Genomic DNA, 134,779 nt, shown 5'->3' on the forward strand with positions numbered 1-134,779 from the left:
ACATGGAAGCCTAACGGTTGCACCAAGAGGCTCGCACACCCTGACTTTAAAAAAGCATTTTTTTGTTGAATTCAGAAATTTGCTTGCTAACTGGCTACCACCTGCTCTTCAATGAGTTTAAAAAATAATAAAGAGTTGACGTGTCCCTCTTAAGTGCAAGGCCACACTAATATCTCAATTTTCCATGTAGCTAGTAGCTAATCATCACTTAATTTCTCTGTTTTCCAAGCATTACCGGATCTTGTAGATGCAATTAAATAGCCAATGTAATTACAAGCTGAAGCCATAATAATGCTCAGCACACTTATATATATTCTCTTGTACATAAATAAAGAAGATACTTACCAATGATACGATTAATATTGCTCAAAACTTTTTTGAATGAACGAAATGTAAGGGCCTTATGCCTACAAATGTAGTCTTAGCCAGAGAGTGTGGGGAGGCATGAAAGCCTTTTGCATAAAAGCGAAATACCCCAAGAGGGTATCACCCATTCCAAATATTGGCCAATTAGAGGCATGAAATCCATTTGTGGAAGGAGTACTCCTAGGAAAAGAGCAAGTGCCACAACCACCATGAACAACCCATGGAGGATAGGTGTCCCAAAAAAGTGCCACCCCCATACCCCCAAATGGAAGCCTAACAACAACTGCACCAGTGTGCTCACATGCCCTCAAGCGCCCCCCCTCCCAACTTTAAGAAAGTGAAATTTTCTCTTTTTTTTAAATTCAGATATTTCCTTACTAGGCTACCAGATGAATGAGTTTAAAAAAATAATAAAGAGTTGACGTGTCCCTCTTAAGTGTAAGATTTCACGCAAGGCCATGCAAATATCCATGCAGCCAATACCTCATTTCTCTGTTTTCCAAGCATTACCGGATCTGTGTGAGCCGGCTTTGCACAAATTTGAACAAGCTCTTGGCTAAGTCGAACCTACCTTTTCCCGAAACCTGCTTGAGAGTAGACCAACTTCAGGCCACAAAAAAGCAACCTTCTCTAGTCATATTGTCCTATACACTTGGAAGTTGATAGTAATGACTACCTTTTCAACATGTCTTCAAACATTATTCTACCATGCTAACTAATTATACGTGGTATGCAACACATGAAATTAACAACCTACAAAAATTTTGTTTTATACTTGATGACTATGTATATAATTACTTTTCACTAGTGCTCAAAAGAGGTATTGACTTAGCCTAAGTGTTTCCTTTGTGTTGTAAGCAAACTAACCGCTTCACAAATAAGGCAAAATATTGCCTTGGTTTTATTATCTTAGTGAGGTAACTTTTAAACTATAGCGACCCTCATTGGTGGAGAACTCTGTGACTATTTCAATCTTCCTTTGCTTCTACTAAAATCTCAATCTAAATTGGTGTACACATCCATGGTGGTGGACGATTTAACTTATGGTTTTTTATGACATTATCATTACCTTCGTCTTGCTCATTATGGTTAAAGGATCTTGAGCCCAACAAAATAGAGAGATGAAGCACCAAATGATCATGCATTCTAAGGGTTTCATGGAGCTTTCATTGTGTGCTATCACATTCATGAAATGAAAGCTCTTTTCATGGTGAAATAGACCTAGATTGTGCACTCTAGTCATCAAGTGAAGGAATTTGGGTTTAAGAAGCAATTGTCAAAGTATTGTAAGTGTCTTAAATGTGTAACTAAGTATTTGCTCTGCTTAGAACCCAATATACTTGTAAGGTGCCTTCCATAAATTTAGATTTCTAAATAGAGAGCTCAAGAGAGATGTCCGAGGTAGTGCAACTCAAGAAGCCACTTTTGTCCTTAAAGATGGGCCTTTGAGAAGCAATGTCGGCTCCAATTAACTTCTCCACAAGTGGAAGTTCCTTGCTTGAATGGCCCTGATCTCCAATATCCTACACATTCAATAAAAAACATACTTTGTAAAGTTGCATCTAGTAAAGCTAACTCAGATTAACAAAAGCATAATCATTCTAGAAGTAGACCTAAAATATAGCATTGGTTCACCACCATTAATTATCCCTACAATTAATTAGTACCATACCATTAAGCTTTGTATTATTTGTTGTGATGATTATAGCTTATATCAATAGACTTTCATTGATGATTATAGCTTATTCCATTGATTTGGTTTTTAATATTGATAAGTTGCAAAATATAAGGGGATAGTGTATAATCACTTGGCATGTATTGTAAGTGGTAGGTGACTCGTCCTGTAAGATAGAATTGTGAAGAACTCCTCCTTCTCCTCCTCCTCTTCTCAGGAAAAAGGTCGGAAAAGATTGCATCAAGCCTTGTGTGTCAATGCAGCTGCCATTTTCACAAAAAAAGACACTAGTTAATTTCCAACAAGTTTTAGAAATTTTCCCACATTTAATAACATCCAAAATTCCCACTTCTAGATTATGACAATGGCATGAGCTTGATTTGCAGGGAAGGCACCACGTGCATACCTAGCAGCTGGGTGCAGTGGGGGGCGAGACTGCATCGCTGGCCCCACTAAGGCCCTTGGTCCGGCGGGGAGCAGTCGCAGTCCGCAAATAGCATCGTGGCCACGACTGGTTTTGGGTAACCCCACTATGAAATCCATAGAGATACTTTCCCACTTGCCTTGTGGGATCTCCAATGGTTGCAACAAGCCACCTGCCCTGAGGCGCTCTGCCTTGTTGACTTGACATTTTTGGCATCTTAGTACGTACTCTTGAACATCATTGTGCAACCCTGGCCAATAAAACTGTCGCCTAACGAGAGCATAGGCCTTTCTGATGCCTGGGTGACCCGCGCTTGGACTATCGTGACACTCAAATAAAATATGGCGCCTGGTGTCTGAGTCCGATGGTACACAAACTCTCCCCTTGTGGAGTAGGTAACCATCCTTGATGGAAAAATTCTTCCATCGCATAAGCTCATCCTTCGAGAGGGTAGAGTCCTGTGGGGAGTTATGCTCTGCACTTGCAGACATACTAGAGTGTAAGGGATCCCTTCTTGATATTGCACTCCACACTTTGTCATATGACTGATCGTGTGCACACTTACCGCGTAATGACTCCAAGAATTCACTCTTTATTTCCGTGAAAGCAAGTGAATTGACTTGAGGCATCTAGCTAAGAGCATCAGCTACGATATTGTAAGACCCATAGATGTGAGCCATGTAACAAGGGTGCTTGATCGGTATGTGCTAATGAAAAAGATAGTGACGATGACATCCTGCTTCCAGCGTAGTGTGCTCTTTCGGTGAAGCCCTGCTTCTAGCGTAGCGTGCTCCTTCCCTCCTGGGAGAGCCTTCCCTACGCTCTGATACCAATGTAAGACCCATAGATGTGAGCCATGCTAGTAACCACCCAACCTTGTCCTTTTATAGCCCCTGGCCCTTTCACATTAGGACGCCCACCTAGCATACATGGCCGGGCCTTGCCCTAGGACCCGTGTCCTCACAGTGATATACAGGCAGTGAGAGATTCCTTGATCGAGGAGGGGTATTCAGAGCAGCAGATAGAGGCTTTTCTTTGACATATACCCCCTACAAATAGAGCACAGTACGAGCGTATATCTGACGATACTAGAGCTACATGGGATAGTATCATTGACGAGTCCATTAGGCATCACCAGACTGGGTCGATGTCCTCTGACATATATTTTGCAGATCCAGCACTTAAGGAGGTGATCCGAGGTACAGAGGCAGATACTAGAGAGCAGTTTAGACAACGCATGTATATGGAGTCTCGGATTTGGGAGATGGGGCAGCGTGCTAGGAGCACTTTGGCAGATCAGGAGCTGGCTTACGCTAGGGTCAGAAATTTGGAGAGATTTGGGAGACCTGTCAGTGAGCAGGGGGAGTCGTCACACCAGGCACAGAGACGCTTTGTAGCAAAGGAGGAGACAACAGCACATCAGCTTTTTGGGGCTTCTTCTCAGGATCCAGCAGCACCTACCCAGCGCACTATTGCGGAGAGGGTTATCTAGGACCCAGAGGGGACCTTACTATGAGCTAGATTCTGATTCTGATTCTGATTCTGATTCTGATTAGATGATTTCATATGGATTTTTGTATCACATTTATATTTATGTTGGAGATCACATCCTTGTATCACATTTATGTTTTGTTTCACATCCCTATGTATCGCATGTTTATGATCTATGTAGATGTTGTTTGTGTGTTCATTATGGTGATGCTTATGGTCTTGTTTTTCTAATGTTATGGTCATTTTAATAGTGTTTATTTGTGTGTTCATTATGGTGATGCCAATGGTCTTGTTATACTTATATTATGGTCTTGATTTGGTTATGGTCATTATGATTATGGCTATGGTTATTGTAATGGTTTAAGTTTTGGTGATTTATATTTTGTTTGAGATCCATATGTGTCGCATGTTTATGATCTATGTAGATGTTGTTTGTGCGTTCATTATGGTGATGCTTATGATCTTGTTGTGCTAATGTTATGGTCATTTTAATGGTATTTATTGTATGTTCATTAATGTGATGCCAATGGACTTGTTATGCTAATATTATGGTCATTTTATGGTTATGTTCATTATGGTTATGGCTACTATCATGTGCATGCTCTCTCTCTCTCTCTCTCTCTCTCTCTCTCTCTCTCTCTCTCTCTCTCTCTCTCTCTCTCTCTCTCTCTCAGTGTCCCATTTTGACATCGTATGGTCAAGACGGGGCCTTACCCTGGCGTTTTTTGCACCACGTGAACGTAGTAAAAAAACGCCAGGGTAAGGCCTCGTATCGACCATACAATGTCAGATGGGGATGAAACTGGACAAGAGCCTCCATGGTGATAGGATCCACATGCATGCCAAGTTTCATCCCATTTTGACACCGTATGGTTGAGACGGGGCCTTACCCTGGCATTTTTTCCACCACGTGCACATAGTTAAAATCACCACGGTAAGAGTTTGTCTCGACCATTCGGTGTCGGATGGGGATGAAACTTGACACAAGCCTCAATGGTGATAGGATCCACATGCATGCCAAGTATCATCCCATTTTGACAATGTATGGTCGAGACAGGGCCTTACCCTGGCGTTTTTTCCACCACGTGCACGTAGTTAAAATACGCCAGGGTAAGAGCTTGTCACAACCATACCGTGTCCGATGGACATGAAACTTGACACGAGCCTCAATGGTGATAGGATCCACACGCATGCCAAGTTTAATCCCATTTTGACAATGTATGGTCGAGACAGGGTCTTACCCTGGCGTTTTTTCCACCACGTGCATGTAGTTAAAATACGCGAGGGTAAGAGTTTGTCTCGACCATTCAGTGTCAGATGGGGGCAAAACTTTGAATACATGTCCATACTATTCCCATAAATACACCTGCAAAGTTTCACCCCCATCGGACATCGAATGTGGGATGGGGTGCGCCTAAATCAACGCTTTTTACTTCACAAATGCGGGGATTGAATCCCCTACGTAAAAAGTGACGATTTGGGCGAACCCTATCCCACATTCGATGTCAGATGGGGATAAAACTTTGCACGTGTGTCCAACCCATCCCCATAAACTTGCGTGCAAAGTTTCACCCCCGAATGTGGGATAGGGTGCACCTAAATTGTCGCTTTTTACTTCACAAACGCAGGGATTCCCTACGTAAAAAATGACGATTTGGGCGAACCCCATCCCACATTCGGTGTCGGATGGGGGAAAAACTTTGCACGCATGCCCATCCTATCCCCATAGACACGCGTGAAAAGTTTCACCCCCATCGGACATCGAATGTGGGATGGGGTGCGCCTAAATCGTCGCTTTTTACTTCACAAACGCGGGGATTCCCTATGTAAAAAACGACGCTTTGGGCAAACCCCATCCCACATTCGGTGTCGGATGGGGGTGAAACTTTTCATGCATGTCCATACCATCCCCATAGACACGCGTGAAAAGTTTCACCCCCATCAGACATCGAATGTGGGATGGCGTGCGCCTAAATCGTCGCTTTTTACTTCACAAACGCGGGGATTCCCTACGTAAAAAACAATGATTTGGGCGAACCCCATCCCACATTCGGTGTTAGATGGGGGCGAAACGTTGCATGCGTGTCCATCCCATCCCCATAGACACGCGTGCAAAGTTTCACCCCCATCGGACATTGAATGTGGGATGGGGTGTGCCTAAATCGTCGCTTTTTACTTCACAAACGCGAAGATTCCCTACATAAAAAACGACAATTTGGGCAAAACCCATCCCACATTCGGTGTCGGATGGGGGCGAAACTTTGCACGCCTCTCCATCCCATCCCCATAGAGACAGGCGTGCAAAGTTTCACCCCCATCGGACATCGAACGTGGGATGGGGTGTGCCTAAATCGTCGCTTTTTACTTCACAAACGCGGGGATTCCCTATGTAAGAAACCGCGATGTGGGCGAACCCCATCCCACATTCGGTGTCAGATGGGGGCAAAACTTTGCACACGTGTCCATCCCATCCCATCCCCATAGACACGCGTGCAAAGTTTCACCCCCATCGGACATCGAATGTGGGATGGGGTGCGCCTAAATCGTCGCTTTTTACTTCACAAACGCGGGGGTTCCCTACGTAAAAAGTGACGATTTGGGCAAACCCCATCCCATATTTGGTGTCGGATTGGGGCGAAACTTTGCACGTGTGTCCATCCCATCCTTATAGACATGCGTGCAAAGTTTCACCCCCATCCGACCTTGAATGTGGGATGGGGTGCGCCTAAATCGTTGCTTTTTACTTCACAAACGCGAAGATTCCCTACGTAAAAAACGATGATTTGGACGAACCCCATCCCACATTCGGTGTCGGATGGGGGCGTGTGAGGACACGGGTCGTGCCATGCAATTAAGTGGGCGTCCTTAGTGTGAAAGGGCCATAGGCCAGCCAGGGGCTATATAAGGACATGGTTGGGTGGTTAATCGCATGGCTCACATCCAGTATTCTCACATTGGTATCAAAGCAAGAATGTCTCTCACGAAGGGGAGGGACTCACGTACGCTAATGCTCATGCCATCTTCTCTGCGCATGAGAGGTCTCATAGCTTTTTTCAAGCACTCTAGTGCTTTCTTCTAGCACTGAGTGCCGTGCGGGAAACCCAGCTTGTGGCCATGGAGGGAGGAGATGGATGTTCACGGAAACGCTGCAGACTGGCACCAAATAGGAGTGCCACAACAGTTGCTACGGTTTTCGTTTATGCAGTTCGTCTAGAAAACGACCGCCCAGGCCGGATCGAGCGCTTCTTCCCTCTCGTGTTGCCGCCATCGCTGCTGTTGAGTTTTTTTTTAAGCTTTATTTTTAAAGCTTAAAGCTTTTAAGCTTTATTTCTTTCCTTGTTCCCATGCATCACAAGACGAAGTGCAGCAACACACATGTGCCGTAGCCAAGCTCCATGAGCACAAAGCATGTGTAGCTGCGTACACGGCCGTGGGCCAACGGTCTCCAACGCGCATTTTACCTCCATGCGTACAGGTAATAGTTCCTTTCATACGTTTTGTCTGATTTATCTTGTTTTTTTGTAGCTAAAAGCAAGTTTCACAAGGACCAAAAAAGCACACTTGAAAAGCTAAGAGCTTTTTAAGCTTCAATAAAGCATACTGCTTTTTCTCAAAGTCCCTATATAAGGGAAGCCAAAAGTCATTATTTTCCACAACCCAAACATACAAGCAAGGTTGTATATTTCAGCAAGCACAGCGTTGCTTGAGTGCACAAGTGGAAAACTTCACCAAGGGATTTTATGTCGTCTAGCCAGCATAAAAGCAAGCAGTTCTACGAGAGGTGTACGTTCCAGCCCCAACACACAAGCAAATTTGAGCACGCAACTGATCACCTATGGCTAACACTTGTCAACCATCCCTTGTGTTCACCACGGAGGCACCGGTGATCGATGACATTAATGTACCATTTGGAGCCGCGCTCGGCAATGATGACACTTATATGGATGATAGTTTAGATGACACGCAGTACAAGCATGAACAAGCTTTTATGGCTCAGGAAATGCATCAAGCGGCACTCGAGAAAAACTTCACTACGATGAACCAGAATATTACAGCACTGACGAACCTTATTCGGGCTTTCATGGACAAGCAGGTTCAAGATACAGCACATGCATGCAACTGTCATGGCAAGGCCAACAGTTACTCCGGTGGTAGTAGAATATACGGCTCTTCACCTGAAGAACGTGACAATTTCGGAGTACAAAGGTGAGGAACGAGACCGCAACAAGGACGCAGTGAACACCTTTTTATTTAAGTGGGGAGATATTCATCGCCTACGAGGTACCCCATACCATGCCAGGGCTACAAAAACAAGTCTATCACTTAAAGGCAAGGCCTATAAGTGGTGGATGGCTTTTTCACTCATTGCTCGTCCCAAGACATGGAATGAGTTTCAGGAGGTTTTTTTCAAAGAAATCTTGCCAGACAATGAACATGCAAAGAATTGGAAGGCGTGGGCTCATTACAGTATGACTGACATGTCTCTCACACAGTACATCTCTTCGTATAGAGAGATTATTCTCAAGTTGGACAATCTGGACGACTTTCATAAGATGAGAGGTTTTATACGCAGCCTTGATGCAGAATATAGTCTCCACGTGAGGACACAAGACCCCAAGAATTTTGAAGAGGCGGTTAAGCACGCTCAAAATTTTGATGATGATCAAGATAAACAGGGCACACCATCTATTGCAAAGAGCACCTGGCGGAGTCGTTCTCCATAGTGTTTCAACGAAAATAAGCGAAGAACCTCGCCACATAAGCACGAGGCCAAGATGCCTAAATAAGCACGAGATGCTCGAAGAGGGCCTCTCTCTTATGCCGAATTTGAACGTGCCAAGAAGAATAATTTGTGCTTTGTGTGTATGTCTGATCAACACACAAAGAAAGATTGTCCTTTTTTGCAAGGCAAGCAGGCAGAGACTGCTAAGAGTAAGGATTAGGACATCCTTTATATTCCAGTCATGAATATTTTTGGGTCATACATTGTAGATAGCCAGTGTGCCTCTTTTATGTAATAGGGAGTTTTCTTTATTTACTAGAAGAAGATTTAATTCAATAAGTATTTTTGTCTCACTATTTTTTACAGTTGGGTTACTCATTTTGGTAAACAAGATGATGTGAAGTCTAATCAGTGATCGAACAGGGGAAGCAGTTGGCTATTATACCTAACAAGATTGTGAGAATATTTAATGGTATGGGACATTAAATACTCTTATCAGTTGTTGTAATCATTGTTAGCTGTTGGGAATATTTAATGGTATGGGACATTAAATACTCTTAACATCTATCGTAATCCTTGTTGATAATATTTAATGGTATGGGACATTAAATACTCAGTGGTGGAATGGGACACCACGATTTGGGTATAACAGTACACTTCTTTTCATTGGTTTGGAAGGTTAGCAAAAGAGCTAAAATTCACGAGCTAAGAGTTAAACTTCACGAGAAAGTGTTAAAGTTAGAGGTAGTGATTGATCGTAAAAGTATCAAATCGTATACTACCCAGATACATTGTAAGAATCGAATGGCTACAAGAGCTGAGATTCTTGAAGTTTACGAGAAAGTGTGGAGCCAAGTTTTGAAGGGATCCCTCACATTTACATGATGTTGCAAGTGCAGAGTTATCCTCCCCACAGGGCTCTACCCTCTTGTAGGATGAGCTTATAAGGTGGCTACTACTTCACAAGAGGCGAGTAGGAGAGCCAATGGACTGAGACATCAGGCATGCCCACCTTTGTGAAGAGAGTGTCACATGATAGTCCATACGCTGTTGATCCAGGCATTACTAACGTATGCTCTGGGAAGGTGATAGTTTTCGGCAAGGATTACGTCATGATGTTCTGGCCAGAGTTGCATCATGATGTTCAAGAGTACGTACTAGAGTGCCTACAGAGTTAACAGAAGAAGCTAAAGCACCTTGAGGAAGGTGGCCTGTGTGGTAAACATTCGAGATTACACAAAGTATGTGAGAACGAATCTTTATGAATGTTATAGTAAGATTACCACTTATGAGTCCGGGAGACTATCTTACCAAGATGTGTCAATTTATTCCCATAGGAAACGACGGTTACGACACCGCCGTTATAGACGGTTAGGCGACCAAAACTTGCAAGATTGTTTATAAAACAATCATATTTATAAACTTTATGGTCTATACGTATCGTTCAAGCAGTTAGCAGTCGGGTTATTATTTTGGCTTGATCACCCAAAATTGATAATAAACAACTAGTAACTGCTAAATTCTAATGTAAGCTCAGGAGAGTTGCAAGAAGTACATAGATTAGCATCACTATCTCGTTACTTTAGCAAGAGGAGAAAGAGGTTGTCTTATGGTCTGAGAGCATTCAGATAATTTGAAGACTGGACTAGTGGCTCAGTTGTCACCTAGGTTTTGGTAAACACAAGGGTGTTAGTCAAGTGGATAGAAAGATCTGAAGAAGGTTCCACTTAGGGAGAAAGTCTCTACGCTTAAGAAGTAATTCCCTACCTTTGTTTTCGAGGACGAAAACATTTTTCCAAGGGGGGGTAATGTGAGGACACGGGTCCTGCCATGCAGTTAAGTGGGCGTCCTTAGTGTGAAAGGGCCATGGGCCAGCCAGGGGCTATATAAGGTCATGGTTGGGTGGTTAATCGCATGGCTCACATCCACTAGTCTCACAGGGCGAAACTTTGCACGCATGTCCATCCCATCCCCACAGACACGCGTGCAAAGTTTCAACCCCATCGAACATCGAATGTGGGATGGGGTGCGCCTAAATTGTCACTTTTTACTTCAGAAACGCGGGGATTCCCTACGTAAAAAGTGATGATTTGGACGAACCCCATGCCATATTCGGTGTCGGATGGGGGTGAAATTTTGCACGCATGTCCATCCCATCCCCATAGACACGCGTGCAAAGTCTCACCCCCCATCGGACATGGAATGTGGGATGGGGTGCGCCTAAATCATCGCTTTTTACTTCACAAGCGCAGGGATTCCCTACGTAAAAAGTGACGATTTGGGCAAACCCCCTCCCATCTTCGGTGTCGGATGGGGGCGAAACTTTGCACGCATGTCCATCCCATCCCCATAGACTCGCGTGCAAAGTTTCACCCGCATCGGACGTCGAATGTGGGATGGGGTGCACCTAAATCATCGCTTTTTACTTCACAAACGTGGGGATTCCCTACGTAAAAAACGTCGACTTGGGCGAACCCCATCCCACATTCGGTGTCGGATGGGGGCGAAACTTTGCACGCATGTCCATCCCATCCCCATAGACATGCGTGCAAAGAACGACGATTTGGGCGAACCCCAACCCACATTCGGTGTCGCATGGGGGCGAAACTTTGCACCCATGTCCATCCCATCCCCATAGAAACGTGTGCAAAGTTTCACCCCCATCGCACATCGACGAATGTGGGATGGGGTGCGCCTAAATCGTCGCTTTTTACTTCACAAACGTGGGGATTCCCTATGAAAAAAACGACGATGTGGGCGAACCCCATTCCACATTCGGTGTCAGATGGGAGCGAAACTTTGCACGCGTGTCCATCCCATCCCCATAGACACGCGTGCAAAGTTTCACCCCCATCGGACATCGAATGTGGGATGGGGTGCGCCTAAATCGTCGCTTTTTACTTCACAAACGCGGGGATTCCCTATGTAAAAAGTGACGATTTGGGCGAACCCCATCCCATATTCGATGTCGGATGGGGGTGAAACTTTGCATGCGTGTCCATCCCATCCCCATAGACACGCGTGCAAAGTTTCACCCCCATCGGACATCGAATGTGGGATGGGGTGCGCCTAAATCGTCGCTTTTTACTTCACAAAGACGAAGATTCCCTACGTAAAAAACAAAGATTTGGACGAACCCCATCCCACATTCGGTGTTGTATGGGAGTGAAACTTTGCACGCGTGTCCATCCCATCCCCATAGACACACGTGCAAAGTTTCACCCCCATGGGACATCGAATGTGGGATGGGGTGCGCCTAAATCGTCGCTTTTTACTTCACAAACGCGAAGATTCCCTACGTAAAAAGTGACGATGTGGGCAAACCCCATCCCACATTCGGAGTGGGATGGGGGCAAAACTTTGCACGCGTGTCCATCTCATCCCCATAGACACACGTGCAAAGTTTCACCCCCATCGGACATCGAATGTGGGATGGGGTACGCCTAAATGGTCGCTTTTTACTTCACAAACGCGAAGATTCCCTACGTAAAAAATGACGATTTGGGCGAACATCATCTCACTTTTGGGGCAAAATATAGAAAATGAACAAAATAAAATGAAATTTACAAAAAAGATGGTATTGCACAAATACTATGAGAATGGAAACAATTGGACAATAGCATGAACAAAAGGTCATATTACAATACCAAGGTCATGGAGTACAATAATGAGACACAACTGCTACAAAAGTACAAAAGGAGATGTAGTATAAAATAACATATAGGGGGATACAAACTACTGTCTCACTTCTTGCTGTGAACTCAACGAAGATCAAGTTTCATAACAAGAACGAGCATAATGGCTTCCTTCTTCCACTCATACTGAGAGAAAACAATGGCTCTAGCACGGGTGGCAACCTGTGCATATAATATCTACCATACACAACTACACTATGCCTCTAAAACCCGAAGCCAAAGTCATCCTACGTATCCTCTGTGAGTGTGCACTTTGATCTAGTGCATCGTAGAACGTAGTAGTCAACATGCTCCTCATTCCTATTTGGTGCAATGATAGTAAAAAAACATCGCCCTGCTGAAGATAATCTGTCAAAGAGTCATAATCTGTACTATGCTGTCCCTAGCCGATAGCAAGGATGGCTGCTCTGCTGATGGCTCAATCTGTCGTACCTGTAGGGGAGTCAAAACCTGCTCAAACCATGCATCAGCCCACTCTGTATTTTGACATGAGTGCCAAAACACCATCAAGAAAACCCTCACAAAAACATGCATATTTTCTAGTGAATATCGTAGGATCACTGTATGATGAGCTCCTGATGCTATGCAATTGGAGTGTGTCATCAACAGTACCACAATCCAATCCACTAGTATCAATGTCAGCCCCATCAATACACCAAAAAAAACGTCGTACATTCCTACCATGACGTGTAGGGAATGAGGATGCAGCACTAGTGGTATGATCTGTACACCAATCTACCACTTGTCAAGCATCTCAAAAACGCTCACTATCATGTCGAAGCTGGTGATGCCTAAGAGCCCGTTGGATACAAGCACCTAGACCATCATGTTCACCCTTCCCATGCCCAGTCTCGAAGAAGCTCCATAGAACCTGCACTCCTGTATGACAATGCCACCTGTAGAGCCCAAAAAACTGACGAGCACTTTTAAACTGTGCTCCACATCCATCTGACCATATCCATCACTGTGTGCAAGTGATGCCATGCTCGCACATCCAACTATCATGATGATGAAAACAACGTTGCACAAAATGTGCAATGTGAGAGCGATCATCACTAATGTAGAAGTGATACTTGCGAATGATCACTCTCTCCTCTAGAGTGCTCTGTACACCATCCTCATCCAACTGGGCATGTCGATAGCTAATATGAACCATAATGGAAACCTAGTGGGGGACAACAAACACAAATGTTAGACTTAGAAAAATACAATAAGCACACAAAAAAATCACATACAATAAGCAAACAAAAAAATCACATTCAATAGACAAGAGGATTGGGTTGTAAAAAAACCTACTCAGAGAAGTAATACTCTGACTGTATCTCCTGTTGTGGTGCAAAGGTATAATTCTCCGCAAAGTCCACCACTGAGACAACTGTACCAATCGAAAAGTGCATGATGCTAGCACGAAACTACCTATCCTGCCATTTTTCTCCATGTGCATGTTGTACATACGGGTAGATGGTTGCGTGAAATGTGGTAATAAAATCTAGACGTGGTGACTGATGATCGACTAATTGCAACCTCCTAGAGTCACCATGCATAACATACTCCTCACATGTCCCCTAAACACAAGCCATCCTATGATACATGTCCCCATCCTCACGCCATGCACAAAGCAAGGAGTGCACAAAATTACGAGGACTAGTAGGGTGTATGCTACCACTATGCCCAATAGACCTCTGAATGCAGAATACAATATCTGGAAGGAAACATGATATTTGCAACAACGTGTGTCCCGCTACTGGGAGTACCTCACAAACCAAGGTTTGCAAGCCTCAAATGATTGCTGGCTAATAATAATGGTGGGGTGCACATGCTTGAACTCTAGGTACAGCTATGTCTGTGTCATCTCTAGGAAGCATGCATGGTGCTCCACATAGACTCCATGCTGAACACGTCGACGCAACACCTTTTTGTACTCAGGTGATATGCGAGAATGCTCCTCCCAAAATGTCTCAATCATGGCCCTCAACTCTGGCTGTAAAAGGCGCGTGTGTCGAGGAGCACGACCCTAAAGGCTACCCTCCTCTCCAAGGTCCAATCTGCGCCGTCTACTAGACCCCAAACGAAGAGCTTTGCGTTGCATTTTAAGAATGTCAGATGTAGCACGCAATAAACCTGCCATATTAAATAATGTGACATTGAAGTGACCATACTTTGACAATAAACTATAAGTGAATGTGTAACATCAATATTTGAATATCTACAAATGTGTATAAGTGGAAAGTCCTAAGCACATACGCATTTGTATAGCAAACTATTCCATTTAACATTACATTATTCAATGGGACATTAAAACTCCATATTAAATTTGAGCACTTTCACTAAAAATAAAATAAAATACACATACCATGAGAATCGCTCCCTGAAACCGCGGCAAGCCGCGACAAGCTCCTACACAATCTTTGTGTGCCGTGTGCTTGATAGAGCTATAAGAAGCTCTCAAGCTATGTAGAACATGCATAGTAGCCCTCCTCAAATGAGGACTAGATATCTGTAATGCCGATGTACAACGCTCCATGCTAGAGTGCTGAAGCAAACTATCAAGCACGCGTGACTGAGAGGGCACATCAAGATCGTCGAAAAATCTGCTGACAATCATATTGGCACGTTTTCGTGCACCCAACTTGGAAAGCGACTTTCCATGTGAAGACGCTCCAAGAATGGGGCATGATGGTGGAGTGCCAAACTCATGGTGAATAGGAGAGGTAGCCAGGAGTGGAGTGGTAGCTACGACTTGAGATTTCAAAGAAGTAGCTACAAAGGCTGAAGAGCCACCAACATCATGGGATGTAAACAATGTTGGCACAATAGGAGAAGGCAAATGCGATATAATAGGAGTAGATGAAGGTGGTAGGATGTATGTAGGAGATAGAGGAGGTATGGGACCATGAAGAACTAAGGGAGAGTGGCATGCGGGGGGTGAAGCAGGTGGCACGGAGTCACTAGGAGGTGGGGTGGAATCAATAGGAGGTGCAAGAGATGATGCCTCCAAATCTGGTTTTTGCTTTGCTCTATACCGTGCTTGGCGTGGAATCAATAGGAGGTGCAAGAGATGATGCCTCCAAATCTGCTTTTTTCTTTGCTCTATACAATGCTTGACACATAGACAAAAGGCTTGAGTTGGCATTGTCACCTCATATGATGATGTGTCATCTCCCTTGTACACATAGACTAAAGTGTTGACTTGGCAATGCCACCTCAATTGATGACGTGTCAAATCCATGTGACACATAGGCAAAAGTGTGGCTAGGATATGCCACCTCAGATGGTGATGTGTCATCTCCCCATGAAACATGGGCAAAAGTGTTGAGTTGGCATTTCCACCAAGGCATGCATGGGCTTATGTGGAGTGTCACATTGATGAGGTGGAAAAGCCATGTAGGCAGTCCTAATTGTGGTTTTACACATAAACCGGACATAAGTGCTTTGAAGAGGAAATTATGCAAAACTAGGTCTTCCTTTGGTCAAATTGAGCCAAAATTTTTTTGTTGGATAGACAATGTCATGATCCTTAACATATATAATGATGGTGTACAATAGACATTGAACCTAATTATTAGAATTTTTTAACTTAACTATTGCCCAGTCTCTAGGACTCTGCATACATTTTCTAATGAACGAGGTGATCAAACAACAATGCCAAAAAAGAAATTGATTATAGATTAACATTATATATACTAATAGCTACAAATTGACTATTTCAATCTTAGTAGTTCATGTTTGAATTGAGAGAAATGAGGCACAACAATTGTGTGGTTATTTTAATCAAATTATTTCATTTATTAATTATAGAAAATAGTTAATCAATCCAAAAAAATCCTAATAAATCAAGTTAAGTTCTTCTCACTATACTCAATTGATGTACAAAATTACAAATGGATTGGAGAATCCTAAGCCAAGTATAATGGGCACAAGAGGAAGCAACATAATATCAACATGTAGCGTTACTTCAGCGTACTGTCTACATTATATTCCATATAATATGCATCAAAACTTATCTTTTTTTCACGAAAATTATATCATTTGATTACCTAATATGTATAGAATGTGACCAATTCATCTTTGTGCACTACTTTAATAAGAACCATGATAAAGGGAGGTTCTAAGTTAGAAAAAACCCTGTTTTTTGACCTGTTTCAAGGGCGCCCAAGGGCACAAAGTGGGTCACCTCTATCTTGCTACCACCCTACAAGAGAATGGGCCATAACCGAGGGTAGTATTTTATCAAAAAACTCCCGCTCTCGGTAGGTAATACCCCCCACAATAACCCTTAATAAAATCCTTGGTAATTTTAAAATTTAAAATTATCAGAGGACTGTTACTGGAGGTATTACAAAGGATTACATTGGGGGCATGTAAAATTAATACAAAACCAGATCTGATAGGCACGCCTCTGGCCCTCGCACCGGTGCACTTTAAACCTACCCTCCTGACCTCCCTGGAAATGTTGGAATTGCAAAGAAGCAAAGAGGGTGCTACACTAGCACACATGCACACCAAAAACCCCAGAAAACTTAGTGTTTACATGCACATAGCCACTATACATAATATCAAGTACGCGCACACTGCGCAGAGTCCACTGTAGAAGAAAAAGAGAGAGTTCACACAGAGCTCACGACGACCAAGATAAAGAGTCCACACAGGACTACACATAGACACCAAATGACACAGAAGCCGACAATAGGCTATATGAAGAGAGAAAAAGAGATTCTCACAAGGTATCTAGAGCTATCAATAGGCGGAACATTGGGTGGGATTGCGCATGGGCTCACACAGAGCGCACTTGTGCCGATGCTCCCACTTCCTTCGCCCTCTTTCTCACTTTCCCTGCCTCTACTAAAGTGCGGCCACACAGGCTACTAATGCACAATGAATCACTACTCTCTCTCTTATCGCCTTCTGCTTAATCAGGGTTGCCTTTTCTTTGCTTGCTTATGGTTGCAACCTAGCTCACACAGAGCTCCTTCAGTGGCACACCATGCTCCCCTTGACAAGACCACTCAAACTTCTCTTATACGCTAGTTGTGGCACATGCTTTCAAGATGCCCTAACTCTTCTTTTCCTCAGAGTAGTTCGATGCGGGCTCGGATTGACCTTAACCTTGCGCATAACCTGCAATCACTGCTCTCCAATGGACATCATCTCGAGAAGGCAGTTTGTGAGCACTTGCCACACCCTTGACATGTACCACTAGAGGAATGCCAAGCTCATTGTTGGCCTACAGTAAACACTATCCTACAATCTCGGTATGGATTTATTTTCCCTATTGGCACTAGCAGAAATTTCCCCCTGCTATGTACCTTACTTCCTTCCTTACTTTGCATGATACTCCACTAACAAGAGCAGTAGTATAGTCCCTTGGTTCACGACCCTTTATGCTTTGTACTGCTTTGGTGGAGTTTCACACGTGGCCTCCTTGCTTGATGGAGAATATTGTTAGTTCTCTTCCCTCACTACTCACTGGTGCACACAGCAGTAGTAAAAGGGCAGTAGCTACGTCATCCATCTCACCTCTCTCTCTCTCTCGTACAAAATGGCACACACAACTGCCCCTTTCTCTCATCAACTCACGGGCGTGGTCTACTCTCACAGTAACTTGCAAAAGGGCAGTAGCTACGTCATCCATCTCACTCTCTCTCTCTCTCGTACAAAATGGCACACACAACTACCCCTTTCTTTCATCAACTCACGGGCATGGTCTACTCTCACAGTAACTTGCAAAAGATGGTGATTCCTTGCACTGTCGATTGTGCAAAATTTCTCTCTCTTCCCCTCTTGAATTGGGGTAGTATACAAGGCAGCCCTCTATCTTCTCTTGCAGCTCACGGGTAAGACACGGCCAGCACAAGAGCAAAGGTCTCTCTTTCTCTTGTAGCTTGAGGGCGCGCAACCCTGCCCCTTCTCCCACAAGATTTACGGCTACAGCCTACCCAACTAGTGTGTTTCAAATCTGCAAACAACAGCCAGCTCTATCACTGCTCATGCTCTTGGTAGCTCACAAGGCAAGCTCTCCCTCTCCCTATGCTCACATGCAGCCTGCTTATGCAAAAAATAAATGGCGATTTTTAGCTCTCAGTTGTAGCTGACGCAACAACTTCTCCTCCCCCATCGTTGTTATCAGACACGGCCCCCTTCTTCCATACATGCGCGCCTGCCTACTCTCTCATGTGCATGCCAATTAAGGCCTCTGACACGGTCTTCTTCTTAGCGTTTTTAATTACGTACCTATGAAGTTTTTCTAAAATATGGAACGGTTCCTGTGCTTGCATGCCGAAGCCCATCACATTTTGCATACATGACTACCTAGAGCATGTGAACACTTTACAAGCAACCTCCTTTGCACAAGATCTTTGCTTTGGGTACCAGGCCTAGGTGAGGCCACCAAAGCATCTATGTAATGACATGGGTCTCCTCCACTTCTACTTCTGAGATCTTGCATAACCCAAGATGGAATATCCCAATTTTTAGCTCTCAGCCGTAGCTGATGCAACAACTTCTCCTCCCCCATCGTTGTTATCAGACACGGCCCCCTTGTTCCATACATGCGTGCCCGCCTCCTCTCTCATGTGCATGCCAATTAAGGCCTCTGACACGGCCTTCTTCTCAGCATTTTTAATTACGTACCTATGAAGTTTTTTTAAAATATGGAACGGTTTCTGTGCTTGCATGCCGAAGCCCATCACATTTTGCATACATGACTACCTAGAGCATGTGAACACTTTACAAGCAACCTCATTTACACAAGATCTTTGCTTTGGTTACCAGGCCTAGGTGAGGCCACCAAAGCATCTCTGTAATGACATGGGTCTCCTCCACTTCTACTTCTGAGATCTTGCATAACCCAAGATGGAATATCCCAGTTATTCATCCACGAAGGTTCCTGTGTAACTTTATGCTTAAAATCTAGGTACCTTGGGCTTGGCTGCCTATCTCAAAAACTTATTTGCGGGTTCAAAAGCCCATCTCCACGCATTGTCATCTGTCCATTTCTGTAAGTACCCAAGAGGACTATCACCTCATGGAATAAAACTGACGGTGGCAGGTCCTAGATCAGCCTTACTACCTTCTCTAAATGCTCTGCTTGTCCCGAAAAGAATCCAACATGGAAATGTATCACTTGGGATTGGGACCCACACCATACTTAATGGTCATATTCACTATAAGTGCTTGGCCCTCTTTGACTAGTCCTCAGTGATGACTGCCCACATATAAAGCACTCAATCACAAGCCACAGCATCCTGGAGACATGCCCTCCTACTGTGTTTCTTTCACGTCCCATGGCCTGCTTTAACACAACAACAAATTAGCCATTTTCTAGCGCTTTTATCATTATTTTTTTCAGCACTTTTGAGAATGCAGGACAAAATAGACAAAAACTTGTAATTTTTGGGAAAAAATGGCGGGATGCTCGAAATTTCAGCGGTTCTAGTCAAAACGCTGAAAATAGCAGCGTTTTTATAACGCTGCAAATTGCAGCGTTCTGTAAACGTTGGAGTTTCTAGCGGTTTGACCAAGAATGACCAGAAATGCTGCTATTTCCATCGCTTATACATACGCTGGAAACTCCAGCATTATAAAAATCTTTGTAGCGCTGGAATTAGCAGCGTTTTGCAAAACGCTGGAAATTCCAGCGTGCCGAAATTTACTAAGCGATGGTATTTCTAGCGTTTGTAAGCAGCAAGTGGAGGTTGGCGCATAACAACTTGGTTTAGGGCAGCGCCTTCATGATCATGAATACCAAGGGTGGGGGCTGTCCCAAAGGCGCCACAAGTGCTTGACGGGACTGTCCTCTCAAAAATTTCTCTCCGGAGTACACTGGCTACAGGATAAGCACAAGAAGGTTAGGCCAAGCAAGCATCGAATAACTTTGAAGGAGGCAAAGTAAGAGGGCATCTTCCACTGCAGCGATGTTCACTTGTGTGCTTTATGTGGGCATTCACCGAGGTCTAGCAGAGGATGGCCAAGCATGCTCTTTTTGGTGAATTATGGGCATTTAGAAAAAGGCAGTAAGACTGACCTATGACCTGCCGTCTTCTGATTATTCCGTCATGTGGCACACCCTCATGGATGCTTCCTAGGAATAAGTATATGTCGGCATCGGGGAAGCAAGGTTATTGTAGCGGGCCACCCTCTCCTCTTCCCGTGAACTGCTTCATCCAAATTCCCCTTTGAAGGGCAGGTTTGCTTAGTAATTTTTTTTATCAACGGATAGAAAGTGTTTATGTTAGAAAAGTAAGAATATTGACCATGGGATAAGTGTTTAGGTTCTCTAAGTTCTGGCTTACAACTTCTTCTGATGTTAAATGGTTAGTCAACGGGATTCGTTCAACGTTCCATAGCTAAGCCTTATTTGTGAGTCTAGTTAAACTAATGATTGCAATTTCCGGCTTCGATCGGAATAGAGAGCAAGTTGATTAGTGTTCGGAGAGTTAAGAAGTAGGGTCAATGAAGCTACTCTCATATATTTTGAGTCACGAGTTGTGGGTTCAAGCCTATAGAGAGTACATAGATAAGAGAAGTATATTATGAGGGTTAAGTCTCAAAGGGATTGGGTCAAGAGTACATCATGTTAAGGAAATAGCTTGCATAATCTAAGTGGAACTAGAAGGATTGGAGGCTTGGCATGTTTTCTGCATTTTGCTGAATCAAGAAGGATTGGCTCTAGGGTGGATTAGCTCAAGTCAAAGACCATGCTAAGGACTATCTCATCAGATTTTAATAGAGTTAGAAACTTGCCTTGTTCGACTAGCACTTGAATGAGTAATTTAGTAGGAGTTTGAACAAGTCTAGTCTTAATGAAAGTTGTTTCGTTTAACGATATTAGGAAGCTTACCTTGTTACATCGTACATTGTTCACGACGAGAAGATGAGGTCCCTTCTTGGCTTGACGTAGTAGAGGGGGCTTAGAGTGAAGTTCATAGTGTCACCCTATAATCTGCTCGAAGGTGGTCCTCTTACTAGTAAATTTTGCACTAGCTGAAGACGTAAGAGGGCTTATCCTTAAGCGGATCCACCAAGGTGCAAGTCTATGAGTTAGCCGTCATGATTAGGGCATAAAGAGAGCTTACGTGGGTACTTTTTTCTAGGAAATGTTAAGTAGGAGGTGTAGAGCGGTGCTCCGTGAATGTCACTAGAAATATGAGTTAATGACATGCTAGTTCAAATCAAAATACGTCCCAAGAAAGGCACCATGTGAATAAAGAAAGAAGGTATATCGTAGATAGTCTATTCCTGTCAATGATAATTTTGGTCTTGTCTAGTGATTTAAAGGAAGAAGAGTGATTGCTTTCTAGTTAACCAGGCCCAGGGTCAATGTATGGTTGAGTGTAAATGTATGGTTTAGAGTCTAGTCATTTCCTTTGTATTTATAAACCATTGTGATTGACATCAATTGTAGTAGCCGAAATGTTTTGAATTTCCAAATTATGAAAAGAGGATGAAAAGTAGCCTCAGTAATCAAAAGTTGTTTCTAGTTCCATCTTTTATTGCTTAAATTCAAAGGGAGGTTTACATTCCCCTTTCCCGCTAAAGCAGAGTTCTTTTTTATTGGTTCCAGAGCTCTTAAAACAAAGGAGACTCTGGCCAAAATTTTCAAAATTTTTTATGGCGAGAATGACCTCTTGTGGATTCTCGTTGTTCTATGGCCTTAAGGCTAGTTATAGAGGATAGGGGATAAACAGTTGAAAAATTAAATTGATAAACTCTGGGTAGGAAAGCGGATGTCACAGGGGCTAGAATCATTCTCGGGGAGTTGCCCTCCGGGTCATGATTGCACCAATTCGCCGATGATTTAGGTTGTAAGAATGTAACAGGGCTGTAGATCTTATTGAGTGGAGCAAGGTCTCGTTCTTGAGGGTAGTCTCGAGATCGCAGAGTCATGCATGGAGATTAGTTCCTCGTCTTAGGGGACCGCCTAACGGTCGTGCCTTGCACCGCAAGGAAAACGGCGTTGGGGATCGATGGATTTATAGAGAGAAAGCTGCCACACAGTTACATTTTTATTTAAAGCTATAAACCCTGAAAAAGAGATGAGTATCTATGTAATATTTTTATAGAGGAAGTGAAGGCCCCAATATTGAAGATGAGAGAGGAAAACAGAAATAAGGATATAGAAGATTACATACTGCAGATATCAAGCAATAGAAAATTTTGACCTCAAAAGTAGTTTCATTACATTTCTCTTGTGGGCTGAAGTATCTCTATGCATGAGAGAAGATAGAGCATCGTGAGAGAGTTGCGCCTCCTCAGACCTACGCCTCCTAAGTTACAACCGTTTGAGTTTTAAAAAAATATTTGGAAAATAAAAAAATAGTTTATTCTATAGTAGCCACGTATCATTTCTTATGAAGCCCCTTCCTCTTTACTATATTTAAGTTGCGCCTTTTGGCCTGCCGAGGGAGGTCTTAGTGTTAGATTTTTTTTGGGTTTTTTGAGATGTCTATTTTTTATTGGCTGGCGGGAGTTTTCTTATTTGGTAGTACACGTTGGGGATCTCCCTCTTATCTCTCTCTTTCTCAACACCTGGAAAAGAGGGCACAACCCATGCCTCGCCTCCGTGTTTCTATTTGTAGGCCTGGCGCGTGCTTGATCTCTCTCTCTCTCTCTCTCTCTCTCTCTCTCTCTGCCTTGTAATTAGATGGAGGCAAAAGTAGCGATTAGGCCCGATACGAAGGGCTTCTTATGAGGTTCTATAGAGGAGGCAAGCTAGGTGAGGTTGTAAAAATTGATTGTTTTTGTGTGTGTAGATCACTCTACATCCACACCCATTTGTGTTATTATCATGCTAGTCTCGTGGTCTTGCCCAATGCCATCAAAACCAAGACATGATCTATCATCTATTATAATCATATAATTTTGTTTTGAATTGTCATTTTTGCTTGTTTAAATAGAGTCACAACATTGGATCATTTCAAATTATTACAGCTGTAGTATCTTATTTTAATGTGCATTCCTTGTGTAGCCAACGAAAAGATTTATGTATGTTGTCATTTTGGTTTTGCAACCTTGCCATCAAAACCAAGGCTTTGAATGGGGAGCACTTCTATAGGTGTAAGGATGGGGATTGGCTTCTAGAGTCTGCTTATGCCATCCTAGTAGATTTTTATGACCCTGGCAAAGTGGTCGGGAACTGCTCGTGGGTCAAGACACCAGGCGTCCCCCGCTACGCTGGAACTTGGTTTCTCTTCAATACTAAAGGAGACCATGTAGAATCCGGAGATCTCGCTAGCTTGGTGGCTGGTAATCATTAATTATGCATGAGCCATGCTTATTCAATTTTCTTCTAGATTCAATGATAATGATGGTAGGTTAATGTTGACGATTGTGCCGTTAGTCAATAGAATTATGATGCTTTTGCTGTGTATAGGATGAGGATCACATTAGTGGTAGCCTTGTATGCATATTTGGGCATGTGAATATGTCCTGAGTATGAATCATAATAACAATGGCATCGTGGCGCTTGCAGAAGGGTCAATGAAGGTGCATTTTGTGTGGATTTTTAGGTTTTGAGTCTCATTCTGTTGAGAAGAAGAGGTATTTATCTCGCACACTATTGTGCACAGCTTGTGTCTAGCCTAGAGGATGATAATTGATAGAACTCGATGATGAGAGGATATTGATGTTGACTATGGCATTTACATGACTGAAACGCCTTTGCTTATAAGTACTGAATGTCATGGTGCAAAGTTTCAACGCATACTTATTACTGAATGGCATGATTGTATAATTTATGATTTTTTATGCCTTTTTATAGTCATTTGTCTGCTGTTGATATTATGACATTTGATGCTGCTTTGATGTCATTGTGTTTTAATACTAATATGATGACACTTACCCACTTTTGGTGTCATCAGGTTTATTATGCTCGTGTATTGTGTGTGTGTTTGTGCGCGCGTGCATGTGCGTGCTTTATTTATCCCCCAAAATTTCAAGGTTTTCTCTCCTAGAAAATTTATTTTAAAAGGTAAATTTCAAAATTTGAAGGTGGGATTACACTAAACCTAGGTTTTTTTTTTTTGACGTTAATGTCTCTCTCTCTCTTACACACGTGTCGCTGGAAAAGCAACGCACACCTGCTCTTTAAAGGTGCCACAGTGCCAGTGCTTTTTCTTAACATGCCTCTCAGTGCCATGAAGAAGGAGAGGAATACTGGGCTGAAGTTGGATCCGAAGAATTGGCCCGGATTGCAGCATGACACCACCATTCGCGGCGGCAGAAAGTGGTGTTGCGGGGGCCAGTTATCTGCTGCAACAAATAGAGTTCTGTACTATGATAATGAGGGGGTCCTCTTGGTGGGTCCGCTCCCCTTCGAATTTGATTGGAGAAAAGAGACACCCCATGGAGAAGCCCTTTTTCTTGAGAGCAGGGCTACTACGGGCGGCTCCAGCTCCAGCTCCGGCTCCGGCTGTTGCTGTTTGGGGGCATCCAGTCTGGACTGCGCATTTGCAATATGCAAGATGGCAGAGCTGCCAATGCATAGTGCCAAACTTGAGCTTTTATCAAAGCAGCATGTGTAACCATGCCTCTGTTTGGAGAGGCTTCTGTGATCGATTCCTGTCCTGTTTCAAATCACATCCTTATGGTCGAATCATCATCCTTGATGAAAGCAAGCTATGCCTCTAGTCCATTATCAGGATAGATCATCCCTCACAGGAAGAAATTATGCGCTTACTCCATGGGCATCCGCTTGTGACATGCATCCGGTGTGAGGACCTGTCTAATCGCTTTTTGAACGGAGACGGGGTTTACAGGGGCACTTACAACATGCACCGCCTTCTGCGCTGCGTTGTGCTGCTGGGCTACACTTGCAGTGATTGGATCCTGTTCAATTCTTCATCCGGACCTGCTTTTGGGATGAATGGTTTCTTCAAGATCAGAAGATCAGATCAATCAGGAGTTGGGGAATTTGTCATGCTGCCGCAAGTACACCCTTGATCTTGTAGCTACTATTATGCCTGTTACGATTTGGTTTTGGTAAAAATCCTCTGTTTAATGATGGTGTGTGTATCTTGAAAAAATGCATATGTTTAGCAAGATGTCACCTTGTGACCCGCTCTGAGGAAAAAAGGGAAGAATGTTTTTGTCGATGCTGTAGATAGATGCATTACCCTTGCACACTGCAAAATCTTTCACGGGTTAATACCTTCTCACATATAATTTGTGAAGTCTCACAAGGTTGTATGCATGTATACATGTGTGTGTGTGTGTGTGTGTGAGAGAGAGAGAGAGAGAGAGAGAGAGAGAGAGAGAGAAACAAGGTGATGGAATGCCCTCAATTATGTATTTCAATACTGCTTTGTAATTATTCTTTGATATGAACTATGTTATTCCAATGAAAGTGTCTCCAATGATCGGACTCGCTATAGGAACGATATTTTTTTTTCTCATTCAAGGACCCTCCTCCGGCTATAGGACTGCAATGGGAGCTCCAGCTGGAGGCAGGGACTTGACAGGCTCGCATGTGGAGAGAGAGAGAGAGAGAGAGAGAGAGAGAGAGAGAGAGAGAGAGAGAGAGAGAGCATCCTTGCCATCGTGCAGAGGAGCTTTCCCTTGGGTCCAGCCTACCTTGACCATCTGAAATGAGACCCAAGCAGGGGTCACCCCTTCCTGGACTCACTTCTCCAATTAGTACTTTAATATACACTCTTAAAAGACAATAGCACAAGACAAACATATTTGGGTTTGATACTTTGTTTTTCATTGTGCATTGCTTATTGGAAATCTGCTGTCCACAAAGAGGAGCCTTCCATTACATCCCGACGTGATTCTACCTTACATGGGAGGCATAGCCATGCCTATGAAGGTAACATTACTTCTAGAGATGATCGTTACAAGCCTCATTCTTCATCTTTGCAGGTTTCTCATGGGCTTAGAGAGCACCGACATCCCCGTACTACTACTTTACCTGTTGAACTCTCCCGTGAAGAGCCATTTCTTCATGCTCCCATCTCCACACCCTCTCCGGATCATGCTTATGCTGCAAGAGATAGTGGTGGGGCTACACACATGCATGCAGGTACAGCACATGGTTCACGTCCACCTATGCCACCTATGTATGCAGGAGCATCTATGGATGCCAGGGCTGATCCACATGAACGTGGAATCAAGAGGAAGCATGCGGATTATGAGCATCATGTTCATAAGCAAAAGGAATTCAAAGCCGGGGACAAATCCGTCAAGTTCGAGACATATCATGGTGAGTTTGATGCTTCCAAGGCTATGTCATTTGTTTCCCAGTTTGACATTGCTTTTAGTGATGAGGATTTTTCAGAAAAGTCCAAGGTGAGGCATGCCAGCATGTTCTTGAAGGGCACGGCCGCTCATTGGTGGCTTGCAGAAAAGCTCTCAGGCACTCCCGTGGACACTTGGGCTGAATTCAAAACTAGATTCTATGTCCAATTCTTACCCCCTAATGCCAAGAAGAACATCTGCAAGAAGTGGGATTGGGTTAAGCAGAATGAAGGTGAGTCAGTTCATGCTTATGTATCCAAGTTTTGAAAAACACTCTTGGAAGTTTCCCCTATTATGCAGGTAAATGATGAGGAACGCAAGAGAAAGTTTGAATCAGGACTCCAACCGGTTTACCAATCGGGCTTGGAGTTGTACCCAAACCACACTCTACAACAGCTCATTTCAGCTGCTTTGGCCACCGAGCAATTGGAGCAAAAGCTGAAGCAAAACTATAGAGATGGACATGCTCAAAAGGGGAAGGACAAGGCTGTCCCAAATCTGCATAAGGGTGGACAGCCACCTAAAAGGGACTCCAATGAAGTTAAGGGAGCTCCAAAAGCTGAAAGTACCTCAGAGAAGAAGCGTCCCAACAAAAGGCCTAACTATGGACTTACTCTGGAACAAAGGGTGCAATATATACGTGACGGTAAGTGCTTTTCTTGTGGTAGTAAAGATCACATGGTCCGGCAATGCCCAAAGAAAGCAGGCAAAGAGGATGCAAAGGAAACCAAGGTTAATGTGCATATGGTGCCCGATGTACAAGGGGGGACAGCCCATGATGCTTTGGATAGGATGGTATGCAAGGCATGGGGACAGCTCAAAGATCAACCCGCATTATTTATGTTTGATGATTGTGCCACGGACAACTTCATATCATTGGAAATGGCTACAGCATTGGGCATTAGTGTGGGTGACATGGGACCGGAGATTGAGGCCAGAAGTGCATTTGTTGGCAAGAAAGTCAAGGTCACACCCCTTATTGGCAAGCTTCGGATGCATATTCAGGGATATTTGGACCATGAGAACTTCCTCATTGCACCATTAAATGGGTGTGATGTATTGCTTGGAAAGCCTTGGCACTCCCGTCTTGATCCTCGCAAGGCTTACAAGACCAACCGGATCACATTTATGCATAGGGGCAAAGAGCATGTTATTGATGCCGGTGTGGAAGGGAATTCTATCCCTATTGTATCCCACATACAAATAAATAAAGCCATGAGAAAGGGTCTTTGCTCGTACATGATTTTTGTTCGTGATAGAGTAGACCATGTTGATCATTCTCTTGATTCTCTCACATGTGATAGGCTGCAATTTTTGAAACAATATGAAAATTGCTTTACAGATTCACTTCCAGGGGAGCTACCACCACCACGGCCGGAGGATCATCGTATAGACCTTGTGCCTGGCAGTTCTCCACCAAATAGGCCGGCATACCGTGTGAGTGCATCACAGCAGGAGGAGATCATGAAGCAAGTCAATGAGCTCATGCAAAAAGGTTTGATCCGCCCTAGCTCTTCACCGTATTGCTCTCCCGTACTTCTAGTGCAGAAGAAGGATCTCTCTTATCGTATGTGTGTGGATTATCGGGCTCTAAATAAGCTAACCATCAAGAATAGGTTTCCTATTCCTCGCATTGATGATATTTTGGATAAATTGGATGGCTCGGCATATTTCAGCCGGATTGATTTGAAGAGTGGATATCATCAAGTACGGGTAGTACCAGAGGATGTGCATAAGACCGCTTTCAGGACAGCATTTGGTTTGTATGAGTATCTTGTTATGCCTTTCGGTCTTACAAATGCTCCTGCCACTTTTAACCGTATGATGGACAGGATTTTTAGAGATCATCGATCTTTCACTGGAGTTTTCTTCGATGACATCTTGGTTTATTCCAAGAGTGAAGAAGAGCACAGAAAGCATTTGGCCATAGTCTTTGAAGAACTCCGAAAGCATAGACTTCACATCAATGCTAAGAAGAGTGAGTTCTTCCTCTCCGAAATTCATTATCTTGGGCATATTGTTTCTCAAGATGGCATACGAATGGATCCCGCCAAGATTGAGGCTATCAAGAATTGGCCTGAACTCAAGTCAGTGCATGAGGTTCGTAGTTTTCTTGGGTTATGCTCATACTATAGACGATTCATATGGCATTTTGCTTCGATTGCTGCCCCTCTTCATCAGTTGACAAAGAAGAAAGTCCCCTTTCAGTGGACTTCATTGGAAAGCAAAGCTTTCTATTCACTAAAGGATGCAATCATATCTGGGCCCGTGTTGATCATTCCTGACTTGCACAAGCCATTCTTTGTGGAATGTGATGCATGTGGAGATTGTTTAGGTGCTGTCCTAAACCAGGAAGGACACCCCGTGGCATTTGAGAGCCGCCGTTTGCGTGATACGGAGCTTTCTTTGGGGATCTATGAGAAGGAGCTATTGGCAGTGGTTCATGCATTGACCATATGGAAGCACTATCTCCTGGGTGCAGAGTTTATGGTGAAGACCGACAACCAAAGCTTACGGTATTTTCTCACACAAACTAAGCTCTCAGAGAAGCATATGCGGATGGCAAATTTCCTCTGACTATTTGGAAGCTTTTCAGTTGCGGACAACTGTTTAGAAGACGGGGAGATGTCACCATTGAGCTATCTAATGGTCCTCTTATCTTCTTGTGTGAGCTTTGGGCTCTGGATGAGCATACTCCGTAGTGGTGCTCCATCGCTAGGACTGGCACGGCGTGATTCGTAGTGCCAGGGACGGGTGGATTGCACACGGTGTATGTTTCTGGATTACCACCGCTAGGACTGGCACGGCGTGATTCGTAGTGCCAGGGACGGGTGGATTGTACACTGTGTGTGTACCTGGAATTGACTTTCCGGTGGGCCTGTTTGTGCCCAGAAATGTCAAGTATTGTGCAAGTACATGAACGGAGATTATCCTTTAACAATGTTGCATTGTGCACTCATGTTTGCCTGCCTTTGAAATGTTTTCGCGTGAACTGGTTTCGTTTGCATGCCTGACATGTGTGTCTAGCTCAGGGGTCGGGGACGCCCTCCCGTGAGCCGTGGAATGCCTTGTCTTCTGACAGGTTTTGTGGCGTGTGAACAGGTGGGAAATCCTTATTTTAATAAGAGTTTTAAGTTATAAGCCTTATAACTTACAGGTTTCATACTTCATTAAAAGTAGGTGGACACTTTATAAGTGTGGGCACCCTCTTTTGGCCTGGGCACCCTTTTATAGCATGTGGGGTGGGGTTGGCCACCTACCCCACCTACCACACCCAATCCTTTGCATGGGAAGAAGGCGCCTCACTTCCAGCCCTCTCCCTTGCAAGTGGCCCAGGTTGTTTCACTCTCCCTACTGGCTGTACGGTGGCTCCAGAAGATTTTCATCGCGAAGAATGAGGAATTCTCCTGCTCTCCTATGTCTGGACTCCTCTTCCATTCACCGAGTCAACTCCGTGAGAGTGCCCCATCGCTAGGACTGGCACGGCGTGATCCGTAGTGCCAAGGACGGGTGGATTGCACGCGGAGTGTGACTCTGGAAGGTGCTATGGATGGGGCAGCCCTTGGTGACTGCAGACTCGGCATCAACAAACATATTTGGGTTTGATACTTTGTTTTTCATTGTGCATTGCTTATTGGAAATCTGGCCTTGGGCCCGTGTACTTGTAACAAATTCTCCCAAGTAATAATATCAATCCTTGGGGGGGGGCCGGCCGTTCCGGCCTCAGTGTGGTGTCATCTATCTATGCTCAGAGTTGTTAATTACTTTTTATTGCTATTTTGTCTTGTGCTATTGTCTTTTAAGAGTGTATATTAAAGTACTAATTGGAGAAGTGAGTCCTGGAAGGGGTGACCCCTGCTTGGGTCTCGTTTCACCATCATCCTCTTTCATTTACCATGTATGTTTCATGGTCTCATTTGCTTTGCTACATTATGCTGTGAAACTCATGACACAACTCATGTGCATGAATGTGTGGCTTAAATCTCCCATCATTTTGATGAAAGGAGCATACCAATGCACTCCACTCATAAAGGGCTTCAATCTCACACCATTTTGCCATGTCTCTTAAATAGTGTAAAACTGTGTAGGCTTACATTAAATGATCTCAAAACTCACATTCTAGTGGAAATAAATACATCAAGGCATAGGGCTTCACTTCCAATAGCCCTTATTGGGCTTCGCTTCCCAATAGCCCTAATGTAATTTTCAAGAACCTTTTTTTTTTTTGCAAAAAAAGGCAGCAGATTTATATTTCGAAATGGGTCTAGCCCTCAAAACATTACAAACCCAAGTGATCGTGGGCGGAGCCCTTAGTATATATCTATCCAGAAGTCTACCGGGCCAAGCCCATTTTACAAGATAAAAACTAATCCTATTGTGCATTATTGGGTTGGGTGAGTTTGATCATCTTCAAGGCCTCAGCCAGGTGTGTCCGCAGCTGGAACTCTTTGTTTTCCTGCTCTGCAATTTCAGCTTGAATGTCCTCCCACCAAGTCCTGTAAAAAACCTTATTTTCATTCATTATGGCCCTCGTCAGGTGCCCATTTTCCAGCATTGAATCTTCTTCAGCATGCTGCCCTATCCATGTTGTATGAGCTCTTCTCTGGAGCGCCTCTTTCTTGCAGCCGGTCTCAGACTGTAGCTGCAGTGGAGGGGGGACCCTTAAAAACAGCCGCGTTACGGTCCTTCCATATATACCAAAGGGAAACCCTCTGATGATATTCCAGAGTGAGGTGGGGACCCCATAGACTCCCCCACCAGCCAAGTTTTCCAATCTCTCTCCCTCTTCACCAAGGGGTGTAGGATCTGGCAATCACCGGTGCATTCGCAAGACAACTGAAGAAGAGGTGAGCGAGAGTTTCACACTATCTCTTACATCTTTGGCACGGGTCTTCTGCAATTCCTAGCTTCCTGGCTTTTTCTCCCGTCCATACGCCCTGATATATAATGAGCGACATCAAGCATGATACCTTGGGAGGGATATCCAAACTCCAATGGTTTTGGAATTTGAACTTCCGCTGTCTTCTGTCCAGAAGCAGACCCCATTTGTCGTTAAGTCTGCAGTGGATGGGAGGGGAGGGGGAGACCCTCCGGATGTGAGTGAGGGAGGACCCCCCTTCCCATCTGAAGGCCTTCCAGTTGAGATTACCATTGAACCCAACTCTCAAACTCTCCTTCTCCTGCCACAGAGAGATTTGGGCTAGAATGAGATTGCTATCCTGGGCAGAGAAGCTAGCTCTGATGCAATCCATTGAGAGCCACTGCAAGGTTGGGTCCGGTACTCGTATTTGAGCGATACATTCCATACATATGTACCTGTACGTACTGAACCATCAGTACCGAACAATCAGATCGATTTTTTGTTCGTCCTTTCATCCTTCCTCTTACTTACGTAGAAAACGTACAATACGTATGATAATCAAGTGATTGGAGTGCAATGTATTTTTTCTTGACTCTTTTCAATTCTAAATAATTTAAGTTTATCAAATTCTATATACACATGCATAATTTTTCTTTACTATAAAAAGTTATTGTCGTACTTTACGTACTTTTGCTCAGAGAACGTACCGTACTGCGTACCATACTCGTACCGCATTGTACATATCGTACGTATGGACTTACCTTGAGCCACTGCTGCCCAGAGATCTTTCCATCTTTTAAATCCCTTCATGTGCAGCCTGAGGGCCCTTTCTTCCTCCTCTGCATTGATCTGCTTGATTGAGACCAAAGGCCACCATGTGGAGTCTTCCGTAGCCAGGCATGCTGCTTCCTTCGATTGGAGGAGACACCCCAGATTTTCCTTTATTCTGTTCCAAGCTCCCTAGAGAGAGTTTATCAGCTGTGAACCCTTTGGTTTGAAGGAGTGTTTACTGTACAGTAAGGTGGGTAGTGGAAGCCCCTTCCACCTCTCGTCTATTTCTAGGGTAAACTTAGGGAGGTGTCTGCATAACAAGCGAGCCCATTCCTTCTCTGGACATTGGATGCTTTTCACAATCCATTTGGCAGCGAGCCGGTCGGCCATTTCTCTAAGGTCATGAATGCACCACCCTTATCTTTAGGTAGGGTGCAAACTTCCCACTTGACCTTGGGGAGCGCTTAAAGCTTTACCTTCCCAATCCCCTGACCACAGGAATTTCCTGCACATGGCTTCCAGTTGTTTGATGGCCGAGTCTGGGGGCCTCCAACAGAAAGGTAGAGCTACCGGTTGGCTTCCGGTTGTTTGATGGCTGAGTTTGGCAACAGAAAAGGTAGAACAGAGCTACCGGAGTGATAAAATGGTTTACTGTCACGTGACACATTCATATGTGGTCACATGGACATTAATCCCGCAGCCGAAAGCCATCAAATAATTCAGCCACGTCACCATTTCGCATTTTCATGTAATATCCAATTATGAGGTCGTGCATGAATGGCCGACTAGCAGATTGGAAAAATATATAAGTTCAGCGTGGGCTTCATTTGATGCATCTTGTGCCAACAGGTTGCATCAAATGAAGCCCACGTTGAACTTATATATTTTTCCAGTCTGCTAGTCGGCCATTCATGCACGACCTCATAATTGGATATTACATGAAAATGCGAAATTGTGACGTGGCTGAATTATTTGATGGCTTTCTGCTGCGGGATTAATGTCCATGTGACCACATATGAATGTGTCACGTGACATTTACCACCATTTTCTCTTCCCGGCAGGGATGTCTGCATACCTGTCCATCTCTTCAGCTTTTCTTCTAGTCTGCACAAGAGCCGCTGCCACCTCTGCTTCATGCCGACATTGAAGCCCATCGGTATACCAAGCAATCGGAAGATTCTTCCTTCCTCTATGAGGGTGCACCCTTGCTCCATCATCCATTGGGTGGAGGTTTCTGGAGAGCCCTTATTCCTATTTTGCTGTGGTTTATCTTGGAGCGGGAGGCGTTGCAGAATGTCTCCAGGCATTCCCAGCAGGTTATGAGGGATTTCTCCTCATTCTTTACCACTGCATTCGTATCATTAGCGAACTGCTGCATACACATCTCCTCTCTCCCTCCCAGGGAGGGCAATACCTGCAATCTTCCCTTGGCTAATCTCATGCTTAACCAGAGTGTTAAGCCCATCCACTGAGATGGCAAACAGTGGAGCTAAGGGGCAGCTGAGATGTATGCCCGATCAAGCCTTGCCTTCCTGCAGAGTTCTGCCAAACTGTAATTCTGCCATGTAAAGTCTCCGCTCTCTCCACCATCAAATACGACCAGATTTTGCTGAAGGGAGGACCAGGCTGCTTTCTCTGACACTCTTATGACACTGCCCTTTTGGAGGAATCTGTCTTCCATGTCCTCTACCATGTTAAAATCCCCAATTAAAATTACTGGCCCCTCCAGTTGTAGAGATTCCCACAGCTGGGTTCTCTCCTGAACAGAACCGCCTGCATAGATCGAGATGAGGGAGTAGGGGAAAGGGTCGTCCATCCTCCAGCTTTCTTCTCCATCCACTTCTGCAATGGGGAATGATGATTTTTCTTTATACCCCCAGCACTGCTCCTCCTTTTCCTCTTGAATGAGTGGTTGAGAACCATATGTGCTTGTCTGAAATCAAACACGACCAGTTTTTGATGAAGGGAGGACCAGGCTGCTTTCTCTGACCTCTTATGACACTGCCCTTTTGGAGGAATCTGTCTTCGATGTCCTCTACCATGTTAAAATCCCCAATTAAAATTACTGGCCCCTCCAGTTGGTGTAGAGATTCCCACAGCTGGGTTCTCTCTTGAACAGAACCGCCTGCATAGATCGAGATGAGGGAGTAGGGGAAAGGGTCATCCATCCTCCAGCTTTCTTCTCCATCCAGTAGCACTTCTGCAATGGGGAATGATGATTTTTTTAAAAACCCCCAGCACTGCTCCTCCTTTTCCTCTTGAATGAGTGGTTGAGAACCATATGTGCTTGTCTGAAATTCTTTCAAGCCTTTGGAACAGGTCATCACCTGTCACTTTAACCTCCTGCAGGCAAATGTAGTCCAAGGAGGAGAGTTGAGGATGTAACCAGGACTTTACGGCTTCCACCTTAAGGGGGTCTGTGAGACCCTTGTTGTTCATGGAGAGGATTTTCATCGGTTTCTTGTTGTTTTGCGCCCCTGGCTTGTGGGGCAACCTCTCCACTTCAGTATGAGGGCGCTTGTTGTCATTCTGGGTATCCATCGGGGTCGTGTAGGGAGTCTGCTCTTGAGCAATCTCCTTGCCCTTGGTGGAGATCTGTGGTGACTCGCTAAGGCATGCATCAAGATTATTGATCTGAATCTCCAGGGTGGCTTTTTCCTGCTGTGACAGGTCTGAGGGTTCACTGGGGGCTCGGGTTCTTGATCTTGGGACGTCGAAGATTCTCCTTGCTCGTTTGTTTCTTCTTCAAGCCCAGCAAGCAGGGCATATCTATTCGCCTTCTGCCCTCTTTTCTTGGCCTGCGGTGGTTTTCTGGGATTGGGTTGCTGTTCTGCACCTTACCTTGGGAGCCTCAGGTTGAGGCTCTGCATGCACCTCCGCTTGGGGGGTTTTTTCCGCTGCTTGGCCTGTTTTGTGCGCCCTGCTTGGTAGTGCCTTCAGTTGGTGAGCCCACAGTGGAAGCATGCAATCGGGAGATGCTTGTAAACCACCGGTTGCATGAAAGACGAGCCATCATCTAACCCGATGTTGATCTTCTCTGGCATCTCTCCTTCCAGATCTACCTCTACGAGGATCTGCGGGTGTCAACGGGGGTTAAAAGACTGAGCAGGGCGAACGCCTAAGGCCTTACGAAGAGGGCTCACAATACTCTTCAGAAAGGGCTGATACTGCAGGGGGAGGCTGGGGAGTTCTATCCAGACAGGGTAGAGGGTTTTGCAGGGGTGAAGTCCGGCGACCACCTGAAGAGGTAAAGGGGGGAGTTGCGTATCGTCCACTAGAAATATGTAGTGTTTTTTGGGCAGCACCTGGGTGAGGAAGACCTCGACCCGAAGGGGGTCCCAATAGTTTCTCATCCAGGCCTTCAGAATCTCCATGGGAGGACGGGGGCCAAAGAGGAGCCCAACAACAGCGCGGGAGCTGAAGTCCTCTTCTGTTTTCCTAATAAGAGATGCAGGTAAAATCACAGAGGGGGAAGGGTTTACCTTGGAGACGACTGCTATCGCCATTCGCAGCAGTAGGTTTGCTTTGGTCGAGGAGAAGGACCTCGGTATCGGCACCCCTATTTCCCATGGCAGTTTGCTGAGGAATTTCCATATGCATGTCTGCTCCCTGGAGGTCAGGTCACCTTTCTTTGGACCCCTCGTGCTGTCTGAGAAGATCTTCTAGGAATTGGAGTCTTCGCTCCTTTTCCAAAGAGAAGGGCTGATACAGGGGAGGCAGGGAGGACGGCGTTGCGAACAGGCTTAAAGTGTGGGAGGGGCCCTTTCCCCACGCGCTGGAGGGGGACGGGGCTTTGACAAGCAAGACGGACTCCGTACTCCCACTCCAAGTTGTATTAATTCCACAGAGAGGGGAGGAGAGCAGCGTGTCGAAAGGAGAGCTGATGGGGGGGGGGAGGGAGAGTGAGTGAGGATGGGACATTAGGGCGCATGGGCCGAGGAGCTCAGTGTTGATGGGCAAGGGCAGAGTGCGCACGTAGAGGTAGGGTTAGGGTTTGGGGCACGTGCAGGATGTGACCCATTCATCTTCGCTGATAATGCAAAACTTTTGTTTTTTTACAAGAAAAATGCCATGCATAGCCTTCCAAGGATAATTTTCACACTACTCTCCTCATCCCGGAGAACAATGTGAATTTGTGTTTTGAGGATTAGTGCAAATATGTGATTTTTCCCTTTTTGAATTCACTGATACTTCACAAGGACCTGTAAAACACATGTCTTGCACCAAGAGCTATTCCACTCTGGGTTTTTAACCTTTTCTAGTCAACACCCTCAGGCTTTCTTGAAACATTTGCTGTGCAACAAGAACTCGACCGTGGGTAACTTTGTCAGAATAGGATAGTTCAAGTCCTTGGACCCACCTAGTGATGATTGAATTCTGTCCAACATAAGACCAGAACAGTGTTGCAATAGTTATGGTGACTAGTGCTAATTTGTCCATTTTTGACCTATTTTGAGAACTAGGATCTTGAACGGTCGCATGCATACCTTACCCAGACATGACCCCTGTTTTAGATAGCCCTCCACTTGCTTCACACCAACCTCATGATGAATAGTGAAAGTTATGGGGATTAGTGAGAATCTGTAATTTTTACATTTTGACCCATTTGGAGTTTAACTAGTCTCCTTATTTAAAATGGCTCGTCTCCTACGTGGCTAAGGTAGAGATTTGCTCTACATGTAGATGCTGAGCTAAAATAATAGCACATTAATAGATTGGCTCTCTTCAGGCCAAAATTCATAAGTTTCCTGCTGCCAAACTGCTTGTATAGGTGCATCCTCTCTGCCCCCTCTCACCCTGCCAGATGCCTATGCACAATGGTCAAAGCACAAGCATCTAGAGCTACATGCCCATGGAAATCAATGCAAAGGTGTGCATGTAAAAGGACTGCATTTTCTTTTAAAGACTCCTTTGGAATGCTGGAAGAAATTGGTTATCCACAAGGCGACATAATAGGCTTGTGGAGGTATGGAAACCTTATGAATTGGGGCAAGCTAATCCATGTTTGTGTCCATGGTCCATCTTAAGGCTTAAGCTGCAGCATAGTAAATCTGCAAAGGGTAAATCTCATCAATGGGCAAGCCAATGAGGAAAAATCAGCAATGGTGACGCTGATGGAGGGAAAATTCAGCATTATATCAAGGTTGAAAATGCTTAAAAGAGAGTAAATTTCAACAAGGGAATCATATTTAATTAACATCATGAAAATTAAACACACACAGACAATTAGGATGCGGAGGAGACCAGAGACTTCTTGAGAAACCCCACCGATAATAGGCACACCACTTTGTTTTCTCGACAGTCTTAAGCACATATAACAAAGAAACTTCAGGCACCAAGTAAGCCTTTTATATGGTCCAAGGCCACAATGTCCAGCATCTACACAAATGATGTTTGTTGATACATTTAGGTTCTCACCACCAAAGGCATGAGAATAAAATCACCAATGCCAGATGGATCACGCTTTGGAACAAAGCAAAAGCCTCTAGAACCATATCTCCAGCCATATGAGTTCAAGACAATCCAGTTGTCTCTTGTGTATCCAGCAACAAGAACAACGCAATGTTGGAGGTTTGGGCTGTACCGGCCCCTATAGACCCCATTTCCATCCAAACCTTCGGCTGCCAGCCCACACTTGACGCCCGTGATGACCGGAGACCTAGTGAGATAGTCTTCGATGGCTTGTTGGGGCACATCATCATCTCTCAAGATTGAGTCGATGTGTAGCAGCCTTGGCTTCATCCGTTTGTCGTCAAGGAAGATATCTGTACAAGGCCTATCACCATCGGGCTTGTATGCCACATATTCCCTTGCCGTGCACACTCCATTCTCCTCCACAAACTTAAGGCAATCAAAAGGATCGCCACCACTACACCCTTTTCCTTTATGGAAACCGAGGAGCTCTTCCATCCTTGTTCAAATTCTTGTTGGCAACTTTGGACACCCTGTCATGGCCCTGTGAAAATGGAACAGCACAAGTGTGGGCATGGTGGTTGCAGAGTCAGAATATTGAATGATTCACATGGGGGGTGCCCGGACAGAGTTAAAGATGTGTGGACATCCCTAGGTGTGAAGGGGGGAACTAGAACATTAAACTTTTAATGTTTATTAAAGTTGCCCCTAGGCCTTAGTGGCCCTAGGGAACTTTTAAAGTTTGGGGGGCCCTAGGATTTTTATGGGGAGGAGGCCACTCCACTTTTGGAGTGAGTGCTTCTCTCTCCTCCCCCTCTCTCTAGCTTTTGGGGAAGAGAGTCGTGGAGGCTTGTGGGTGTACATGCGTGGAAAAGCTGAGAAGGAGGAGGCGGCTGCTGAAGACTGTTTTGCTGCTGTTTTCTCTGTGCAAACCAGCCGTACAGCCTTGTACGGATAGGCTGCAGGTTTCCTCTTGGTCCACGCTACACTCAGGAACTGTTGCGGGTCTATCTCCCTACTGGACAGGCTGCGCACAGACTCTGTACAGGCTGTGCAGACAAGTACACAGCAAGTACAACACTGTACGACTGCCGTACAGTGTATGGACAGTCACGTACAGCAAGTACTGCTGCAGGCGGCGTTGGACAGGTGCTGGACAGATCTGGCTGCGCAGATTCAGGCGAGCACAGGTGCAGACAGCAGGCGGCGTGTGCAAGTACAACTCCTGGCACGTATCCCGAGGTGGTACAGACGGGTACGGGGCTGTTTTTCAGATCTGTACTTTCAAAGACAGCATAGAAGTGAACACAAGGAGGAGGGTACAGACAAGTACGTGCATGCAAGTGAAGCAGGGTTGTGGAAACAAGTGCCTGCAAGTACAGATTGGTACCGTTGCTTCCTCCAGTGCTGATTCACGAGCTGATTTTGGTAAGCTCCTCATCTGTTCATCTATCTCTCTTTCCACTGCTTGATGTCTGTTGCAGATACGAGTTATCTGGCCCCTTGTGAGAGGAGGGGTATGGCAGATTGACAAGGGTTGAGACAGAGTTTGGACAGTACATGTATGTATGAGCTGAGATGTTGTATCATGCACTTGAGTTATGCCAGATGTATGCTCATGGCTGCCCTGCTTAGTGGTCTTGGCTGATCAGAGGGAGGCACAGTGTGTTATTTGGAGACACAGATCTGTGTGCATAGATCCTCTGTGCTAAGAAGGATTGTGGGCCGTCAGATTGGACATACAGGTGTAATCTCTTGGCTGATTTTTGTTGTACTCAGCCATTCATATTTTTGGAATTGAATAAAGAAATACCGCAAGGGACGCCAAGCTTTGGGGCCAACAGGTGTCGCCTTGTTTTCAGATTTGGGCATTCTAGCTCCAATCTGTTTTGTTTTCATATCTAGACTACAAGTGGACGGGTGACTGCTAGTCTACCGCACTCTGGTTTCTATCAGAGGCCGGTTCCAAGGTTTCGTTGCAGCATGCTTATGTTGCAAACTCTCTGAGTTCCTTCTATGGACAGCCACCTATTCCTCAGCAGAATATGCATCCAGGTTATTTTGGTGGTGGCTCGGTGTTCCAATCTATGACTGGGGGTTACCTCAAGGAGGCATGGGTATGTACGGGCCTTTTGGAGCCAATTTTCAGCCTGGCATGCAGGGGAATAGTGGTATGCAGTCCGGTATGCAAGGAAATATGTTTGGAGGCATGCAACCTGGGATGCAAGGCAATATGTTTGGTGGTATGCAGCCAGGTATGCATAATGGAATGTTTGGAAACATGGCTGGTATGTATGGTATGCCTGGTGTGGGAATGGGAAATGTTGAACCAATGATGGGCATGAATGTTGGGGGCAGCAATCTTGCGAAGCCACTTCCATATGATAATCTAACGCCTATGGGAAAGGCGAAGGATTACAAGGAAGGGGGAGCTGCAGTGAAGTTTGACACATTCAGTGGGGCCAAGGATAAATTGAAAGCACTTACCTTTTTACAGCAGTTTGATGCTACTTTTTCTGGTGGGAATTACACAGAGTCCTCTAAGGTGAGGAAAGCTGCCACTTTTCTCAAGGGCAATGCTTTGCAGTGGTGGTCTACTCTTCTTTTGCAGGGCATAGCACCCACCACATGGGTCCAATTTAAACAGGTTTTCTCTTCCGTATGGCTCACATCTACATTTGAGGTGGATGTTATGACCGCATGGCACAAGTTGGATGCTTCAAAGTGTGATAGTTTGGAGGATTATAACAAGAAGTTTTGGGAAGCTTTACTCCCAGTGACTTCTTATGGTGCGGTGCCATTATCTGAGCAGGTAGAGAAGAATTGTTGTGGGCTGCCCAAAGAGGTACGAGATTATTGTATAAAGACAAGAGTAACGAACATGTCACAGATGATTGAAAATGCTATGACAGCTAATGCGTTACTCACAGGAGGTTCATCTGGGTTTAAAGGCAGTAAGAAATTGAGCAAGAAAGCTGAAAAATTTGGGCATGCTTCTCGTGATGCTAAAGGGTCTTCAGAGACAAGTATAAGAAGTTGCCAATGCCTAAGAGGACTTCTGAGGAAAGACAGGCTTTGATAGATGCTTAAAAGTGTTTTTACTGTACTGAAGAGGGGCATATGTCATTCAATTGTCCCAAAAGAAAGTCCCAAAAGGACTCTGACAATAAAGGAGAGCCCAAGCCAAAGAAACAAAAACCTTCTGCAGGCTTAGTTCCTGATCTTGTGGGGGAACAGCCAGGTGGTGAAGCCACAGAGTTGTGCAGGGCATGGGGCAAAGTGAGAGATCAGAATGCCTTGATCTTCTTTGACACAGGTGCTAGAGCCAACTTCATTTCACCAGATTTGGCTGGCCAATTGGGGATTCGCGCAGAGGAGATGGGGCCGTTACATGAGGCTAATATGGCTTGTCCAGGGTATGCAGAACCCGTTACTCCTATCATTGGGAAGCTTCGGCTTCATTTGTAGGGTTATGTGGACAATGAAGAGTTCTTCATCATGCCTTTGGATGGCTGTGATGTTTTGTTGGGGATGCCATGGTGCCACAGAGTATCTGCGGTGGTGGATACTTACAATAGGCAAATCACTCTGACTCATAGAGGGAAAGAACATGTATTGGATGTAAAACTCAAAGGGGAATCTGTTCCTATTGTATCCGCTTCGGCGATTTCATGAGTAATGAAAAAGCATCTTTCCGCGTACTTGATTTATGTAAAGGATGCACGGGATGATGAGTCTAAGTCTAATTTGTCTATGTTAGATAAGGACAGGACTGATTTCTTATGTGGGTTTCAAGATTGTTTTTCCGAGTCATTGCCAGGAGAACTTCCTCCTGAGAGGCCAGAAGATCATGCCATTGATCTGATTCCTGGTAGTACTCCACCGAATAGACCGCCGTACCGTATTAGTGCAGCCCAACAGGAAGAGATTATGAGTCAGGTGTAGGAGCTTTTGAATAAAGGGTTGATACAGCCTAGCTCATCACCCTTTTGCTCACCTGTGCTCTTAGTGCAGAAGAAGGATGGTTCTTGGCGCATGTGTATTGATTACAGGGCGCTGAACAAGAATACCATCAAGAATTGATTCCCCATACCGAGGATGGATGACATCTTGGACCGCTTACAGGGCTCCACAGTTTTTAGTCGTATTGACTTGAAAAGCAGGTATCATCAGATACGCATTAGACCTGAGGATGTGCATAAGACAGCATTCCGAACCACGTTTGGGTTGTATGAGTTCTTGGTTATGCCCTTTGGTTTAACGAATGCACCTGCCACATTTAACAGAATGATGGACAGGATTTTCAGGCCTCATAGAGAGTTTGTGGGCACATTCTTTGATGATATGATTGTGCATTCACAAACTGAGGAAGAGCATAGAAGGCATTTGGCCATTGTGTTTGTAGAACTCAGAAACCATAGGTTGGTGGTTAATGGCAAGAAGAGTGAGTTCTTTTTGCAGGAGATACATTTCTTGGGGCACATTGTGTCTGTGCATGGAGTCGGTATGGATCCAGCAAAGGTGGAAGCAATACTTAATTGGCCAGCTTTGAGGACCGTGCATGATGTACGCAGTTTTTTAGGATTGTGTTTCTATTACAGGCGGTACATACGTCACTTTGCTGAAATTGCTTCGTATCTTCCTTTGGTGGAGTTTGCATATAACAACACTGTACATAGCTCGACAGGCAAGGCGCCTTTTGAGATTGTAGAAGGAGGGGAGAAGGTACCACCCATTTTGCATACAAAGGATAAGATCTTTGAGGCTGATCAGTATGTGGAGAGCTTGGATGAAGCTTATCGGAGAGTTAAGTTGGCGCTCCAGAAAACTCAGCAGAAGCAAAAGAAAGCCGCAGACTGTCACAGACGTAATTTACAGTTTGCATTGGGTGATTGGGTTCTTTTGCGCTTTGAAAAGGCTAGACTCAAGAAGAAGAAGGGTAAAGAGCGCTTATTCCCGAAGTTGAGCATGCGATATTATGGGCCTTTTCAGGTTTTGGAAAAGATTGGTGAGGTAACCTATCGTTTGAAGTTACCAGATCACTGGAGGATTCACAATGCTTTTCACATGAGTCTTCTTAGACCTTTCCGTGGGGATGTGCCTGAGGATGTATCAGATGAGGCTCAGCCGGAAGTTGAGGAACTTGATGAGGTTTTGATTCCAGAGCAGATACTGGCACATAAAGAAAGGAAGGTACGAGGTAAAGTTTCTAGTCGCTATCTTGTGAAGTTCAAGAACTATTCACCGATAGATGCGAAGTGGATAGAGGAAGGTGACTTAACAGATTCACCTCAGGTTTTGCAGCTTTATCTCGATGCCTTTGAGTTAGAGCCGACTCTTGTTGTGGCTCATTCAGGTTCAGCAGAGCATGGATCTGGAGCATTACCTAATGCTCAAGAGGGGAGGTAGCATCCCACTCCCTTGATACAGACAGGCTCATATGACATCTAGAGGTCGCTTGGTGCAGTTTTTATCTCACCCGAAGGTACTGAGGTTGACAGTACATCTGTTTATGGGACTTCTATGATATATGTGTACTAGTCACATGAGATTTTTGTGGATATGTATGGTTCACAGTGGTATACAACTTGGACTATTACTATGCCATTGGTTTGCAGTGAATGTTGATACATGTGTATGGCTTAGAGAGATTGGGACGTTGATCTTGCCATATTGTATATTTCACTTTGGATATTTTGATGCATCACCAGAATGCAATCGAGGACGCTTGCCATTTTTCAAGAGGGGGGTATGTCATGGCCCTGTGAAAATGGAACAGCACAAGTGTGGGCATGGTGGTTGCAGAGTCAGAATATTGAATGATTCACATGGGGGGTGCCCGGACAGAGTTAAAGATGTGTGGACATCCCTAGGTGTGAAGGGGGGAACTAGAACATTAAACTTTTAATGTTTATTAAAGTTGCCCCTAGGCCTTAGTGGCCGTAGGGAACTTTTAAAGTTTGGGGGACCCTAGGATTTTTATGGGGAGGAGGCCACTCCACTTTTGGAGTGAGTGCTTCTCTCTCCTCCCCCTCTCTCTAGCTTTTGGGGAAGAGAGTCGTGGAGGCTTGTGGGTGTACATGCGTGGAAAAGCTGAGGAGGAGGAGGTGACTGCTGAAGACCGTTTTGCTGCTGTTTTCTCTGTGCAAACCAGCCGTACAGCCTTGTACGGACAGGCTGCAGGTTTCCTCTTGGTCCACGCTACACTCAGGAACTGCTGCGGGTCTATCTCCCTGCTGGACAGGCTGCGCATAGACTCTGTACAGGCTGTGCAGACAAGTACACAGCAAGTACAACACTGTACGACTGCCGTACAGTGTATGGACAGTCAGGTACAGCGAGTACTGCTGCAGGCGGCGTTGGACAGGTGCTGGACAGATTTGGCTGTGCAGATTCAGGCGAGCACAGGTGCAGACAGCAGGCGGCTTGTGCAAGTACAACTCCTGGCTCGTATCCCGAGGTGGTACAGACGGGTACGGGGCTGTTTTTCAGATCTGTACTTTCAACGACAGCATAGAAGTGAACACAAGGAGGAGGGTACAGACAAGTACGTGCATGCAAGTGAAGCAGGGTTGTGGAAACAAGTGCCTGCAAGTACAGATTGGTACCGTTGCTTCCTCCGGTGCTGATTCACGAGCTGATTTTGGTAAGCTCCTCATCTGTTCATCTATCTCTCTTTCCACTGCTTGATGTCTGTTGCAGATATGAGTTATCTGGCCCCTTGTGAGAGGAGGGGTATGGCAGATTGACAAGGGTTGAGACAGAGTTTGGACAGTACATGTGTGTATGAGCTGAGATGTTGTATCATGCACTTGAGTTATGCCAGATGTATGCTCATGGCTACCCTGCTTAGTGGTCTTGGCTGATTAGAGGGAGGCACAGTGTGTTATTTGGAGACACAGATCTGTGTGCATAGATCCTCTGTGCTAAGAAGGATTGTGGGCCGTCAGATTGGACATACAGGTGTAATCTCTTGGCTGATTTTTGTTTTACTCAGCCATTCATATTTTTGGAATTGAATAAAGAAATACCGCAAGGGGCGCGAAGCTTTGGGGCCAACAGGTGTCGCCTTGTTTTCAGATTTGGGCATTCTAGCTCCAATCTGTTTTGTTTTCATATCCACAGTACAAGTGGACGGGTGACTGCTAGTCTACCGCACTCTGGTTTCTATCAGAGGCCGGCTCTTTTTTCGATTCTTTTGTGTTGCAATAATCATGGGTGGCTGGCTTCTTGCGCACCTGGAGTGAGCAGCAGATCTTCTTTACAATGAGGTCTGGCCCATTGGGAATACATGACTCCACGATGGCCCGTTCTACCCCCTTTGATTGTACATAACTTGTTGGGCATCAGCCCTTTCTAGTGTGGTTGGGCGCACTTGTATCTCTTGGTGCCGTAAGCACACGTATGTATTGGGATTTCTAGTAATATAATCAGCTCTGTTTCTTTGGTAAAAAAATAATCATGGGTGGCTTGTAAGAGGTGCTCTAGTAGTTTGCACCCACAATGCTTGTGTTTTTTCCTCCAAAAAAAGTAGCTTCAACATAGCATTTGCCATCTGGTTCCATACATGTCTTCAAAAGACAATTTGACTTTGCCACATGTCATCCGGGTCTAGAAACTCTTCGCATAATACTTGCAGGCTTGGAAGGGTTTCCATAAAGGCTGATGATACTAGCTTGAACTTGAGAAAGTAAGAGTTTTCGTTTTTGACAATGACATGAAAATTTTTAGCTTTACATAGTTTATATGCAACTAGCCGAAATTTTGTGTGCTTTTTCAGTAATTTGTTGACTTACCTATTAGTGTCATATTGAGAAGGAAACTGCAATACCAGCTGCAATTTACTTGCTTGGTAAAAAAACATTCAAATCTGTCTAATATTGTCTATGCAGGTGTTAATTTTATCATATGAAACTTTCAGAATGCATGCAAAGAAGTTGCAGCAGGCAGGCAGTTGCGATTTGCTTGTATTTGATGAAGCTCACAGACTGAAGAACGATCAGACATGCACCAACAAAGTATCAGATTTATTATGTTCAGTATAACTTACCAAAGTTTTCTCAAAATTAAGTGTAGACTTTCTTAATCACCCTACAATCCCCTATTGGTATCTTATTGCAACTTTTGAAGCAGGCTTTAGCGGGTCTTCGATGTCAAAGACGTGTGCTGTTATCTGGTACACCCATGCAGGTGAATTTTGGCTTTTATCTTCTCAAGGAGATTGAATCAGTACATGTACACTAACTATAAACTGTGTACAGAATGATATGGAAGAATTTTTTGCAATGGTCAATTTTACAAATCCAGGGATTCTTCGCGATGCAGCTACATTTCGACAATACTTCGAGGTTGTTACTTAAACATGACCATTGGCACACCCAACTTGTACGCTCATTATGTTCAAGCATTAGGAAGGAGATCAGCTCACTTTGAGTTTTATACAGGCTCCGATTCTCAATGGGCGTGAACCAAGTGCAAGTAAAATGGACAGGGTCAAGGGGGCAGAGCGATCTGTTGAGCTTAGCGAAAAAGTTAACCCGGTAGCATGTGTGCTGCACTTCGATTGAAAAGCTTTTACTTTTTGAGAGAAACAGGTTGCTGACTGCTTGTTCTCTTGCAACGCAAAAACACAGTTCATATTACGACGAACAAATACTTTGCTGTCAAACCATTTACCTCCAAAGGTATTCAACATTTCTTCAATTCAACTCTGCCAGACTGCCTCTATCCCTGTCCCTTACACACACACACACACACTCTAATCACCAGGTCTATCAAGGTCAGCTTGGCAACAAACCAGGATCAGCTTATTGGCAAAGAAAAAATATTTCTAGAGGTGGGATTAATGCATTTGCTCCCTCTACTTCTGGAAAACTTCGTCTTCAAGGATCAACACATACAAATGCGACAGTAAGGTTTCAAGTTGTTGTTAGCACATTTTTACTACATTATTTTTCTGCATACAAAGCGTACATGTACATGTGGTTGTCTGACACCTAGGCTTAATTGTCTTTCGGAATTTTGTGGTGCATTTGATAACCTAATGTGCCGTTTTTATGGGCTTCAATATGAGCAAGCAAAGTGCTTCTAATGTTTGGATAACTTTTGTGCTCTACTAGGTCATGAAGGATTGCAAAGGACTGAAACTGAGGAAAGAGAATTGGCCAATTTTTTAAAAAAAAAACGACTTCTCTCTTCGGGCAAAACTTCATATGGTACCAAAGGCACTTCAGTTGATCCGCCATTACCACATCATCAAGTGGTAGATTGGAGGGGACAAGATGTTTTTCCGCAGCCTGTTTTTAACCAAGACACATGTGGAAGTTGTTGGGTCGCTGTGTGAGCTTGGCTTGTGTTGCTGCAGTACATAAGATTGCAAAAGGGGGAAAACCGGAAGCTTTGTCAGTTCAATATGTGTTGGACCACTGTGAAAGAGGGTGTGGAACCGGCCTCTGATAGAAACTAGAGTACGGTAGACTAGCAGTCACCCGTCCACTTGTAGTCTAGATATGAAAACAAAACAGATTGGAGCTAGAATGCCCAAATCTGAAAACAAGGCGACACCTGTTGGCCCCAAAGCTTGGCGCCCCTTGCGGTATTTCTTTATTCAATTCCAAAAATATGAATGGCTGAGTACAACAAAAATCAGCCAAGAGATTACACTTATATGTCCAATCTGACGGCCCACAATCCTTCTTAGCACAGAGGATCTATGCACACAGATCTGTGTCTCCAAATAACACACTGTGCCTCCCTCTGATCAGCCAAGACCACTAAGCAGGGCAACCATGAGCATACATCTGGCATAACTCAAGTGCATGATACAACATCTCAGCTCATACATACATGTACTGAAACCGGCCTGTACTACTGACTGGGCGGTAGATCTTCTTCAATACACACGGCTTTCACCAGTTTATGTCGTCACTTAATACCTTAGCTTAAACACAGAGCAAAAACAACAAAATCCTGTGAACTAGAATGTCCCCAGGAGCTGACACCGACACCAGATAGGCCCCAAAGCTTGGCGCCCCTTTCGGTATTTATTTATTCTTTAGAAAAAGAGATTTTTACAAGGTATTGAGTTTGCTGAATTTTCTGCACATTCCTGAAAATTTCGCCAGCATAACTGTCCCAAAACTGACCCAAAATATGTCAGAATCATTCCAAACCACTTCTGACCTCTTCAGTACGTCGAAACCCTCTCAACAGAGCATAAAAACCAGTAATTCAGCTTGCTGTAATTTCTGCACAGCACTGAAATTTACTCTGTTTTGCACACATATGGCCCTCTGTTCACTCTGGAATCCATCTGGCTTGACCTTATTGCAATCCGGTACCTTCTCGGGCTCCGAAACAGCCCAAAAACAGTCATAAACAGCAACAATAAATTGCTGAATTTGACACCTGCTTTGTGGGGTTATGACCCCCACAGGTACCTGCTATGGTACGGTGGTTAACCGCGCCTGTTCCTATCAAAGGAGGCTCTTGCCTCAGCCAGGAAGCATGAATTCCTCACAGCTGCACATACACATAAGAAAGCCTCTTGCAAGCATAATCATTCTGAGAGAGTAGAGGAGTGGTTTACAGCCACGTATGGCTCACTGCATCAAGGCAAAGGGAGTAGGCAGCTCTCAATAGCCCTTAACCTGCTTCAATCCACCTGCAAATTCACCAAATGAGCTCCCACAGAGAGAAAACGAGTGCTCAGCCTCCCACGAGTGGAAAGTTTTTGTAAAATGTGACAAATGGCACATTAATAAGCAATTTCCTGCTTTGGACTTCCAGCCTAAAAATATCCTGGCCAGCTCATCAGCTCACTGCAGGTCTTTGGGGACTATTGTTCCCCATTTAATTGCCCTCCTTTTGACGCGAACACATTTCAATTCCGACATAGGCCAAAAATAGCAGGTTCCCCTAAAATTTAGGAGATGTCAGAATCGCGTCCCTCTGATCTTCTGGATGCTCTTCTATCTCTAGAGCACTGACAAATTCCAAGTGCACTGCCCTCTAGCAGAGATATTTATCTGTCTTCTTCTTCTTTCGACCCACCCTTCTCTTAGCCTTAATCTAATGTCAATATTCAGTGCCTGTAAACCTTAGGCCATCCAAACTTAGACTCTCTCACTGAACTTTAATGCTGTCCACTCCGACTGAGCAATGCAGACATTTTGGATTCCAAAAGGGGTTTCTAAACAGGAAACCAATCCGATAAAGAAAGCAAAAACAAAGTTAGTCATTGCCACAGGCTCGTGACATACCCCCCTCTTGAAATCGCAAATGTCCTCATTTGCATGCGTCGTATACATGTTTCCAGTTAACGAGATGAACCAACATCAAGTTAAGACATGTATACTACAAGCATGGTCATTGCTCTGTCGATGAACCCAACACTAACAGTGACATTCAGTCACACTGCAATATAGTTCACGTAGAGTCTAAATTCAGAAATACATGTTGACAAAACCAAAACCATAGTACTGAAACATATGCCAAAATTGGTGACTACATGTATCTATTAACTGAATAATCCACAAGACAAAAGATAGACTAGCTGTACATGATCGATGGAGCAATTGTATTATAACAATCTATACAGCTCCTCAATCAATGGGTCAAGGTAGGCTGCAGACTAAATGCCTCAAGGTAAAGTCCCAATACATTAGGTGACTCAGCGAGTTCACCCTCTTCCATCCACTTAGCATCTAAAGGTGGATAGTTTCTGAACTTCACCAAATAGCGTCTAGCAGCCTTGCCTTTTACTTTCCGTTCCTTATGTGCCAAGATCTGTTCTGGAACAAGAATTTCATCAAGTTCTTCAACTTCAGGTTGATCTTGAGGTGGCATATCCACTGGCACATCACCCACAAAGGGTCTAAGAAGACTCACATGGAACGCATTGTGAATCTTCCACTGCTCAGGCAATTTCAGCCGATAGCATACATCGCTGATCTTCTCTGTTACTTGAAAAGGCCCATAATACCGCATACTCAGCTTAGTAAACAGGCTTTCCTTGCCCTTACGTTTCTTAAGCCGTGCCTTTTCAAAGCGTAACAAGACCCAATCATGCTCTTTAAACATGAGCTCTCGGCGATGCATATCTGCTGCTCTTTTCTGCTTAGCCTGAGTCTTCTCAAGGGCATGCTTAATCTTCTTGTATGTCTCATCCATATTCTGCACAAACTGATCTGCCTCAAAAATCTTATCTTTTGTATGCAAAATGGGGGGCACTTTCTTGCCACCTTCTACAATCTCAAAAGGTGCTTTGCCAGTTGAAGAGTGCACTGTATTATTATATGCATACTCAACCAATGGCAAATACTGCTCCCACTTTGCTTTCTGCTCTGATACATAACACTTTAGCAGATCAAGGACAGTAGAATTTGCCTCTTCAGACTGCCCATCAGTTTGCGGATGAAACGAAGAAGAAAACTTCAACGTGCTGCCCATGTTCTCAAATATGCCTCTCCAGAAAAGACTAGTCATTCGTGGATCACGGTCACTAATCACAGACTGTGGCATCCCATGGTACTTGAAAATGTTGCACATAAACAATCGTGTCATCTGCTCTGGCTTAATCTTCTTTCGAACAGGAATGAAATGAGCCTGCTTACTGAACCTACATATAATGGTCCATATTCCATCATTCCCTGTCTGTGTCCTAGGAAGATCAAACACAAAGTCCATTGCTATGCTTTCCCATGGCTTCTCTGGAATAGGCAATGGCTGTAACAGCCCTGGTGCTTTTTGCCTGTCAAACTTGACCTTCTGGCAAATCACACACTGCCGTACATAATCTTCAACATCTCTTCTCAAAGTAGGCCAGTAAAAGAAAGTCTCAACCGCCTTAACTGTAGCATCTATACCACGATGTCCAGCATACGGAGGAGAATGACTCTCTGTCATCACTTTCACTCTCAGTGGCCTAGTGACACACAGTCTCCCATGCATCAACATATAACCCTCTTTGAGAAGATAGTGGTCATGAGGTTGTCCATTCACAATGTGATCATAGACTCGGGCAAAATCCTCATCAACAGCATACTGCTCCTTCATGTCATCTAACTCATGATGATAAGGAATAGACACTGCTGAAATCTGTGGCTTCCTTGATAAAGCATCTGCCACAACATTCTTCTTGCCTTCCACATGCACAATCTGAAAGTGGAACATAGACAAAAAGTTTGCCCATCTCATATGCTTCTCCGACAATTTTGTCTGAGTCAGAAAATAGCGTAAAGTCTGATGATCTGTCTGAACAACAAAATCAGCACCTAAAAGGTAGTGTTTCCAACTTTCTAGAGCATGAACTACAGCCAGCAGTTCTTTCTCATAGACCTGCATAGTCTTCTCTGGCCCTTGTAATATTCTGCTCTCATATGCCACTACCCTTCCTTCTTGCATTAAGACAGCACCAACACTGCTGCCACATGCATCACACTGGACAACAAATGACTTCCTGAGGTCTGGCAATATAATCACTGGACTAGAAGTCATCTTTTGTTTCAGTAGCTCAAAAGCTGAAATCTCTTTCTGTGTCCATCTGAAAGAGACGTCTTTCTTTTGCAGAGCATGCAACGGTGAAGCAATCTCAGCAAAATTTCTGATAAATCTCCTGTAGTAAGAGCATAAACCAAGAAAACTTCTGACATCATGCACAGTCTTCAAGGTTGGCCATGTCTTGATTGCCTCAACCTTAGCAGGATCCATTCTGACCCCATCCTTAGACACAATGTGCCCCAAGAACTGAATCTGTTCCAAGAAGAACTTACTCTTCTTGCCATTCACAAGCAGTCTATGACTACGTAATTCATTGAACACCTCTGACAAGTGGTCTCTATGCTCCTCTTCCGACTTTGAAAAGACAATCATGTCATCAAAGAAGGTGCCAACAAACTGTCTAAACGGTCGGAATATCCGATCCATCATCCGATTAAATGTGGCAGGAGCATTCGTCAGACCAAATGGCATCACAAGGAATTCATACAGGCCAAAGGTCGTCCTGAACGCAGTCTTATGCACATCTTCAGTTCTAATCCTGATCTGATGGTAGCCACTTTTCAGATCTATCTTGCTAAACATAGACGCGCCTTCCAAGCGGTCTAGGATGTCATCAATCCTTGGAATAGGGAACCTGTTCTTTATGGTGGCCTTATTCAAAGCGCGGTAATCTATACACATGCGCCATGAGCCATCCTTCTTCTGCACTAAGAGCACAGGAGAGCAAAAGGGAGATGAACTTGGCTGTATCAACCCTTTTTCCAGCAGCTCATTCACCTGGCTCATAATCTCTTTCTGCTGCGCTGCACTAACCCTGTACGGAGGTCGATTCGGTGGACTACTGCCTGGAATCAGATCTATACCATGATCCTCTGACCTCTCTGGTGGTAACTCAGACGGTAATGAGTCAGAAAAGACATCACTAAATTGTGACAAAAATTCAGATCTGTCTTTCTCAAGTACTGACAAATTTGACTCACTTACTTCATTCAAATCACGTGCAAATATCAAATACGCAGAAAGATGATTCTTTATTACCGAGGTAATAGCAGAAGCTGAAATTATAGGTACAGACTCTCCTTTGAGCTTAACATCTAGCACATGAGTCTTCCCTCTACTTTCCAAGGTCACAGTCTTCTTGAAGGAATCCAAGATGCCATGCACTCTGTACAACCACGGCATACCAAGCAATACATCGCATCCCTCAAGCGGCATGATATAAAAGTCTTCTGCATCCACATAAGACTGTATATGCAGACGTAACTTTCCAAGGATGGGTGTCACAGACTCTGAATGGCCAGGACATGCCAAACCTGCCTCAGCTGTGTATCCCATCTCATCAGCTCTGATGCCCAACTGTGCAGCCAACTGTGGGGAAATGAAGTTTGCCTTTGCCCCAGGGTCAAAGAAAATGAGAACATGCTGATCTCTGACCGTTTCCCAGGCTCTACACAACTCACTGGCATCTGTCTGAGGTCTATCCCCTAGCATATCTGGCACTAAACCTGCCGAAGGGGTGACCTTCTTTCCTTTCTTGTCTTCTTTCTCTTCTGAGTCAGCTGGCCTTTTCTTGTCAGGACAAAACCTTGATATGTGACCAGCTTTCTCACAGATAAAGCATTTACCCTCAGTCCTTAAAGCCTGTGTTTCCTCTTCAGTTCTCTGCTTAAACTGAGGCTTGCTGCTCTTCGACTGACGCCAAAAAGCCTTGGCTAATTTCTTCTTTGCTGATCCAGCTTTACCTGTCTTCTGAGGGCCCTGCTCATCAACCTTTTCAACCTGTTTGGCTGCTGAAATTCTGGCTGATTTGCCCTCTTTGCTGCTGCCCCCAAAACCACTAGTCTGACCCAGCAACAGTGCATTCCCTGTGTTTGCATTCTCAATCAGCTGAGTCAATGTGGTAACCTTGGTCTTTGTGCAATAATTGCGCAATTCTTTTGGCAGGCCACAACAGTACTTCTCTATCTGCTCAGTTAACGGCACAATTCTATAAGAAGTGACTGGCAACAAAGCTTTCCAGAACTTCTTATTATAATCCTCGAGATCCTTACACTTTGAGGCATCCAAACTGTGCCAGGCTGACATCACATCAACCTCAAACTCATTGGTTAACCAAGCTGCAGCAAACACTTGCTTAAAGCCAACCCAAGTGGACGGTGCCTGACCTTGCATCAACAAAGTGGTCCACCATTGGCTAGCATTGCCTTTCAGAAAAGTGGCAGCCTTTCTCACTTTAGAAACTTCTGTGAAGTTCCCTCCAGCAAAGGCAGCATCAAACTGCTGTATGAAGGAAAGTGCTTTAGTCCTGTCTTCAAAGCCTCTAAAAGTGTCAAACTGTACAGCTGCTCCACCTTCTTTGTATGGCTTCGGTTTATCAACAGTAGGTGCTGGCATCATTAGGACACTATCCGATGGCATCATCATCCCTCTGTCACCCACAAACGGGTTTGACTGTACAAGAGGTGGTGGCTGATTCTGAAAAGCAGCCATGCCAAAAGTGCCCTGTGGCATTCCAAAACTGCTCTGAACACCCTGAAAACCTGGCTGCATGCCAATATTGCCATACATGGGGTTTGGCATAAAACTCTGTGAACCCCCAAACACAGTTCTCTGCTGGTAATCCACTGTTCCTGGCGCATAACCAGCCATGCTCTGAAACACAGAACCGCCTCCAAAATAGCCTGGATGCAAGGTAGGTGGTGGAAATACCTGCGGCGGTGCCTGGAACTGACTTCCCTGTCCAAACTGGCCAACTAATGGCTGCTGTAAGGTGGCGGGCTGCTCAACAAAAGCCGGCACAACTGGCGTTTCAGCCACCTGTTCGTGAACAGAAGGAAGTACTGGTGCTCTTTCCACTGACCCCACAAGCTGCCTTGCCCTTTCTCGTGAGTCGGCAGGATGTACACTGAGTGTCTGAACCTCAACAGGTTCTTGCACTAACTCTGTAGCCCCAATGGGCTGAGTAGATTGAGGAGGTTGCAGAAACTCCAAGAAACGTGGATTCTGCATGACCTGGGAAAACATACCCACTGCTGCTAGCAACTGAGCTCTGAAAGCAGCATCCTCATCTGCTCTGGCTCCCTGTGGTATAGGCATGACAGGAGGTGGCACTGCATGAGACGGCCTAGACGGCTCTCCAGCCTCTGAAACCACTAGAACCTCTCTTCTTTCCTGGGAGGAAGAGAACTCCTCTCTAGCTTCTTCACGTCGGTCAGCCATCAGTGCTCTGTGCTTCTACCCAGCAGGCCCAGGCTCACTTCAATAAAACAAAGTGATGTTTGTCCCGGCAATGGAACCATGAAACCGGCCTGTACTACTGACTGGGCGGTAGATCTTCTTCAATACACACGGCTTTCACCAGTTTATGTCGTCACTTAATACCTTAGCTTAAACACAGAGCAAAAACAACAAAATCCTGTGAACTAGAATGTCCCCAGGAGCTGACACCGACACCAGATAGGCCCCAAAGCTTGGCGCCCCTTTCGGTATTTATTTATTCTTTAGAAAAAGAGATTTTTACAAGGTATTGAGTTTGCTGAATTTTCTGCACATTCCTGAAAATTTCGCCAGCATAACTGTCCCAAAACTGACCCAAAATATGTCAGAATCATTCCAAACCACTTCTGACCTCTTCAGTACGTCGAAACCCTCTCAACAGAGCATAAAAACCAGTAATTCAGCTTGCTGTAATTTCTGCACAGCACTGAAATTTACTCTGTTTTGCACACATATGGCCCTCTGTTCACTCTGGAATCCATCTGGCTTGACCTTATTGCAATCCGGTACCTTCTCGGGCTCCGAAACAGCCCAAAAACAGTCATAAACAGCAACAATAAATTGCTGAATTTGACACCTGCTTTGTGGGGTTATGACCCCCACAGGTACCTGCTATGGTACGGTGGTTAACCGCGCCTGTTCCTATCAAAGGAGGCTCTTGCCTCAGCCAGGAAGCATGAATTCCTCACAGCTGCACATACACATAAGAAAGCCTCTTGCAAGCATAATCATTCTGAGAGAGTAGAGGAGTGGTTTACAGCCACGTATGGCTCACTGCATCAAGGCAAAGGGAGTAGGCAGCTCTCAATAGCCCTTAACCTGCTTCAATCCACCTGCAAATTCACCAAATGAGCTCCCACAGAGAGAAAACGAGTGCTCAGCCTCCCACGAGTGGAAAGTTTTTGTAAAATGTGACAAATGGCACATTAATAAGCAATTTCCTGCTTTGGACTTCCAGCCTAAAAATATCCTGGCCAGCTCATCAGCTCACTGCAGGTCTTTGGGGACTATTGTTCCCCATTTAATTGCCCTCCTTTTGACGCGAACACATTTCAATTCCGACATAGGCCAAAAATAGCAGGTTCCCCTAAAATTTAGGAGATGTCAGAATCGCGTCCCTCTGATCTTCTGGATGCTCTTCTATCTCTAGAGCACTGACAAATTCCAAGTGCACTGCCCTCTAGCAGAGATATTTATCTGTCTTCTTCTTCTTTCGACCCACCCTTCTCTTAGCCTTAATCTAATGTCAATATTCAGTGCCTGTAAACCTTAGGCCATCCAAACTTAGACTCTCTCACTGAACTTTAATGCTGTCCACTCCGACTGAGCAATGCAGACATTTTGGATTCCAAAAGGGGTTTCTAAACAGGAAACCAATCCGATAAAGAAAGCAAAAACAAAGTTAGTCATTGCCACAGGCTCGTGACATGTACTGTCCAAACTCTGTCTCAACCCTTGTCAATCTGCCATACCCCTCCTCTCACAAGGGGCCAGATAACTCATATCTGCAACAGACATCAAGCAGTGGAAAGAGAGATAGATGAACAGATGAGGAGCTTACCAAAATCACCTCGTGAATCAGCACCGGAGGAAGCAACGGTACCAATTTGTACTTGCAGGCACTTGTTTCCACAACCCTGCTTCACTTGCATGCACGTACTTGTCTGTACCCTCCTCCTTGTGTTCACTTCTATGCTGTCTTTGAAAGTACAGATCTGAAAAACAGCCTCGTACCCGTCTGTACCACCTCGGGATACATGCCAGGAGTTGTACCTGCACACGCCGCCTGCTGTCTGCACCTGTGCTCGCCTGAATCTGCGCAGCCAGATCTGTCCAGCACCTTTCCAACGCCGCCTGCAGCAACACTTGCTGTACCTGACTGTCCGTACACTGTACGGCAGTCGTACAGTGTTGTACTTGCTATGTACTTGTCTGCACAGCCTGTATAGAGTCTGTGCGCAGCCTGTCCAGCAGGGAGATAGACCCGCAACAGTTCCTGAGTGTAGCGTGGACCAAGAGGAAACCTGCAGCCTGTCCATACAAGGCTGTACGGCTGGTTTGCACAGAGAAAACAGTAGCAAAACAGTCTTCAGCAGCCGTCTCCTCCTTCTCAGCTTTTCCACGCATGTACACCCACAAGCCTCCACAACTCTCTTCCCCAAAAGCTAGAGAGAGGGGGAGGAGAGAGAAGCACTCACTCCAAAAGTGGAGTGGCCTCCTCCCCATAAAAATCCTAGGGCCCCCCAAACTTTAAAAGTTCCCTACGGCCACTAAGGCCTAGGGGCAACTTTAATAAACATTAAAAGTTTAATGTTCTAGTTCCCCCCTTCACACCTAGGGATGTCCACACATCTTTAACTCTGTCCGGGCACCCCCCATGTGAATCATTCAATATTCTGACTCTGCAACCACCATGCCCACACTTGTGCTGTTTCATTTTCACAGGGCCATGACATACCCCCCTCTTGAAAAATGGCAAGCGTCCTCGATTGCATTCTGGTGATGCATCAAAATATCCAAAGTGAAATATACAATATGGCAAGATCAGCGTCCCAATCTCTCTAAGCCATACACATGTATCAACATTCACTGGAAACCAATGGCATAGTAATAGTCCAAGTTGTATACCACTGTGAACCATACATATCCACAAAAATCTCATGTGACTAGTACACATATATCATAGAAGTCCCATAAACAGATGTACTGTCAGCCTCAGTACCTTCGGGTGAGATAAAAACTACACCAAGCGACCTCTCGATGTCATATGAGCCTGTCTGTATCAAGGGAGTGGAGGTGCTACCCCCCCCTCTTGAGCATCAGGTAATGCTCCAGACCCATGCTCTGCTGAACCTGAATGAGCCACAACAAGAGTCGGCTCTAACTCAAAGGCATCGAGATAAAGCTCCAAAACCTGAGGTGAATCTGTTAAGTCACCTTCCTCCATCCACTTCGCATCCATCGGTGAATAGTTCTTGAACTTCACAAGATAGCGACGGTGATCAGCCTTAAAGATCTTATCCTTTGTATGCAAAATGGGTGGTACCTTCTTCCCTCCTTCTACAATCTCAAAAGGTGCCTTGCCTGTCGAGCTATGTACAGTGTTGTTATATGCAAACTCCACCAAAGAAGATATTTTTCCCATTGTTGCTTGTGCTCTGACACATAACACTTGAGAAGATCCAATACTGTAGAGTTAGCCTATTCTGACTCACCATCTGTCTGTGGATGAAATGAGGATGAAAACTTGAGAGTTGTACCCATGTTGTCAAACAACCCTCTCCAAAACAAACTCGTCATCCGTGGATCACGGTCACTAATGATAGACGTAGGCAAGCCATGATACTTGAAGATGTTCGCCATGAACAACTTCACCATATGATCCACTTTGATCGTCTTACGCACGGGAATGAAATGAGCCTGCTTACTGAAGTTGCATATGATAGTCCAGATGCCATCATTTCCCGTTTGTGTCCGTGGAAGATCAAATACAAAATCCATGGCAATGCTCTCCCAAGGTCTATCCGGAATAGGTAAGGGCTGTAATAACCCTGGTGTCTTCTGACGGTCAAACTTTACCTTCTGACATACGATGCATTGCCATCATTTCCCGTTTGTGTCCGTGGAAGATCAAATACAAAATCCATGGCAATGCTCTCCCAAGGTCTATCCGGAATAAGTAAGGGCTGTAATAACCCTGGTGTCTTCTGACGGTCAAACTTTACCTTCTGACATACGATGCATTGCCTCACAAAGGCATCAACATCTCTTGTCAAGGTTGGCCAATAAAAGAAAGTCTCCACTGCTTTGACCGTGGCGTCAATACCTCTATGACCTGCATACGGTGGAGCATGACTTTCAATCATAACCTTGAGTCGCAATGGCCTGGTAACACACAGTCTGCCATGCATCAATAAAAACCCATCTCTGAGAGTATAGTGCTCATGCCGCTGACCCTCAGACATCTGATCATACAACCTTTCAAAATCCTCATCATGGGCATACTGCTCTTTCATTTCATCAAGCTCATGATGATAAGCAAGTGATACTGCAGAGACCTGTGGCTTGCGTGACAAAGCATCTGCCACTACATTCTTTTTGCCTTCCACATGCACAATCTGGAAGTGAAACATTGACAAAAAGTTTGCCCAACGCATATGCTTCTCTGAAAGCTTAGTCTGCGTGAGGAAGTAACGCAAGGTTTGATGATCTGTCTGTACAGTAAAATCAGCCCCAAGCAAGTAGTGTTTCCATGTAGAAAGAGCGTGAATTACAGTCAACATCTCTTTCTCATAAACCTATAAATGCTTCTCGGCATCTTGCAAAACTCTACTCTCATAGGCTATGACATGTCCCTCTTGCATGAGAACTGCACCAATGCTACTTCCACATGCATCACACTGGACAACAAAAGCCTTTCGGAGGTCCGGTAACACCAATACTGGGTCCGAAGTAAGCTTGTCTTTGAGCTTTTTGAATGCTGTAATTTCCCGATCAGTCCATCTAAACGGAGTTGCTTTCTTCGTCAAAGCATGAAGAGGCGAAGCAATTTCAGCAAAGTGCCGTATGTAACGCCTATAATAGGAACACAATCCTAGAAAGTTGCGTACATCATGCACGGTCCTCAAAGCTGGCCAATTAAGTATTGCTTCCACCTTTGTTGGATCCATACGGACTCCATGCGCAGACACAATGTGCCCCAAGAACTCACTCTTCTTGCCATTAACCACCAACCTATGGTTTCTGAGTTCTGCAAACACAATGGCCAAATGCCTTCTATGCTCTTCCTCAGTTTGTGAATGCACAATCATATCATCAAAGAATGTGCCCACAAACTCTCTATGAGGCCTGAAAATCCTGTCCATCATTCTGTTAAATGTGGCAGGCGCATTCGTTAAACCAAAGGGCATAACCAAGAACTCATACAACCCAAACGTGGTTCGGAATGCTGTCTTATGCACATCCTCGGGTCTAATGCGTATCTGATGATACCCGCTTTTCAAGTCAATACGACTAAAAACTATGGAGCCCTGTAAGCGGTCCAAGATGTCATCGATCCTCGGTATGGGGAATCGATTCTTGATGGTATTCTTGTTCAGCGCCCTGTAATCAATACACATGCACCAAGAACCATCCTTCTTCTGCACTAAGAGTACAGGTGAGCAAAAGGGTGATGAGCTAGGCTGTATCAACCCTTTATTCAAAAGCTCCTGCACCTGACTCATAATCTCTTCCTGTTGGGCTGCACTAATACGGTACGGCGGTCTATTCGGTGGAGTACTACCAGGAATCAGATCTATGGCATGATCTTCTGGCCTCTCAGGAGGAAGTTCTCCTGGCAATGACTCGGAAAAACAATCTTGAAACCCACATAAGAAATCAGTCCTGTTCTTATCTAACATAGACAAATTAGACTTAGACCCATCATCTTGTGCATCCTTTACATAAATCAAGTACGCGGAAAGATGCTTTTTCATTACTGATGAAATCGCCGAAGCGGATACAATAGGAACAGATTCCCCTTTGAGTTTTACATCCAATACATGTTCTTTCCCTCTATGAGTCAGAGTGATTTTCCTATTGTAAGTATTCACCACCGCATGTACTCTGTGGCACCATGGCATCCCCAACAAAACATCACAGCCATCCAAAGGCATGATGAAGAACTCTTCGCTGTCCACATAACCTGCAAATGAAGCCGAAGCTTCCCAATGATAGGAGTAACGGGTTCTGCATACCCTGGACAAGCCATATTAGCCTCATGTAACGGCCCCATCTCCTCTGTGCGAATCCCCAATCGGCCAGCCAAATCTGGTGAAATGAAGTTGGCTCTAGCACCTGTGTCAAAGAAGATCAAGGCATTCTGATCTCTCACTTTGCCCCATGCCCTGCACAACTCTGTGGCTTCACCACCTGGCTGTTCCCCCACAAGATCAGGAACCAAGCCTGCAGAAGGTTTTTGTTTCTTTGGCTTGGGCTCTCCTTTATTGTCAGAGTCCTTTTGGGACTTTCTTTTGGGACAATTGAATGACATATGCCCCTCTTCAGTACAGTAAAAACACTTTTGAGCATCTCTCAAAGCCTGTCTTTCCTCAGAAGTCCTCTTGGGCATTGGCAACTTCTTATACTTTTTCTCTGAAACCCTTTAGCATCACGAGAAGCATGCCCAAATTTTTCAGCTTTCTTGCCCAATTTCTTACTGCCTTTAAACCCAGATGAACCACCTGTGAGTAACGCATTAGCTGTCATAGCATTTTCAATCATCTGTGACATGTTCGTTACTCTTGTCTTTATACAATAATCTCGTATCTCTTTGGGCAGCCCACAACAATTCTTCTCTACCTGCTCAGATAATGGCACCGCACCATAAGAAGTCACTGGGAGTAAAGCTTCCCAAAACTTCTTGTTATAATCCTCCAAACTATCACACTTTGAAGCATCCAACTTGTGCCATGCGGTCATAACATCCACCTCAAATGTAGATGTGAGCCATACGGAAGAGAAAACCTGTTTAAATTGGACCCATGTGGTGGGTGCTATGTCCTGCAAAAGAAGAGTAGACCACCACTGCAAAGCATTGCCCTTGAGAAAAGTGGCAGCTTTCCTCACCTTAGAGGACTCTGTGTAATTCCCACCAGAAAAAGTAGCATCAAACTGCTGTAAAAAGGTAAGTGCTTTCAATTTATCCTTGGCCCCACTGAATGTGTCAAACTTCACTGCAGCTCCCCCTTCCTTGTAATCCTTCGCCTTTCCCATAGGCGTTAGATTATCATATGGAAGTGGCTTCGCAAGATTGCTGCCCCCAACATTCATGCCCATCATTGGTTCAACATTTCCCATTCCCACACCAGGCATACCATACATACCAGCCATGTTTCCAAACATTCCATTATGCATACCTGGCTGCATACCACCAAACATATTGCCTTGCATCCCAGGTTGCATGCCTCCAAACATATTTCCTTGCATACCGGACTGCATACCACCATACATATTCCCCTGCATGCCAGGCTGAAAATTGGCTCCAAAAGGCCCGTACATACCCATGCCTCCCTGAGGGTAACCCCCAGTCATAGATTGGAACACCGAGCCACCACCAAAATAACCTGGATGCATATTCTGCTGAGGAATACGTGGCTGTCCATAGAAGGAACTCTGAGAGTTTGCACCATAAGTATGCTGCATGTTCGGAAAGTGGCCAAAAGATGGTTCGTGTGGGATGGCACCACTATGACCCTGTGGAAGATTCTTTGAACGAACCTTCTTCTTCTTTTTCTCGGGTTCTGTGCGAGATCTCATAAATTCAACAAATCTCTCACTCTGTGTGAGCTGCATAAAAGTATCCTTAACACTAGCCAAACGATCTTTGAACCGAGCATCATCATCCTCTTTACAATGCACATCTTCTGGCTGTGTTACATCCTCATAAGGCTGAACATCTGCAGCCTGTTCTCCTGCAAAAATATCCTCAGATACATCTCTCTCAGGAGAAGTCTCTTGCTCTTCTTCTTCATGATAGAAGTACTCATCCTCTGTATCAGACATGTTTGCTGAATTTTCAGCGATGGCTTTCTTCAAAGCAACCACGAGCTCACTCCCTTCAAAAAATTGATGATTGGTCCCGGCAACGGAACCTTGAAACCGGCCTCTAATAGAAACCAGAGTGCGGTAGACTAGCAGTCACCCGTCCACTTGTAGTCTAGATGTGAAAACAAAACAGATTGGAGCTAGAGCGCCCAAATCTGAAAACAAAGCGACACCTGTTGGCCCCAAAGCTTGGCGCCCCTTGCGGTATTTCTTTATTCAATTCCAAAAATATGAATGGCTGAGTACAACAAAAATCAGCCAAGAGATTACACCTGTATGTCCAATCTGATGGCCCACAATACCTCTTAGCACAGAGGATCTATGCACACAGATCTGTGTCTCCAAATAACACACTGTGCCTCCCTCTGATCAGCCAAGACCACTAAGCAAGGCAGCCATGAGCATACATCTGGCATAACTCAAGTACATGATTCAACATCTCAGCTCATACATACATGTACTGTCCAAACTCTGTCTCAACCCTTGTCAATCTGCCATACCCCTCCTCTCACAAGGGGCCAGATAGCTCAAATCTGCAACAGACATCAAGCAGTAGAAAGAGAGATAGATGAACAGATGCGGAGCTTACCAAAATCAGCACGTGAATCAGCACTGGAGGAAGCAACGGTACCAATCTGTACTTGCAGGCACTTGTTTCCACAACCCTGCTTCACACGCATGCACGTACTTGTCTGTACCCTCCTCCTTGTGTTCACTTCTATGCTGTCTTGACTGTATAGATCTGAAAAACAGCCCCGTACCCGTCTGTACTACCTCGGGATACGTGCCAGGAGTTGTACTTGCCTGCAGCCAGCAGTTGTACACACCTGTACTTGTGCAGCAAGTAGTAGCCGCCTCCTGATTTGTTGCTGGTCGCCTGCGCCGCATGCAACAGTGTTGCCCTGCCTCTGTACTTGCACCAGATCTGGCCGCACAGTATACCTGCAGAAGTACAGAACTGTACTTGCAGTCGTACAGCCTGTACAACCTGAATTCAACAGCTGCAGCCGCCTATTGCAGCCTGTCCCTGTCCCACAGATCTGCGCCGCCTCTGTCCACAGGAGTACTTGCTGTCGTACAGCACAGTACGGCTGCTGTACGGTCTGCTGATGAGATACCTATGAGACTCACAGAGTTGCCACACCTTTACTAGCCCCAATGTTTAGTTTTTGCTAGTTTAGGGGCTCTATGGTGTTGGTCTTGTGTGCTATATAGTATAGATGATGTGATATGGTAGTTTTATTGAAGATCTATACGGTAGGAAAATAGGTTTTCCTATGTTAATTTATGGACCTACCCTATCAAGGTATGAAACACACATGGTTCTGTGTAACACTATCTGCATCACCATGAAACACGTTTGAACTGCACTGAAACGCGTTTTGCCTGAAACTCCTCAAATTTTTTCAACATATACTCAAACGCCCCATATGAAATGCTTATCTAAAATGCCTATTTTTTGAATATATTATCAAAAAAACATATATTTATTGTGTCTTGATTTTTTTAAATTGACGTTTCAGTCCAGCATTTTGGGTTGCCTTCTCATAGGGTGAAACGTTTTACAACAAAACTCTGCATTTCGGCATGAAACGTTTTAGGGCTGAAATGTTTCGTGGTGGTGACGTTGAACACTATTATTGTATGGATCCAGAACAATGATGAAAAGTACATAGTCATGAGCCAAGTACATGCAATAAATATAAAGTTTACATTAATATTGATATAAAGAACATATTCATGAGGCAAGGTACCTTGGTAATCTCAAGATATAGAGCCAAGTACATGCCAAGATCCATAGGAATTGTAGGTGCGATAACCACCACAAGTCTCTGATACCACCAAGATTAAAGCATTTTATCATAAATATTTATAGGACATTGAGAAGGCACATCAACAAATTACATGTCCAATGTGTCATACGGCAATGAGTTAAAGATTGCCTCGTCTACCTCGCCAAATAAATAAAAGAGACTACCGATTTGTGGCATGGTAACTTGATGGATCTAACAAGGTGAGATAGGATGAACACCTCTGGTTTGTTGTCAAGCAAACAATAGTGACCATTAGCTTGTACTTCATACCAAAAACTAGCAACATAGTATATACCTCTCTTTATCTTGTTTCCCCACTTGTCTTTGAGATGTTTCTCCGCTTGTTTCTTTGGTGTGTACCTGATACTAAGAAATCACCAAGGAAGTCTTCACATCCCTCATACAAAGGCTCATCCACCTGTAGCTCTTCAGATCACACCTCTTTAGTGGGTTGAACAGTGATGCGCTTCCAAGCTTTAACATATGATTTGTTGGAACATGATCTCCATCAATTGTGTAAGCATGCACCACAGAAGCATGATAATTCCCTAGTCCTGAGAAGTGTTGATTTATGCTTTGAGAAGCCACAAATGGAATGCATGGACCGAGACCCTCCAACTCGTGTGCATGCCCACGGGTTAGACCTATCGACATAACCCAACCTTATCTCTTCTTCTTATGTGGCTTTTGTTCCCGAGGCCATGGCTATTTGACTCCAGCATTGTCTCCTGCAAGAATCACATAACGTCAAATGCCTTTCTCAATATTACCCCATCACTCTTTAATTATTCATGTGTTCATGCCCTTTTCACCACTGCACCTGCTCCATCATGCTCTGCTTTACCATGGCCTGATGCTGAACTTTGTCGTCTGACCACACCCAATGCTTCTTGAAATGAAATCCTTGGTCTTTAAGCCATCGACGATGAATCAAAAAACAATGTTAAACAAAAAGACTATCATGTTGCTTATCGTATGATATGTAGAAATGCATATCCTTTATTACTCCATCTTATATGCCACTAGAATGATAACTAATGTGGACCAGAATTGTGCACTGGTTAGTGTGCCAATGCATGATCTGAATCTCATTTTGCGCTTTAAATGAGTAGTTTTCTACAAAATCAACAACTGAGACAAATGTATCATCTCTGAATACCCTTAAACAATCCTTGAACAGCTGAGCTTGCCACCTGTAAGCACAATTATGCTTGATGAAACTTTAATGTGTGCTCTTGTAGCATTACCATGAACTTGTTCAGAGGCACCTGCTTCATGGAGAGAGTTTTACGATTTTTCTTCTCTCCTTTTCTATTAAGGCCAACCTCTATGTCTTCAAAAACCTACACACTTATAGTTTTTGTGACTTCAAGTTTTTCACACGGACAAACAACAAGCCTCTTCACACCACAAATTTTGCACTCCATCATAAGGCACTTATACTTATGGTACATTGAGTCCTGATTCTTGGTGCATAAACATGACTCCCATAGGTGTGTTATCCCAAAAAAACACATGTTCATGTGCACAATACTTTTGTGGTGATACTGAGGACTTGCAAACATCACAAGAGCATTGGCACAAAGATCCATGTAACCCAAAAGAATCTATGCATAGACTATTAAAAGAATCCTTAAGATACAACATTTGTATATGGTAGACACAATAGCAGGTGTTCCTATCCTTTAGTTTGCATACAAAAAAAGGCTTAAGCTTCTCAAATGAGAGTTGCCCGATGTTCACTTCTGGATGTTTTTCTTTGAGCCTAAGATAAAACTCTCTCTGTATGGAAACAAACAAACATGGACTCCGCCATAGCCATAGGAGGAAGAGGAGGTAGAGAGCTCATGGTCACTGCCTAACCATAGAGAGAATGAGGATAACACCTCATTGCCAAGCATATAAAGTAAGTGGCCTGCCTGTCCACACATGCCTGGCCGCCTACGGTACTTTGACCCGGGCGCCCTCACCCTTGAACCTTGGACTTACTCTCCACCCGCGCTCCGGCGTGCAGAGTCCAAGTTCGGTCGAGCTCTGTCGCCACTACGGGCGGCTCACGTGGGCTATTACAAGCTACGTGACATTACCCCCCCTCCCCCCCCCCCGCCTTAATAAGAGTTTTTGTCTACAAAAACAAACTGGGGAAAGATTCGATCAGTTCCTCTTGAATGCTCTCCAGCAGCTCGAGTGTGTGGGTTACACCACCTGTCTTGGCACTTTCCTATCTTACAAATCCTGACTACGCAGGTTCTTTAAGATATGACATCACCTTACTCAAAGGTTACGTGCTTACATCTCTTTCTATACGTCTTTGCACAATCTTGTGCACTATTGCACCTTCTCCTTTCAGCTCTATGGCCATACATTAACATAATGGGGCTACGTCCAATAGCTTGGTATTTCACACTATTACATGCATATGCTCAAAGCATATCCTATCTCATGTTTGACCATCGAACTACCCATGGTTTGTTGTATTTATACTTAGAAAAAGTATACAAATTTTGAAGATATCCCTCCAAATTTTACTATCAAACTTCTATCTCTATCTCATACTATATCTACGAGCAGGCCATATAGTATATAGAGATGTTTGATAATTTTCTTGCACCACTATGGGTGGGTGGAATTACTTCCACATAGGCTAATAACTCTCAGTTTTGACTCCTAGTCGCCGCTATACCAGACACACCTCTCCAAGTGTTACTCGTCCATACTTTCACGACTAGCTGAATCTACGGGATCTCCTCTTCCCTTAAGAAAGGTTTTTGCCCACAAAAACTCTTCTCAAAGCAAACTACGCACTAGTGTCGCAGGTCCAAGAATACTCCTAGACCATCCCAGATTGAACCATGCCTAGCATTATATGTCCCCAACAAGACACACACAACACAACATTATTGTAGATCTACTCATGCCGCATTTGCATAAGAGCAGGAAACACAGCAGGGCCAAATCTACTACTGCTTCTACTCCACCCCGCAAAAGAGTGAAGCTGTCTGATTCCGAGGGATCCCCAATGTCACAGTTCATGCATGCAGGCAAAGGAAGGAACGACTTAGGTATTCTCTCTCTCTCTCTCTCTCTCTCTCTCTCTTTCTCCTTGTGTGTGTGTGTGTGTGTGTGTGTTCCTCTATTCATCAGTGTCCCCTGTATGCAGTCCGGTATCGGTTCCCCAATGAGCAGTGAAGTGTGTGTGTTTGTGTGTGTGTTCCTCTATTCATCAGTGTCCCCTGCATGCAGTCCGGTATCGGTTCCCCAATGAGCAGTGAAGTGTGTGTGTGTTTGTGTTCTTCTGTTCAGTGCCCTCGCATGTAGTCCGACATCGGTTCCCCAATTTGCCATTTACAGCGAGAGAGAGAGGGACATTATATATGTAGTTGGAATGTATTTTGTCAGATTCTACTCTTTTGATCATGTAACCTTTTGGTTTTTACTAATTTTCCTATTGCATGTGTGCAGTCTGATGGAAAGCTCCCAAGGTGAAGATCCCAGTGCAGGAGAAATTATGTACAACTTTGGAAGATTTTAATGCTGCTTATGGCCTCTCCATGGCTGGTTTGGATCCCAAATTGGTTAAGTGGGAGCAACTCAGTGATGTGGAATGGTTCAGTGTGTTCAGACAGTCGAAGGATCTCAGCCAGTACCGCATTAAATGCATCTTCATCCACACTGATATGTATGAGCAGGTGATGTGGTTATACTATAAGGTCTACCAGAAGGGTCCATCTAACATGGAGATCAACTCTGCATTCACGAAGGGGTTTGTAAAAGAATTCAGTCCTGTGGTGATTGCAAGCAGGGCAGCCATGAAGCTCAATTGGGCTGAGTTTGCTGTGCAGTATTTGCAGGATCTTCGAGAGAAGGGCTACTACGAGGGCCATGTCAAGAAGTGGAAGATGTGTAATTCCCAACATCAAGTTCCAAAACAAGAGGATGAGTCTGCTGAAATGTGGGAGGACAACTCGGGCTGAGTAGGTAGGAGCAATGCAAAAACTACCAAGGCCACACCCCTGTCTCATCACAGCACTCAGTAGGAGGACAACTCGGGCTGAGTAGGTATGAGCAATGTAAAAGCTACCAAGGCCACACCCATGTCTCATCACAGCACTCAGCAGGAGGCAGAAAGCTTTTCATTTTTTGACTTGGAGGATTTGCAACGCATGAAGCAACTATCCTTCATCTGAGAACACAACTGCAAGATGCTAAAGAGGATCTCAGAAATGCACAACAGGAGCTGGAAGCTGCAAGGGTATTGAAAGCGAGCAGTGCGAAGGCCAGTCTAGTTGTCATGGCGATGAGATAGAAGCTGCGTGATGCTGGTAATGAATTGTAGACTTTATCATAGAGTTGTCATCTGAATGCAAAGCAAAAAATGGAGCTCGAGGTGAAAATAGAAACAATTAAAGAGACACTCGATGTTTTGGGGTTTCCTCACTGTGAGGATGCCCCCGTTGATAGTGACATTGACATAACCTGTCATCTGGTAAGTGTCCGTGATTTTCGTACTTGCACCTTATGTTTGGTACATGTGCATAGTTAACCTATGTACTTAACATGCTCTTTTTGTCTTTGTTTTGTAGATTGAGGTGGAGGTCAAGGAATCCAAAGTGCAAGCCTGTGAAAGTCAACTGCACTTGCTAATGCATATGCAATCCAGGCTACAAGGCTCTTTTTTTCCCACTGCCCTCTATAATTTAGCTATTGTCGGATTTACGACGGATAGAGGGGTGCGTGACGATGCTAGGAAGAACCAGTATACTGTCGATGTGGTATGCCACTTGAAGTACATGAAATCCTTGCAATGGTCAAGCTTCCATGTGAACATAGCTATCACCTTCTCTGCTTTGCAGCTGCATGCTCCCTTAGGACTGAATGTAGGGCTTCCACCTGCCAGCAGAGGATACCAATAGAACATCCAATCACACCAAACTCTGGTAAGATAATAATAAATGGCAGGTATCCAGCCTTGATTCATATTTAGAATTTTCACCTTGCTCCCATGTGGGTTTACCATCATAACTAGTATGCTAGTTAGCATATTTGGTATGTTAACTAGCATATTGGGTATGCTACCTAGCATATTGGGTATGCTAGCTAGCATAGACATTATTATAGCTAGCATACTCAACATGCTACCTAATTAGAATGTTAAGCATAGCAGCAGGCATACAAGGTATGCTAACTAGCATACTGGGTATGCTAGCAGGCACACATGGTATGCTAACTAGCATATTGTGTATGCTAACTAGCATAATCAACATGCTTAATAGCATTCATGGCATGCTAATTAGCATACTAAGCACACTACTATGTATATTGGGTATGCTAACAAGTATATTGAGTATGCTACTTAGCATACTGTGTATGCTAACTAACATAGACAGTATTACAGCTAGCATACTCAACCTACTACCTAGCATGCATGGCATGCTAATTAGCATACTAAGCATTCTAGCAAGTATACTTGGTCTGCTAACTAGCATATTAGGTATGCTAGCTAGCATAATGTGTATGTTAACTAGCACCTTTGAAATGCTAACTAGTGTGCCATGTATATCTTCAGTATGTTAATTAGCATATTGAGAAGGTTTACTAGCACAAATGGTATGCTAACTAATACATTGTGTATGCTAGCTAGCACATATGGCATTATATTTAGCATACTAAGCATAGTAGTAGTATGCTACATAGCATACTAGGTATGCTAGTTAGCATACTGTACATACTAACTAGCATATTTGGTGTGCTAACTAGCATACATAGTATAATAGCTAGCATACTTAACATGCTACCTAACATGCATGTCATGGTAATAGTTAGCATACTAAGCATGCTTGTACGTATACTGGGTATGCTAACTAGCATATTGGGTATGCTAACTTGCAAACCGTGTATGCTAACTAACATATTAGGTATGTTAAGTAGCATATTGAGTATGTTAACTAGCACACTTGGAATGCTTACTAGGATGCCACATATGCTAATAAGCATACTCAATATGCTAATTAACATACTCAATATGTCACAGAAGAGGCTACAATGGACACTTATGCTGCCCCTAAGAGGATTGTGGAGGACATAACCAAAAGCACCAAAGGTGAAAAGAAATCCCTCCGCTCACGAACTTGCAAGAAACTATACTGAACCTGTTCTATTCTGCCCAAATTCTATAGTGCTAGCAAGCTAGTGTGCCCGTAACTATTATGTCCTCAGTGAGTGTGCCCATTCCTGTCATCTACATGCCCTTACCCTCATATGTAGAACTTTTTTGCTTACTGCACCTCTTGTGGCATCATGTAACTTTTTGAAAATTTATAATGAAAAAGGTCTTTTTGGAGTAAATATAAGTGTGCAATAGTCCAGTATATTTTGTTTGTCTTCCTTTTATGATTTCTTCATTCGATACCTGTGTTGTGTTGCAGGGGAAGAGAAATACGTTTTAATTGCCCTGCATGATTTAAATTTTTCCATTGAATGGAAAAAGCTACAAAAAGGCAAATCGCCAAGGCTAGGCAGCTTAAAAGAGAAAAATTTGAGATTGAGAGGCGCCTGCACCGCTACTGTGTACGCGTTTATCAAATATGGGTGTACTTGAATTTTGTTCATCCCTCTGAGGAGGTTATTATTAGTGAGTCTAGGGGTATCCTCTAGCTGACCCAATATGGGTGCCAAAGCTTCTGGCAGACGATAAGTGGGCTCTCATACTTGATTTGAATGGCCTACTGGTTTGTGTTGTAGAGGGTTAGTATGGCGAACAGCCTCCTGCATATGCAAAGAAAATGGTAACGTACAATATCAATGTTGAGCGAACATTGTTTTGTCACAAAGACAGCCACAGATTTTTGGATTGGTGCCTCCAATATTTCTATGTTTTTATATCGAGCACCAGCATGCAGCGTAAAGTGAATGGAATACTAGATATTGTATTCAAAGAGTAGCAGTCAAGGCTAGCAGGTGTTTTTACACAGTACCATTGCAATGGCTAGCCTTGGAAGATTATGAATAAGCCTGTGTTCTTCAAGAACTTGAAGCTCTTTTGGATGCACGTTCCGGATTTCGGGCCCAAAAACACTATTATCATTGATGATAGTTGATACAAAGTGTACTAGAACAATGAAGGAACTTGGCTTATTACTCCCAAGTTAGAGCATCAGACTGTTGAGCAGCGACAACAATTCCTGGGAGGCACTTTGACTGACTGGCTATTTCTATGGTTGCAATCAAACAGCTGAAAACATGTTTGATACCGGCCCTGACTTATTTTATGATGCAGTCATCGGCAAGGTGCAATTAGATATAAGACAAAAGGATGAAGCCACGTTGAGGGCAGCGATCCGTCAGCAACAAAGGGAGGCTGACCTACAAGCTGAAAGGCATGAGAGGGAAAGGCTGGACAGGGAAAGATTAGAGAAGCAGATGCAGAAAGAAGAGGCTAAGCAGAAGCAGGAACCAGTGAAGCATAAATACGTGCACCGTGGGCACGGCAAATAGGCTTGGCAGTAGAATGTCCTTCCTATGTATTTTTTTATGATGTAACTTTATGGAGTTAGCAGCAGCAGACTTTTTGTAAAATTCAAAACTATCTAAAGTCATTTGATATTGTGATATCATGATGGGATCACCTTTTCAATGTCCAAAACTGTTCTGACTTTCGTTTAATGTGCCGCTTTAGAGTCTGATTAAGCTAGTTAGCATACCCGGTATGCTAGATTGCAAACCTTATATTCTGTGCTGGTTTAGAGTCTGATTAAGCTAGTTAGCATACATAGTATGCTAGTTAGCACCACTAGAGCATACCCAATATACTTATAGGCATAACTATTATACTGACTAGCATACCAAGAGTTAGCATAATCAGTATGGTAGTTAGGATACAAGGTATGCTTGTAAATTGACTTGCCAACAAAGTTGAGAACTTGAATATGCTAAGGCTGGTTTCTTGAACATGGCCGTAAAGATAGATTTAACCAGCATACAAGGTAGTTATCATGATTGGCTACGATAAACGCCATAGCCATATACACACACAAGAGACACAAAACTGACATTGTGAGAGAACTGCATTACCTGTAGCAAAAAGTATATTGAAAATCCTTAGGTTACAGCTTAAAAACTGAAGGGCATGCTATTATAGATTGCTTCATAGCTTTCTGAGGTGATTGTGTACAGTTGCCTTCTCTTTGGGATGTGCTGCATAGGTATTTTGATCCATCATACTAGATGCGAAAGTAGGTGGATGATGGGCTATTGTGGTCTAGCTTGAAGGTGTATGCATCAAGTTGCTTGTAATACAATCCTTGCACAACATACAAGCCTCTATCAATTACATTGCTCCATTCATCGATGTACCCCTTCTCCACCTTCTCCCTTACTGCAACACACTTGACTAGGTAGAAATTCACATCCTCAGCATTGGTTGAAGAATTTGGATTTACCGCAAATGTGTCGCCAACACATAACTGGAAATGCTAACTAGCATACACACTGTGTTAAACAACATACTCATTATGCTAGCTATCATACTAGAAATGCTAACTAGCAGACATATGTGTTAACTAGCATGTTAACCAGCATACCCAGTATGCTAGTTAGAATACAGGGAATGCTAACTAGCATACACATTGTGTTAACCAACATACTCATTATGCTAGTTAGCATACTATAAATGCTAACTAGCAGACAGATTGTGTTAACAAGCATACAGTGTGTTAACTAGCATACCTAGTATAATAGTTAGCTGGGTATGCTAGTTAGCATACTGGGAATGCTTACTAGCATACACATTGTGTTAAACATCTAGTAATGCTAACTAGCAGACACAGTGTGTTAACCAGCATACCTAGTATGCTGGTTACTATACTGTGAATGCTAAGTTTCCTACATACTGTGTTACACAGCATACTCATTATGCTAGTTAGCACACTAGAAATGTTAACTAGCATACACATTATGTTTAACAACATACTCATTATGCTAGCTAGCATATTAGAAGTGCTAACTAGCAGACACATTGTGTTTACTAGCATACTAGGTATGCTAACTAGCCTACTCAGTGCAAACTAGCATATGAGGTATGCTAAATTGAATAGCATGTGTGCTAACTAGGTATGTTAATTAGCATGGTGGGTACGCTAAGTAGCATACAAAGTGTGTACAAGCATACTTGGCATGGTAAAGTTCTATCATACACAGTGTGTTAACAAGCATCCTCTGTGTGCTAACTAGTATGCTAAAACAAGCATACTAGGTATGCACTAACTAGCATAGACTGTGTGCTGACTTGCTCATATAGTATGCTGACCTACTCACACAGTATGCTGACCAGCATGCACAGTATGCACTAACTAGCATAGACTGTGTGCTGACCTACTCACACAGTATGCTGACCAGCATGCACAGTGTGGATATCATTATTAGACTATAGAATAGTATGGTAGTTATCAGACTAAATAAATTATTATGCACTAGAGATGGAATGCATGGAATACCAAAGTTATGGCATATCAATTGGATTGATCACCTGAGGCTCATCCAGGAGGTGCACAGGGTGTTTTATGTAGATTTTCCTCCCCATGCTCTTCCAACAAACATCCTTCTTGTTGGAGGATACACGAGTCTCCTCTCTCCAAAATGTGTACACCAATTCCTTAATTTCGTCTGTGATAGGGCTATGACGGTGTTGCTTGTGACATGCAGCCAATGAAAGCAATCCACCATTGTTGGGGGATACGCGAGTCTCCTCTCTCCAAAATGTGTACACCAATTCCTTAATTTCGTATGTGATAGGGCTATGATGGTGTTGCTTGTGACATGCAGCCAATGAAAGCAATCCACCATTGATATCAGGCTTCATCCGTGATTTCGCCTTGAACAAGGAGCGATGGCCAACACTGCATTCTTCAAAAACAACTCTTCGTTAGAACCTGGCTGCTTGACAGTAGCCAATGTGTTGTGGACATTGGAGATGATTGAGCTCTATACAATGAAAGCAATCCACCATTGTTGGGGGATACGCAAGTCTCCTCTCTCCAAAATGTGTACACCAATTCCTTAATTTCGTATGTGATAGGGCTATGATGGTGTTGCTTGTGACATGCAGCCAATGAAAGCAATCCACCATTGATATCAGGCTTCATCCGTGATTTCGCCTTGAACAAGGAGCGATGGCCAACACTGCATTCTTCAAAAACAACTCTTCGTTAGAACCTGGCTGCTTGACAGTAGCCAATGTGTTGTGGACATTGGAGATGATTGAGCTCTATACAACAACCTCCTCCACTAAAGAATGATCATGGATTGCCTGAACAACAGGATATTCAGCAACTAGATTCCAGATCTCCCGTTTCACTTCTGTACCAAAACCTTCTATCCTACTCTTGAAAGCTATTACAATCTCGGAGGAGATTTTCTTTTTCTCCTCATCATTGAGGGCATGATGTCCTCGCTCACCCTGCATCTATTTCTGCCCCCTCTGTTTTCTCTTTCTTTCTCTCTCATATTTCCTGATCACAGAAAGAGCTGGATCTTGGGAGTTATGATTCATCACCTGTAATGGCTCCCTTCCGCAAGTTTCTCGAGGACTGCAAACATACATAAAACATTAATTACTTAAAATCACTTAAATGTCATATATGCCTGCATCATAAGTTAACATTAGCAATTTACTTACCAACATTGAACACGTTGTCTGCATATCCAACATTGGAGCTAGTGGAAATGTTGTTGTCTGGTTCTTCATAGCTCTATGGAGATGGGAGGAGAAGGGAAAACACAGATAGGAGGGCAGGTTAGTGCCAGCTAGAGAGAGAGAGAGAGAGAGAGAGAGAGAGAGAGAGAGCTCAGCTTGGATAGCGCAGTCGCGGTTCAGAATGCCTGCGAGATGCAGAGAGAGAGAGTAGGAGCTCAGCATGCCTGCTGCTGCGAGAGAGACTGCGAGTTTGAGAGAGAGAGAGAGAGAGAGAGAGAGAGAGAGAGAGAGTATAGGAGCTCAGCATGCCTGTGAGTTTGAGAGAGAGAGAGAGAGAGAGAGATCGCCGTCCATGACCCCACGACTCCAGTAATTGAAAAAGAGGCCTCATTTGATCGGATAATAATTTTTTATGGACATTTTAAATTGAAAATGGACATTGTCCTGGGTTATCAACATATGCTAACAAGCACTACTACCTAGCATTGTCTTGGACATTATTTTCAGTGCCATGTTAGCATGCTTACACCCCTAAGCTAAGAAGTAATACCTTAGCATTCACCTAGGTCTCTCACACCTAAGAGAGCTTAATAGTGAAACATCATGGACTCAAGAGAGACACATTTAAGATGGATCCCCAACTTGGGCTAGAAGGTAATGAGTATCCCCCTCCCCTTGCTCTCATTACATAGAAAGTAAGGCTCATCCCATATGCCACATGTCAAACATAGGTGAGTCCTCTCAATTACAACCAATAGGGAGTGGGGAAGCTCCCATCCCATCAACACCATTAACTTTTGCGCATAAAAGAGTGGAAAATGTGTGTCTATGTGCACAAACATAATGCGATACAAGGGTGAATCTAGGCGGTTATTAATAGCTTGAGCTTGAAAGTAAAAGCTATGTAGAGATGCACAAGCTTCTCCACTTCCCTATCTCACTTTCATCAAGTTTGATTACAAAATTTGCCACCCCTTTTGCTTTGACATGTGAGAGATTGTAGAACTTTATCATTGCCTTTTGCATAGTCTCAAGGTCAAAGAAGACATTGTTATAGTCATCATATGACATATCCCTCTTCTTTCCTTGATATGTGCTTTGGTGCATTGGCTCCCTCACCATCTTCATTATGTGTTCATTAATATGTTGTCAGTCTCTCCTTACATGCAGTGGCTGAGGGAGTATACTACCCATGAGTTTATTTTGCTTCATCTTCCCTTGCATAGCCTATGTTTTGGCACAAAAGCTTGGTGTTTTCTCCTTTGTTGAGCTCTTGCTGAGCGGTATTTTGGTTGATACACCTTTTGTGTCCCCTTTGTTGATGAAGAGAAAGTGTGCTCCTTAGTGAGCTGATTTGGACGATAGCCGTTGATTGCTGTTGAGGTTGAGGTCTCTGGTGTTGGTGAAGGTGATTCTTCCTTGGATTTTCCTTTATCCATGTATGTGGTAGTTGTTTTTGTAGGTCTCTTTGGTAGAGATTTTATGTGTTCCAAATCCTCTGGGGATGTTGTTGGTACACCCTCATAAAGCTATACAACTACCACCATATTTTTTTCTGCATTGAAGAACTTCATGTGCCAAAAGGTCCACCCTATTGTACAATTCCGTTTTGCCATCCATGCTCGACTGAGAACTATTTCTTTGTGTAGATTCCCACGAGCCATGACAAAAAACTTTCCTACCTCGGGGTGATCTTCTATCTCCCAGGAGATTTCAATGACTCCTAAGCAGTCACCAAATACATGTGCAGATTTTTGTACATACTACAAACTTGGTTGTTGGATTGAGATTAGGCTTACCTAGCAAACACCAAGTTCGATGAGACATCATATTTTTCTCTGCACTCATGTCAATGAGAGCTAACCTTTTCAGTTGAGATCCATCTTTGTGTTGTATCCTCATGACAATCCTCGTCCTCGCAGGGGGAACATATGAATCTCCTTGTTCATTTGTTGCATGTGCTGCCTTTGGCAGTTTGGTTGGTGCTGGCTCCTGTGGAGTTTGTGGCTTGAAGCTTGATGAAGTAGCACCTTCTTCCTCTTCTAGGTTTATCTTCAGATTTGGCATTGGTTGCATAGGTCTTTGCGGGATTGGTTGTGGTTGCTCTTGACTCCTTGATGATTCTGCACCTGCTGGTGAGCTAGCACTTGATTCCTTTTGTAAATCATTCTTTAATGTTGACCCATTGTTTGCAGGTTCTTTTTTGCTTTGGGATTCTTCTTTATTTAGTGCAGGCTCTCCACCATTGCTGAAATGGTGAATGTCACACCATGTGCTTGATTGATTAGCTTCCTTCTTTGAAGGTACAGGTTCACTTGGCTTGGATGTAAGTGGAAGCTTGGCTTGCACACTAAGGCTATCTTCTTGTATATGAGCACTCGGCACTTGTTTCGACACCTCTTGAGACTTCTGTAGATTGATAGATACCTTTGCTAATTGTCTCGCCAAAACAAGATCTTTTTGTAGGTGTTTTGGAGTCATAACATAGAATTGTCCTTCCAAAGGCTGTGAATTTATGTAAATGGATGAATGAACCATTCCTAGGCACTCCTCTGATGATTTACCACAAGCTTGAATGGTCTTCTCAGCCTTATCTAAGGTTGGTTTCCCGGAGAGTACCCATGTTGAATGGGACATGAAGGTCTTATCTACCTCAAGGTCTACTAGAGCTAAACTTGGTAGTTTAACACCAGATTTACCCACAATATCAAATTTGATCCATTTAGAGGTAGTGGTCTTACTTGTTGGTATGTTGGTTGTAGCACGAGTCTGCATTTGTGGTCTTGATATTTCTATGTCCTTCTTTGCCATGTCTGCTTTTTGATCCACTGGGGTTTCTTTGTTATGTGTGGTAGCCTCTTCTCCATTCATACCTTCTATGCCATCCTTGATTGTTTGTCCCTCTCTGACATCTTGTCTTGGAGTTTGCTTGTGGAGTCTGCTCTTGCATAGTTGTCGATTGCATCAAGGTGTCTCTCATGTGATCTAGCTTTGCATTGTCGACTTGGAGCTCCATTACTTGAGACTTCAAGAGATTTGTTGTGCTTTGTGGTAGGATCTGTCTCTTTTGAGGTGATCTTGGTGGGGATTTTGATGATTCCTTGGGAGATGATTGTGTTGATGGTGCAGGAGACTTCTTCTGCTGAGCATCTGCAGCTATTAAGCCTTCTTTGGCACTTCCAAGTGGCATCTTTTTGCTTGGCGTAAGCATCGGGCAGTCCTTTAGGAGGTGGGCTATTCCACAACCTGTGCATTTGCAGCTCTGCTGAAATTTCTCATCCTTGAGTGTATCATTCGGTGGTCCATGATATGGCTGATACTCATTACCATCTGTATCTCTGTATGCATATGTGAGGTCCTTCACATGTAGATACTTGAAGACTCTTGGTTTGTCAGGCTTCTTTCCTTGAGGGGAGGGGAAAATAGCAATTGGAATTGGCCTCCTTGATTGTCTTCATACAAGCATTGAATGCTTGATACGGTGGTTATTGACTTCAGCTGGAAGCTTCCTTCTATCCTATATTCTGACAGAGGCTTCATTGGAACGTACTGGCTTTGCAGACTTGTAGAATGTACTGCCGCCTGGGTCATATGTGTTGTTGAAACTTGCTCCATCACTTCACTGAATTTAGGTTTGTACCCCTCTTGTGCATGCTTTGGTGATGATTTCCCAAGGGGTTTCGTGGCAGAGAAAATGAAAGTGGGGGCTCCCCCCTTCCCAAGCAGTTCTCCAGGTGGAAGTCGCTGAGTCTCGCCGCCTGATGACTCCATGCTTGTTGTGAATAGATATTGCATGTTTGTGTTCAGTAACGGTGGCAAACTAGGCTTGAGGTGCTCACTGTGTGGTTTTATGTATGCATTAGGAGTGATCCCATGTGCTTTTGGTGTGCCTATGTGAGCCTCACATTTGGCAAGTGTTGTGTCCTCTCTAGTGAGTGATTTGATGCTGATGCATGGTGTGAGCTGATGTGCTTTTGGTGTGCCTATGTGAGCCTCACATTTGGCAAGTGTTGTGTCCTCTCTAGTGAGTGATTTGATGCTGATGCATGGTGTGAGCTGATGCACTCTATTACTGATGCTTGCCTTGGCATATTAGTGCTTTGATTGTAATTATGTGCATTGATGGGTGGTTGTGTAAGATCTTGCAAATGTGGTGCTCTCTCAATCATACTTTGTGAAAGGGGTGATTGTGGTGCAGCACCATTGTTAGCGGCTAATTGCATATCCCTATGTGATGCACTAGTGGTTGAGGGGGCTACATGTCCCTGATGAGTGTAGTGTATGTTAGGGGTAGAGTTAGAGATACTTACAGGCTGTATAGCTCTTCCATTGTTGGGTGATTGATGATAGTAGCTTGAGCCTTCAATTGTTGGTACCCCTGGACCATGAGGGAGCATTCTTTGTTCTTGCATAGGCAGCTCTTGGTTGTTCATTACCTGGCCTTCACACTTCACTGAATCTTTTATAACTTGCATGGGTTGTGAAGTTATCATGGGATCAAAGCCTGGTGGGTGGCTTAGAGTGGGTTGTGAAGTTATCATGGGATCAAAGCCTGGTGGGTGGCTTAGAGTCGGCTTTAAAGCTTGTTGGGCATTGACACTCTTGGCGAATTGAATATTGCCTAGTGTTGGGTAAATGGCCTTCTGTGGCCGGCCGCCCATTGACTACTAACATTATATGTATTCTTTTACACTCATTGTGAATACAACCCGTGCTAACCCTATCCTGTGTGTGCTTCTCCTTCCTTGCACTCCATAGCTTGCTCGCCCGCGTCGCGACCGCGCTCCCGCACCCTTCATTCTGGTATCAGAGCGGCGCTTAGTGTTCCCGACATCTCCCGCACGTGACCGCATTCTATGGTGAGGAGATAAGCTTACTGTGTGAGAAGAAATTGAAAAACGTTTTTGCACAAATCGTTTTTCATTGTTTAGCTATAGGAGAGTGATTAGCTAGCTTCTGGGTGATAGTGGGTAACAGAAGAAGTGCTTCTTTGCTTCATACACACACACACACACATACACAAAAACGTTTTTGTGCAGGAGAGCCTTCTGTGCAAATTTGTGAGCAAGAGAGAGAGAGAGTGTGTTTATCACAGCAGGTATCTGGCATGCTTGCTTTGCAGGAAAGTGAGAAATGAGCCATTTCTTCATACACACACACACACGTTTTTGTGCAGGCAACAGAAAAGCCATTAATTTGTTTTTAATTAATTATTAATTAATTAGTTAAGAGCCCGTTCCCATGGCATTTACTCCTGGCTTCGTTTTCGAGCTCACGGCTACTCCGAACGAGCATTTTCTTCACCGATTCGCCCACATCGAGCCTCGACATCGCGTCTACGAGCTTCAAGTCCATCATCGGCTTCTCGACCACGTTCCGTCTCATCGGCCCCGTTCGTGAGCTACCTCGCTCCCGGGCACATCGTCTTCGTCCAGGTACGACCCACATCGGGTCTCGGCTACACATACTCTTGTTTTCTGCTCTTACAAGTTGCAGGACGAGCTTAGCCATACGACGGCTATGCTCTATTTTGGCATGCACAGAGCAGATTTATGTATGTTATATTGTGGGTCCGCTGGTTGTGTCACGCTAGCGAACATGACCGCCGCTGCGGTCTTTCAGGTTCTCTGGACAGTCAGATTTATGTATGTTATATTGTGGGTCCGCTGGTTGTGTCACGCTAGCGAACATGACCGCCGCTGCGGTCTTTCAGGTTCTCTGGACAGTCAGGATGTATGACATTGTGGTTAGCTCTCAGTCAGCTGCATAGCTTATTTTGTGAGTGACGTGAGGTTTTCTAGCTGGGGGATACCCATGTCCGGGATCCTTTCGGTGATATAGGTGGAAGTCCCTCGAGCATCCCATTCGGCATCAGCATAGGATGTATTGGACTGTGGATAGTCTGTGGATTGCATCTTGTGCTCGCTTACGCCGTTGAGGCATTGTTGTCACTTATGCGTAGTGGTTTGACCACTTCAGAGACAGATCAGTTCTCTTGTGATCGTCGCAGACAGTTTGCCAGTGCAGTGGGAGATTAGCCTTTTGAGCTATTTTGGGTTTGGTTTTGTGGTTTTTGAGCCGTTTTACAGGGGAAACTCTGCCGGATCTTTCCCAGAGTTCAGTAGTGCTATACGCACGTGGCTCTATTGCTTGTTAGCACAGTTGTTTTGGGTTTTTACAGCCATTTTAATGCCGAAATTCTGCCAGATTTTGGTCCAGTTTATGCCATAGTTGCAGTTTACTCTCTACATCAGTCAATTTTGCTTGGGCTTACAGTGCCATCGTACAAAGGATACTCTGCCAGATTTCTCTTGGAGGTTTCACGCTTTGTCTAGCTCTTATGGCGTCGTCTACGAAGGATAGCAATGTTTTCGACATCAAAAAGTTTGATGGTTCGAACTTCGTGCTATGGAAAGAGCAGATTCAAGATATCCTTGTACAGAAGAAGCAAAAGGCTCCTATTGTTTTTGCTACTAGACAAGCAGCTTTAACTGAACACTTTCAGATTAATGATTTTGAATGGACCGAGCTTGATGCTATGGCGAGATCGACGATTCGCCTACACCTTGCTGAGTCAGTTTATTTCACAGTGCTTGACTGTGCTACAGCGCATGCTACATGGTTGAAATTGTGCAACACTTATGAGCAGAACACTCCCAGTAACAAAGTGTTCCTTATGCGTAAGCTCTTCAATCTCAGGATGAAAGAGAATGGCAATGTTGCACACCATATCAATGACTTCAAGTCCATGTTTGCTCAGATGCGTGCTCAGCGAATGAACCTTGATGATGAGTTGAAAGCTATCTTTTTGCTTTGCTCATTACCAGCTTCATGGGATACATTTTGCGCGGCAGTTAGCAATTCTGCACCCAATGGGAATCTTGTGTACAATAACATCACTGGAGCTCTTCTCAGTGAGGAATCAAGACGCAAGACGATGGGTAGCTCGCATCATGGTGAAGCTCACTATGTGCAGAAAGAGGGCAAACAAAGACGAGGTCGTAGTAAGCAGCGTGATTCTGACAAGGATGGCAAGAGAGATGGTCAATCTCGTGGTCGTTCTCAGTCTCGTGGCAAAAAGGACATTCGGTGTCATTTCTGTGACAAGTATGGTCACTTGAAGAAGGATTGCTATGCATGGAAAAGAGAGACGGCAAAAGGCAAAGAAAAAGTCAGTGGCAGTGCTCATGTTCATGTGTTAGAGGATAAGCCAAAGAGTTCCGTGAAGATTGAAGAAATCAATGTTGTTACTCATGACAGTGATTCACAAGACATTCTTGTGCTTAATCAGTCGTCAGAGACATTTTATGATGCCCAAGAAAGTTTATGTCTTGAGAGTAATATTTCAGCAGAGATTCTTGTCAGTGGTGAGGTTTCACATGCCTGGATCTTGGACTCTGGTGCGTCTCTTTATGTAACTCCGCATAGAGAATGGTTCTCTCGTTATGAGGAGACAGGTGGCATAGTCACTTTGGGAGATTCTTATGCATGTGATATTGTTGGCATTGGTGACATTCCTACGGTGCTTTCCAATGGCATGACATTTGTCATTGAAAATGTTTGTCGCGTGCCCTGTTTGACAAGAAACTTGATCTCTATTCCGCAGTTGGATGACCTTGGCTACAAGGTTACTTTCTCTCAAAGTTCTTGGAAGATCAGTAAAGGCAACATGCTTGTTGCACATCGTTCTAAAGTTGGCTCCCTCTATCCTTTGTATGTGTCAAAGAAAGATACTGTATTATCTGTAACCGAGCAGCCGTCTGTTTCATTGTGGCATAGCCGGTTGGGACACATGTCTAGAAAAGCAATGGAGACTCTTTCTCGTTCGGGTTATTTGCCTGATTTATGCTTTTCAGATTTTATGTTTTGTGAGCATTGCATGTACGGAAAACAAACGCGTACGTCAAGAAATATCTCTTTTGACAAAGAAAGACAGCCTTTAGAGCTGATACACAGTGACGTATGTGGCCCCATGCCGACGAGGTCTCTTGGTGGTGCACAGTATTTTGTCACTTTCATCGATGATGCTACACGTAAAGTTTGGGTGTATGGCCTAAGGTCTAAGGATCAGACATTTTCCTATTTTCAGTGATTCTTGTCAAGTGTGGAAAACCAATCTGGCAAGAAAGTTAAAGCTTTGAGGTCAGATAATGGTGGTGAGTACATCTCCAAAGAGTTTGCAGACTTTTGCGCAGGAAAGGGTATAAAAAGGGAGTTCATTGCTCCATATACACCTGCCCAACACGGTGTTGCAGAGCGTATGAATCGTACGATTCAGGAAAGGGTAATGTCTATGCTGTCACAATCTGGTTTACCTCAATCATTTTGGGCTGAAGCCTTGATGACAGCTATTTATTTGATCAATCAAACACCGAATGCTACATTGCATTTCAAAGTGCCTGAGGAGTTATGGACGGGACATCCAGTCTCTTATCACAGACTCAGGACTTTTGGCTGTGAGGCTTATGCACATGTGCCTAAGGAGCTTCGTGCTAAGCTTGATCCAAAGTCTCGAAAATGCATCTTTATTGGCTATGGACAAGATGGTCAGTTTGGCTACCGTTTATGGGATCCACAAAGTCAAACAGTGATTCGTAGCAGTGATGTTGTTTTCAACGAGACTAGAATGCATAAACAGCTAGAGAAGGAGGTTGAATTTCGTAAAGTCACATTTAGTGATGTCTCGCCTCCTATGCCTAACATTCCGTAAGTTAATGCTCCACTTGATAGAGCTACTGAACAGCCTAGCACTAGTAGTTAGCCAAGAAGATCAGAGAGGATCTCACATCCGCCAGATCTCTATGTTCCTGGCGTTGATTTTGTGTTGCTGACAGACAGTGGGGGTGAGCCGTCTTGTTACAAAGAGGCTATGCTAGCGGGTGATAAGTCTCAGTGGGAGCTTATGATAAAGAGTGAAATATCTAGCATTGAAAAGAACAAAACTTGGGAACTTGTTCCGTTGCCAAAAGATCAGAAAGTGTTACCATGCAAATGGGTCTTCAAGAAGAAGTTTACATCCCCTGATGCTACGCCTAAGTACAAGGCAAGATTGGTAGCTAAAGGCTTTAAGCAAGAGCATGGCATAGGTTTCGATGAAATCTTTTCGCCTGTTGTCAAGATGACGACTTTACGTGTCATGCTTGGTCTTGTGGCTACAGAGAATCTTGAGCTAAAGCAGATGGATGTAAAAACGGCTTTCTTACACGGTGATCTTGATGAAGAGATCTACATGGCTCAACTAGAAGGGTTTGAGAAGCCTGGCAAGGAACATTTGGTGTGCAGATTACGCAAAAGTCTCTATGGCTTAAAGCAGGCACCCAGGAAATGGTATCATAAGTTTGATACTTTTATGCATTCTCAAGGGTTTAACAGAAGTAAGGAGGATCCATGTCTCTATGTGAAAAAGCCAAGAGACGGACAACTCATTATGCTTATTCTTTATGTTGATGACATGCTTATTACTGGTCATTCAAAGAAGGACATTGCTGATCTTAAGCAGAAGCTATCAAGTCAGTTTGACATGAAAGATTTTGGTGATGCTCATCATATACTTGGTATACGTGTTACTAGAGACCGCAAGAAAGGGTTGCTATACATGCCTCAAAAAGAGTACGTGCATAAAGTGCTTGAGCGTTTCAGTATGCAGAGTGGGAGACCAGTTAGTACTCCGTTTCCTGCTTACTTGAAACTCAATAAAGATGATTGTCCTAAATCTGTGCCATGGTGGCTACGAGACCTGACATTGCATATGCAGTGGGAGTTGTCAGCAGGTTCATGTCCAATCTAGGAAAGAAGCATTGGGAAGCTGTAAAGTCGATTCTCAAATGCTTGGGTTGTACAGCAGACAGACAGCTTTGTTTTGGCCGTGGAGAGTTATCCATTCAGGGATATGTTGACAGTGATTATGTAGGTTGTGTTGACAGTCGTAGGCCCACTGCAGGATGGATTTACATATTTGCTGGTGCTGCTATTTCTTGGAGATCTGTGCTTCAAGATTGTACGTCAATTTCTACCACTGAAGCAGAGTATGTTGCTGCTAGTAAAGCATGCAAAGAAGCAATTTGGCTTGCTCGTCTAGTGGGAGATCTTGGCATTAAGGTGCAGTTACCACTTCTTCACTGTGACAGTCAGAGTGCTATTGCCTTGGCAAGGAATCCAGTGTTTCATGCTAAAACGAAACACATTGATGTTCGACATCATTTTGTACGGGAATGCCTGGCAGAGAAGCGTCTTGACTTGGTGAAGATTTATACTACAGAGAACACAGCAGATGCACTCACTAAGGGCCTCTCCAGCGAACGGTTTCAGTGCTGTCGTCAGTCGATGGGCATTTCGTGAAGCCCCTATCGCTTCACTTTTATGTACATATTACGTACTAACATCCCTTTTTTTGGCACATTGGCCATTTAGTGGGAGAATGTTGGGTAAATGGCCTTCTGTGGCCGGCCGCCCATTGACTACTAACATTATATGTATTCTTTTACACTCATTGTGAATACAACCCGTGCTAACCCTATCCTGTGTGTGCTTCTCCTTCCTTGCACTCCATAGCTTGCTCGCCCGCGTCGCGTCCGCGCTCCCACACCCTTCACCTAGAGACTCACATTGCTCTGGAGGTGAGAAGCTCTTTGTTGGAAGAAGATTAGAACTCATTTGTTCTTGTGAATATCTTACATTGGTTGTAGCACCTATGGTCTGTTGATTGTTGGCAATCAAACTAGGTCTCTGGCTTCCAGTGCTAGATTCATTCTCATGGGTTAGGTTGCTCACATTGCTTGGGGCTAGTGTGGCCTCTTGGGGGTCACTACTCCTAGGATTCCTATAAAGAACCAAAGCTTGACCGTTCCTAGGGTCTTTGATGGATAAGAAAGGGAACCACCCCTTGGCTTCTTCATCAGACATGTCTTGAGGAGGGATGGGCCTATAGAGATTTAGGTCTGGATCTTGATAAACAATGGCCTTGCTCATTGGTTCCTCAAACATCCTTAAGAGAGGGGTTCCATGGACATAATTTGGAGGATTTGGATGAAACAATTCAAAATAAATGCCCAAAACAGTTGTGAACATTCTAATGCTGCTACCGAAGGATGGTTGACGACGAACGATTGCCACATCTATTAGCTTAAGTGTATATGCTGGATTCGATTCCAAAGAATTTGAAATCATGCTTTGTTGGCTCTCACTAGACTCTTCTGAATTTGAGATTACGTGAATAGTACGAATGGGTACTATATTGTAATCATCATCATGAATGAACGTTTTGTCTATGCTGTGTTCCTTATCAAAGCTCTCATTGTTTGATGCTTCACTCATCCACCTGTGAATCCTTGAGTTGACCCATGATGGAACTGAGGAGTCGTCTCCAGTTGTGGTTGACTCAAAGTCATCCATTGGCATTCTAGTCACATCAGATAAGAGTGATCTGTCATATTAATACGCGTAACAGCATCTTGTTGCCGTAGGTAGATGTAGTTGGAACCCCAATCATGGATCATTTTGAGTTGCCGCATGAACGGTCGTCCAAGAATGATATCATAATTAGGATAGTTCCCAAAATCTACTATTGCAAACATGTGTTCGAATTCAACTCCACATGAGGAGACTATGACTTTTTCTAGAAGTCCGATAGGCCTCTCTATGTATCCATCAGCCAACTGCAATCTCATGCTTGTATGCCGTAAAGGTGGTTTTCCCCATTTCTCCCAGACTATTTTTGTGACAACTGAAACACCTGCCCCACAATCTAGGATAGCTAAATGGCTATGCCCTACGTATTCTACCGGCAGTGTTGTGTTTTCAGTCTCTTCTTCGTAATAATCCCCTTCTTTGTTCAATGGAACTGGCTGAAGGATCTATATTTGCCCTTCTTTTAATGACTCTTCATTTTATTTTGTCTTTTTTTGCTCCTAGCCCTTCTAGCGCTTCGTGCTTTCCAGCTATTTCGGTGGCTCTTATTTCTCTCACTAGGGACATTGCTTTGTCCTTCCGTGTCTTGCTCCTTGGCATTGGCCGAAGCACTAGTTATGTCGTGAATAGACACAACTTGTTCTATTTCAATTGACACTAGTGGTGAGCAAGGTTGTGGTGTGTGTAGTGGTGTTGTTGGCCCTTGATTGGCTAGATGACCACTCATGACATCCCTTGGCACTCTATTTCTTAGCTCATCCACTACATAAGGGTTATCTATGAATAGATATGTTGCTCCATTTCTACCTATGTAGCGATCTCCTTGGTAGTTCACCCATGGTGCTGGATCAAAATGAGAGTGGTAATCCCTCGATTTTGATCGCAAAGCGATGCATACAATCCTTATAGATTTTAGAACCATAACTATTTTCCTTGTGAAACCTAATCGTAATGTCAAAGTTCAATTCAATGCCGTAGGGCACTGAGTGACTAGATGACGTGGTGGCCATGCTTGCGTCTGATTGGGTTTCATAAGCCAATTTTTGTACTAGATCGCTCACGTGAGGGTGTGATCTAGCTGTGCTCTCTTGAGTCTTACACCTTAGCTGCATAGGGTTTTACTAGCAAAAGGTGCCTTTTTTGGCTGTTTTTGGCTCTTTTTGGTCAATTTTGGCCCGTTCAAAAAATATTGACTTTGCCCAAAATTTTTGAGAACCCGTTTTGAAGGTACTAGAACAATACTGCACAAAGAAATAGTGCACTTTTTGCTCTCCAACCTCTTTTCCCTTCCCCTTTCTTTTATTTTCTTCTCCCTTCCCTCACAAGAGTGCTAGGTACTGACTCAAGAATTCAAAAAATAAAAAATTAATTTTTTGGGCAAAAATGCTTAGACACGCGTGTCTAATGTTGGACACGCATGTCTAATGTTGGACACACGTGTCTAACAAAAACTTGAGCTTTTCAAATTTTGAAAATGGGGTTGTGATCAATATGCCTAGGACATGCCAAATATGTGCTCAGATCCCAAATTGGCCAAAAAGTCCTTAGACACGCGTGTCTAACCTTAGACACGCGTGTCTAATGCAACAGTGTCAGTTTTGACATACAAGTAGATCATGCTGTAGCCCATGCTTAGGTGAGTCCTCCATGTGCTTGGTTCACAAAATGGATACTTAAATGAGGTGTGGGAGCCAATTTTGGCAGAGTTTGACACTTAGCAGATTTCTGGCTTTTGAGGGTTGATTATGTGTTCAAATTTAGCTGTGATTACATGAGAAGATTGCCCTTGATGTGAGGAACATGCACATGAAGTTTGGTGCCTTTTTGCTGAAAAAACCTTAGACACGCGTGTCTAACATTAGACACGCGTGTCTAATGCAACTGTGTCAGATTTGACATGCAATCACATGTTTGTGTTGCCCATGCCGTGGTGAGTCTTCCCATGTGCTTGGTTCACAAAATGGATTCTTTAATGAGTGGGAAGGGCTACGTTTAGCAGTGTTGGACACTAGATGAGTTTTAGCCTTTTGAGCCTGATTTTGGTGCTTGATTTTAGCATCAAATGAGTGGCCAAGATGTGGGGAACATGTAGCATGAAGCTTGACCTGTTCTGGTGAAAAAGTGTTAGACACGCATGTCTAACATTAGACACGCGTATCTAATGAAAATGATAGGTTTTGAAGTTTTGATTGTAGATTCCAGATATGCAAAGATCTTTGAAATTGGATATTGTTTCAGTTGGTTTCTGTGGGAAATACTCGAATTTATGGCCAGATTTGAACTGTGGCTATGTGCTCTACTTGTCCAAATGAAGTGAAACTTGGTGTATGAGCTATTGGTATGCTAGGAAACACATCTATGAGGTCAAATGTGAAAAATTATTTTTTCCTCAAAATCAGGCGTGTCTAATGTTAGACACGCGTGTCTAATGAATTTTTCAGATTTTTTACTTTTGACATGTGCAGCATGTGGGGCTTGTCTCCTAGATCACAAATATGCAAAAATATTCCAATTTGGACAATGTTTGACTTTCAAATGCATGGGGAACGCTTTTCCTGTCTGAAATGCAAAACTGATGAGTTTGATGTCCAAATGAGCTTAATTTTTGGTATGAAGTTAGATCTGGCATGTACACACCATGGGCAAGCTATTCATACAACTTTGACTCTTTTCTGACCACTTTTCATTAGACACGCGTGTCTAAGGAATCTAGTGATAGAAAAATGCAAACTCAAATATGATGCATGCAGGTTGTAGAGAATGTTCCCCTCTTTCCAATGATATCTTGAAATCCCAAAATGGACAAGTTTTGGCCCCCCAAATGAGTGATTTAATTAGTTTTCCCAGCAGATTTGAACTGCAAGTACCTGCTCTAGATGTTCAAATGACTCATCTCTTGAATATGCAATGTGTATAGTGTGAAAATGAGATGTGTCACTTCAAAAATGCAAAATCATCAATTTTCATAGGCACGTGTCTAATGCTTAGACACGCGTGTCTAATGGATTTTGACAGTTTTTGAAATTTGAGTAATGCAAGTTGTTGGGCTATGCCTAGGGTATATGCTCATGCAATGACAAGGCAAATGGATCACAGATGCTATGCTAAACAAGTGAAATGCCTGGTCATGTCCAACTTCTGTCAAAGTGATGAAATGAGCACCAATTTAATGCAACTTGGGAAACAAAGAGCATGGGAGTGATGTACAGGTGCTAGGCAAACTATCCAATGCAATAAAGTTCACTTTTGGGTAGATTCTGTTAGACACGCGTGTCTAATGAATACACACAAAAAAATGACTTTTTTCAAATTTGCTCATTTGCAGGTTTTAGAGCATACTTTTCTCATTCCAATGATATATTGAACTCCAAAAATGGACACCGTTTGCTCATCCAAACATATGCATGAAGGTTTTTGCAGAAAAAGCGCTATTGAAGATACACATGCAAATGAGTGGCTCTCGGTTGAGATGGGTGTGTTGCTACTTACCCTACTCCTAACAAACATAAATATACATCTAATCTATGTAAAATCAATGCAAAAATGATAACAAAACAACAAAAACACAATGAAAAACGGTACGAAAAGATTGCTCCAAAGAGCTCACAAGAGTCCTAAATCCTAAATGATATGCATATGGTGTGCCATCAAGAAGGCAATGAATGTCCCACACTCATTCCTACTCAATCCACTCCCTAATCCTAAGTGAAGGTCCTAGGTGATCCCCGACCCCCGGCCACCCTCGAGAGCCTTGGAATCCCCGTTCCAACCTCTCACTAATCTAAATGAAAGTGATGAGTGATACTCACCTATCCACACTAGATAAGAGCTATGTTATACTCTAATCTAAGTCTCGGCTCCCCGCCACCAATGGCGCCATTGTTAGCGGATCGCCGCGACGGACGTCTAATAGCATAGCTATACACACTAACATACTCAATGTCAATGCAAGGAAGCGACCCGATTAGTGCACGGAGGCTACGTAGAGTGTCAATCTATGGCATACACACACACACACACACACACACACTAGCAATGGAAGAATCTAGCTCTCTAATATACTAATCACATGCTAATCAAAGAGAGGCACACATAACCATTAACCTAATAATTGATGCATTAAGGTAAAGAGGGTGGATAAGAGGCATGTGGGTTCCCTACTTAGTGACAAACAAGCTTTTAATAACCTAATCTTATGCTAATTACACACTTTAACATAGAGGTGGGAGCTATGATTTGGGTCATAATCCGCATGTAAAGTGTAAAATCAAGCATACAAGATTGAGGAGCATGCCATGGCAATCACATTCAAGCTATTAAACACTAAAAACCCTCTCTTAATCTCCGATGCACATGCATTAGTGCTAATGCATGTGCATAAGCGCTTATGCATACACATAAGCGCTAAAGCAAGTGCATTAGCGCTCTAGGTAAGCCTAGAGCGCTAATGCACATGCATTAGCACTTATGCAAGTGTATTAGCACATAATGCATGTACATTAGCGCTCTAGGTAAGCCTAGAGCACTAATGTGTAAGCACTAGCGCTAATGCACATATGCATTAGCGCTAATGCATGTGCATTAGCGTTAATGCATGTGTATAAGCGCTTATGCATACACATAAGCGCTAATGTAAGTGCATTAGCGCTAATGCATGAGCATTAGCGCATTATGCACTTGCATTAGTGCCTGCATAAGCGCATATGTATACAGATTAGCGCTTATGCAAGTGCATTAGCGCTCTAGGCTTACCTAGAGCGCTAATGCACATGCATTAGCACGTATGCAAGTGCATTAGCGCATTATGCATGTGCATTAGCGCTCTAGGTAAGCCTACAGCACTAATGTGTAAGCATTAGCGCTTATGCATATGCATGAGTGCTAATGCATGTGCATTAGCGCTTATGCATACACATAAGCGCTAATGCAAGTGCATTAGCGCATTATGCATGTGCATTAGCGCTCTCGGTAATCCTAGAGCACTAATGTGTAAGCATTAGCGCTAATGCATGTGTATTAACGCAAATGCATGTGCATAAGCGCTTATGCATACACATAAGCGCAAGTGCATTGGCGCTCTAGGTAAGCCTAGAGCGCTAATGTACATGCATTAGCGCATTATGCATGTGCATTAGCGATCTAGGTAAGCCTAGAGCACTAATGTGTAAGCCATGTGCATTAGCGATCTAGGTAAGCCTAGAGCACTAATGTGTAAGCTCTAGCGCTTATGCACATGCATTAGCGCTTATGCATGTGCATTAGCGCTAATGCATACACATAAGTGCTAATGCAAGTGCATTAGCGCTCTAGGCTTACCTAGAGCGCTAATGCACATGCATTAGTGCTAATGCATGTGCATTAGCGCTCTAGGTAAGCCTAGAGCACTAATGTGTATGAATAAGCGCTTATACACATGCATTAGCGCTAATGCATGTGCATAAGCGCTTATGCATGTGCATATATTTGTGTGTGTGTGTGCGCGCACACTAGCGCGTGGACGCGCATTCAACTATGTAAAAGAGGATGAATCCAATTAAAACATACATATGACAAAACTTAACAAGCCTACCTCTTGATTAGAGTTTTGGGGAAGTCGGTAATCGCGTGGGTAGCGCTCCAATAAGCTACTTGCAACCTTGGAAAAACACCAAAAATACATGCAAACATTAGGTTAAACATAAATGACTTGAAAGTGATTGAAAGTGATTGAACGTAATTGAAACATAACAAAAAGCGTGCTAAATGACTAAACGTAAACATAAATGACTAGAGCCTAGAGCGCTATGGTAAGCCTAGAGCGCTAATGCATGTGCATTAGCGCTTATGGTAAACCTAGGACGCTAATGTGTAAGCCTAGAGTGCTTATGGTAAGCCTAGAGCACTAATGCATGTGCATTAGCGGTTATGGTAAGCCTAGAGCGCTAATGTGTAAGCCTAAAGCGTTAATGCATGTGCTAGAGTGCTTATTGTAAGCCTAGAGCGCTAAGGCATGTGCATTAGCGCTTATGGTAAACCTAGGATGCTAATGTGTAAGCGTAGAGCACTTATGGTAAGCCTAGAGCGCTAAGGTATGTGCATTAGCGCTAATGCAAGTGCATTAGCACTCTAGGTTTACCTAGAGCGCTAATGCATATGCATAAGTGCATATGTATACAGATTAACGCTTATGCAAGTGCATTAGCGCTCTAGGCTTACCTAGAGCGCTAATGCACATGCATTAGCACGTATGCAAGTGCATTAGCGCATTATGCATGTGCATTAGCGCTCTAGGTAAGCCTACAGCACTAATGTGTAAGCATTAGCGCTTATGCACATGCATTAGTGCTAATGCATGTGCATTAGCGCTTATGCATACACATAAGTGCTAATGCAAGTGCATTAGCGCATTATGCATGTGCATTAGTGCTCTCGGTAAGCCTAGAGCACTAATGTGTAAGCATTAGCGCTAATGCATGTGTATTAGCGCAAATGCATGTGCATAAGCGCTTATGCATACACATAAGCGCTAATGCAAGTGCATTAGCACTCTAGGCTTACCTAGAGCGCTAATGTACATGCATTAGCACTTATGCAAGTGCATTAGCGCATTATGCATGTGCATTAGTGATCTAGGTAAGCCTACAGCACTAATGTGTAAGCATTAACGCTTATGCACATGCATTAGCGCTAATGCATGTGCATAAGCGCTAATGCATACACATAACTGCTAATGCAAGTGCATTAGCGCTCTAGACTTACCTAGAGCGCTAATGCACATGCATTAGCACTTATGCAAGTGCATTAGCGCTCTAGAGCACTAATGTGTATGAATAAGCGCTTATGCACATGCATTAGCGCTAATGCATGTGCATAAGCGCTTATGCATACACATAACGCTAATGCAAGTGCATTAGCGCTCTAGGCTTACCTAGAGCGCTAATGCACATGCATTAGCGCATAATGCATGTGCATTAGCGCTCTAGGTAAGCCTAGAGCACTAATGTGTAAGCATTAGTGCTTATGCACATGCATTAGCGCTAATGCATGTGCATTAACGCTAATGCATGTGCATAAGCGCTTATGCATACACATAGACGCTAATGTAAGTGCATTAGCGCTAATGCATGAGCATTAGTGTATTACGCACTTGCATTAGTGCTTATGCAAGCGCATTTGCACACAAGCAGGCATTAATGCATGTGTGTGCATATATTTGTGTGTGTGTGTGTGCGGGCGCACTAGCGCGTGGACGTGCATTCAACTATGTAAAAGAGGATGAATCCAATTAAACATACATATGACAAAACTTAACAAGCCTACCTCTTGATTAGAGTTTTGGGGAAGTCGGTAATCGCGTGGGTAGCGCTCCAATAAGCTCCTTGCAACCTTGGAAAAACACCAAAAATACATGCAAACATTAGGTTAAACATAAATGACTTGAAAGTGATTGAACATAATTGAAACATAACAAAAAGCGTGCTAAATGACTAAACACAAATGACTTGAAAGTGATTGAAAGTGATTGAACATAATTGAAACATAACAAAAAGCGTGCTAAATGACTAAACATAAACATAAATGACTAGAGCCTAGAGCGCTATGGTAAGCCTAGAGCGCTAATACATGCATTAGCGCTTATGGTAAACCTAGGACACTAATGTGTAAGCCTAGAGTGCTTATGGTAAGCCTAGAGCACTAATGCATGTGCATTAGCGGTTATGGTAAGCCTAGAGCGCTAATGTGTAAGCCTAAAGCGTTAATACATGTGCTAGAGTACTTATTGTAAGCCTAGAGCGCTAAGGCATGTGCATTAGCGCTTATGGTAAACCTAGGACGCTAATGTGTAAGCGTAGAGCACTTATGGTAAGCCTAGAGCGCTAAGGTATGTGCATTAGCGCTAATGCAAGTGCATTAGCACTCTAGGTTTACCTAGAGCGCTAATGCATATGCATAAGCGCATATGTATATAGATTAGCGCTTATGCAAGTGTATTAGCGCTCTAGGCTTACCTAGAGCGCTAATGCACTTGCATTAGCACGTATGCAAGTGCATTAGCGCATTATGCATGTGCATTAGCGCTCTAGGTAAGCCTACAGCACTAATGTGTAAGCATTAGCGCTTATGTACATGCATTAGTGCTAATGCATGTGCATTAGCGCTTATGCATACACATAAGCGCTAATGCAAGTGCATTAGCGCATTATGCATGTGCATTAGTGCTCTCGGTAAGCCTAGAGCACTAATGTGTAAGCATTAGCGCAAATGCATGTGCATAAGCGCAAATGCATACACATAAGCGCTACTGCAAGTGCATTAGCGCTCTAGGCTTACCTAGAGCGCTAATGTACATGCATTAGCACTTATGCAAGTGCATTAGCGCATTATGAATGTGCATTAGCGATCTAGGTAAGCCTAGAGCACTAATGTGTAAGCATTAGCGCTCATGCACATGCATTAGCGCTAATGCATGTGCATAAGCGCTAATGCTTACACATTAGTGCTCTAGGCTAAGTGCTAATGCAAGTGCATTAGCGCTCTAGGCTTACCTAGAGCGCTAATGCACATGCATTAGCACTTATGCAAGTGCATTAGCGCTCTAGGTAAAAGCCTAGAGCATTAATGTGCTTATGCACATGCATTAGCGCTAATGCATGTGCATAAGCGCTTATGCATACACATAAGCGCTAATGCTTACACATTAGTGCTCTAGGCTTACCTAGAGTGCTAATGCACATGCATTAGCGCATAATGCATATGCATTAGCGCTCTAGGTAAGCCTAGAGCACTAATGTGTAAGCATTAGTGCTTATGCACATGCATTAGCGCTAATGCATGTGCATTAACGCTAATGCATGTGCATAAGCGCTTATGCATACACATAGACGCTAATGTAAGTGCATTAGCGGTAATGCATGAGCATTAGTGCATTACGCACTTGCATTAGTGCTTATGCAAGCGCATTTGCACACAAGCAGGCGCTAATGCATGTGTGTGCATATATTTGTGTGTGTGTGTGCGCGCGCACTAGCGCGTGGACGCGCATTCAACTATGTAAAAGAGGATGAATCCAATTAAACATGCATATGACAAAACTTAACAAGCCTGCCTCTTGATTAGAGTTTTGGGGAAGTCGGTAATCGCGTGGGTAGCGCTCCAATAAGCTCCTTGCAACCTTGGAAAAACACCAAAAATACATGCAAACATTAGGTTAAACATAAATGACTTGAAAGTGATTGAAAGTGATTGAACATAATTGAAACATAACAGAAAGCGTGCTAAATGACTAAACATAAACATAAATGACTAGAGCCTAGAGCGCTATGGTAAGCCTAGAGCGATAATGCATGTGCATTAGCGCTTATGGTAAACCTAGGACGCTAATGTGTAAGCCTAGAGTGCTTATGGTAAGCCTAGAGCACTAATGCATGTGCATTAGCGGTTATGGTAAGCCTAGAGCGCTAATGTGTAAGCCTAAAGCGTTAATGCATGTGCTAGAGTGCTTATTGTAAGCCTAGAGCGCTAAGGCATGTGCATTAGCGCTTATGGTAAACCTAGGATGCTAATGTGTAAGCGTAGAGCACTTATGGTAAGCCTAGAGCGCTAAGGTATGTGCATTAGCGCTAATGCAAGTGCATTAGCACTCTAGGTTTACCTAGAGCGCTAATGCAAGTGCATTAGCACTCTAGGTTTACCTAGAGCGCTAATGCATATGCATAAGCGCATATGTATACAGATTAACGCTTATGCAAGTGCATTAGCGCTCTAGGCTTACCTAGAGCGCTAATGCACATGCATTAGCGTTAATCTGTATACATATGCATTATGCAAGTGCATTAGCGCATTATGCATGTGCATTAGCGCTCTAGGTAAGCCTACAGCACTAATGTGTAAGCATTAGCGCTTATGCACATGCATTAGTGCTAATGCATGTGCATTAGCGCTTATGCATACACATAAGCGCTAATGCAAGTGCATTAGCGCATTATGCATGTGCATTAGTGCTCTCGGTAAGCCTAGAGCACTAATGTGTAAGCATTAGCGCAAATGCATACACATAAGCGCTAATGCAAGTGCATTAGCGCTCTAGGTAAGCCTAGAGCGCTAATGTACATGCATTAGCACTTATGCAAGTGCATTAGCGCATTATGAATGTGCATTAGCGATCTAGGTAAGCCTAGAGCACTAATGTGTAAGCATTAGCGCTTATGCACATGCATTAGCGCTAATGCTTATGCATTAGTGCTCTAGGCTAAGTGCTAATGCAAGTGCATTAGCGCTCTAGGCTTACCTACAGCGCTAATGCACATGCATTAGCACTTATGCAAGTGCATTAGCGCTCTAGGTAAGCCTAGAGCACTAATGTGCTTATGCACATGCATTAGCGCTAATATATTTGTGTGTGTGTGTGCATATATTTGTGTGTGTGTGTGCATATATTTGTGTGCGCTTATGCATGTGCATATATTTGTGTGTGTGTGTGCGCGCACACTAGCGCGTGGACGCGCATTCAACTATGTAAAAGAGGATGAATCCAATTAAAACATACATATGACAAAACTTAACAAGCCTACCTCTTGATTAGAGTTTTGGGGAAGTCGGTAATCGCGTGGGTAGCGCTCCAATAAGCTCCTTGCAACCTTGGAAAAACACCAAAAATACATGCAAACATTAGGTTAAACATAAATGACTTGAAAGTGATTGAAAGTGATTGAAAGTGATTGAACGTAATTGAAACATAACAAAAAGCGTGCTAAATGACTAAACGTAAACATAAATGACTAGAGCCTAGAGCGCTATGGTAAGCCTAGAGCGCTAATGCATGTGCATTAGCGCTTATGGTAAACCTAGGACGCTAATGTGTAAGCCTAGAGTGCTTATGGTAAGCCTAGAGCACTAATGCATGTGCATTAGCGGTTATGGTAAGCCTAGAGCGCTAATGTGTAAGCCTAAAGTGTTAATGCATGTGCTAGAGTGCTTATTGTAAGCCTAGAGCGCTAAGGCATGTGCATTAGCGCTTATGGTAAACCTAGGATGCTAATGTGTAAGCGTAGAGCACTTATGGTAAGCCTAGAGCGCTAAGGTATGTGCATTAGCGCTAATGCAAGTGCATTAGCACTCTAGGTTTACCTAGAGCGCTAATGCATATGCATAAGCGCATATGTATACAGATTAACGCTTATGCAAGTGCATTAGCGCTCTAGGCTTACCTAGAGCGCTAATGCACATGCATTAGCACGTATGCAAGTGCATTAGCGCATTATGCATGTGCATTAGCGCTCTAGGTAAGCCTACAGCACTAATGTGTAAGCATTAGCGCTTATGCACATGCATTAGTGCTAATGCATGTGCATTAGCGCTTATGCATACACATAAGCGCTAATGCAAGTGCATTAGCGCATTATGCATGTGCATTAGTGCTCTCGGTAAGCCTAGAGCACTAATGTGTAAGCATTAGCGCAAATGCATACACATAAGCGCTAATGCAAGTGCATTAGCGCTCTAGGCTTACCTAGAGCGCTAATGTACATGCATTAGCACTTATGCAAGTGCATTAGCGCATTATGAATGTGCATTAGCAATCTAGGTAAGCCTAGAGCACTAATGTGTAAGCATTAGCGCTTATGCACATGCATTAGCGCTAATGCTTACACATTAGTGCTCTAGGCTAAGTGCTAATGCAAGTGCATTAGCGCTCTAGGCTTACCTAGAGCGCTAATGCACATGCATTAGCACTTATGCAAGTGCATTAGCGCTCTAGGTAAGCCTAGAGCACTAATGTGCTTATGCACATGCATTAGCGCTAATGCATGTGCATAAGCGCTTATGCATACACATAAGCGCTAATGTAAGTGCATTAGCGCTCTAGGCTTACCTAGAGTGCTAATGCACATGCATTAGCGCTTATGCAAGTGCATTAGCTCATAATGCATATGCATTAGCGCTCTAGGTAAGCCTAGAGCACTAATGTGTAAGCATTAGTGCTTATGCACATGCATTAGCGCTAATGCATGTGCATTAACGCTAATGCATGTGCATAAGCGCTTATGCATACACATAGACGCTAATGAAGTGCATTAGCGCTAATGCATGAGCATTAGTGCATTACGCACTTGCATTAGTGATTATGCAAGCGCATTTGCACACAAGCAGGCGCTAATGCATGTGTGTGCATATATTTGTGTGTGTGTGTGCGCGCGCACTAGCGCGTGGACGCGCATTCAACTATGTAAAAGAGGATGAATCCAATTAAACATGCATATGACAAAACTTAACAAGCCTACCTCTTGATTAGAGTTTTGGGAAAGTCGGTAATCGCGTGGGTAGCACTCCAATAAGCTCCTTGCAACCTTGGAAAAACACCAAAAATACATGCAAACATTAGGTTAAACATAAATGACTTGAAAGTGATTGAAAGTGATTGAACGTAATTGAAACATAACAAAAAGCGTGCTAAATGACTAAACGTAAACATAAATGACTAGAGCCTAGAGCGCTATGGTAAGCCTAGAGCGCTAATGCATGTGCATTAGCGCTTATGGTAAACCTAGGACGCTAATGTGTAAGCCTAGAGTGCTTATGGTAAGCCTAGAGCACTAATGCATGTGCATTAGCGGTTATGGTAAGCCTAGAGAGCTAATGTGTAAGCCTAAAGTGTTAATGCATGTGCTAGAGTGCTTATTGTAAGCCTAGAGCGCTAAGGCATGTGCATTAGCGCTTATGGTAAACCTAGGATGCTAATGTGTAAGCGTAGAGCACTTATAGTAAGCCTAGAGCGCTAAGGTATGTGCATTAGTGCTAATGCAAGTGCATTAGCACTCTAGGTTTACCTAGAGCGCTAATGCATATGCATAAGCGCATATGTATACAGATTAACGCTTATACAAGTGCATTAGCGCTCTAGGCTTACCTAGAGCGCTAATGCACATGCATTAGCACGTATGCAAGTGCATTAGCGCATTATGCATGTGCATTAGCGCTCTAGGTAAGCCTACAACACTAATGTGTAAGCATTAGCGCTTATGCACATGCATTAGTGCTAATGCATGTGCATTAGCGCTTATGCATACACATAAGTGCTAATGCAAGTGCATTAGCGCATTATGCATGTGCATTAGTGCTCTCGGTAAGCCTAGAGCACTAATGTGTAAGCATTAGCGCTAATGCATGTGTATTAGCGCAAATGCATGTGCATAAGCGCTTATGCATACACATAAGCGCTAATGCAAGTGCATTAGCGCTCTAGGCTTACCTAGAGCGCTAATGTACATGCATTAGCACTTATGCAAGTGCATTAGCGCATTATGCATGTGCATTAGCGATCTAGGTAAGCCTACAGCACTAATGTGTAAGCATTAGCGGTTATGCACATGCATTAGCGCTAATGCATGTGCATAAGCGCTAATGCATACACATAAGTGCTAATGCAAGTGCATTAGCGCTCTAGGTAAGCCTAGAGCACTAATGTGTATGAATAAGCGCTTATGCAGATGCATTAGCGCTAATGCATGTGCATAAGCGCTTATGCATACACATAAGCGCTAATGCAAGTGCATTAGCGCTCTAGGCTTACCTAGAGCGCTAATGCATGTGCATTAGCGCTCTAGGTAAGCCTAGAGCACTAATGTGTAAGCATTAGTGCTTATGCACATGCATTAGCGCTAATGCATGTGCATAAGCGCTTATGCATACACATAGACGCTAATGTAAGTGCATTAGCGCTAATGCATGAGCATTAGTGCATTATGCACTTGCATTAGTGCTTATGCAAGCGCATTTGCACACAAGCAGGCGCTAATGCATGTGTGTGCATATATTTGTGTGTGTGTGTGTGTGCGCACACTAGCGCGTGGACGCGCATTGAACTATGTAAAAGAGGATGAATCCAATTAAACATACATATGACAAAACTTAACAAGCCTACCTCTTGATTAGAGTTTTGGGGAAGTCGGTAATCGCGTGGGTAACGCTCCAATAAGCTCCTTGCAACCTTGGAAAAACACCAAAAATACATGCAAACATTAGGTTAAACATAAATGACTTGAAAGTGATTGAAAGTGATTGAACGTAATTGAAACATAACAAAAAGCGTGCTAAATGACTAAACATAAACATAAATGACTAGAGCCTAGAGCGCTATGGTAAGCCTAGAGCGCTAATGCATGTGCAGCGCTTATGGTAAACCTAGGACGCTAATGTGTAAGCCTAGAGTGCTTATGGTAAGCCTAGAGCACTAATGCATGTGCATTAGCGGTTATGGTAAGCCTAGAGCGCTAATGTGTGAGCCTAAAGCGTTAATGCATATGCTAGAGTGCTTATTGTAAGCCTAGAGCGCTAAGGCATATGCATTAGCGCTTATGGTAAACCTAGGACGCTAATGTGTAAGCGTAGAGCACTTATGGTAAGCCTAGAGCGCTAAGGTATGTGCATTAGCGCTAATGCAAGTGCATTAGCACTCTAGGTTTACCTAGAGTGCTAATGCATATGCATAAGCGCATATGTATATAGATTAGCGCTTATGCAAGTGCATTAGCGCGCTAGGCGCCTAGAGCGCTAATGCACTTGCATTAGCACGTATGCAAGTGCATTAGCGCTCTAGGTAAGCCTACAGCACTAATGTGTAAGCATTAGCGCTTATGCACATGCATTAGTGCTAATGCATGTGCATTAGCGCTTATGCATACACATAAGCGCTAATGCAAGTGCATTAGCGCATTATGCATGTGCATTAGTGCTCTCGGTAAGCCTAGAGCACTAATGTGTAAGCATTAGCGCATTATGCATGTGCATTAGCGATCTAGGTAAGCCTAGAGCACTAATGTGTAAGCATTAGCGCTTATGCACATGCATTAGCGCTAATGCTTACACATTAGTGCTCTAGGCTAAGTGCTAATGCAAGTGCATTAGCGTATTATGCATGTGCATTAGTGATCTAGGTAAGCCTAGAGCACTAATGTGTAAGCATTAGCGCTTATGCACATCCATTAGCGCTAATGCATGTGCATAAGCACTAATGCATACACATAAGTGCTAATGCAAGTGCATTAGCGCTCTAGGCTTACCTAGAGCGCTAATGCACATGCATTAGCACTTATGCAAGTGCATTAGCGCTCTAGGTAAGCGTAGAGCACTAATGTGCTTATGCACATGCATTAGCGCTAATGCATGTGCATAAGCGCTTATGCATACACATAAGCGCTAATGCAAGTGCATTAGCGCTCTAGGCTTACCTAGAGTGCTAATGCACATGCATTAGCGCTTATGCAAGTGCATTAGCGCATAATGCATATGCATTAGCGCTCTAGGTAAGCCTAGAGCACTAATGTGTAAGCATTAGTGCTTATGCACATGCATTAGCGCTAATGCATGTGCATTAACGCTAATGCATGTGTATAAGCGCTTATGCATACACATAGACGCTAATGTAAGTGCATTAGCGCTAATGCATGAGCATTAGTGCTTATGCAAGCGCATTCGCACACAAGTAGGCGCTAATGCATGTGTGTGCATATATTTGTGTGTGTGTGTGCGCGCGCACTAGCGCGTGGACGCGCATTCAACTATGTAAAAGAGGATGAATCCAATTAAACATGCATATGACAAAACTTAACAAGCCTACCTCTTGATTAGAGTTTTGGGGAAGTCGGTAATCGCGTGGGTAGCACTCCAATAAGCTCCTTGCAACCTTGGAAAAACACCAAAAATACATGCAAACATTAGGTTAAACATAAATGACTTGAAAGTGATTGAAAGTGATTGAAAGTGATTGAACGTAATTGAAACATAACAAAAAGCGTGCTAAATGACTAAACATAAACATAAATGACTAGAGCTTAGAGCGCTATGGTAAGCCTAGAGCGCTAATGCATGTGCATTAGCGCTTATGGTAAACCTAGGACGCTAATGTGTAAGCCTAGAGTGCTTATGGTAAGCCTAGAGCACTAATGCATGTGCATTAGCGGTTATGGTAAGCCTAGAGCGCTAATGTGTAAGCCTAAAGCGTTAATGCATGTGCTAGAGTGCTTATTGTAAGCCTAGAGCGCTAAGGCATGTGCATTAGCGCTTATGGTAAACCTAGGATGCTAATGTGTAAGCGTAGAGCACTTATGGTAAGCCTAGAGCGCTAAGGTATGTGCATTAGTGCTAATGCAAGTGCATTAGCACTCTAGGTTTACCTAGAGCGCTAATGCATCTGCATAAGCGCATATGTATACAGATTAACGCTTATGCAAGTGCATTAGCGCTCTAGGTAAGCCTAGAGCGCTAATGCACATGCATTAACACGTATGCAAGTGCATTAGCGCATTATGCATGTGCATTAGCACTCTAGGTAAGCCTACAGCACTAATGTGTAAGCATTAGCGATTATGCACATGCATTAGTGCTAATGCATGTGCATTAGTGCTTATGCATACACATAAGCGCTAATGCAAGTGCATTAGCGCATTATGCATGTGCATTAGTGCTCTCAGTAAGCCTAGAGCACTAATGTGTAAGCATTAGCGCAAATGCATGTGCATAAGCGCTTATGCATACACATAAGCGCTAATGCAAGTGCATTAGCACTCTAGGCTTACCTAAAGCGCTAATGCACATGCATTAGCGCTTATGCAAGTACATTAGCGCATTAGCGCATGATGCATGTGCATTAGCGATCTAGGTAAGCCTAGAGCACTAATGTGTAAGCATTAGCGCTTATGCACATGCATTAGCGCTCTAGGTAAGCCTAGAGCACTAATGTGTAAGCATTAGCGCTTATGCACATGCATTAGCGCTAATGCTTACACATTAGTGCTAATGCAAGTGCATTAGCGCTCTAGGCTTACCTACAGCACTAATGCACATGCATTAGCACTTATGCAAGTGCATTAGCACTCTAGGTAAGCCTAGAGCACTAATGTGTATGAATAAGCACTTATGCACATGCATTAGCGCTAATGCATGTGCATAAGTGCTTATGCATACACATAAGCGCTAATGCAAGTGCATTAGCGCTCTAGGCTTACCTAGAGCGCTAATGCAAGTGCATTAGCGCATAATGCATGTGCATTAGCGCTCTAGGTAAGCCTAGAGCACTAATGTGTAAGCATTAGTGCTTATGCACATGCATTAGCGCTTATGCATACACATAGACGCTAATGCAAGTGCATTAGCGCTAATGCATAAGCATTAGTGCATTACGCACTTGCATTAGTGCTTATGCAAGCGCATTTGCACACAAGCAAGCGGTAATGCATGTGTGTGCATATATTTGTGTGTGTGTGTGCACACGCACTAGCGCGTGGACGCGCATTCAACTATGTAAAAGAGGATGAATCCAATTAAACATACATATGACAAAACTTAACAAGCCTACCTCTTGATTAGGGTTTTGGGGAAGTCGGTAATTGCGTGGGTAGCGCTCCAATAAGCTCCTTGCAACCTTGGAAAAACACAAAAAACACATGTAAACATTAGGTTAAACATAAATGACTAGAAAGTGATTGAAAGTGATTGAACGTAATTGAAACATAACAAAAAGCGTGCTAAATGACTAAACATAAACATAAATGACTAGAGCCTAGAGCGCTATGGTAAGCCTAGAGCGCTAATGCATGTGCATTAGCGCTTATGGTAAACCTAGGACGCTAATGTGTAAGCCTAGAGTGCTTATGGTAAGCCTTGAGCGCTAATGCATGTGCATTAGCGCTTATGGTAAGCCTAGAGCACTAATGTGTAAGCCTAAAGCGCTAATGCATGTGCTAGAGCGCTAAGGCATGTGCATTAGCGCTTATGGTAAATTTAGGATGCTAATGTGTAGGCCTAGAGTGCTTATGGTAAGCCTGGAGCGCTAAGGCATGTGCATTAGCGCTAATGCAAGTGCATTAGCACTCTAGGTTTACCTAGAGCGCTAATGCATGGGCATAAGTGCATATGCATACACATTAGCGCTTATGCAAGTGCATTAGCGCTCTAGGCTTACCTAGAGCGCTAATGGACATGCATTAGCGCATTATGTGTGCATTAGCGCTCTAGGTAAGCCTAGAGCACTAATGTGTATGAATAAGCGCTTATGTACATGCATTAGCGCTACTAATGCATGTGCATAAGCGCTTATTCATACACATAAGCGCTAATGCATGTGCATAAGCGCTTATTCATACACATTAGTGCTCTAGGCTTACCTAGAGCGCTAATGCACATGCACTAATGCACATGCATTAGCGCATAATGCATGTGCATTAGCGCTCTAGGTAAGCCTAGAGCACTAATGTGTAAGCATTAGCGCTTATGCACATGCGTTAGCGCTAATGCATGTGCATTAGCGTTTATGCATACACATAAACGCTAATGCAAGTGCATTAGTGCTCTAGGCTTACGTAGAGCGCTAATATGCAAGTGCATTAGCGCTTTATGCATGTGCATTAGCGCTTTATGTAAGCGTAGAGCACTAATGTGTAAGCATTAGCGCTAATGCATGTGCATAAGCGCTTATGCATACACATAAGCGCTAATGCTTAGCACTAATGCAAGTGCATTAGCGCATTATACATGTACATTAGCGCTCTAGGTAAGCCTGGAGCACTAATGTGTAAGCATTAGCACTTATGCACAGGCATTAGCGCTAATGCATGTGTATTAACACTAATGCATGTGCATAAGCGCTTATGCATACACATAAGCGCTAATGCAAGTGCATTAGCGCTCTAGGCTTACCTAGAGTGCTAGTGCACATGCATTAGCACTTATGCAAGTGCATTAGCGCATTATGCATGTGCATTAGTGCTCTAGGTAACCCTAGAGCACTAATGTGTATGCATAAGCGCTTATGCACATGCATTAGCGCTAAGGCATGTGCATAAGCGCTTATGCATACACATAAGCGCTAATGCAAGTGCATTAGCGCTCTAGGCTTACCTAGAGCGCTAATGCACATGCATTAGCGACGCTAATGCATGTGCATAAGCGCTTATGCATACACCTAAGCGTTAATGTAAGTGCATTAGCGCTAATGCATGAGCATTAGCGCATTACGCACTTGCATTAGTGCTTATGCAAGCGCATTTGCACACAAGCAGGCGCTAATGCATGTGTGTGCATGTATTTGTGTGTGTGTGTGCGTGCGCACTAGCGCGTGGACGCGCATTCAACTATGTAAAAGAGGATGAATCCAATTAAATATACATATGAAAAAACTTAACAAGCCTACCTCTTGATTGGGGTTTTGGGAAAGTCGGTAATCGCGTGGGTAGCACTCCAATAAGCTCCTTGCAACCTTGGAAAAACACCAAAAACACATGTAAACATTAGGTTAATCAATGTGTGTGTGTGTGTGCAAAGAAGAGGAGAAGAATAGGGGGAAAGGGGAGAGGGGAGAGGGGAGTGTGAAGAGGGGATTAGTGTGTGTGTGTGTGTGTATTTGTGTGCATGTGTGTGTGCATGTGTGTGTGTGTGTGTGTGTGTGAAAGAGGAGAAGAATAGGGAGAAAGGAGATAGGGGAGAGGGGAAGGGAAGGGAGGATGAGTGTGTGTGTGTGTGTGTGTGTGTGCATGTGTGTGTATGTGTGTGGGGAGAGGGAAGAGCAAAGGCGTGTTTCTTACCTTGAGGCTTTCTTTGTAGAGTGCAAAGAAAGCCTCAAACTCGCGGGTTTTTTTTTCATGAGCAGCGTGCCAATAAGTGCGACGATAAGTGCACCGATAAGTGTTTTTCAGCGTTTTTATCGGTGCAAATTTCGGCGTATTTTGCGGCGTGCATATCGGCGTACATATCGGCACCCCCAACTTTTTGCAATATCGGCGCGCCGGTATAACATCAATCTCTTGTAGTGTAAGAGTTAGCACGTGAACCTCGATGGATTTGGAGGAGAAATCGTTGTGCCCATGCACACGATGCAAGTACCAAGTTGCTCGCAAACGGAGAATTTGTTACGAGCATGTCAAAGATGGGGTGTTTTTCTAGTAGAGCGCCTTGAACCTTTGCTTAGTGGGAAAAATTTATGTGCAAGCGTAAATGAGGCGCTCGAACTCCAACCTAAGAGGCAGCCACGAGCGCGAGGCGATACCGTACAAGTCGATCCTATTGTTGAGCACATCCAAGACGATGATCTTTTTGAGACGGACATGGATGATATGATAGATGCGTTCTACATTACAGATCATATCAAAGAGGCCGAACCTGATCGCCTCATAGAGCCTGTGCATGATGTCCCTTCCCATCAACAAGAGCCTCATAGCGAGCATACGTCCAAGGAAGAGGTAGAATTGAAGAGACTTGCTTGACTACCACTTTATCATGGTGCACATATTTCTGTGTTATGTATATGTCTCTCCATATTGAACCTACAATCTATTTTTGGGTGGTCTGATACAAGCGTATCCAAACTTTTTGCGTAAGTACTGATTTCATTTAAATGATAGTCCATACTAGTTTTTTGATATGAAATTAAGCTAATATATATATGTGGATTGAACAGGTTACTGAAGGACCAAATGTTACCAGAATACAATGAGATGCCACATAATCGTGCACAAGAAAAGTTGATATTGCATGATACTGGAATGGACTATAAATCTTACCATGCATGTCCCAATGATTGTATTCTATTTTGACACGAGTATAGAGATGCAGTAGAATGTCCGATATGTGGCAAATCACGATATAGACAAGATGTCCAAGGGGAGCGTGTTCCTGCAAAAGTGTTGAGGCATTTTTCCATAATCCCTCGCATCCAAACAATGTTCAAGTGTAGGCGTATTGCCTCTCTGATGTCTTGGTATAAAAACAACACATCAAATGATAATGTTATGCATGTTCCCGCGGATTCTTCTGCATGGAAGCACATCAAAGCGAGATGAGAGGGTTTCAAGAACGAACCTCAAAACATTTGATTTGGACTAGCAATGGATGGTGTTAATCCATTTGGTCTTTGTAGTTCATCGTGGAGTACATGGCCTATATGTCTTGTGAACTATAATCCATTTGGTCTTTGTAGTTCATCGTGGAGTACATGGCCTATATGTCTTGTGAACTATAATCTACCCCCTTGGTTAGCAATAAAGAAGGGGCACATTCTATTGTCTTTGATCGTTCCAAGAAAGTACAAGGTGAAGAATATGGATGTGTATCTACGACCTGTAGTTGAAGAATTTGAAGACAGGTGGACCAGTATATGAGTGCATGATATGTCCAAGAGATTTGGACAAAGAGATGCAACTATATGAGGAATCTTGATGTGGACCATGCATGATTGGCTAGGATACGAAGAGGCATCAGGTAAGTTAAGATCTAGATGATTGATCAAGTAAGTTAAGGTAAGGTAAGTTTATATGTTTAATGATTGCATGTATTGTTTGCGGGGTTCACTTGCTCTCGACAACATGTGTGTCCCATGTGTGGTCCTAGATTAGTGTAAGTTAAGATCTAGATGATTGATCAGGTAAGTTAAGGTAAGGTAAGTTTATATGTTTAATGATTGCATGTATTATTTGCGGGGTTCACTTACTCTGGACAACATGTGTGTCCCATGTGTGGTCCTAGATTAGATGCATGCTACTCCAAGCCACTGCGAAAGATAGTGTATGAGGGTCATCGACAATATTTGCCTGAAGTCTATCCAATGTGGGAGGGGTTCTTAGGAAAACCTCCTTCCATGTTGCGTGTCAGTGATTGGAAACACACATGGGATATGGATCCATCTAATGCACCAGCTGGGATGAAACAACTCTCTATCTTCCATGTTCTACCATATTGGGGGGATCTACTAATAAACCATTTGATTGATCCCATGCACATTTTTAAGAACATGGCCGTAGTATTGTGGAAGACAATCACAGGAGATAAGGAAACAAAAAGTCAAAGAGACGATTTACAAGCGCAGGGGAGGATGCATAATTTGTGGGCACAAAGTAGACCCAATCACAAGGTGTTCTTACCTAAAGCACCCTAATTCTTAACCAAAAATGAAGAGAAATAGGTAAAGACATGTATCCAGGACTTTCGTAATCCAATAGGATGCATGCACTACCTAAAGGGGGCTTTCACAAAGGATGATGAGCTTTTGGGATTGAAGTCACATGATTGGCACAAATTTCTACAATTTGTGTTGCCCGTTAGCAATCAAGGATTGTCTCTCAGATGACATTCGAAACACAATATAGAAGATCAGTGCCCTTGTACATTGGATATCACAAAAAGAGATAGCAAGAGACATATTAGAGAGTGTATGACTAAATAGCCTTGAAGCCATTGCCATGGTCAAGAAGTTCCTTCCATCAAGTGTATTGACCATTCAAATGCATCTTTTGGTTCATGTTGTTGATGAGGTGCAAGTTGCTGGCACAGTGCATAGTCGATGGATGTTTTTTCTAGAGCATTTCATGAAGACTTTAAAGGGATTTGTTTGTCAAAGAGAATGCCCAGAGGGGGTATGGCAATGGGGTTCTTAGTTCAAGAGTCCCTAGTCCACATCACCGAGTTCCTTGTTACAGTGGATCCAGATATGCCATGACTATGGAGTCAAGATGAAGATGATCGAATGCTTGGTGAAGAGCCCCAAAGAAAGGGAAAGGTGAGAACGATGGATGTATCCATGCATGACAAGATAAATAAGTTTTGTATATTGAACTCCCAAGTTATGCAAAAATGGATTGCAAATCATGATGAAGAAAGGAAGAAAAGGGATGAAGCTCGTCAAAGATTTTGACGAAATCGTACAACGAGAATGCTTCCATACCCAGCTGATCTTGCTCATCTACCAGAGTTCCCTATTGGCAGATGGCTAGACCAAGCTATTCAACAAGCTAAAAACAACAGAGAGATAATTAGTGATGAGGAGCAGGAACTTGCTTATGGATGTGATCGCCATGCAACATTCTTTCCACATCAATAATTTCTTGATGGTTTCTTTGCCATTATTATTTAGCTTACAATGGATGTTTTCTTGTAGTGTCACAAGTATGGTCACGTGGACGTCACTTTTGAGTGGAGCATGTAGACAAGAAACGAACAACCTTTGATTGTGGTGTGAAAGCTAGCTTTGAACAAGAGACTAGGTCAAGCACTAGTGACCAAAATACTCAAAATAGCAAGCTTGAGTACTTTGGAACTATCCGAGATATAATCAAGGTTGGGTTTAGAAAATTTGACATGTCCATATTTGATGTGCGGTGGTCCAAGGTGGTGACTCAAGGACAACAAGCAACCATACGAAGAGACAAGAGTGGATTAATTCAAGTGGACTAGGTATGGACTGACCAAAGGGACACTTTTGTATTACCTGAACATTGTGAGCAAATTGTCTTTAAGGTTGACCCAAGAGAACCAAGGTGGCTATTTGTAATCAAAGTTGCTCCTCGTAAAAGACAAATCTTTGAAGGCGTGAAAATAGAGGAAGAAATATTTGATGAACCTACAATCCCACATGATGGGAGTGGACTAGTTCAAGGACACGATGGCATGAATGTTGAAGAGCAACCGTATGAGAACCACAAGAAGAAGCTTAACCATTTGAAGAAGTACATGAAGGAACCTTAATTGATTTACAAGAACCTTTGATTGGAGTACGTCTGCCTCATCTAAATTTTATATTAACATTAAACTTAACCCTGAATATGCTACAACACATAGTGTAAATCACAGAGTGTTAAGGGATGCAGAAGAAGCATGCAGACTATGCATGGAAGGGAAGAACCACATTGATCTATGGATTGATGGGAGCATTTATCCAAGAGATCCACTAACTGGAAGGTACCCTGCTTTTTACCTCTGTTCATGACCTTATAAGGTTTATAGGGGACGGTGCTAATAGTCTATTAGGATATTGTTTAAGACTTTCCCAATCTAGTAATGAACATGTGAATCATCTTCTTTACTTAAACACACTTTTAATGAATTTTCAAACCCAAGTTACAGAGCTTCAAAACAAAATTAAAATACTTGAAGAATCCAATGAAAAATTAAATGCCCTAAGAAAACTCCCATTGGTTTCAGAGAAAGAATTAGGCATCAGAAACATATTCATAATCTCTCAGGCACCTGTGGGGGAAGGAAGAGAAGAATGAAATTATTAAGAGAGTACATTTCAGAGGTTTCTGGCCTAGATATGCATAAATGTGAAGAAAGGGTTCAACTTCTAAATGAGAAAATGAACAGTTCAGACATTATTATGTCAAGCCAAGCCACCTCCATTGTCTAGATCATAAAAAGCCTTGCAATTTTATTCATAGGTGTCTTGCCTTCATTTTGTTCTTATATTTGAAGGTTGATTTCACTCAAGGCGACAAAGTAGGAGATGACCAAGAAGAGTTACCTCCTTCCTCTTCAGTCAATGTTGCTACACTCATAAATATAGAGACTGAAGAGGTAGAAGATCTTGAAGAGCCAATAGATGAAGAGAAAGAGAAGGAGGTTAGTGCACAGTTAGATTTCTCAATTTTCAAGGTAGAAACTGTCATTGCACATGAAGATAGCTTTGAGGTTGCAGACATAGATGAGAACTCCATGATAGTTACAACATTACCTTCATTTCACATTAATGGCAAAAAGATATATTTTTCTCTCCCATATTATCCAAAAATTATTTAACTTAAGGAAAGACTACTGTCTAGCTATTGTTGCAGAGGGTTATGTTTATGCCAAGGACTTTGTTGATATTTAGGAGGAGCCCAATGAGGAATTTCTTGCTTTGGATATAGAGACCTATAATGAATCCTTCATTGATTCCAAAGATGCCCTAGCCCTATGTGTTAAAAGCTGCAGAGGAAGCTCCTACACTGAAGGATGATGAATTTGAAAACAGGTTTGTTGAACTTGATGTAGAGAACTTTGGAAGCGAGTTTTTGTAGGAGAAGACCACAGGGAAGAGGACTGTCAGAGAGCAAGATTCTATTGACTTGTACAGAGAGAGAATTTTGATTGAGGATGAAAATGAGAACGTTTTGTCTTTAAATATTATGCCAGAATCTATTATATCCTTTCAGCCTTGTTTCCTATTTTTAAACAAATCATTTTCTATTTTTTTATCAGATTGCAATTGTGAACAAAGATAATTTTCTTAGAAGAGCTTCAAGTTCAAGGGGACTTACTGATGATCCAAAGAGAAATGATAGTTCCCTTACCCATTTTTTGCCCATGTTGGATAAAGAGGTTTTCTCTATATTTCATGCAGTCTGCTCAGAGAATGCAGAACTTCCAATATTTACTCTCAAGGTTCTTGGGATATTGTCCTATTCAGGTCAATGTAAGAAAATAATGCTTCTAGAGAGGACAAGATTTTTGGCTATGCCCCTAGGTTCAACATATTGAGTGACTTCTTATGCTACTTAGATTATTTACTTTCAGATGAAAAGATAGATGTGAAGTCTCTTAGAGGTTACTCAAGGAAAAAGTATTTGAAATATAGAGGTGATATGCGTGAGCAAAACACTGCAAAGAGACTCAAGAGATGAAGCTTTTAGGAAATCTGGCAAAAATTTTGTATATAATGTTTGCTCTTTTGGTCAAGTATAATAGTATTTTTGTTGTGACTACCAAGACGTACATATCCTTATTGAAAAATGTCTATAAGTGTTTCCTCTTCAGGAATGTTGTCTCCATTGGTTGGCTCTATGTCAATTTCATCATCTTCAATATTGTCTTCATTTGCGCTAAAACTCTTTGAATGAGTATAAAGGAGTTGAAATATGTAAAATAAGCTCAAGGAGTTGAATGAGTATAAAGGAGTTGAAATATGTAAAATAAGCTCAAGAGGAGAAGGTTTAAAACAAAAACGAAAAAAACCATCTTATATATGAAAGCTCGAACTCCAATGGATAGATTCTAACGGCTAGTGCCATATGGCAACTTCTTATTCATCACACGTGTGGCCAACGATCATATTTTTATAGTATATATATTTTCTTCGGTCATTTTTGCATGCTATAAATTTTCTAATCTCCAATATCCCGCATGTTATATCACCTAAATCCCTTCTTTTTTGCTTGATGTGGATATCTTTTTCCCTCATACTCCGCACGGCGCGAATTAACACTGCCGGTCCAAGACCTTTGCAATTGTATCGTGTGGTGTGGGCCATCAATTTTGTCTTGTCCGCACGGTGCAATTCTACAAAGGGGGTCCAGGACCAATGGTGCATTTTCACATGGTGTGGGCCACCCATTCCATCAAAGTCTGCACTGTGCGATTTTACAAAGGCACTCCAAAAGTCATAGAGGTAATTCGCTTCGTGTGGGCCACCTTAATGATTATGTTAGAATTCTCCTCTTTACATTTGCTACTTTCTCCTCCCAATCCTGCACGGTGCTAGAATACAAAGCATCTTTCTCTTCCCGTGCTATTGCTACTCTCTGCTCCCAGTCCCGCACGGTGCGAGATTACAAGGTAGGTTCTTAAACAAGGCTACCATATTGCACCATGTGGGCTCCTTAGTTTTTCAACCCTTTATCCTTATTCAGTGTTTGGGCTTTTTTTCTCAAGGCTCATTTGCATAGTAAGGAATGACAAGGACAAAGAAGACTGTGAAGAAGAGTGGTGCAGGGCCTGGTCTTGCAAGAAAAGCCGCAAGAGCCAAACAATCCTCAGTACTTAGTGAGAAGAATGAGAAATCAAAGAGTAAGTCAAGGATCCATTACCAGATTAATGCTCTAAACGAGATAAGGAAAGCTCAGAAAACTACTGAGCTCTACATCAAGTGGACACCCTTTATTAGGGTTGTCAGCCTTCAGGGATATTTCTAAGAGGCTATGCAGTAGGATTATGAGAAGCGAAGTCTTTGAGTTTGTTAGATGGTAGTTCACTGCTCTTGCATGCCTTCAAGAAGCAGTTGAGGACTTCCTCGTAGATTTTTTTAATGATAGTTGTATAGCTAGTGCATTTGCTCATAGAGTCACCCTTATGATTAAGGATTTTGGGTTGGTCAGTAGGCTGAGGTATATGTTTGACAAAGCCTTGGAGCATATAAGTATTCAAGACAAGAAGGCATTTGACATCCTCAATGTAGCTCCAACAATGAAGCCAAAGTCAAGTGTCAAGATTGAGGATGTCACACATTTGTACAAGACAATGAAAGCAAATGAGAATGTCACATTTGTTCAAGACAAGGAAACCAAATGAGAAACACCAAGAGAAGCAAAGGAAGGAGAAGCAAAGAAAGTGTCAAGATTGAGGATGTCACACATTTGTACAAGACAAGGAAAGCAAATGAGAAACACCAAGAGAAGCAAAGGAGGGAGGAGTAAGAACAATTATCTGAGGACCAAATGCTAACAAGAAAGATCAACAGGCTGAATGTCTTAAATATAGAAAAGTACACAACTGTCTTAGGTCAAATTATTATGAATGTTTCCCTTGTCTCTGACAAGGAGTACTACCTCACAATCTCACCTAAGGATAAGACCGTGCTTGCTAACAAAAATATTGAGATATCAGATTCCATTAGGTATGTTTTCTTTATTTTCCTTTTGGTCCTCTTGATTCTCTCCTTGATCTTTTGCTTGGTCTTCTTGATTTTCTTTGGTCTTCTTGATTCTTCCCTAAGCCTTCTTTATTTTGCAGGATATTGATATCAACACTTCCAGTTGAGATTTCTTCAATGATTTTTGTGTTGTACCCTCTTGTCTCCTTCAGTATTCTCAAGGATGCAGAGGATGTCCTTGACAAGTTTTTGGCTGATTTTGACTTCCTTGAGTGCAACATTATATTCCTGCCCTATGTTGAGGGCTATGTTTTGAAATCCTTGCAAATTTGGTTGGTATCCTTTAGTTTTAATTCACATAATGAAGTAAGGTTCTATTTGCTCTTCTTCAAGGGTCATTGGAGCTTGGTAGTTATTCATTTTCTTGAAAGATATGCCATGTTAATGAACACTCTCAATGGCTTTCATGGACAAAGCAAACTATATATATACTGCAAGTTTTTTATACTTTTGGTTTACATGTCTCCATGATTTCACTACTAGAGAATGAGCCTTTATCGATGGTGATTTACCGACGCTTGTCCGGCCATCAGTATAAGCGTCGATATAAATGTCTATATAAGCATCTATATAAGCGTCTATAAAACCGCCGATAAGTGTGTCTATAAAAGCGTCGATATAAGCATCGATATAAACGTCGAAAATTACCTTTTTTTGTATAATAGAATTTTGAGCATTCTTTGTCTATGAGAGGCTCCCCCTATGTGTAGAAACTCTCCTATTAGTATTTGTAGTCATAGATCCATAGTTAGAACTTAATTCTATGCTGATTGGTTATTTTGAGTCTTGGTTCATTGTTTTATTAGACACTAATATAGCCTCGGTAAAAATTTTGGGATTGTGGATGAATGTGTTTGACATATTGAAAGTAAAGATTAGTACTTAGCATATTTTTCAATATTAATACACTTGTGTCAAACCTTTTAGTCCTCAAACGCGTTTTTTTATGTCCTTAACTATCACCTTTTGGTCCTCAAACTCGCCCCTTCGCAATCCAACACTTATTTTTACTTATCCAAACACTCATTTGTATCTCCTCAATCAGTGTGCGATTCTAGTAAAGCAATTAATCAATGAAGTTTAGAATATGAACTTGCAACGTGAATTATTCAACACCACAAATTGCTAGAAGGAAAGATCCCAACGTCCCACTGCCATAATGAATCCTTGCTTCAAAAAGAACTTTGTTGTCTTCCTTTTTGCTCTCTTCCTTGCTTTCATCCTGCATTGCAAGTCACACGTACTTTTCATAGGTTTTCAAACCTCATAGCCTAGTCATTTGTTTCATTTTCACATGTATGTGAGAGTTACCCTCCACACAATGCACACACAATGAATCCTTGCTTCAAAAATCACTTCGTTGTCTTTCTTTTTGCTCTCTTGCTTGCTTTCATCCCCCATTGCAAGTCACATGCACTTTCATAGGTTTTCAAACCTCGTAGGCTAGTCTTTTTCATGCGTATATGAGAGTTACCAGGAGAAATATTCAAAACTTCTTGTGTTTTCTTGAACTCCACGTGGATCTATACAACACTTGTGTGTGCATAGAGATCCTTCCATGCAAGATGAGCAAGCTTCATGCTATAGCAGCCTGTATCTTCACACACACACTCTCTCTCTCTCTCTCTCTCTCTCTCTCTCTCTCTCTCTCTCTCTCTCTCTCTCTCTCTCTCTCTCTCTCTCTCTCTTACTACACACACACACACTCTTACACTCGCTCTCGTCACATACTTTTCATAGACCTCGTAGGCTAGTCGTTTTCACACGAATTTGAGAGTTACCCTCCACACACACACACAGATTTGAAGTAAGTTTGTCATAAAGTTAATTGCTTGCATTACTTAACACGTATTAATTAATTAATATGGTAAAATAATGTTTGAAGACATGTTGAAAAGATATTCATTACTACCAAGTGTACAGAAATGCCTTCCTTATAATATGACTAGAAAAGGTTGTTTTTTTGTGGCGTGAAATTTTTTGGGACACCTATATTTTGTGAGGCATTTGCGGTTGTTGTGGCACTTGCTCTTTTAGGAGAACTCCTTTGAAGTGACTTTGTTCACCCTCGGCAAGGCTAATATCATGACGGCCTAGTTTCATAGGTGTGTAAATCCCTGTGGCTTTTGCATGAATGGATTTTATGCCTCTAATTGGCCAATATTTGGAATGGGTAATACTGTCTTGTGGTATTTAGGTGTGTCTAGAATGGTTGTGTGGGCAGGACCCACACTCTTTGGTTATAACTACATTTGTAAGCAGAAGGCCCTTACATTTCATCCATTTAAAAAAGTTTTGAGCAATATTAATCGTGTCCTTGGTGAGTATCTAGTGCATGATTAAAAATTACATCCCAAGATCGCTAACTAGAACTCAATTTATTTGGTATGATCATAAAATTTTATATAATTTTTGCATGCCTTTACTTGTGTTGATCCACTCATGCATAACATGCATTCCATTCCCTAAATGCAAACAAAAGAGTAGCTATTCATTCACTTTTACCGATTTCAGTTTCTCCCGAAACATGTGGTCAATTATCACTTCATGAGGGAGAAGTTCTTGGCAAGCAACATTATATGTCATCATAGAGGAGTAGACAATTGCCATTTTCATCAAGGCCTTGTGAGCTAAGAAGTTTCATAGATTTTGAACTATGCATGAGATGGAGTTAAGCTTGATGGGAAGTGAGGAGATGTCAAGCTCAACATGAGCTCACACTCACGCAAGGCCTAGGTGATGATTTTGACATTGACTCACAATGGCACATTGTTACACAATGGATCTCAGCCAATTATTCTCTACAAGTGGACTACACTACTAGTCCACGTATCAAGTTATGATATACTTATCATGGTAGCTCATCTCACAACTGGTTCAGACTATAGACTACTTTTACATAGTACTCTAGGACATGTATTTTTATTGACTAGAGAAGAAGAAGAAGATCATACCCCCACATGGAAGCCTAACGGTTGCGGCTCGCAAACCCTGACTTTAAAAAAGCATTTTTTTGTTGAATTCAGAAATTTGCTTGCTAACTGGCTACTACCACATGCTCTTCAATGAGTTTAAAAAATAATAAAGAGTTGACGTGTCCCTCTTAAGTGCAAGGCCACACTAATATCTCGATTTTCCACGTAGCCATCACTTAATTTCTCTGTTTTCCAAGCATTACTGGATCTTGTAGATGCAATTCAATAGCCAATGTAATTACAAGCTGAAGCCATAATAATGCTCAGCACACTTATATATATTCTCTTGTACATAAATAAAGAAGATACTTACCAATGATACGATTAATATTGCTCAAAACTTTTTTGAATGAATGAAATGTAAGGGCCTTATGCCTACAAATGTAGTCTTAGCCAGAGAGTGTGGGGAGGCATGAAAGCCTTTTGCGTATAAGCGAAATACCCCAAGAGGGTATCACCCATTCCAAATATTGGCCAATTAGAGGCATGAAATCCATTTGTGGAAGGAGTACTCCTAGGAAAAGAGCAAGTGCCACAACCACCACGAACAATCCATGGAGGATAGGTGTCCCAAAAAAGTGCCACCCCATACCCCCAAATGGAAGCCTAACAACTGCACCAGTGTGCTCACATGCCCTCAAGCGCCCCCCCTCCCAACTTTAAGAAAGTGAAATTTTCTCTTTTTTTTAAATTCAGATATTTCCTTACTAGGCTACCAGATGAATGAGTTTAAAAAATTAATAAAGAGTTGACGTGTCCCTCTTAACTGTAAGATTTCACGCAAGGCCATGCAAATATCCATGCAGCCAATACCTCATTTCTCTGTTTTCCAAGCATTACTGGATCTGTGTGAGCCAGCTTTGCACAAATTTGAACAAGCTCTTGGCTAAGTCGAACCTACCTTTTCCCGAACCCTGCTTGAGAGTAGACCAACTTCAGGCCACAAAAAAGCAACCTTCTCTAGTCATATTGTCCTGTACACTTGGAAGTTGATAGTAATGACTACCTTTTCAACATGTCTTCAAACATTATTTTACCATGCTAACTAATTATACGTGGTATGCAACACATGAAATTAACAACCTACAAAAATTTTGTTTTATACTTGATGACTATGTATATAATTACTTTTCACTAGTGCTCAAAAGAGGTATTGACTTAGCCTAAGTGTTTCCTTTGTGTTGTAAGCAAACTAACCGCTTCACAAATAAGGCAAAATATTGCCTTGGTTTTATTATCTTAGTGAGGTAACCTTTAAACTATAGCGACCCTCATTGGTGGAGAACTCTGTGACTATTTCAATCTTCCTTTGCTTCTACTAAAATCTCAATCTAAATTGGTGTACACATTCATGGTGGTGGAGGATTTAACTTATGGTTTTTGATGACATTATCATTACCTTCGTCTTGCTCATTATGGTTAAAGGATCTTGAGCCCAACAAAATAGAGAGATGAAGCACCAAATGATCATGCATTCTAAGGGTTTCATGGAGCTTTCATTGTGTGCTATCACATTCATGAAATGAAAGCTCTTTTCATGGTGAAATAGACCTAGATTGTGCACTCTAGTCATCAAGTGAAGGAATTTGGGTTTAAGAAGCAATTGTCAAAGTATTGTAAGTGTCTTAAATGTGTAACTAAGTATTTGCTCTGCTTAGAACCCAATATACTTGTAATGTGCCTTCCATAAATTTGGATTTCTAAATAGAGAGCTCAAGAGAGATGTCCGAGGTAGTGTAACTCGAGAAGCCACTTTTGTCCTTAAAGATGGGCCTTTGAGAAGCAATGTAGGCTCCAATTAACTTCTCCACAAGTGGAAGTTCCTTGCTTGAATAGCCCTGATCTCCAATATCCTACACATTCAATAAAAAACATACTTTGTAAAGTTGCATCTAGTAAAGCTAACTCAGATTAACAAAAGCATAATCATTCTAGAAGTAGACCTAAAATATAGCATTGGTTCACCACCATTAATTATCCCTACAATTAATTAGTACCATACCATTAAGCTTTGTATTATTTGTTGTGATGATTATAGCTTATTCCATTGATTTGGTTTTTAATATTGATAAGCTGCAAAATATAAGGGGATAGTGTATAATCACTTGGCATGTATTGTAAGTGGTAGGTGACTCGTCCTGTAAGATAGAATTGTGAAGAACTCCTCCTTCTCCTCCTCCTCTTCTCAGGAAAAAGGTCGGAAAAGATTGCATCAAGCCTTGTGTGTAAATGCAGCTGCCATTTTCACAAAAAAAGACACTAGTTAATTTCCAACAGGTTTTAGAAAATTTTCCCACATTTAATAACATCCAAAATTCCCACTTCTAGATTATGACAATGGCATGAGCTTGATTTGCAGAGAAGGCACCACGTGCATACCTAGTAGCTGGGTGCAGTGGGGTGGGGGGCGAGACCGCGTCGCTGGCCCCACTAAGGCCCCTAGGTTCGGCGGGGAGCAGTCGCAGTCCGCAAATAGCGTCGTGGCCACGACTCGTATTGGGTAACCCCACTATGAAATCCATAGAGATACTTTCCCACTTACCCTGTGGGATCTCCAATGGTTGCAACAAGCCACCTACCCTGAGGCGCTCTGCCTTGTTGACTTGACATTTTTGGCATCTTAGTACGTACTCTTGAACATCATTGTGCAACCCTGGCCAATAAAACTGTCGCCTAATGAGAGCATAGGCCTTTCTGATGCCTGGGTGACCGGCGCTTGGACTATCGTGACACTCAAATAAAATATGGCGCCTGGTGTGTCTGAGTCCGATGGTACACAAACTCTCCCCTTGTGGAGTAGGTAACCATCCTTGATGGAAAAATTCTTCCATCGCATAAGCTCATCCTTCGAGAGGGTAGAGCCCTGTGTGGAGTTATGCTCTGCACTTGCAGACATACTAGAGTGTAAGGGATCCCTTCTTGATATTGCACTCCACACTTTGTCATATGACTGATCGTGTGCACACTTACCGCGTAATGACTCCAAGAATTCACTCTTTATTTCTGTGAAAGCAAGTGAATTGACTTGAGGCATCCGGCTAAGAGCATCAGCTACGATATTGTAAGACCCATAGACGTGAGCCATGTAACAAGGGTGCTTGATCGGTATGTGCTAATGAAAAAGATAGTGGCGATGACGTCCTGCTTCCAACGTAGTGTGCTCTTTCAGTGAAGCCCTGCTTCTTTCGGTGAAGCCCTGCTTCTAGCGTAGCGTGCTCCTTCACTCCTGGGAGAGCCTTCCCTACGCTCTGATACCAATGTAAGACCCATGGATGTGAGCCATGCTAGTAACCACCCAACCTTGTCCTTTTATAGCCCTTGGCCCTTTCACATTAGGATGCCCACCTAGCATACATGGCCGGGCCTTGCCCTAGGACCCGTGTCCTCACAATGATATACAGGCAGTGAGAGATTCCTTGATCGAGGAGGGGTATTCAGAGCAGCAGATAGAGGCTTTTCTTTGACATATACCCCCTATAGATAGAGCACAGTACGAGCGTATATCTGACGATACTAGAGCTACATGGGATAGTATCATTGACGAGTCCATTAGGCATCACCAGACTGGGTCGATGTCCTCTTACATATATTTTGCAGATCCAGCACTTAAGGAGGCGATCCGAGGTACAGAGGCAGATACTAGAGAGCAGTTTAGACAACGCATGTATATGGAGTCTCGGATTTGGGAGATGGGGCAGCGTGCCAGGAGCACTTTGGCAGATCAGGAGCTGGCTTACGCTAGGGTCAGAAATTTGGAGAGATTTGGGAGACCTGTCAGTGAAGCAGGGGGAGTCGTCACACCAGGCACAGAGACGCTTTGTACCAGAGGAGGAGACAGCAGCACATCAGCTTTTTGGGGCTTCTTCTCAGGATCCAGTAGCACCTACCCAGCGCACTATTGCGGAGAGGGTTATCTAGGCCCCTAGGACTAGGACCCAGAGGGGACCTTATTATGAGCTAGATTCTGATTCTGATTCTGATTAGATGATTTCATATGGATTTTTGTATCACATTTATATTTATGTTGGAGATCACATTTATATTTATGTTGGAGATCACATCCTTGTATCACATTTATGTTTTGTTTCACATCCCTATGTATCGCATGTTTATGATCTATGTAGATGTTGTTTGTGTGTTCATTATGGTGATGCTTATGGTCTTGTTTTTCTAATGTTATGGTCATTTTAAAAGTGTTTATTGTGTGTTCATTATGGTGATGCCAATGGTCTTGTTATGCTTATATTATGGTCTTGATTTGGTTATGGTCATTATGGTTATGGCTATGGTTATTGTAATGGTTTAAGTTTTGGTGATTTATATTTTGTTTGAGATCCCTATGTGTCGCATGTTTATGATCTATGTAGATGTTGTTTGTGCGTTCATTATGGTGATGCTTATGATCTTGTTGTGCTAATGTTATGGTCATTTTAATGGTATTTATTGTATGTTCATTAATGTGATGCCAATGGACTTGTTATGCTAATATTATGGTCATTTTATGGTTATGTTCATTATGGTTATGGCTACTATCATGTGCATGCTTACTCTCTCTCTCTCTCTCTCTCTCTCTCTCTCTCTCTCTCTCTCTCTCTCTCTCTCTCTCTCTTTGTCTCTCTCTCTCTCTCTCTCTCTCTCTCTCTCTCTCTCTCTCTCTCTCTCTCTATATATATATATATATATCTCTCTCTATATATATCTCTCTCTCTTAGTGTCCCATTTTGACATCGTATGGTCGAGACGGGGCCTTACCCTGGCGTTTTTTGCACCACGTGAACGTAGTAAAAAAACGCCAGGGTAAGGCCCCGTATCGACCATACGATGTCAGATGGGGATGAAACTGGACACGAGCCTCCATGGTGATAGGATCCACATGCATGCCAAGTTTCATCCCATTTTGACACCGTATGGTCGAGACGGGGCCTTACCCTGGCATTTTTTCCACCACGTGCACATAGTTAAAATCACCACAGTAAGAGTTTGTCTCGACCATTCGGTGTCGGATGGGGATGAAACTTGACACAAGCCTCAATGGTGATAGGATCCACATGCATGCCAAGTCTCATCCCATTTTGACAATGTATGGTTGAGACAGGGCCTTACCCTGGCGTTTTTTCCACCACGTGCACGTAGTTAAAATACGCCAGGGTAAGAGTTTGTCACGACCATACCGTGTCAAAATATAGAAAATGAACAAAATAAAATGAAATTTACAAAAAAGATGGCATTGCACAAATACTATGAGAATGGAAACAATTGGACAATAGCATGAACAAAAGATCATATTACAATACCAAGGTCATGGAGTAGAATAATGAGACACAACTGCTACAAAAGTACAAAAGGAGATGTAGTATAAAATAACATATAGGGGGATACAAACTACCGTCTCACTTCTTGCTGTGAACTCGACGAAGATCAAGTTTCACAGTAAGAACGAGGTGGGAGTACATAATGGCTTCCTTCTTCCACTCATACTGAGAGAAAACAATGGCCCTAGCACGGGTGGCAACCTGTGCATAATATCTACTACACACAACTACACTATGCCTCTGAAACTCGAAGCCAAAGTCATCCTACGTATCCTCTGTGAGTGTGCACTTTGACCTAGTGCATCATAGAACGTAGTAGTCAACATGCTCCTCATTCCTATTTGGTGCAATGATAGTAAAAAACATCGCCCTGCTGAAGATAATCTGTCAAAGAGTCATAATCTGTACTATGCTGTCCCTAGCCGATAGCAAGAATGGCTGCTGATGGCTCAATCTGTCGTACCTGTAGGGGAGTCAAAACCTGCTCAAACCATGCATCAGCCCACTCTGTATTTTGGCATGAGTGCCAAACACCATCAAGAAAACCCTCACAAAAACATGCATATTTTCTAGTGAATATCGTGGGATCACTGTATGATGAGCTCCTGATGCTATGCAATTTGAGTGTGTCATCAATAGTACCACAATCCAATCCACTAGTATCAATGTCAGCCCCATCAATACACCAAAAAAAACGTCGTACATTCCTACCATGACGTGTAGGGAATGAGGATGCAGCACTAGTGGACATATGATCTGTACACCAATCTACCACTTGTCGAGCATCTCAAAAACGCTCACTATCATGTCGAAGCTAGTGATGCCTAAGAGCCCGTTGGATACAAGCACCTGGACCATCATGTTCACCCTTCCCATGCCCAGTCTCGAAGAAGCTCCATAGAACCTGCACTCCTGTATGACAATGCCACCTGTAGAGCCCAAAAAACTAACGAGCACTTTTAAACTGTGCTCCACATCCATCTGACCATATCCATCACTGTGTGCAAGTGATGCCATGCTCGCACATCCAACTGTCATGATGATGAAAACAACGTTGCACAAAATGTGCACTGTGAGAGCGATCATCATTAATGTAGAAGTGATACTCGCGAATGATCACTCTCTCCTCTAGAGTGCTCTGTACACCATCCTCATCCAACTGGGCATGTCGATAGCTAATATGAACCATAATGGCAACCTAGTGGGGGACAACAAACACAAATGTTAGACTTAGAAAAATACAATAAGCACACAAAAAAATCACATACAATAAGCAAACAAAAAAATCACATACAATAAGCAAACAAAAAAATCACATTCAATAGACAAGAGGATTGGGTTGTAAAAAAACCTACTCAGAGAAGTAATACTCTGACTGTATCTCCTGTTGTGGTGCAAAGGTATAATTCTCCGCAAAGTCCACCACTGAGACAACTGTACCAATCGAAAAGTGCGTGATGCTAGCACGAAACTACCTATCCTGCCATTTTTCTCCATGTGCATGTTGTACATACGGGTAGATGGCTGCGTGAAATGTGGTAATAAAATCTAGACGTGGTGAACTGATGATCGACTAATTGCAACCTCCTAGAGTCACCATGCATAACATACTCATACTGACGCCATCTAACCATCTCCTGATGTGAAGAATCTACCTCATGGATCTATAAAAGACGAAGGCTTCCGCACTCCTCACATGTCCCCTAAACACAAGCCATCCTATGATACATGTCCCCATCCTCACGCCATGCACAAAGCAAGGAGTGCACAAAATTACGAGGACTAGTAGGGTGTATGCTACCACTATGCCCAATAGACCTCTGAATGCAGAATACAATATCTGGAAGGAAACATGATATTTGCAACGTGTGTCCCGCTACTGGGAGTACCTCACAAACCAAGGTTTGCAAGCCTCAAATGATTGCTGTCTAATAATAATGGTGGGGTGCACATGCCTGAACTCTAGGTACAGCTATGTCTGTGTCATCTCTAGGAAGCATGCATGGTGCTCCACATAGACTCCATGCTGAACACGTCGATGCAACACCTTTTTGTACTCAGGTGATACGCGAGAATGCTCCTCCCAAAATGTCTCAATCATGGCCCTCAACTCTGGCTGTAAAAGGCGCGTGTGTCGAGGAGCACGACCCCAAAGGCTACCCTCCTCTCCAAGGTCCAATCTGCGCCATCTACTAGACCCCAAACGAAGAGCTTTGCGTTGCATTTTAAGAATGCGAGATGTAGCACGCAATAAACCTGCCATATTAAATAATGTGACATTGAAGTGACCATACTTTGACAATAAACTATAAGTGAATGTGTAACATCAATATTTGAATATCTACAAATGTGTATAAGTGGAAATCCTAAGCACATACGCATTTGTATAGCAAACTATTCCATTTAACATTACATTATTCAATGGGACATTAAAACTCCATATTAAATTTGAGCACTTTCACTAAAAATAAAATAAAATACACATACCATGAGAATTGCTCCTTGAAACCACGACAAGAATCGTGCGACAAGCTCCTACACAATCTTTGTGTGCCGTGTGCTTGATAGAGCTATAAGAAGCTCTCAAGCTAGGTAGAACATGCGTAGTAGCCCTCCTCAAATGAGGACTAGATATCTGTAATGCCGATGTACAACGCTCCATGCTAGAGTGCTGAAGCAAACTATCAAGCACGCGTGACTGAGAGGGCACATCAAGGTCGTCGAAAAATCTGCTGACAATCATATTGGCACGTTTTCGTGCACCCGACTTGGAAAGAGACTTTCCATGTGAAGACGGTCCAAGAATGGGGCATGATGGTGGAGTGCCAAACTCATGGTGAATAGGAGAGGTAGCCAGGAGTGGAGTGGTAGCTACGACTTGAGATTTCAAAGAAGTAGCTACAAAGGCTGAAGAGCCACCAACATCATGGGATGTAAACAATGTTGGCACAATAGGAGAAGGCAAATGCGATGTAATAGGAGTAGACGAAGGTGGTAGGATGTATGTAGGAGATAGAGGAGGTATGGGACCATGAAGAACTAAGGGAGAGTGGCATGCGGGGGGTGAAGCAGGTGGCACGGAGTCACTAGGAGGTGGGGTGGAATCAGTAAGAGGTGCAAGAGATGATGCCTCCAAATCTGCTTTTTGCTTTGCTCTATACCGTGCTTGGCGTGGAATCAATAGGAGGTGCAAGAGATGATGCCTCCAAATCTACTTTTTTCTTTGCTCTATACAATGCTTGACACATAGACAAAAGGCTTGAGTTGGCATTGTCACCTCATATGATGATGTGTCATCTCCCTTGTACACATAGACTAAAGTGTTGACTTGGCAATGCCACCTCAATTGATGACGTGTCAAATCCATGTGACACATAGGCAAAAGTGTGGCTAGGATATGCCACCTCAGATGGTGACGTGTCATCTCCCCATGAAACATGGGCAAAAGTGTTGAGTTGGCATTTCCACCAAGGCATGCATGGGCTTATGTGGAGTGTCACATTGATGAGGCGGAAAAGCCATGTAGGCAACCCTAATTGTGGTTTTACACATAAACCGGACATAAGTGCTTTGAAGAGGAAATTATGCAAAACTAGGTCTTCCTTTGGTCAAATTGAACCAATTTTTTTTTGTTGGATAGACAATGTCATGATCCTTAACATATATAATGATGGTGTACAATAGACATTGAACCTAATTATTAGAATTTTTTTACTTAACTATTGCCCAGTCTCTAGGACTCTGCATACATTTTCTAATGAACGAGGTGATGAAACAACAATGCCAAAAAAGAAATTGATTATAGATTAACATTATATATACTAATAGCTACAAATTGACTATTTCAATCTTAGTAGTTCATGTTTGAATTGAGAGAAATGAGGCACAACAATTGTGTGGTTATTTTAATCAAATTATTTCATTTATTAATTATAGAAAATAGTTAATCAATCCAAAAAAATCCTAATAAATCAAGTTAAGTTCTTCTCACTATACTCAATTGATGTACAAAATTACAAATGGATTGGAGAATCCTAAGCCAAGTATAATGGGCACAAGAGGAAGCAACATAATATCAACATGTAGCGTTACTTCAGCGTACTGTCTACATTATATTCCATATAATATGCATCAAAACTTATCTTTTTTTCACGAAAATTATATCATTTGATTACCTAATATGTATAGAATGTGACCAATTCATCTTTGCGCACTACTTTAATAAGAACCATGATAAAGGGAGGTTCTAAGTTAGAAAAAAACCTATTTTTTGACCTGTTTCAAGGGCGCCCAAGGGCACAAAGTGGGTCACCTCTATCTTGCTACCACCCTACAAGAGAATGGGCCATAATCGGGGGTAGTATTTTATCAAAAAACTCCCGCTCTCGGTAGGTAATACCCCCCACAATAACCCTTAATAAAATCCTTGGTAATTTTAAAATTTAAAATTATCGGAGGACTGTTACTGGAGGTATTACAAAGGATTACATTGGGGGTGTGTAAAATTAATACAAAACCAGATCTGATAGGCACGCCTCTGGCCCTCGCACTGGTGCACTTTAAACTTGTCACTACCCTCCTGACCTCCCTGGAAATGCTGGAATTGCAAAGAAGCAAAGAGGGTGCTACACTAGCACACATGCACACCAAAAACCCCAGAAAACATAGTGTTTACACGCACATAGCCACTATACATAATATCAAGTACGCGCACACTGCGCAGAGTCCACTGTAGAAGAAAAAGAGAGAGCTCACACAGAGCTCACGACCAAGATAAAGAGTCCACACATGACTACACATAGACACCAAATGACACAGAAGCCGACAATAGGCTATATGAAGAGAGAAAAAGAGATTCTCACAAGGTATCTAGAGCTATCAATAGGCGGAACATTGGGTGGGATTGCGCATGGGCTCACATAGAGCGCACTTGTGCCGATGCTCCCACTTCCTTCGCCCTCTTTCTCACTTTCCCTGCCTCTACTAAAGTGCGGCCACACAGGCTAATGCACAATGAATCACTACTCTCTCTCTTATCGCCTTCTGCTTAATCAGGGTTGCCTTTTCTTTGCTTGCTTATGGTTGCAACCTAGCTCACACAGAGCTCCTTCAGTGGCACACCATGCTCCCCTTGACAATACCACTCAGACTTCTCTTATACTCTAGTTGTGGCACATGCTTTCAAGATGCCCTAACTCTTCTTTTCCTCAGAGTAGTTCGATGCTGGCTCGGATTGACCTTAACCTTGCGCATAACCTACAATCACTGCTCTCCAATGGACATCATCTCGAGAAGGCAGTTTGTGAGCACTTGCCACACCCTTGACATGTACCACTAGAGGAGTGCCAAGCTCATTGTTGGCCTACAGTAAACACTGTCCTACAATCTCAGTATGGATTTATTTTCCCTATTGGCACTAGCAGAAATTCCCCCCTGCTATGTACCTTACTTCCTTCCTTACTTTGCATGATACTCCACTGACAAGAGCAGTAGTATAGTCCCTTGGTTCACGACCCTTTATGCTTTGTACTGCTTTGATGGAGTTTCACACGTGGCCTCCTTGCTTGATGGAGAATATTGCCAGTTCTCTTTCCTCACTACTCACTGTGGTGCACACAGCAGCAGTAAAAGGGCAGTAGCTACGTCATCCATCTCACTCTCTCTCTCTCTCTCTCGTACAAAATGGCACACACAACTGCCCCTTTCTCTCATCAACTCACGGGCATGGTCTACTCTCACAGTAACTTGCAAAAGATGGTGATTCCTTGCACTGTCACAGCAAAAGGGCAGTAGCTACGTCATCCATCTCACTCTCTCTCTCTCTCGTACAGAATGGCACACACAACTACCCCCTTTCTTTCATCAACTCACGGGCATGGTCTACTCTCACAGTAACTTGCAAAAGATGGTGATTCCTTGCACTGTCGATTGTGCAAAATTTCTCTCTCTTCCCCTCTTGAATTGGGGTAGTATACAAGGCAGCCCACTATCTTCTCTTGCAGCTCACGGGTAAGACACGGCCAGCACAAGAGCAAAGGTCTCTCTTTCTCTTGTAGCTTGAGGGCACGCAACCCTGCCCCTTCTCCCACAAGATTTACGGCTACAGCCTACCCAACTAGTGTGTTTCAAATCTGCAAACAACAACCAGCTCTATCACTGCTCATGCTCTTGGTAGCTCACAAGGCAAGCTCTCCCTCTCCCTATGCTCACATGCAGCCTGCTTATGCAAAAAATAAATGGCGATTTTTAGCTCTCAGTTGTAGCTGACGCAACAACTTCTCCTCCCCCATCGTGTTGTTATCAGACACGGCCCCCTTCTTCCATACATGCGCGCCTGCCTACTCTCTCATGTGCATGCCAATTAAGGCCTCTGACACGGTCTTCTTCTCAACGTTTTTAATTACGTACCTATGAAGCTTTTCTAAAATATGGAACGGTTCCTGTGCTTGCATGCCGAAGCCCATCACATTTTGCATACATGACTACCTAGAGCATGTGAACACTTTACAAGCAACCTCATTTACACAAGATCTTTGCTTTGGTTACCAGGCCTAGGTGAGGCCACCAAAGCATCTCTGTAATGACATGGGTCTCCTCCACTTCTACTTCTGAGATCTTGCATAACCCAAGATGGAATATCCCAGTTATTCATCCACGAAGGTTCCTGTGTAACTTTATGCTTAAAATCTAGGTACCTTGGGCTTGGCTGCCTATCTCAAAAACTTATTTGCGGGTTCAAAGGCCCATCTCCACGCATTGTCATCTATCCATTTCTGTAAGTACCCAAGAGGACTATCACCTCATGGAATAAAACTGACGGTGGCAGGTCCTAGATCAGCCTTACTACCTTCTCTAAATGCTCTGCTTGTCCCGAAAAGAATCCAACATGGAAATGTATCACTTGGGATTGGGACTTACACCATACTTAATGGTCATATTCACTATAAGTGCTTGGCCCTCTTTGACTAGTCCTCAGTGAGGTGATGACTGCCCACATATAAAGCACTCAATCACAAGCCACAGCATCCTGGAGACATGCCCTCCTACTGTGTTTCTTTCACGTCCCATGGCCTGCTTTCACACAACAACAAATTAGCCATTTTCTAGCGCTTTTATCATTATTTTTTCAGCACTTTTGAGAATGCATGACAAATTAGACAAAAACTTATAATTTTTGGAAAAAAAATGGCGGGATGCTCGAAATTTCAGCGGTTCTAGTCAAAACGCTGAAAATAGCAGCGTTTTTATAACGCTGCAAATTCTGTAAACGTTGGAGTTTCTAGCGGTTTGACCAAGAATGACCATAAATGCTGCTATTTCCATCGCTTATACATACGCTGGAAACTCCAGCATTATAAAAATCTTTGTAGCGCTGGAATTAGCAGCGTTTTGCAAAACGCTGGAAATTCCAGCGTTCCGAAATTTACTAAGCGATGGTATTTCTAGCGTTTGTAAGCAGCAAGTGGAGGTTGGCGCATAACAATTTGGTTTAGGGCAGCGCCTTCATGATCATGAATACCAAGTGTGGGGGCTGTCCCAAAGGCGCCACAAGTGCTTGACGGGACTGTCCTCTCAAAAATTTCTCTCCGGAGTACACTGGCTGCACAAGAAGGTTAGGCCAAGCAAGCATCGAATAACTTTGAAGGAGGCAAAGTAAGAGGGCATCTTCCCCTGCAGCGATGTTCACTTGTGTGCTTTATGTGGGCATTCACCGAGGTCTAGCAGAGGATGGCCAAGCATGCTCTTTTTGGTGAATTATGGGCATTTAGAAAAAGGCAGTAAGACTGACCTATGACCTGCCGTCTTCTGATTATTCCGTCATGTGGCACACCCTCATGGATGCTTCCTAGGAATAAGTATATGTTGGCATCGGGGAAGCAAGGTTATTGTAGCGGGCCACCCTCTCCTCTTCCCGTGAACTGCTTCATCCAAATTCCCCTTTGAAGGGCAGGTTTGCTTAGTAATTTTTTTATCAACGGATAGAAAGTGTTTATGTTAGAAAAGTAAGAATATTGACCATGGGATAAGTGTTTAAGTTCTCTAAGTTCTGGCTTAGAACTTCTTCTGATGTTAAATGGTTAGTCAACGGGATTCGTTCAACGTTCCATAGCTAAGCCTTATTTGTGAGTCTAGTTAAACTAATGATTGCAATTTCCGGCTTCAATCGGAATAGAGAGCAAGTTGATTAGTGTTCGGAGAGTTAAGAAGTAGGGTCAATGAAGCTACTCATATATTTTGAGTCACGAGTTGTGGGTTCAAGCCTATAGAGAGTACATAGATAAGAGAAGTATATTATGAGGTTGAAGCCTATAGAGAGTACAAGCCTATAGAGAGTACATAGATAAGAGAAGTATATTATGAGGGTTCAAGCCTATAGAGAGAACATAGATAAGAGAAGGGTCAATGAAGCTACTCTCATATATTTTGAGTCACGAGTTGTGGGTTCAAGCCTATAGAGAGTACATAGATAAGAGAAGTATATTATGAGGGTTAAGTCTCAAAGGGATTGGGTCAAGAGTTGCTATGATTATGAATTAATGCGCTTGTTTAAGTACATCATGTTAAGGAAATAGCTTGCATAATCTAAGTGGAACTAGAAGGATTGGAGGCTTGGCATGTTTTCTGCATTTTGCTGAATCAAGAAGGATTGGCTCTAGGGTGGATTAGCTCAAGTCAAAGACCATGCTAAGGACTATCTCATCAGATTTTAATAGAGTCTAATTCCATACTTAAGGAGTGTCCTATGCATTAAGAGATGGCTATGCCCAAAGAGAGGGTTTAGTTTGCAATTCATGTGCACAAAGCTTCTTGCTAGATTCATCAGGTAGCCAAGCCGTATAGGAGTAGTTAGGATCATAAAGGTGTATTAAAGTTGATAGGAGTTTGAAGAAGTACGGTATTAGGGTATTCACATCAAGGAGGAAGCAGGCGTAGTGACAGTCTTAGCCTAATCTCAGTTAGGTAGGCATGCCTCATCCTTTGTAAGGAGTTGTTACAAGCCCCCCTTTTTTTTAGCCCATCTTGCCTAATCAGGTTGTAACTCCTAACTGATGAGTGTCCGAGGATAGAAACTTGCCTTGTTCGACTAGCACTTGAATGAGTAATTTAGTAGGAGTTTGAACAAGTCTAGTCTTAATGAAAGTTGTTTCGTTTAACGATATTAGGAAGCTTACCTTGTTACATCGTACATTGTTCACGACGAGAAGATGAGGTCCCTTCTTGGCTTGACGTAGTAGAGGGGGCTTAGAGTGAAGTTCATAGTGTCACCCTATAATCTGCTCGAAGGTGGTCCTCTTACTAGTAAATTTTGCACTAGCTGAAGACGTAAGAGGGCTTATCCTTAAGCGGATCCACCAAGGTGCAAGTCTATGAGTTAGCCGTCATGATTAGGGCATAAAGAGAGCTTACGTGGGTACTTTGTTCTAGGAAATGTTAAGTAGGAGGTGTAGAGCGGTGCTCCGTGAATGTCACTAGAAATATGAGTTAATGACATGCTAGTTCAAATCAAAATACGTCCCAAGAAAGGCACTATGTGAATAAAGAAAGAAGGTATATCGTAGATAGTCTATTCCTGTCAATGATAATTTTGGTCTTGTCTAGTGATTTAAAGGAAGAAGAGTGATTGCTTTCTAGTTAACCAGGCCCAGGGTCAATGTATGGTTGAGTGTAAATGTATGGTTTAGTGTTTAGTCATTTCCTTTGTATTTATAAACCATTGTGATTGACATCAATTGTAGTAGCCGAAATGTTTTGAATTTCCAAATTATGAAAAGAGGATGAAAAGTAGCCTCAGTAATCAAAAGTTGTTTCTAGTTCCATCTTTTATTGCTTAAATTCAAAGGGAGGTTTAAATTCCCCTTTCCCGCTAAAGCGGAGTTCTTTTTTTTTGGTTCCAAAGCTCTTAAAACAAAGGAGACTCTGGCCAAAATTTTCAAAATTTTTTATGGCGAGAATGACCTCTTGTGGATTCTCGTTGTTCTATGGCCTTAAGGCTAGTTATAGAGGACAGGGGATAAACAGTTGAAAAATTAAATTGATAAACTCTGGGTAGGAAAGCGGATGTCACAGGGGCTAGAATCATTCCCGGGGAGTTGCCCTCTGGGTCATGATTGCACCAATTCGCCGATGATTTAGGTTGTAAGAATGTAACAGGGCTGTAGATCTTAGTGAGTGGAGCAAGGTCTCGTTCTTGAGGGTAGTCTCGAGATCGCGGAGTCATGCATGGAGATTAGTTCCTCGTCTTAGGGGACCGCCTAACGGTCGTGCCTTGCACCGCAAGGAAAAAGGCATCGGGGATCGATGGATTTATAGAGAGAAAGCCGCGACACAGTTACATTTTTATTTAAAACTATAAACCCTGAAAAAGAGATGAGTATCTATGTAATATTTTTATAGAGGAAGTGAAGGCCCCAATATTGAAGATGAGAGAGGAAAACAGAAATAAGGATATAGAAGATTACATACTGCAGATATCAAGCAATAGAAAATTTTGACCTCAAAAGTAGTTTCATTACATTTCTCTTGTGGGCTGAAGTATCTCTATGCATGAGAGAAGATAGAGCATCGTGAGAGAGTTGCGCCTCCTCAGACCTACGCCTCCTAAGTTACAACCGTTTGAGTTTTAAAAAAATATTTGGAAAATAAAGAAATAGTTTATTCTATAGTAGCCACGTATCATTTCTTAAGAAGCCCCTTCCTCTTTACTATATTTAAGTTGCGCCTTTTGGCCTGCCGAGGGAGGTCTTAGTGTTAGATTTTTTTTGGGTTTTTTGAGATGTCTATTTTTTATTGGCTGGCGGGAGTTTTCTTATTTGGTAGTACACGTTGGGGATCTCCCTCTTATCTCTCTCTTTCTCAACACCTGGAAAAGGGGGCACAACCCATGCCTCTCCTCCGTGTTTCTATTTGTAGGCCTGGCACGTGCTTGATCTCTCTCTCTCTCTCTGCCTTGTAATTAGATGGAGGCAAAAGTAGGGATTAGGCCCGATACGAAGGGCTTCTTATGAGGTTTTATAGAGGAGGCAAGCTAGGTGAGGTTGTAAAAATTGATTGTTTTTGTGTGTGTAGATCACTCTACATCTACACCCATTTGTGTTATTATCATGCTAGTCTCGTGGTCTTGCCCAATGCCATCAAAACCAAGACATGATCTATCATCTATTATAATCATATAATTTTGTTTTGAATTGTCATTTTTGCTTGTTTAAATAGAGTCACAACATTGGATCATTTCAAATTATTACAGCTGTAGTATCTTATTTTAATGTGCATTCCTTGTGTAGCCAACGAAAAGATTTATGTATGTTGTCATTTTGGTTTTGCAACCTTGCCATCAAAACCAAGGCTTTGAATGGGGAGCACTTCTATAGGTGTAAGGATGGGGATTGGCTTCTAGAGTCTGCTTATGCCATCCTAGTAGATTTTTACGACCCTAGCAAAGTGGTCGGGAACTGCTCGTGGGTCAAGACACCAGGCGTCCCCCGCTACGTTGGAACTTGGTTTCTCTTCAATACTAAAGGAGACCATGTAGAATCCGGAGATCTCGCTAGCTTGGTGGCTGGTAATCATTAATTATGCATGTTGATATTATGACATTTGATGCTACTTTGATGTCATTGTGTTTTAATACTAATATGATGACACTTACCCTGTCATCAGGTTTATTATGCTCGTGTATTGTGTGTGTGTTTGTGCGCGCGTGCATGTGCGTGCTTTATTTATCCCCCAAAATTTCAAGGTTTTCTCTCCTAGAAAATTTATTTTAAAAGGTAAATTTCAAAATTTGAAGGTGGGATTACACTAAACCTAGGTTTTTTTTTGAAGTTAATGTCTCTGTCTCTCTTACACACGTGTCGCTGGAAAAGCAACGCGATAATGGTACACCTGCTCTTTAAAGGTGCCACAGTGCCGGTGCTTTTTCTTAACATGCCTCTCACTGCCATGAAGAAGGAGAGGAATACTGGGCTGAAGTTGGATCCGAAGAATTGGCCTAGATTGCAGCATGACACCACCATTCGCGGCAGAAAGTGGTGTTGCGGGGGCCAGTTATCTGCTGCAACAAATAGAGTTCTGTACTATGATAATGAGGGGGTCCTCTTGGTGGGTCCACTCCCCTTCGAATTTGATTGGAGAAAAGAGACACCCCACGGAGAAGCCCTTTTTCTTGAGAGCAGGGCTACTACGGGCGGCTCCGGCTCCGGCTCCGGCTCCGGCTCCGGCTCCAGCTCCGACTCCGGCTGCTGCTGTTTGGGGGCATCCAGTCTGGACTGCGCATTTGCAATATGCAAGATGGCAGAGCTGCCAATGCATAGTGCCAAACTTGAGCTTTTATCAAAGCAGCATATGTGTAACCATGCCTCTGTTTGGAGAGGCTTCTGTGATCGATTCCTGTCCTGTTTCAAATCACATCCTTATGGTCGAATCATCATCCTTGATGAAAGCAAGCTATGCCTCCAGTCCATTATCAGGATAGATCATCCCTCACAGGAAGAAATTATGCGCTTACTCCATGGGCATCCGCTTGTGACATGCATCCGGTGTGAGGACCTGTCTAATCGCTTTTTGAACGGAGACGGGGTTTACAGGGGCACTTACAACATGCACCGCCTTCTGCGCTGCGTTGTGCTGCTGGGCTACACTTGCAGTGATTGGATCCTGTTCAATTCTTCATCCGGCCCTGCTTTTGGGATGAATGGTTTCTTCAAGATCAGAAGATCAGATCAATCAGGAGTTGGGGAATTTGTCATGCTGCTGCAAGTACACCCTTGATCTTGTAGCTATTACGCCTGTTACGATTTGGTTTTGGTAAAAATCCTCTGTTTAATGATGGTGTGTGTATCTTGAAAAAATGCATATGTTTAGCAAGATGTCACCTTGTGACCCGCTCTGAAGAAAAAAGGGAAGAATGTTTTTGTCGATGCTGTAGATAGATGCATTACCCTTGCACACTGCAAAATCTTTCACGGGTTAATACCTTCTCACATATAATTTGTGAAGTCTCACAAGGTTGTATGCATGTATACATGTGTGTGTGTGTGTGTGAGAGAGAGAGAGAGAGAGAGAGAGAGAGAGAGAGAGAGAGAGAAACAAGGTGATGGAATGCCCTCAATTATGTATTTCAATACTGCTTTGTAATTATTCTT

At 43.2% G+C, this 134,779-nt stretch overlaps 5 protein-coding genes and 1 pseudogene across 6 annotated transcripts; 3 read left to right on the plus strand and 3 right to left on the minus strand.

Annotated features, from left to right (window-relative positions):
• Window positions 1-19,806: 19,806 nt before the first annotated feature.
• LOC147629322 (uncharacterized) lies at window positions 19,807-71,441 on the plus strand. Of its 2 annotated transcripts, none has more exons than XM_086812569.1 (4): window positions 19,807-20,559; window positions 67,293-68,316; window positions 68,414-68,767; window positions 70,256-71,441. In XM_086812569.1, the coding sequence occupies exons 2-3, from the start codon at window positions 68,206-68,208 to the stop codon at window positions 68,741-68,743; spliced, it is 441 nt and encodes a 146-aa protein (XP_086668695.1). In that variant the 5' UTR covers window positions 19,807-20,559; window positions 67,293-68,205; the 3' UTR covers window positions 68,744-68,767; window positions 70,256-71,441. The 2 variants fall into 2 exon arrangements, with proteins under 2 accessions (XP_086668695.1, XP_086668694.1); XM_086812568.1 differs by lacking the exon at window positions 19,807-20,559 and adding an exon at window positions 66,393-66,892.
• On the plus strand, window positions 22,405-46,410 carry LOC147629323 (DNA repair and recombination protein RAD54-like). Its single transcript, XM_086812570.1, has 6 exons — window positions 22,405-23,618; window positions 23,845-23,912; window positions 45,546-45,671; window positions 45,787-45,843; window positions 45,915-46,001; window positions 46,098-46,410. Exons 3-6 carry the CDS (start codon window positions 45,576-45,578, stop codon window positions 46,218-46,220), a joined length of 363 nt encoding a protein of 120 aa, XP_086668696.1. The 5' UTR covers window positions 22,405-23,618; window positions 23,845-23,912; window positions 45,546-45,575; the 3' UTR covers window positions 46,221-46,410.
• On the plus strand, window positions 24,494-29,207 carry LOC147629324 (uncharacterized). Its single transcript, XM_086812897.1, has 5 exons — window positions 24,494-24,891; window positions 25,013-25,301; window positions 26,235-26,825; window positions 26,910-28,709; window positions 28,818-29,207. The coding sequence occupies exons 1-5, from the start codon at window positions 24,494-24,496 to the stop codon at window positions 29,184-29,186; spliced, it is 3,447 nt and encodes a 1,148-aa protein (XP_086669023.1). The 3' UTR covers window positions 29,187-29,207.
• Window positions 37,648-38,151, minus strand: LOC147629325 (oryzain beta chain-like). Its single transcript, XM_086812898.1, has one exon. It carries the CDS (start codon window positions 38,149-38,151, stop codon window positions 37,648-37,650), a length of 504 nt encoding a protein of 167 aa, XP_086669024.1.
• On the minus strand, window positions 50,212-55,851 carry LOC147629326 (uncharacterized; the record flags this gene model as incomplete). Its single annotated transcript, XM_086812899.1, has 1 exon — window positions 50,212-55,851. A coding segment is annotated over exon 1 (4,161 nt), but the record flags the coding sequence as incomplete, so codon positions are not given.
• Window positions 71,442-122,291: 50,850 nt separating the features above from the next.
• Window positions 122,292-123,420, minus strand: LOC147629327 (uncharacterized; annotated as a pseudogene).
• Between the last annotated feature and the right edge of the window lie 11,359 nt (window positions 123,421-134,779).

Source organism: Cibotium barometz, chromosome 18, assembly GCF_041138505.1.
Source record: "Cibotium barometz isolate CiBa-2024 chromosome 18, ASM4113850v1, whole genome shotgun sequence".
Taxonomy (NCBI): Eukaryota; Viridiplantae; Streptophyta; class Polypodiopsida; order Cyatheales; family Cibotiaceae; genus Cibotium; species Cibotium barometz.

Excerpts from the sequence above, each read along its gene's own strand:
- LOC147629324 (XM_086812897.1), top strand. The coding sequence starts at position 24,494 with ATGCCTCTCAGTGCCATGAAGAAGGAGAGGAATACTGGGCTGAAGTTG. Across the intron at positions 26,826-26,909 it reads TCTGCAAGAAGTGGGATTGG|GTAAATGATGAGGAACGCAA; the intron begins GTTAAGCAGAAT and ends CCTATTATGCAG. Across the intron at positions 28,710-28,817 it reads AACTCAAGTCAGTGCATGAG|TGGACTTCATTGGAAAGCAA; the intron begins GTTCGTAGTTTT and ends GTCCCCTTTCAG.
- LOC147629325 (XM_086812898.1), bottom strand. The coding sequence starts at position 38,151 with ATGGAAGAGCTCCTCGGTTTCCATAAAGGAAAAGGGTGTAGTGGTGGC.
- LOC147629323 (XM_086812570.1), top strand. The coding sequence starts at position 45,576 with ATGCATGCAAAGAAGTTGCAGCAGGCAGGCAGTTGCGATTTGCTTGTA. Across the intron at positions 45,844-45,914 it reads TATCTGGTACACCCATGCAG|AATGATATGGAAGAATTTTT; the intron begins GTGAATTTTGGC and ends AACTGTGTACAG. Across the intron at positions 46,002-46,097 it reads CATTTCGACAATACTTCGAG|GCTCCGATTCTCAATGGGCG; the intron begins GTTGTTACTTAA and ends AGTTTTATACAG.
- LOC147629322 (XM_086812569.1), top strand. The coding sequence starts at position 68,206 with ATGGAGCTCGAGGTGAAAATAGAAACAATTAAAGAGACACTCGATGTT. Across the intron at positions 68,317-68,413 it reads TTGACATAACCTGTCATCTG|ATTGAGGTGGAGGTCAAGGA; the intron begins GTAAGTGTCCGT and ends TTTGTTTTGTAG.